The following is a 144,179-nucleotide window of genomic DNA, read 5'->3' on the forward strand; positions in this document are numbered from 1 at the left end:
TGCACTCACTGGACTCACTGCACTGCATCCCCAGTGGTTCCATTGCACTCTCTGGACTCACTGCATTGGATCCCCAGTGGTGTCAGTGCACTCTATGGACTCACTGCAGTGCATCCCCAGTGGTGCCAGTGCACTCTCTGGACCCACTGCAGTGCATACCCACTGGTGCCAGTGCACTCTCTGGACTCACTGCACTGCATCCCCAGTGGTGCCACTGCACTCTCTGGACTCACTGCACTGCATCACCATTGGTGCCAGGGCACTCTCCGGACTCACTGCAGTGCATCCGCAGTGGTGCCAGTCCACTCTTTCGAGTCACTGCAGTTCATCCCCAGTGGTGCCAGTGCACTCTCTGGACTCACTGCACTGCATCCCCAGTGGTGCCAGGGCACTCTCTGGACTCACTGCAGTGCATCCCCAGTGGTGCCAGTGCACTCTCTGGACTCACTGCAGTGCACCCCCACTGGTGCCAGTGCACTCTCTGGACTCACTGCACTGCATCCCCAGTGGTGCCAGTGCACTCTCTGGACTCACTGCAGTGCACCCCCCACTGGTGCCAGTGCACTCTCTGGACTCACTGCACTGCATCCCCAGTGGTGCCAGTGCACTCTCTGGACTCACTGCACTGCATCCCCAAGGTGCCAGTTCACTCTCTGGACTCAACTGCACTGCATCCCCACTGCTGCCAGTGCACTCTCTGGACTCACTGCAGTGCATCCCCAGTGGTGCCAGTGCACTCTCTGGACTCACTGCACTGCATCCCCAGTGGTGCCAGTGCACTCTCTGGACTCACTGCACTTCATCCCCAGTGGTGCCAGTGCACTCTCTGGACTCACTGCATTGCATCCCCAGTGGTGCCAGTGCACTCTCTGGACTCACTGCACTGCATCCCCAGTGGTGTCACTGCACTCTCTGGACTCACTGCACTGCATCACCATTGGTGCCAGGGCACTCTCTGCACTCACGGCAGTGCATCCGCAGTGGTGCCAGTGCACTCTTTCGAGTCACTGCAGTGCATCCCCAGTGGTGCCAGTGCACTCTCTGGACTCACTGCACTGCATCCCCAGTGGTGCCAGTGCACTCTCTGGAATCACTGCACTGCATCACCATTGGTGCCAGGGCACTCTCTGCACTCACGGCAGTGCATCCGCAGTGGTGCCAGTGCACTCTTTCGAGTCACTGCAGTGCATCCCCAGTGGTGCCAGTGCACTCTCTGGACTCACTGCACTGCATCCCCAGTGGTGCCAGTTCACTCTCTGGAGTCACAGCACTGCATCAACAGTGGTGCCTCCGCACTCTCTGGAGTCACTGCACTGCATCCCCAGTGGTGCCAGTGCACTCTCTGGACTCACTGCAGTGCATCCCCAGTGGTGCCAGTGCACTCTCTGGACTCACTGCAGTGCATCCCCAATAGTGCCAGTGCACTCTCTGGACTCACTGCACTGCATCCCCAGTGATGCCAGTGCACTCTCTGGAGTCACTGCACTGCATCCCCAGTGGTGCCACTGCACTCTCTGGACTCACTGCATTGCATCCCCAGTGGTGCCAGTGCACTCTCTGGACTCACTGCACTGCATCCCCAGTGGTGCCACTGCACTCTCTGGACTCACTGCACTGCATCACCATTGGTGCCAGGGCACTCTCCGGACTCACTGCAGTGCATCCGCAGTAGTGCCAGTGCACTCTTTCGAGTCACTGCAGTTCATCCCCAGTGGTGCCAGTGCACTCTCTGGACTCACTGCAGTGCATCCCCAGTGGTGCCAGTGCACTCTCTGGACTCACTGCAGTGCATCCCCAGTGCTGCCAGTGCACTCTCTGGACTCACTACAGTGCATCCCCAGTGGTGCCAGTGCACTCTCTGGACTCACAGCACTGCATCCCAAGTGGTGCCAGTGCACTCTCTGGAGTCACAGCACTGCATCAACAGTGGTGCCAGTGCACTCTCTGGAGTCACTGCAGTGCATCCCCAGTGCTGCCAGTGCACTCTCTGGACTCACTGCACTGCAACCCCAGTGGTGCCAGTGCACTCTCTGGACTCACTGCACTGCATCCCCAGTGGTGCCAGTGCACTCTCTGGACTCACTGGAGTGCATCCCAAGTGCTGCCAGTGCACTCTCTGGACTCACTGCACTGCATCACCTGTGGTGCCAGTGCACTCTCTGGACTCACTGCAGTGCATCCCCAGTGGTGCCAGTGCACTCTCTGCACTCACTGCACTGCATCCCCAGTGGTGCCAGGGCACTCTCTGGACTCACTGCACGGCATCCCCAGTGGTGCCAGTACACTCTCTGGACTCACTGCAGTGCATCCGCAGTGGTGCCAGTGCACTCTCTGGACTCACTGCACTGCATCCCCAGTAGTGCCAGTGCACTCTGTGGACTCACTGCGCTGCATCCCCAGTGGTGCCAGTGCACTCTCTGGACTCACTGCACTGCATCCCCAGTGGTGCCAGTGCACTCTCTGCACTCACTGCAGTGCATCCCCAGTGGTTCCAGTGCACTATCTGGACTCATTGCAGTGCATCCCCAGTGGTGCCAGTGCACTCTCTGAGTCACTGCACTGCATTCCCAGTTGTGCCAGTGCACTCTCTGGACTCACTGCACTGCATCCCAAGTGGTGCCAGTGCACTCTCTGGACTCACTGCACTGCAACCCCAGTGGTGCCAGTGCACTCTCTGGACTCACCGCACTGCGTCCCCAGTGGTGCCAGTGCACTCTCTGGACTCACTGCTCTCCATCCCCACTGGTGCCAGTGCACTCTCTGGACTCACTGCACTCCATCCCCACTGGTGCCAGTCCACTCTCTGGACTCACTGCACAGCATCCCCAGTGGTGCCATTGGACTCTCTGCACTCATGCACTGCATCCCCAGTGGTGCCAGTGCACTCTTTGGACTCACTGTACTGCATCCCCAGTGGTGCCAGTTCACTCTCTGGACTCACTGCACTGCATCCCCAGTGGTGCCAGTGTAGTCTCTGGACTCACTGTAGTGCATCCCCAGTGGTGCCAGTGCAATCTCAGGACTCACTGCAGTGCAGCTCCAGTTGGTGCCAGTGCAGTCTCTGGACTCACTGCACTGCATCCCCACTGGTGCCAGTGCACTCTCTGGACTCACTGCAGTGCATCCCCAGTGGTGCCAGTGCACTCTCTGGAGTCACTGCACTGCATCCCCAGTGCTGCCAGTGCACTCTCTGGACTCACGGAACTGCATCCCCAGTGGTGCCAGAGCACTCTCTGGACTCACTGCAGTGCATCCCCAGTGGTGCCAGTGCACTCTCTGGACTCACTGCACTGCATCCCCAGTGGTGCCAGTGCACTCTCTGGACTCACTGCACTGCATCCCCAGTGGTGCCAGTGCACTCTATGGAGTCACAGCACTGCATCAACTGTGGTGCCTCTGCACTCTCTGGAGTCACTGCACTGCATCCCCAGTGGTGCCAGTGCACTCTCTGGACTCACTGTAGTGCATCCCCAGTGGTACCAGTACACTCTCTGGACTCACTGCACTGCATCCCCAGTAGTGCCAGTGCATTCTCTGGACTCACTGCACTGCATCCCCAGTGGTGCCAGTGCACTCTCTGGAATCACTGCAGTGCATCCCCAGTGGTGGCAGTGCACTCTCTGGAGTCACTGCACTTCATCCCCAGTGGTGCCAGTGCACTCTCCGGACTCACTGCAGTGCATCCGCAGTGGTGCCAGTGCACTCCTTCAAGTCACTGCAGTGCATCCCCAGTGGTGCCAGTGCACTCTCTGGACTCACTGCAGTGCATCCCCAGTGCTGCCAGTGCACTCTCTGGACTCACTGCAGTGCATCCCCAGTGGTGCCAGTGCACTCTCTGGAGTCACTGCACTGCATCCCCAGTGGTGCCAGTGCACTCTCCGGAATCACTGCACTGCATCCCCAGTGGTGCCAGTGCACTCTCTGGACTCACTGCAGTGCATCCCCAGTGGTGCCCGTGCACTCTCTGGACTCACTGCAGTGCATCCCCAGTGGTGCCAGTGCACTCTCTGGACTCACTGCATTGCATCCCCAGTGGTGCCAGTGCACTCTCTGCACTCACTGCAGTGCATCTGCAGTGGTGCCAGTGCACTCTCTGGAGTCACTGCACTGCATTCCCAGTGGTGCCTGTGCAGTCTCTGGACTCACTACAGTTCATCCCCAGTGGAGCCAGTGCACTCTCTGGACTCACTGCACTCCATCCCCACTGGTGCCAGTCCACTCTCTGGACTCACTGCACTGCATCCCCAGTGGTGCCAGTGCACATTCCGCACTCATGCACTGCATACCCAGTGGTGCCAGTGCACTCTTTAGACTCACTGCACTGCATGAACAGTGGAGCCAGTGCACTCTCTGGACTCACTGCACTGCATTCCCAGTGGTGCCAGTGTAGTCTCTGGACTCACTGTAGTGCATCCCCAGTGGTGCCAGTGCAATCTCTGGGCTCACTGCAGTGCAGCTCCAGTTGGTGCCAGTGCAGTCTCTGGACTCACTGCACTGCATCCCCAGTGGTGCCAGTGCACTCTCTGGACTCACTGCAGTGCATCCCCAGTGGTGCCTGTGCACTCTCTGGAGTCACTGCAGTGTATCCCCAGTGGCGCCAGTGCACTCTCTGGAGTCACTGAACTGCATCCCCAGTGGTGCCAGAGCACTCTCTGGACTCACTGCAGTGCATTCCCAGTGCTGCCAGTGCACTCTCTGGACTCACTGCACTGCATCGCCAGTGGTGCCAGTGCACTCTCTGGACTCACTGCACTGCATCACCAGTGGTGCCAGTGCACTCTCTGCACTCACGGCACTGCATCCCCAGTGGTGCCAGTGCACTCTCTGGACTCACTGCACTGCATCCCCAGTGGTGCCAGTGCACTCTCTGGAGTCACAGCACTGCATCAACAGTGGTGCCTCCGCACTCTCTGGAGTCACTGCACTGCATCCCCAGTGGTGCCAGTGCACTCTCTGGACTCACTGCAGTGCATCCCCAGTGGTGCCAGTGCACTCTCTGGACTCACTGCAGTGCATCCCCAGTAGTGCCAGTGCACTCTCTGGACTAACTGCACTGCATCCCCTTTTGCGCCAGTGCACTCTCTGCACTCACTGCACTGCATCCCCTGTGGTGCCAGTGCACTCTCTGGACTCACTGCACTGCATCCCCAGTGGTGCCAGTGCACTCTCTGGACTCACTGCACTGCATCCCCAGTGGTGCCAGTGCACTCTGTGGACTCATCGCATTGCATCCCCAGTGGTGCCAGGGCACTCTCCGGACTCACTGCAGTGCATCCGCAGTGGTGCCAGTGCACTCTTTCGAGTCACTGCAGTTCATCCCCAGTGGTGCCAGTGCACTCTCTGGACTCACTGCAGTGCATCCCCAGTGTTGCCAGTGCACTCTCTGGACTCACTGCAGTGCATCCCCAGTGCTGCCAGTGCACTCTCTGGACTCACTGCAGTGCATCCCCAGTGGTGCCAGTGCACTCTCTGGACTCACAGCACTGCATCCCCAGTGGTGCCAGTGCACTCGCTGGAGTCACAGCACTGCATCAACAGTGGTGCCTCTGCACTCTCTGGAGTCACTGCACTGCATCCCCAGTGGTGCCAGTGCACTCTCTGGACTCACTGCAGTGCATCCCCAGTGGTGCCAGTGCACTCTCTGGACTCACTGCAGTGCATCCCCAGTGGTGCCAGTGCACTCTCTGGACTCACTGCAGTGCATCCCAAGTGCTGCCAGTACACTCTCTGGACTCACTGCAGTGCACCCCCACTGGTGCCAGTGCACTCTCCGGAATCACTGCAGTGCATCCCCAGTGGTGCCAGTGCACTCTCTAGACTCACTGCACTGCATCCCAAGTGGTGCCAGTGCACTCTCTGGACTCACTGCATTGCATCCCCAGTGGTGCCAGTGCACTGTCTGGACTCACTGCACTGCATCCCCAGTGGTGCCAGGGCACTCTCTGGACTCACTGCAGTGCATCCCCAGTGGTGCCAGTGCACTCTCTGCCCTCACTGCAGTGCATCCCCAGTGGTGCCAGTGCAATCTCTGGGCTCACCGGGGTGCATCCCCAGTGGTGCCAGTGCACTCTCTGGACTCACTGCAGTGCATCCCCAGTGGTGCCAGTGCACTCTCTGGACTCACTGCACTGCATCCCCAGTGGTGCCAGGGCACTCTCTGCACTCACTGCACTGCATCCCCAGTGGTGCCAGTGCACTCTCTGGACTCACAGCACTGCATCCCAAGTGGTGCCAGTGCACTCTCTGGAGTCACAGCACTGCATCAACAGTGGTGCCAGTTCACTCTCTGGAGTCACTGCAGTGCATCCCCAGTGCTGCCAGTGCACTCTCTGGACTCACTGCACTGCAACCCCAGTGGTGCCAGTGCACTCTCTGGACTCACTGCACTGCATCACCAGTGGTGCCAGTGCACTCTCTGGACTCACTGGAGTGCATCCCAAGTGCTGCCAGTGCACTCTCTGGACTCACTGCAGTGCACCCCCACTGGTGCCAGTGCACTCTCTGGACTCACAGCAGTGCATCCCCAGTGGTGCCAGTGCACTCTCTGTAGTCACTGTGCTGCATCCCCAGTGGTGACAGTGCACACTCTGGACTAACTGCAGTGTATCCCCTGTGGTGCCAGTGCATTCTCTGAGCTCACTGCAGTGCATCCCCAGTGGTGCCAGTGCACTCTCTGGACTCACTGCACTGCATCCCCAGTGGTGCCAGTGCACTCTCTGGACTCACTGCACTGCATCAACAGTGGTGCCAATGCACTCTCTGCACTTACTGCACTGCATCCCCAGTGGTGCCAGTGTAGTCTCTGGACTCACAGCAGTGCATCCCCAGTGGTGCCAGTGCACTCTCTGGACCCACTGCAGTGCATCCCCACTGGTGCCAGTGCACTCTCTGGACTCACTGCACTGCATCCCCAGTGGTGCCACTGCACTCTCTGGACTCACTGCACTGCATCACCATTGGTGCCAGGGCACTCTCCGGACTCACTGCAGTGCATCCGCAGTGGTGCCAGTGCACTCTCTGGACTCACTGCACTGCATCCCCAGTGGTGCCAGGGCACTCTCTGGACTCACTGCAGTGCATCCCCAGTGGTGCCAGTGCACTCTCTGCCCTCACTGCAGTGCATCCCCAGTGGTGCCAGTGCAATCTCTGGGCTCACCGGGGTGCATCCCCAGTGGTGCCAGTGCACTCTCTGGACTCACTGCACTGCATCCCCAGTGGTGCCAGTGCACTCTCTGGACTCACTGCACTGCATCCCCAGTGGTGCCAGGGCACTCTCTGCACTCACTGCACTGCATCCCCAGTGGTGCCAGTGCACTCTCTGGACTCACTGCACTGCAACCCCAGTGGTGCCAGTGCACTCTCTGGACTCACTGCAGTGCACCCCCACTGGTGCCAGTGCACTCTCTGGACTCACTGCACTGCATCCCCAGTGGTGCCAGTGCACTCTCTGGACTCACTGCACTGCATCCCCAAGGTGCCAGTTCACTCTCTGGACTCAACTGCACTGCATCCCCAGTGCTGCCAGTGCACTCTCTGGACTCACTGCAGTGCATCCCCAGTGGTGCCAGTGCACTCTCTGGACTCACTGCACTGCATCCCCAGTGGTGCCAGTGCACTCTCTGGACTCACTGCACTTCATCCCCAGTGGTGCCAGTGCACTCTCTGGACTCACTGCATTGCATCCCCAGTGGTGCCAGTGCACTCTCTGGACTCACTGCACTGCATCCCCAGTGGTGTCACTGCACTCTCTGGACTCACTGCACTGCATCACCATTGGTGCCAGGGCACTCTCTGCACTCACGGCAGTGCATCCGCAGTGGTGCCAGTGCACTCTTTCGAGTCACTGCAGTGCATCCCCAGTGGTGCCAGTGCACTCTCTGGACTCACTGCACTGCATCCCCAGTGGTGCCAGTGCACTCTCTGGAATCACTGCACTGCATCACCATTGGTGCCAGGGCACTCTCTGCACTCACGGCAGTGCATCCGCAGTGGTGCCAGTGCACTCTTTCGAGTCACTGCAGTGCATCCCCAGTGCTGCCAGTGCACTCTCTGGACTCACTACAGTGCATCCCCAGTGGTGCCAGTGCACTCTCTGGACTCACAGCACTGCATCCCAAGTGGTGCCAGTGCACTCTCTGGAGTCACAGCACTGCATCAATAGTGGTGCCAGTGCACTCTCTGGAGTCACTGCAGTGCATCCCTAGTGCTGCCAGTGCACTCTCTGGACTCACTGCACTGCAACCCCAGTGGTGCCAGTGCACTCTCTGGACTCACTGCACTGCATCCCCAGTGGTGCCAGTGCACTCTCTGGAGTCACTGGAGTGCATCCCAAGTGCTGCCAGTGCAGTCTCTGGACTCACTGCAGTGCACCCCCACTGGTGCCAGTGCACTCTCTGGACTCACAGCAGTGCATCCCCAGTGGTGCCAGTGCACTCTCTGTAGTCACTGTGCTGCATCCCCAGTGGTGACAGTGCACACTCTGGACTCACTGCAGTGTATCCCCTGTGGTGCCAGTGCACTCTCTGAGCTCACTGCAGTGCATCCCCAGTGGTGCCAGTGCACTCTCTGGACTCACTGCACTGCATCCCCAGTGGTGCCAGTGCACTCTCTGGACTCACTGCACTGCATAAACAGTGGTGCCAATGCACTCTCTGCAGTTACTGCACTGCATCCCCAGTGCTGCCAGTGTAGTCTCTGGACTCACAGCAGTGCATCCCCAGTGGTGCCAGTGCAACTACTGGACTCACTGCAGTGTAGCTCAGTGGTGCCAGTGCACTCTCTGCACTCACTGCACTGCATCCCCAGAAGTGCCAGTGCACTCACTGGACTCACTGCACTGCATCCCCAGTGGTTCCATTGCACTCTCTGGACTCACTGCATTGGATCCCCAGTGGTGTCAGTGCACTCTATGGACTCACTGCAGTGCATCCCCAGTGGTGCCAGTGCACTCTCTGGACCCACTGCAGTGCATCCCCACTGGTGCCAGTGCACTCTCTGGACTCACTGCACTGCATCCCCAGTGGTGCCACTGCACTCTCTGGACTCACTGCACTGCATCACCATTGGTGCCAGGGCACTCTCCGGACTCACTGCAGTGCATCCGCAGTGGTGCCAGTGCACTCTTTCGAGTCACTGCAGTTCATCCCCAGTGGTGCCAGTGCACTCTCTGGACTCACTGCACTGCATCCCCAGTGGTGCCAGGGCACTCTCTGGACTCACTGCAGTGCATCCCCAGTGGTGCCAGTGCACTCTCTGCCCTCACTGCAGTGCATCCCCAGTGGTGCCAGTGCAATCTCTGGGCTCAACGGGGTGCATCCCCAGTGGTGCCAGTGCACTCTCTGGACTCACTGCACTGCATCCCCAGTGGTGCCAGGGCACTCTCTGCACTCACTGCACTGCATCCCCAGTGGTGCCAGTGCACTCTCTGGACTCACTGCACTGCAACCCCAGTGGTGCCAGTGCACTCTCTGGACTCACTGCAGTGCACCCCCACTGGTGCCAGTGCACTCTCTGGACTCACTGCACTGCATCCCCAGTGGTGCCAGTGCACTCTCTGGACTCACTGCACTGCATCCCCAAGGTGCCAGTTCACTCTCTGGACTCAACTGCACTGCATCCCCAGTGCTGCCAGTGCACTCTCTGGACTCACTGCAGTGCATCCCCAGTGGTGCCAGTGCACTCTCTGGACTCACTGCACTTCATCCCTAGTGGTGCCAGTGCACTCTCTGGACTCACTGCATTGCATCCCCAGTGGTGCCAGTGCACTCTCTGGACTCAATGCACTGCATCCCCAGTGGTGTCACTGCACTCTCTGGACTCACTGCACTGCATCACCATTGGTGCCAGGGCACTCTCTGCACTCACGGCAGTGCATCCGCAGTGGTGCCAGTGCACTCTTTCGAGTCACTGCAGTGCATCCCCAGTGGTGCCAGTGCACTCTCTGGACTCACTGCACTGCATCCCCAGTGGTGCCAGTGCACTCTCTGGAATCACTGCAGTGCATCCCCAGTGGTGCCAGTGCACTCTCTGGACTCACTGCACTGCATCCCCAGTGGTGCCAGTGCACTCTCTGGACTCACTGCATTGCATCCCCAGTGGTGCCAGTGCACTCTCTGGACTCACTGCACTGCATCCCCAGTGGTGCCACTGCACTCTCTGGACTCACTGCAGTGCATCCCCATTGGTTCCAGTGCACTCTCTGGAGTAACTGCACTGCATCCCCAGTGGTGCCAGTTCACTCTCTGGACTCACTGCAGTGCATCCCCAGAAGTGCCAGTGGCTCTCTGGACTCATTGCACTGGATCACCTGTGGTGCCAGTGCACTCTCTGGACTCACTGTACTGCTCGAGCCGCGGCAACCGCTCCAGCCGCGGTAGCCACTCCAGCCTCGGCAGCCGCTCCAGCCGCTCCAGCCGCGGCAGCCACGGCAGCCGGTCCAGCCGCGGCAGCCGCTCCATCCGCGGCATACGCGGCAGCCGCTCCAGCCGCTCCAGCCGCGGCAGCCGCTCCAACCGCGGCAGGCGCTCCAGCCGCGGCAGCCGCTCCAGCCGCGGCAGCCGCTCCAGCCGTGGCAGCCGCTCCACTCGGTAGCGGCTTTAGCGGCTGCCGCGGCTGGAGCGCCTGTCGCGGCTGCCGAAGCTGGAGCGGCTGCCGCGGCTGGAGCGACTGCGGCGGCTGGAGCGTCTAGAGCGTCTGCTGCGGCTGGAGGGGCTACCGCGGCTGGAGCGGCTGAGGCGGCTGGAGCGAATGCCGCGGCTGGAGCAGTGCAGTGAGTCCAGAGAGTCAACTGGCACCACTGGGGATGCAGTGCAGTGAGTCCAGAGAGTGCACTGGTACCACAGGGGATGCACTGCAGTTACTCCAGAGAGTGCACTGGAACCAATGGGGATGCACTGCAGTGAGTCCAGAGAGAGCACTGGCACTACCGGGGATTCAGATACATTCTCACGGCAGTGAGATCCCCAGTGGTGCCAGTGCACTCTCTGGACTCACAGCAGTGCATCCCCAGTGGTGCCAGTGCACTCTCTGTAGTCACTGTGCTGCATCCCCAGTGGTGACAGTGCACACTCTGGACTCACTGCAGTGTATCCCCTGTGGTGCCAGGGCACTCTCTGAGCTCACTGCAGTGCATCCCCAGTGGTGCCAGTGCACTCTCTGGACTCACTGCACTGCATCCCCAGTGGTGCCAGTGCACTCTCTGGACTCACTGCACTGCATCAACAGTGGTGCCAATGCACTCTCTGCACTCACTGCACTGCATCCCCAGTGGTGCCAGTGTAGTCTCTGGACTCACAGCAGTGCATCTCCAGTGGTGCCAGTGCAACTACTGGACTCACTGCAGTGTAGCTCAGTGGTGCCAGTGCACTCTCTGGACTCACTGCACTGCATCCCCAGTGGTGCCAGTGCACTCTCTGGACTCACTGCACTGCATCCCCAGTGGTGCCAGTGCACTCTCTGGACTCACTGCACTGCATCCCCTGTGGTGCCAGTACACTCTCTGGACTCACTGCAGTGCATCCCCAGTGGTGACAGTGCACTCTCTGGACTCACTGCACTGCATCACCAGCGGTCCCAGTGCACTCTCTGGACTCACTGTAGTGCATCCCCAGTGGTGCCAGTGCACTTTCTGGAGTCACTGCAGTGCATCCCCTGTTGTGCCAGTGCACTCTCTGCACTCACTGCACTGCATCCCCAGAAGTGCCAGTGCACTCACTGGACTCACTGCACTGCATCCCCAGTGGTTCCATTGCACTCTCTGGACTCACTGCATTGGATCCCCAGTGGTGTCAGTGCACTCTATGGACTCACTGCAGTGCATCCCCACTGGTGCCAGTGCACTCTCTGGACTCACTGCACTGCATCCCCAGTGGTGCCACTGCACTCTCTGGACTCACTGCACTGCATCACCATTGGTGCCAGGGCACTCTCCGGACTCACTGCAGTGCATCCCCAGTGGTGCCAGTGCACTCTCTGGACTCACTGCAGTGCATCCCCAGTGGTGCCAGTGCACTCTCTGGACTCACTGCAGTGCATCCCCAGTGCTGCCAGTGCACTCTCTGGACTCACTACAGTGCATCCCCAGTGGTGCCAGTGCACTCTCTGGACTCACAACACTGCATCCCAAGTGGTGCCAGTGCACTCTCTGGAGTCACTGCAGTGCATCCCCAGTGCTGCCAGTGCACTCTGTGGACTCACTGCACTGCATCCCCAGTGGTGCCAGTGCACTCTCTGGACTCACTGCACTGCATCACCAGTGGTGCCAGTGCACTCTCTGGACTCACTGGAGTGCATCCCAAGTGCTGCCAGTGCACTCTCTGGACTCACTGCAGTGCACCCCAACTGGTGCCAGTGCACTCTCCGGAATCACTGCAGTGCATCCCCAGTGGTGCCAGTGCACTCTCTGGACTCACTGCACTGCATCCCCAGTGGTGCCAGTGCACTCTCTGGACTCACTGCATTGCATACCCAGTGGTGCCAGTGCACTCTCTGGACTCACTGCACTGCATCCCCAGTGGTGCCAGGGCACTCTCTGGACTCACTGCAGTGCATCCCCAGTGGTGCCAGTGCACTCTCTGCCCTCACTGCAGTGCATCCCCAGTGGTGCCAGTGCAATCTCTGGGCTCACCGGGGTGCATCCCCAGTGGTGCCAGTGCACTCTCTGGACTCACTGCAGTGCATCCCCAGTGGTGCCAGTGCACTCTCTGGACTCACTGCACTGCATCCCCAGTGGTGCCAGGGCACTCTCTGGACTCAACTGCACTGCATCCCCAGTGCTGCCAGTGCACTCTCTGGACTCACTGCACTGCATCCCCAGTGGTGCCAGTGCACTCTCTAGAGTCACTGCAGTGCATCCCCACTGGTGACAGTGCACTCTCTGGTCTCACTGCACTGCATCCCCAGTGGTGCCAGTGCACTCTCTGGACTCACCGCATTGCATCCCCAGTGGTGCCAGTGCACTCTCTGGACTCACTGCACTGCATCCCCAGTGGTGCCAGTGCACTCTCTGGAGTCACTGCACTGCATCCTCAGTGGTCCCAGTGCACTCTCTGGACTCACTGCACTGCATCCCCAGTGGTGCCAGGGCACTCTCTGGACTCACTGCACTGCATCCCCTGTGGTCCCAGTGCACTCTCTGCCCTCACGGCAGTGCATCCCCAGTGGTGCCAGTGCACTCTCTGCACTCACTGCAGTGCATCCGCAGTGGTGCCAGTGCACTCTCTGGGCTCACAGGGGTGCATCCCCAGTGGTGCCAGTGCACTCTCTGGACTCACTGCACTGCATCCCCAGTGGTGCCAGTGCACTCTCCGGAATCACTGCACTGCATCCCCAGTGGTGCCAGTGCACTCTCTGGACTCACTGCACTGCATCCCCAGTGGTGCCAGTGCACTCTCTGGACTCACTGCACTGCATCCCCAGTGGTGCCAGTGCACTCTCCGGAATCACTGCACTGCATCCCCAGTGGTGCCAGTGCACTCTCTGGACTCACTGCACTGCATCCCCAGTGGTGCCAGTGCACTCTCTGGACTCACTGCACTGCATCCCCAGTGGTGCCAGTGTAGTCTCTGGACTCACAGCAGTGCATCTCCAGTGGTGCCAGTGCACTCTCTGCACTCACTGCAGTGCATCCCCAGTGGTGCCAGGGCACTCTCTGGACTCACTGCACTGCATCCCCAGTGGTGCCAGTGCACTCTCTGGAATCACTGCAGTGCATCCCCAGTGGTGCCAGTGCACTCTCTGGACTCACTGCACTGCATCACCTGTGGTGCCAGTGCACTCTCTGGACTCACTGCAGTGCATCCCCAGTGGTGCCAGTGCACTCTCTGAACTCACCGCACTGCATCCCCAGTGGTGTCAGTGCACTCTCTGGACTCACTGCACTGCATCCCCTGTGGTGCCAGTGCACTCTGTGGACTCATCGAAATTGCATCCCCAGTGGTGCCAGTGCACTCTCTGGACTCACTGCAGTGCATCCCCAGTGGTGCCAGTGCACTCTCTGCACTCACTGCACTGCATCCCCAGTGGTGCCAGTGCACTCTCTGCCCTCACTGCAGTGCATCCCCAGTGGTGCCAGTGCACTCTCTGGAGTCACTGCACTGCATCCCCAGTGGTGCCAGTGCACTCTCTGGACTCACCGCATTGCATCCCCAGTGGTGCCAGTGCACTCTCTGGACTCACTGCACTGCATCCCCAGTGGTGCCAGTGCACTCTCTGGAGTCACTGCACTGCATCCTCAGTGGTGCCAGTGCACTCTCTGGACTCACTGCACTGCATCCCCAGTGGTGTCTCTGCACTCTCTGGAGTCACTGCACTGCATCCCCAGTGGTGCCAGTGCACTCTCTGGAGTCACAGCACTGCATCAACAGTGGTGCCAGTGCACTCTCTGGAGTCACTGCAGTGCATCCCCAGTGCTGCCAGTGCACTCTCTGGAATCACTGCAGTGCATCCCCAGTGGTGCCAGTGCACTCTCTGGACTCACTGCACTGCATCCCCAGTGGTGCCACTGCACTCTCTGGACTCACTGCACTGCATCACCATTGGTGCCAGGGCACTCTCCGGACTCACTGCAGTGCATCCGCAGTGGTGCCAGTGCACTCTTTCGAGTCACTGCAGTGCATCCCCAGTGCTGCCAGTGCACTCTCTGGACTCACTGCAGTGCATCCCCAGTGGTGCCAGTGCACTCTCTGCCCTCACTGCAGTGCATCCCCAGTGGTGCCAGTGCACTCTCTGGACTCACTGCACTGCATCCCCAGTGGTGCCAGTGCACTCTCTGCCCTCACTGCAGTGCATCCCCAGTGGTGCCAGTGCACTCTCTGGAGTCACTGCACTGCATCCCCAGTGGTGCCAGTGCACTCTCTGGACTCACCGCATTGCATCCCCAGTGGTGCCAGTGCACTCTCTGGACTCACTGCACTGCATCCCCAGTGGTGCCAGTGCACTCTCTGGAGTCACTGCACTGCATCCTCAGTGGTGCCAGTGCACTCTCTGGACTCACTGCACTGCATCCCCAGTGGTGCCAGGGCACTCTCTGGACTCACTACACTGCATCCCCAGTGGTGCCAGTGCACTCTCTGGACTCACTGCAGTGCATCCCCAGTGGTGCCAGTGCACTCTCTGGACTCACTGCACTGCATCCCCAGTGGTGCCAGTGCACTCTCTGGAATCACTGCAGTGCATCCCCAGTGGTGCCAGTGCACTCTCTGGACTCACTGCACTGCATCCCCAGTGGTGCCACTGCACTCTCTGGACTCACTGCACTGCATCACCATTGGTGCCAGGGCACTCTCCGGACTCACTGCAGTGCATCCGCAGTGGTGCCAGTGCACTCTTTCGAGTCACTGCAGTGCATCCCCAGTGCTGCCAGTGCACTCTCTGGACTCACTGCAGTGCATCCCCAGTGGTGCCAGTGCACTCTCTGGACTCACAGCACTGCATCCCAAGTGGTGCCAGTGCACTCTCTGGAGTCACAGCACTGCATCAACAGTGGTGCCTCTGCACTCTCTGGAGTCACTGCACTGCATCCCCAGTGGTGCCAGTGCACTCTCTGGAGTCACAGCACTGCATCAACAGTGGTGCCAGTGCACTCTCTGGAGTCACTGCAGTGCATCCCCAGTGCTGCCAGTGCACTCTCTGGAATCACTGCAGTGCATCCCCAGTGGTGCCAGTGCACTCTCTGGACTCACTGCACTGCATCCCCAGTGGTGCCACTGCACTCTCTGGACTCACTGCACTGCATCACCATTGGTGCCAGGGCACTCTCCGGACTCACTGCAGTGCATCCGCAGTGGTGCCAGTGCACTCTTTCGAGTCACTGCAGTGCATCCCCAGTGCTGCCAGTGCACTCTCTGGACTCACTGCAGTGCATCCCCAGTGGTGCCAGTGCACTCTCTGGACTCACAGCACTGCATCCCAAGTGGTGCCAGTGCACTCTCTGGAGTCACAGCACTGCATCAACAGTGGTGCCTCTGCACTCTCTGGAGTCACTGCACTGCATCCCCAGTGGTGCCAGTGCACTCTCTGGACTCACTGCAGTGCATCCCCAGTGGTGCCAGTGCACTCTCTGGACTCACTGCAGTGCATCCCCAGTGGTGCCAGTGCACTCTCTGGACTCACTGCAGTGCATCCCAAGTGCTGCCAGTGCACTCTCTGGACTCACTGCAGTGCACCCCCACTGGTGCCAGTCCACTCTCCGGAATCAATGCAGTGCATCCCCAGTGGTGCCAGTGCACTCTCTGGACTCACTGAACTGCATCCCCAGTGGTGCCAGTGCACTCTCTGGACTCACTGCAGTGCATCCCCAGTGCTGCCAGTGCACTCTCTGGACTCACTGCACTGCAACCCCAGTGGTGCCAGGGCACTCTCTGCACTCACTGCACTGCATCCCAAGTGGTGCCAGTGCACTCTCTGGAGTCACAGCACTGCATCAACAGTGGTGCCTCTGCACTCTCTGGAGTCACTGCACTGCATCCCCAGTGGTGCCAGTGCACTCTCTGGACTCACTGCACTGCATCCCCAAGGTGCCAGTGCACTCTCTGGACTCACTGCACTGCATCCCCAGTGGTGCCAGGGCACTCTCTGCACTCACTGCACTGCATCCCCAGTGGTGCCAGAGCACTCTCTGGACTCACTGCAGTGCACCCCCACTGGTGCCAGTGCACTCTCTGGACTCACTGCACTGCATCCCCAGTGGTGCCAGTGCACTCTCTGGACTCACTGCACTGCATCCCCAAGGTGTCAGTGCACTCTCTGGACTCAACTGCACTGCATCCCCAGTGCTGCCAGTGCACTCTCTGGACTCACTGCAGTGCATCCCCAGTGGTGCCAGTGCACTCTCTGGACTCACTGCAGTGCATCCCCAGTGGTGCCAGTGCACTCTCTGGACTCACTGCACTTCATCCCCAGTGGTGCCAGTGCACTCTCTGGACTCACTGCAGTGCATCCCCAGTGGTGCCAGTGCACTCTCTGGAGTCACTGCAGTGTATCCCCAGTGGTGCCAGTGCACTCTCTGGACTCACTGAACTGCATCCGCAGTGGTGCCAGAGCACTCTCTGGACTCACTGCAGTGCATCCCCAGTGCTGCCAGTGCACTCTCTGGACTCACTGCACTGCAACCCCAGTGGTGCCAGTGCACTCTCTGGACTCACTGCACTGCATCCTCAGTGGTGCCAGTGCACTCTCTGGACTCAGTGCACTGCATCCCCAGTGGTGCCAGTGCACTCTCTGGACTCACTGCATTGCATCCCCAGTGGTGCCAGTGCACTCTCTGGACTCACTGCACTGCATCCCCAGTGGTGCCACTGCACTCTCTGGACTCACTGCACTGCATCACCATTGGTGCCAGGGCACTCTCCGGACTCACTGCAGTGCATCCGCAGTGGTGCCAGTGCACTCTTTCGAGTCACTGCAGTGCATCCCCAGTGGTGCCAGTGCACTCTCTGGACTCACTGCACTGCATCCCCAGTGGTGCCAGTGCACTCTCTGGACTCACTGCAGTGCATCCCCAGTGGTGCCAGTGCACTCTCTGGACTCACTGCACTGCATCCCCAGTGGTGCCAGTGCACTCTCTGGAATCACTGCAGTGCATCCCCAGTGGTGCCAGTGCACTCTCTGTACTCTCTGCACTGCATCACCTGTGATGCCAGTGCACTCTCTGGACTCACTGCAGTGCATCCGCAGTGGTGCCAGTGCACTCTCTGAACTCACCGCACTGCATCCCCAGTGGTGTCAGTGCATTCTCTGGACTCACTGCACTGCATCCCCTGTGGTGCCAGTGCACTCTGTGGACTCATCGCATTGCATCCCCAGTGGTGCCAGTGCACTCTCTGGACTCACTGCACTGCATCCCCAGTGGTGCCAGTGCACTCTCTGCCCTCACTGCAGTGCATCCCCAGTGGTGCCAGTGCACTCTCTGCACTCACTGCACTGCATCCCCAGTGGTGCCAGTGCACTCTCTGCCCTCACTGCAGTGCATCCCCAGTGGTGCCAGTGCACTCTCTGGACTCACTGCACTGCATCCCCAGTGGTGCCAGTGCACTCTCTGGACTCACCGCATTGCATCCCCAGTGGTGCCAGTGCACTCTCTGGACTCACTGCACTGCAACCCCAGTGGTGCCAGTGCACTCTCTGGAGTCACTGCAGTGCATCCCCAGTGGTGCCAGTGCACTCTCTGGACTCACTGCACTGCATCCCCAGTGGTGCCAGGGCACTCTTTGGACTCACTGTACTGCATCCCCAGTGGTGCCAGTTCACTCTCTGGACTCACTGCACTACATCCCCAGTGGTACCAGTGCACTCTCTGCACTCACTGCAGTGCATCCCCACTGGTGCCAGTGCAATCTCTGGGCTCACCGGGGTGCATCCCCAGTGGTGCCAGTGCACTCTCTGGACTCACTGCACTGCATCACCTGTGGTGCCAGTGCACTCTCTGGACTCACTGCAGTGCATCCCCAGTGGTGCCAGTGCACTCTCTGCACTCACTGCACTGCATCCCCAGTGGTGCCAGGGCACTCTCTGGACTCACTGCACGGCATCCCCAGTGGTGCCAGTGCACTCTCTGGACTCACTGCACTGCATCACCAGTGGTGCCAGTGCACTCTCTGGACTCACTGCACTGCATTCCCAGTTGTGCCAGTGCACTCTCTGGACTCACTGCAGTGCATCCCAAGTGGTGCCAGTGCACTCTCTGGACTCACTGCACTGCAACCCCAGTGGTGCCAGTGCACTCTCTGGACTCACCGCACTGCATCCCCAGTGGTGCCAGTGCACTCTCTGGACTCACTGCACTCCATCCCCACTGGTGCCAGTGCACTCTCTGGACTCACTGCACTCCATCCCCACTGGTGCCAGTCCACTCTCTGGACTCACTGCACAGCATCGCCAGTGGTGCCATTGGACTCTCTGCACTCATGCACTGCATACCCAGTGGTGCCAGTGCACTCTTTGGACTCACTGTACTGCATCCCCAGTGGTGCCAGTTCACTCTCTGGACTCACTGCACTGCATCCCCAGTGGTGCCAGTGTAGTCTCTGGACTCACTGTAGTGCATCTCCAGTGGTGCCAGTGCACTCTCTGCACTCATGCACTGCATACCCAGTGGTGCCAGTGCACTCTTTGGACTCACTGTACTGCATCCCCAGTGGTGCCAGTGCAATCTCAGGACTCACTGCAGTGCAGCTCCAGTTGATGCCAGTGCAGTCTCTGGACTCACTGCACTGCATCTCCACTGGTGCCAGTGCACTCTCTGGACTCACTGCAGTGCATCCCCAGTAGTTCCAGTGCACTCTCTGGAGTCACTGCAGTGTATCCCCAGTGGTGCCAGTGCACTCTCTGGACTCACGGAACTGCATCCCCAGTGGTGCCAGAGCACTCTCTGGACTCACTGCAGTGCATCCCCAGTGCTGCCAGTGCACTCTCTGGACTCACTGCACTGCATCCCCAGTGGTGCCAGTGCACTCTCTGGACTCACTGCACTGCATCTCCAGTGGTGCCAGTGCACTCTCTGCACTCAGTGCACTGCATCCCCAGTGGTGCCAGTGCACTCTCTGGACTCACTGCACTGCATCCCCAGTGGTGCCAGTGCACTCTATGGAGTCACAGCACTGCATCAACTGTGGTGCCTCTGCACTCTCTGGAGTCACTGCACTGCATCCCCAGTGGTGCCAGTGCACTCTCTGGACTCACTGTAGTGCATCCCCAGTGGTACCAGTACACTCTCTGGACTCACTGCACTGCATCCCCAGTGGTGCCAGTGCACTCTCTGGAATCACTGCAGTGCATCCCCAGTGGTGGCAGTGCACTCTCTGGAGTCACTGCACTTCATCCCCAGTGGTGCCAGTGCACTCTCCGGACTCACTGCAGTGCATCCGCAGTGGTGCCAGTGCACTCCTTCAAGTCACTGCAGTGCATCCCCAGTGGTGCCAGTGCACTCTCTGGACTCACTGCAGTGCATCACCAGTGCTGCCAGTGCACTCTCTGGACTCACTGCAGTGCATCCCCATTGGTGCCAGTGCACTCTCTGGACTCACTGCACTGCATCCCCAGTGGTGCCAGTGCACTCTCCGGAATCACTGCACTGCATCCCCAGTGGTGTCAGTACACTCTCTGGACTCACTGCAGTGCATCCCCAGTGGTGCCCGTGCACTCTCTGGACTCACTGCAGTGCATCCCCAGTGGTGCCAGTGCACTCTCTGGACTCACTGCACTGCATCCCCAGTGGTGCCAGGGCACTCTCTGCACTCACTGCAGTGCATCTGCAGTGGTGCCAGTGCACTCTCTGGAGTCACTGCACTGCATTCCCAGTGGTGCCTGTGCAGTCTCTGGACTCACTACAGTTCATCCCCAGTGGAGCCAGTGCACTCTCTGGACTCACTGCACTCCATCCCCACTGGTGCCAGTCCACTCTCTGGACTCACTGCACTGCATCCCCAGTGGTGCCAGTGCACATTCCGCACTCATGCACTGCATACCCAGTGGTGCCAGTGCACTCTTTAGACTCACTGCACTGCATGAACAGTGGAGCCAGTGCACTCTCTGGACTCACTGCACTGCATCCCCAGTGGTGCCAGTGTAGTCTCTGGACTCACTGTAGTGCATCCCCAGTGGTGCCAGTGCAATCTCTGGGCTCACTGCAGTGCAGCTCCAGTTGGTGCCAGTGCAGTCTCTGGACTCACTGCACTGCATCCCCAGTGGTGCCAGTGCACTCTCTGGACTCACTGCAGTGCATCCCCAGTGGTGCCTGTGCACTCTCTGGAGTCACTGCAGTGTATCCCCAGTGGTGCCAGTGCACTCTCTGGAGTCACTGAACTGCATCCCCAGTGGTGCCAGAGCACTCTCTGGACTCACTGCAGTGCATTCCCAGTGCTGCCAGTGCACTCTCTGGACTCACTGCACTGCATCGCCAGTGGTGCCAGTGCACTCTCTGGACTCACTGCACTGCATCACCAGTGGTGCCAGTGCACTCTCTGGACTCACTGCACTGCATCCCCAGTGGTGCCAGTTCACTCTCTGGAGTCACAGCACTGCATCAACAGTGGTGCCTCCGCACTCTCTGGAGTCACTGCACTGCATCCCCAGTGGTGCCAGTGCACTCTCTGGACTCACTGCAGTGCATCCCCAGTGGTGCCAGTGCACTCTCTGGACTCACTGCAGTGCATCCCCAATAGTGCCAGTGCACTCTCTGGACTCACTGCACTGCATCCCCAGTGATGCCAGTGCACTCTCTGGAGTCACTGCACTGCATCCCCAGTGGTGCCACTGCACTCTCTGGACTCACTGCATTGCATCCCCAGTGGTGCCAGTGCACTCTCTGGACTCACTGCACTGCATCCCCAGTGGTGCCACTGCACTCTCTGGACTCACTGCACTGCATCACCATTGGTGCCAGGGCACTCTCTGGACTCACTGCAGTGCATCCGCAGTGGTGCCAGTGCACTCTTTCGAGTCACTGCAGTTCATCCCCAGTGGTGCCAGTGCACTCTCTGGACTCACTGCAGTGCATCCCCAGTGGTGCCAGTGCACTCTCTGGACTCACTGCAGTGCATCCCCAGTGCTGCCAGTGCACTCTCTGGACTCACTACAGTGCATCCCCAGTGGTGCCAGTGCACTCTCTGGACTCACAGCACTGCATCCCAAGTGGTGCCAGTGCACTCTCTGGAGTCACAGCACTGCATCAATAGTGGTGCCAGTGCACTCTCTGGAGTCACTGCAGTGCATCCCTAGTGCTGCCAGTGCACTCTCTGGACTCACTGCACTGCAACCCCAGTGGTGCCAGTGCACTCTCTGGACTCACTGCACTGCATCCCCAGTGGTGCCAGTGCACTCTCTGGAGTCACTGGAGTGCATGCCAAGTGCTGCCAGTGCAGTCTCTGGACTCACTGCAGTGCACCCCCACTGGTGCCAGTGCACTCTCTGGACTCACAGCAGTGCATCCCCAGTGGTGCCAGTGCACTCTCTGTAGTCACTGTGCTGCATCCCCAGTGGTGACAGTGCACACTCTGGACTCACTGCAGTGTATCCCCTGTGGTGCCAGTGCACTCTCTGAGCTCACTGCAGTGCATCCCCAGTGGTGCCAGTGCACTCTCTGGACTCACTGCACTGCATCCCCAGTGGTGCCAGTGCACTCTCTGGACTCACTGCACTGCATCAACAGTGGTGCCAATGCACTCTCTGCAGTTACTGCACTGCATCCCCAGTGCTGCCAGTGTAGTCTCTGGACTCACAGCAGTGCATCCCCAGTGGTGCCAGTGCAACTACTGGACTCACTGCAGTGTAGCTCAGTGGTGCCAGTGCACTCTCTGCACTCACTGCACTGCATCCCCAGAAGTGCCAGTGCACTCACTGGACTCACTGCACTGCATCCCCAGTGGTTCCATTGCACTCTCTGGACTCACTGCATTGGATCCCCAGTGGTGTCAGTGCACTCTATGGACTCACTGCAGTGCATCCCCAGTGGTGCCAGTGCACTCTCTGGACCCACTGCAGTGCATCCCCACTGGTGCCAGTGCACTCTCTGGACTCACTGCACTGCATCCCCAGTGGTGCCACTGCACTCTCTGGACTCACTGCACTGCATCACCATTGGTGCCAGGGCACTCTCCGGACTCACTGCAGTGCATCCGCAGTGGTGCCAGTGCACTCTTTCGAGTCACTGCAGTTCATCCCCAGTGGTGCCAGTGCACTCTCTGGACTCACTGCACTGCATCCCCAGTGGTGCCAGGGCACTCTCTGGACTCACTGCAGTGCATCCCCAGTGGTGCCAGTGCACTCTCTGCCCTCACTGCAGTGCATCCCCAGTGGTGCCAGTGCAATCTCTGGGCTCAACGGGGTGCATCCCCAGTGGTGCCAGTGCACTCTCTGGACTCACTGCACTGCATCCCCAGTGGTGCCAGGGCACTCTCTGCACTCACTGCACTGCATCCCCAGTGGTGCCAGTGCACTCTCTGGACTCACTGCACTGCAACCCCAGTGGTGCCAGTGCACTCTCTGGACTCACTGCAGTGCACCCCCACTGGTGCCAGTGCACTCTCTGGACTCACTGCACTGCATCCCCAGTGGTGCCAGTGCACTCTCTGGACTCACTGCACTGCATCCCCAAGGTGCCAGTTCACTCTCTGGACTCAACTGCACTGCATCCCCAGTGCTGCCAGTGCACTCTCTGGACTCACTGCAGTGCATCCCCAGTGGTGCCAGTGCACTCTCTGGACTCACTGCACTTCATCCCAAGTGGTGCCAGTGCACTCTCTGGACTCACTGCATTGCATCCCCAGTGGTGCCAGTGCACTCTCTGGACTCAATGCACTGCATCCCCAGTGGTGTCACTGCACTCTCTGGACTCACTGCACTGCATCACCATTGGTGCCAGGGCACTCTCTGCACTCACGGCAGTGCATCCGCAGTGGTGCCAGTGCACTCTTTCGAGTCACTGCAGTGCATCCCCAGTGGTGCCAGTGCACTCTCTGGACTCACTGCACTGCATCCCCAGTGGTGCCAGTGCACTCTCTGGAATCACTGCAGTGCATCCCCAGTGGTGCCAGTGCACTCTCTGGACTCACTGCACTGCATCCCCAGTGGTGCCAGTGCACTCTCTGGACTCACTGCATTGCATCCCCAGTGGTGCCAGTGCACTCTCTGGACTCACTGCACTGCATCCCCAGTGGTGCCACTGCACTCTCTGGACTCACTGCAGTGCATCCCCATTGGTTCCAGTGCACTCTCTGGAGTAACTGCACTGCATCCCCAGTGGTGCCAGTTCACTCTCTGGACTCACTGCAGTGCATCCCCAGAAGTGCCAGTGGCTCTCTGGACTCATTGCACTGGATCACCTGTGGTGCCAGTGCACTCTCTGGACTCACTGTACTGCTCGAGCCGCGGCAACCGCTCCAGCCGCGGTAGCCACTCCAGCCTCGGCAGCCGCTCCAGCCGCGGCAGCCGCTCCAGCCGCGGCAGCCGCTCCAGCCGTGGCAGCCGCTCCACTCGGTAGCGGCTTTAGCGGCTGCCGCGGCTGGAGCGCCTGTCGCGGCTGCCGAAGCTGGAGCGGCTGCCGCGGCTGGAGCGACTGCGGCGGCTGGAGCGTCTAGAGCGTCTGCTGCGGCTGGAGGGGCTACCGCGGCTGGAGCGGCTGAGGCGGCTGGAGCGAATGCCGCGGCTGGAGCAGTGCAGTGAGTCCAGAGAGTCAACTGGCACCACTGGGGATGCAGTGCAGTGAGTCCAGAGAGTGCACTGGTACCACAGGGGATGCACTGCAGTTACTCCAGAGAGTGCACTGGAACCAATGGGGATGCACTGCAGTGAGTCCAGAGAGAGCACTGGCACTACCGGGGATTCAGATACATTCTCACGGCAGTGAGATCCCCAGTGGTGCCAGTGCACTCTCTGGACTCACAGCAGTGCATCCCCAGTGGTGCCAGTGCACTCTCTGTAGTCACTGTGCTGCATCCCCAGTGGTGACAGTGCACACTCTGGACTCACTGCAGTGTATCCCCTGTGGTGCCAGGGCACTCTCTGAGCTCACTGCAGTGCATCCCCAGTGGTGCCAGTGCACTCTCTGGACTCACTGCACTGCATCCCCAGTGGTGCCAGTGCACTCTCTGGACTCAGTGCACTGCATCAACAGTGGTGCCAATGCACTCTCTGCACTCACTGCACTGCATCCCCAGTGGTGCCAGTGTAGTCTCTGGACTCACAGCAGTGCATCTCCAGTGGTGCCAGTGCAACTACTGGACTCACTGCAGTGTAGCTCAGTGGTGCCAGTGCACTCTCTGGACTCACTGCACTGCATCCCCAGTGGTGCCAGTGCACTCTCTGGACTCACTGCACTGCATCCCCAGTGGTGCCAGTGCACTCTCTGGACTCACTGCACTGCATCCCCTGTGGTGCCAGTACACTCTCTGGACTCACTGCAGTGCATCCCCAGTGGTGACAGTGCACTCTCTGGACTCACTGCACTGCATCACCAGCGGTCCCAGTGCACTCTCTGGACTCACTGTAGTGCATCCCCAGTGGTGCCAGTGCACTTTCTGGAGTCACTGCAGTGCATCCCCTGTTGTGCCAGTGCACTCTCTGCACTCACTGCACTGCATCCCCAGAAGTGCCAGTGCACTCACTGGACTCACTGCACTGCATCCCCAGTGGTTCCATTGCACTCTCTGGACTCACTGCATTGGATCCCCAGTGGTGTCAGTGCACTCTATGGACTCACTGCAGTGCATCCCCACTGGTGCCAGTGCACTCTCTGGACTCACTGCACTGCATCCCCAGTGGTGCCACTGCACTCTCTGGACTCACTGCACTGCATCACCATTGGTGCCAGGGCACTCTCCGGACTCACTGCAGTGCATCCCCAGTGGTGCCAGTGCACTCTCTGGACTCACTGCAGTGCATCCCCAGTGGTGCCAGTGCACTCTCTGGACTCACTGCAGTGCATCCCCAGTGCTGCCAGTGCACTCTCTGGACTCACTACAGTGCATCCCCAGTGGTGCCAGTGCACTCTCTGGACTCACAACACTGCATCCCAAGTGGTGCCAGTGCACTCTCTGGAGTCACTGCAGTGCATCCCCAGTGCTGCCAGTGCACTCTGTGGACTCACTGCACTGCATCCCCAGTGGTGCCAGTGCACTCTCTGGACTCACTGCACTGCATCACCAGTGGTGCCAGTGCACTCTCTGGACTCACTGGAGTGCATCCCAAGTGCTGCCAGTGCACTCTCTGGACTCACTGCAGTGCACCCCAACTGGTGCCAGTGCACTCTCCGGAATCACTGCAGTGCATCCCCAGTGGTGCCAGTGCACTCTCTGGACTCACTGCACTGCATCCCCAGTGGTGCCAGTGCACTCTCTGGACTCACTGCATTGCATACCCAGTGGTGCCAGTGCACTCTCTGGACTCACTGCACTGCATCCCCAGTGGTGCCAGGGCACTCTCTGGACTCACTGCAGTGCATCCCCAGTGGTGCCAGTGCACTCTCTGCCCTCACTGCAGTGCATCCCCAGTGGTGCCAGTGCAATCTCTGGGCTCACCGGGGTGCATCCCCAGTGGTGCCAGTGCACTCTCTGGACTCACTGCAGTGCATCCCCAGTGGTGCCAGTGCACTCTCTGGACTCACTGCACTGCATCCCCAGTGGTGCCAGGGCACTCTCTGGACTCAACTGCACTGCATCCCCAGTGCTGCCAGTGCACTCTCTGGACTCACTGCAGTGCATCCCCAGTGGTGCCAGTGCACTCTCTAGAGTCACTGCAGTGCATCCCCACTGGTGACAGTGCACTCTCTGGTCTCACTGCACTGCATCCCCAGTGGTGCCAGTGCACTCTCTGGACTCACCGCATTGCATCCCCAGTGGTGCCAGTGCACTCTCTGGACTCACTGCACTGCATCCCCAGTGGTGCCAGTGCACTCTCTGGAGTCACTGCACTGCATCCTCAGTGGTCCCAGTGCACTCTCTGGACTCACTGCACTGCATCCCCAGTGGTGCCAGGGCACTCTCTGGACTCACTGCACTGCATCCCCTGTGGTCCCAGTGCACTCTCTGCCCTCACTGCAGTGCATCCCCAGTGGTGCCAGTGCACTCTCTGCACTCACTGCAGTGCATCCCCAGTGGTGCCAGTGCAATCTCTGGGCTCACAGGGGTGCATCCCCAGTGGTGCCAGTGCACTCTCTGGACTCACTGCACTGCATCCCCAGTGGTGACAGTGCACTCTCTGGACTCACTGCACTGCATCCCCAGTGGTGCCAGTGCACTCTCTGGACTCACTGCACTGCATCACCAGTGGTGCCAGGGCACTCTCTGCACTCACTGCACTGCATCCCCAGTGGTGCCAGTGCACTCTCTGGACTCACTGCACTGCAACCCCAGTGGTGCCAGTGCACTCTCTGGACTCACTGCAGTGCACCCCCACTGGTGCCAGTGCACTCTCTGGACTCACTGCAGTGCATCCCCAGTGGTGCCAGTGCACTCTCTGGACTCACTGCACTGCATCCCCAAGGTGCCAGTTCACTCTCTGGACTCAACTGCACTGCATCCCCAGTGCTGCCAGTGCACTCTCTGGACTCACTGCAGTGCATCCCCAGTGGTGCCAGTGCACTCTCTAGAGTCACTGCAGTGCATCCCCACTGTTGACAGTGCACTCTCTGGTCTCACTGCACTGCATCCCCAGTGGTGCCAGTGCACTCTCTGGACTCACCGCATTGCATCCCCAGTGGTGCCAGTGCACTCTCTGGACTCACTGCACTGCATCCCCAGTGGTGCCAGTGCACTCTCTGGAGTCACTGCACTGCATCCTCAGTGGTCCCAGTGCACTCTCTGCACTCACTGCACTGCATCCCCAGTGGTGCCAGGGCACTCTCTGGACTCACTGCACTGCATCCCCTGTGGTCCCAGTGCACTCTCTGCCCTCACTGCAGTGCATCCCCAGTGGTGCCAGTGCACTCTCTGCACTCACTGCAGTGCATCCCCAGTGGTGCCAGTGCAATCTCTGGGCTCACAGGGGTGCATCCCCAGTGGTGCCAGTGCACTCTCTGGACTCACTGCACTGCATCCCCAGTGGTGACAGTGCACTCTCTGGACTCACTGCACTGCATCCCCAGTGGTGCCAGTGCACTCTCTGGACTCACTGCAGTGCATCCCCAGTGGTGCCAGTGCACTCTCTGGACTCACTGCAGTGCATCCGCAGTGGTGCCAGTGCACTCTCTGGACTTACCGCAGTGCATCCCCAGTAGTGCCAGTGCACTCTCTGGACTCACTGCGCTGCATCCCCAGTGGTGCCAGTGCACTCTCTGGACTCACTGCACTGCATCCCCAGTGGTGCCAGTGCACTCTCTGCACTCACTGCACTGCATCCCCAGTGGTGCCAGGGCACTCTCCGGACTCACTGCAGTGCATCCGCAGTGGTGCCAGTGCACTCTTTCGAGTCACTGCAGTGCATCCCCAGTGCTGCCAGTGCACTCTCTGGACTCACTGCACTGCATCCCCAGTGGTGCCAGTGCAGTCTCTGGACTCACTGCACTGCATCCCCAGTGGTGCCAGTGCACTCTCCGGAATCACTGCACTGCATCCCCAGTGGTGTCAGTGCACTCTCTGGACTCACTGCACTGCATCACCAGTGGTGCCAGTGCACTCTCTGGACTCAGTGCACTGCATCCCCAGTGGTGCCAGTGCACTCTCTGGACTCACAGCAGTGCATCCCCAGTGGTGCCAGTGCACTCTCTGTAGTCACTGTGCTGCATCCCCAGTGGTGACAGTGCACACTCTGGACTCACTGCAGTGTATCCCCTGTGGTGCCAGGGCACTCTCTGAGCTCACTGCAGTGCATCCCCAGTGGTGCCAGTGCACTCTCTGGACTCACTGCACTGCATCCCCAGTGGTGCCAGTGCACTCTCTGGACTCACTGCACTGCATCCCCAGTGGTGCCAGTGCACTCTCTGGACTCACTGCACTGCATCCCCAGTGGTGCCAGTGTAGTCTCTGGACTCACTACAGTGCATCCCCAGTGGTGCCAGTGCACTCTCTGGACTCACTGCAGTGCATCCCCAGTGGTGCCAGGGCACTCTCTGGACTCACTGCACTGCATCCCCAGTGGTGCCAGTGCACTCTCTGGAATCACTGCAGTGCATCCCCAGTGGTGCCAGTGCACTCTCTGGACTCACTGCACTGCATCACCTGTGGTGCCAGTGCACTCTCTGGACTCACTGCAGTGCATCCCCAGTGGTGCCAGTGCACTCTCTGAACTCACCGCACTGCATCCCCAGTGGTGTCAGTGCACTCTCTGGACTCACTGCACTGCATCCCCTGTGGTGCCAGTGCACTCTGTGGACTCATCGAAATTGCATCTCCAGTGGTGCCAGTGCACTCTCTGGACTCACTGCACTGCATCCCCAGTGGTGCCCGTGCACTCTCTGCCCTCACTGCAGTGCATCCCCAGTGGTGCCAGTGCACTCTCTGCACTCACTGCACTGCATCCCCAGTGGTGCCAGTGCACTCTCTGCCCTCACTGCAGTGCATCCCCAGTGGTGCCAGTGCACTCTCTGGAGTCACTGCACTGCATCCCCAGTGGTGCCAGTGCACTCTCTGGACTCACCGCATTGCATCCCCAGTGGTGCCAGTGCACTCTCTGGACTCACTGCACTGCATCCCCAGTGGTGCCAGTGCACTCTCTGGAGTCACTGCACTGCATCCTCAGTGGTGCCAGTGCACTCTCTGGACTCACTGCACTGCATCCCCAGTGGTGCCAGGGCACTCTCTGGACTCACTACACTGCATCCCCAGTGGTGCCAGTGCACTCTCTGGACTCACTGCAGTGCATCCCCAGTGGTGCCAGTGCACTCTCTGGACTCACTGCACTGCATCCCCAGTGGTGCCAGTGCACTCTCTGGAATCACTGCAGTGCATCCCCAGTGGTGCCAGTGCACTCTCTGGACTCACTGCACTGCATCCCCAGTGGTGCCACTGCACTCTCTGGACTCACTGCACTGCATCACCATTGGTGCCTGTGCACTCTCCGGACTCACTGCAGTGCATCCGCAGTGGTGCCAGTGCACTCTTTCGAGTCACTGCAGTGCATCCCCAGTGCTGCCAGTGCACTCTCTGGACTCACTGCAGTGCATCCCCAGTGGTGCCAGTGCACTCTCTGGACTCACAGCACTGCATCCCAAGTGGTGCCAGTGCACTCTCTGGAGTCACAGCACTGCATCAACAGTGGTGCCTCTGCACTCTCTGGAGTCACTGCACTGCATCCCCAGTGGTGCCAGTGCACTCTCTGGAGTCACAGCACTGCATCAACAGTGGTGCCAGTGCACTCTCTGGAGTCACTGCAGTGCATCCCCAGTGCTGCCAGTGCACTCTCTGGAATCACTGCAGTGCATCCCCAGTGGTGCCAGTGCACTCTCTGGACTCACTGCACTGCATCCCCAGTGGTGCCACTGCACTCTCTGGACTCACTGCACTGCATCACCATTGGTGCCAGGGCACTCTCCGGACTCACTGCAGTGCATCCGCAGTGGTGCCAGTGCACTCTTTCGAGTCACTGCAGTGCATCCCCAGTGCTGCCAGTGCACTCTCTGGACTCACTGCAGTGCATCCCCAGTGGTGCCAGTGCACTCTCTGGACTCACAGCACTGCATCCCAAGTGGTGCCAGTGCACTCTCTGGAGTCACAGCACTGCATCAACAGTGGTGCCTCTGCACTCTCTGGAGTCACTGCACTGCATCCCCAGTGGTGCCAGTGCACTCTCTGGACTCACTGCAGTGCATCCCCAGTGGTGCCAGTGCACTCTCTGGACTCACTGCAGTGCATCCCCAGTGGTGCCAGTGCACTCTCTGGACTCACTGCAGTGCATCCCAAGTGCTGCCAGTGCACTCTCTGGACTCACTGCAGTGCACCCCCACTGGTGCCAGTCCACTCTCCGGAATCACTGCAGTGCATCCCCAGTGGTGCCAGTGCACTCTCTGGACTCACTGAACTGCATCCCCAGTGGTGCCAGTGCACTCTCTGGACTCACTGCAGTGCATCCCCAGTGCTGCCAGTGCACTCTCTGGACTCACTGCACTGCAACCCCAGTGGTGCCAGGGCACTCTCTGCACTCACTGCACTGCATCCCAAGTGGTGCCAGTGCACTCTCTGGAGTCACAGCACTGCATCAACAGTGGTGCCTCTGCACTCTCTGGAGTCACTGCACTGCATCCCCAGTGGTGCCAGTGCACTCTCTGGACTCACTGCACTGCATCCCCAAGGTGCCAGTGCACTCTCTGGACTCACTGCACTGCATCCCCAGTGGTGCCAGGGCACTCTCTGCACTCACTGCACTGCATCCCCAGTGGTGCCAGAGCACTCTCTGGACTCACTGCAGTGCACCCCCACTGGTGCCAGTGCACTCTCTGGACTCACTGCACTGCATCCCCAGTGGTGCCAGTGCACTCTCTGGACTCACTGCACTGCATCCCCAAGGTGTCAGTGCACTCTCTGGACTCAACTGCACTGCATCCCCAGTGCTGCCAGTGCACTCTCTGGACTCACTGCAGTGCATCCCCAGTGGTGCCAGTGCACTCTCTGGACTCACTGCAGTGCATCCCCAGTGGTGCCAGTGCACTCTCTGGACTCACTGCACTGCATCCCCAGTGGTGCCAGTGCACTCTCTGGACTCACTGCACTTCATCCCCAGTGGTGCCAGTGCACTCTCTGGACTCACTGCAGTGCATCCCCAGTGGTGCCAGTGCACTCTCTGGAGTCACTGCAGTGTATCCCCAGTGGTGCCAGTGCACTCTCTGGACTCACTGAACTGCATCCGCAGTGGTGCCAGAGCACTCTCTGGACTCACTGCAGTGCATCCCCAGTGCTGCCAGTGCACTCTCTGGACTCACTGCACTGCAACCCCAGTGGTGCCAGTGCACTCTCTGGACTCACTGCACTGCATCCTCAGTGGTGCCAGTGCACTCTCTGGACTCAGTGCACTGCATCCCCAGTGGTGCCAGTGCACTCTCTGGACTCACTGCATTGCATCCCCAGTGGTGCCAGTGCACTCTCTGGACTCACTGCACTGCATCCCCAGTGGTGCCACTGCACTCTCTGGACTCACTGCACTGCATCACCATTGGTGCCAGGGCACTCTCCGGACTCACTGCAGTGCATCCGCAGTGGTGCCAGTGCACTCTTTCGAGTCACTGCAGTGCATCCCCAGTGGTGCCAGTGCACTCTCTGGACTCACTGCACTGCATCCCCAGTGGTGCCAGTGCACTCTCTGGACTCACTGCAGTGCATCCCCAGTGGTGCCAGTGCACTCTCTGGACTCACTGCACTGCATCCCCAGTGGTGCCAGTGCACTCTCTGGAATCACTGCAGTGCATCCCCAGTGGTGCCAGTGCACTCTCTGTACTCTCTGCACTGCATCACCTGTGATGCCAGTGCACTCTCTGAACTCACTGCAGTGCATCCGCAGTGGTGCCAGTGCACTCTCTGAACTCACCGCACTGCATCCCCAGTGGTGTCAGTGCATTCTCTGGACTCACTGCACTGCATCCCCTGTGGTGCCAGTGCACTCTGTGGACTCATCGCATTGCATCCCCAGTGGTGCCAGTGCACTCTCTGGACTCACTGCACTGCATCCCCAGTGGTGCCAGTGCACTCTCTGCCCTCACTGCAGTGCATCCCCAGTGGTGCCAGTGCACTCTCTGCACTCACTGCACTGCATCCCCAGTGGTGCCAGTGCACTCTCTGCCCTCACTGCAGTGCATCCCCAGTGGTGCCAGTGCACTCTCTGGACTCACTGCACTGCATCCCCAGTGGTGCCAGTGCACTCTCTGGACTCACCGCATTGCATCCCCAGTGGTGCCAGTGCACTCTCTGGACTCACTGCACTGCATCCCCAGTGGTGCCAGTGCACTCTCTGGAGTCACTGCAGTGCATCCCCAGTGGTGCCAGTGCACTCTCTGGACTCACTGCACTGCATCCCCAGTGGTGCCAGGGCACTCTTTGGACTCACTGTACTGCATCCCCAGTGGTGCCAGTTCACTCTCTGGACTCACTGCACTACATCCCCAGTGGTACCAGTGCACTCTCTGCACTCACTGCAGTGCATCCCCACTGGTGCCTGTGCAATCTCTGGGCTCACCGGGGTGCATCCCCAGTGGTGCCAGTGCACTCTCTGGACTCACTGCACTGCATCACCTGTGGTGCCAGTGCACTCTCTGGACTCACTGCAGTGCATCCCCAGTGGTGCCAGTGCACTCTCTGCACTCACTGCACTGCATCCCCAGTGGTGCCAGGGCACTCTCTGGACTCACTGCACGGCATCCCCAGTGGTGCCAGTGCACTCTCTGGACTCACTGCACTGCATCACCAGTGGTGCCAGTGCACTCTCTGGACTCACTGCACTGCATTCCCAGTTGTGCCAGTGCACTCTCTGGACTCACTGCAGTGCATCCCAAGTGGTGCCAGTGCACTCTCTGGACTCACTGCACTGCAACCCCAGTGGTGCCAGTGCACTCTCTGGACTCACCGCACTGCATCCCCAGTGGTGCCAGTGCACTCTCTGGACTCACTGCACTCCATCCCCACTGGTGCCAGTGCACTCTCTGGACTCACTGCACTGCATCCCCAGTGGTGCCAGTCCACTCTCTGGACTCACTGCACAGCATCGCCAGTGGTGCCATTGGACTCTCTGCACTCATGCACTGCATACCCAGTGGTGCCAGTGCACTCTTTGGACTCACTGTACTGCATCCCCAGTGGTGCCAGTTCACTCTCTGGACTCACTGCAGTGCATCCCCAGTGCTGCCAGTGTAGTCTCTGGACTCACTGTAGTGCATCCCCAGTGGTGCCAGTGCAATCTCAGGACTCACTGCAGTGCAGCTCCAGTTGGTGCCAGTGCAGTCTCTGGACTCACTGCACTGCATCTCCACTGGTGCCAGTGCACTCTCTGGACTCACTGCAGTGCATCCCCAGTAGTTCCAGTGCACTCTCTGGAGTCACTGCAGTGTATCCCCAGTGGTGCCAGTGCACTCTCTGGACTCACGGAACTGCATCCCCAGTGGTGCCAGAGCACTCTCTGGACTCACTGCAGTGCATCCCCAGTGGTGCCAGTGCACTCTCTGCACTCAGTGCACTGCATCCCCAGTGGTGCCAGTGCACTCTCTGGACTCACTGCACTGCATCCCCAGTGGTGCCAGTGCACTCTATGGAGTCACAGCACTGCATCAACTGTGGTGCCTCTGCACTCTCTGGAGTCACTGCACTGCATCCCCAGTGGTGCCAGTGCACTCTCTGGACTCACTGTAGTGCATCCCCAGTGGTACCAGTACACTCTCTGGACTCACTGCACTGCATCCCCAGTAGTGCCAGTGCATTCTCTGGACTCACTGCACTGCATCCCCAGTGGTGCCAGTGCACTCTCTGGAATCACTGCAGTGCATCCCCAGTGGTGGCAGTGCACTCTCTGGAGTCACTGCACTTCATCCCCAGTGGTGCCAGTGCACTCTCCGGACTCACTGCAGTGCATCCGCAGTGGTGCCAGTGCACTCCTTCAAGTCACTGCAGTGCATCCCCAGTGGTGCCAGTGCACTCTCTGGACTCACTGCAGTGCATCCCCAGTGCTGCCAGTGCACTCTCTGGACTCACTGCAGTGCATCCCCATTGGTGCCAGTGCACTCTCTGGACTCACTGCACTGCATCCCCAGTGGTGCCAGTGCACTCTCCGGAATCACTGCACTGCATCCCCAGTGGTGTCAGTACACTCTCTGGACTCACTGCAGTGCATCCCCAGTGGTGCCCGTGCACTCTCTGGACTCACTGCAGTGCATCCCCAGTGGTGCCAGTGCACTCTCTGGACTCACTGCACTGCATCCCCAGTGGTGCCAGGGCACTCTCTGCACTCACTGCAGTGCATCTGCAGTGGTGCCAGTGCACTCTCTGGAGTCACTGCACTGCATTCCCAGTGGTGCCTGTGCAGTCTCTGGACTCACTACAGTTCATCCCCAGTGGAGCCAGTGCACTCTCTGGACTCACTGCACTCCATCCCCACTGGTGCCAGTCCACTCTCTGGACTCACTGCACTGCATCCCCAGTGGTGCCAGTGCACATTCCGCACTCATGCACTGCATACCCAGTGGTGCCAGTGCACTCTTTAGACTCACTGCACTGCATGAACAGTGGAGCCAGTGCACTCTCTGGACTCACTGCACTGCATCCCCAGTGGTGCCAGTGTAGTCTCTGGACTCACTGTAGTGCATCCCCAGTGGTGCCAGTGCAATCTCTGGGCTCACTGCAGTGCAGCTCCAGTTGGTGCCAGTGCAGTCTCTGGACTCACTACACTGCATCCCCAGTGGTGCCAGTGCACTCTCTGGACTCACTGCAGTGCATCCCCAGTGGTGCCTGTGCACTCTCTGGAGTCACTGCAGTGTATCCCCAGTGGTGCCAGTGCACTCTCTGGAGTCACTGAACTGCATCCCCAGTGGTGCCAGAGCACTCTCTGGACTCACTGCAGTGCATCTCCACTGCTGCCAGTGCACTCTCTGGACTCACTGCACTGCATCGCCAGTGGTGCCAGTGCACTCTCTGGACTCACTGCACTGCATCACCAGTGGTGCCAGTGCACTCTCTGCACTCACGGCACTGCATCCCCAGTGGTGCCAGTGCACTCTCTGGACTCACTGCACTGCATCCCCAGTGGTGCCAGTGCACTCTCTGGACTCACTGCAGTGCATCCCCAGTGGTGCCAGTGCACTCTCTGGAGTCACTGCAGTGCATCCCAAGTGCTGCCAGTGCACTCTCTGGACTCACTGCAGTGCACCCCCACTGGTGCCAGTGCACTCTCCGGAATCACTGCAGTGCATCCCCAGTGGTGCCAGTGCACTCTCTGGACTCACTGCACTGCATCCCCAGTGGTGCCAGTGCACTCTCTGGACTCACTGCATTGCATCCCCAGTGCTGCCAGTGCACTCTCTGGACTCACTGCACTGCAACCCCAGTGGTGCCAGGGCACTCTCTGGACTCACTGCAGTGCATCCCCAGTGGTGCCAGTGCACTCTCTGCCCTCACTGCAGTGCATCCCCAGTGGTGCCAGTGCAATCTCTGGGCTCACCGGGGTGCATCCCCAGTGGTGCCAGTGCACTCTCTGGACTCACTGCATTGGATCCCCAGTGGTGCCAGTGCACTCTCTGGACTCACTGCACTGCATCCCCAGTGGTGCCAGGGCACTCTCTGCACTCACTGCACTGCATCCCCAGTGGTGCCAGTGCACTCTCTGGACTCACTGCACTGCAACCCCAGTGGTGCCAGTGCACTCTCTGGACTCACTGCACTGCATCCCCAGTGGTGCCAGTGCACTCTCTGGACTCAACTGCACTGCATCCCTAGTGGTGCCAGTGCACTCTCTGGACTCACTGCACTTCATCCCCAGTGGTGCCAGTGCACTCTCTGGACCCACTGCAGTGCATATCCAGTGGTGCCAGTGCACTCTGTGGACTCACTGCATTGCATCCCAGTGGTGCCAGTGCACTCTCTGGACTCACTGCACTGCAACCCCAGTTCTGCCAGTGCACTCTCTGGACTCACTGCACAGCATCCCCAGTGGTGCCAGTGCACTCTCTGGACTCACTGCAGTGCAACCCCAGTGGTGCCACTGCACTCTCTGGACTCACTGCACTGCATCGCCAGTGGTGCAGTGCACTCTCTGGACTCACTGCACTGCATCCCCAGTGGTGCCAGTGCACTCTCTGGACTCACCGCAGTGCATCTCCAGTGGTGCAAGTGCACTCTCTGGACTCACTGCAGTGAATCCCCGGTGGTGCCAATGCACTCTCTGGACTCAGTGCACTGCATCCCCAGTGGTGCCAGTTCACAATCTGGACTCACTGCAGTGCAACTCCAATGGTCCCAGTGTACTCTCTGGACTCACTGCACTGCATCCCCAGTGGTGCCTGTGCAGTCTCTGGACTCAGTGCATTGCATCCCCAGTGGTGCCAGTGCAGTCTCTGCACTCACTGCAGTGCATCACCAGTGGTGCCAGTGCACTCTCTGGAGTCACTGCAGTGCACGCCCAGTGGTGCCAGTGCACTCTCTGGACTCACTGCAATGCATCCCCAGTGGTGCCAGTGCACTCTCTGGACTCACTGCAGTGCATTCCCAGTGGTGCCAGTGCACTATCTGGACTCACTGCAGTGCATCCCCAGTGGTGCCAGTGCACTCTCTGGACTCACTGCAGTGCATCCCCGGTGGTTCCAGTGCACTCTCTGGACTCACTGCACTACATCCCCATTAGTGCCAGTGCATTCTCTGGACTCACTGCAGTGCATCACCAGTGGTGCCAGTGCACTCTCTGGACTCACTGCACTGCATCCCCAGTGGTGCCAGTGCACTTTCTGGAGTCACTGCAGTGCATCCCCTGTTGAGCTAGTGCACTCTCTGCACTCACTGCACTGCATCCCCAGAAGTGCCAGTGCACTCTCTGGACTCACTGCACTGCATCCCCAGTGGTTACAGTGCACTCTCTGGACTCACTGTACTGCATCCCCAGTGGTTCCATTGCACTCTCTTGACTCACTGCACTGCATCCCCAGTGGTGCCAGTGCACTCTCTGGACCCACTGCAGTGCATCCCCACTGGTGCCAGTGCACTCTCTGGACTCACTGCAGTGCATACCCAGTGCTGCCAGTGCACTCTCTTTACTCACTGCGCAGCATTCCCAGTGGTGACAGTTCACTCTCTGGACTCACTGTGCTGCATCCCCAGTGGTGCCAGTGCACTCTCTGGACTCACTAAACTGCATCACCAGTGGTGCCAGAGATCTCTCTGGACTCACTGCACTGCATCCCCAGTGGTGCCAGTGCACTCTCTGGACTCACTGCACTGCATCCCCAGTGGAGCCAGTGCACTCTCTGGACTCACTGCAGTGCGTCCCCAGTGGTGCCAGTGCACTCTCTGGACTCAGTGCACTGCATCCCCAGTGGTACAAGTGCGCTCTCTGGACTCAGTGCACTGCATCCCCAATGGTGCCAGTGCACTCTCTGGACTCACTGCAGTGCATCCCCAATGGTGCCAGTGCACTCTCTGGACTCACCGGGGTGCATCCCCAGTGGTGCCAGTGCACTCTCTGAGCTCACTGCACTGCATCCCCAGTGGTGCCAGTGCACTCTCTGGACTCACTGCACTCCATCCCCAGTGGTGCCACTGCACTCTCTGGACTCACTGCAGTGTATCCCCATTGGAGCCGGTGCACTCTCTGGACTCACTAAACTGCATCCCCAGTGGTGCCAGAGAACTCCCTGCACTCAATGCACTGCTTCCCCAGTGGTGCCAGTGCACTCTCTGGACTCACCGGGGTGCATCCCCAGTGGTGCCAGAGAACTCTCTGCACCCACTGCACTGCATCCCCACGGGTGCCAGTGCCCTCTCTGGACTCGCTGCAGTGAATTCCCGGTGGTGCCAGTGCACTCTCTGGACTCACTGCAGTGCATCCCCAGTGTTGCCAGTGCACTCTCTGGACTCACTGCACTGCATCACCAGTGGTGCCACTGCACTCTTTGGACTCACCTGGGTGCATCCGAAGTGGTGCCAGTGCACTCTCTGGAGTCACTGCACTGCATCCCCAGTGGAGCCAGTGTAGTCTCTGGACTCACTGCAGTGCATACCCACTGGTGCCAGTGCACTCTCTGGACTCACTGCACTGCATCACCAGTGGTGCCACTGCACTCTTTGGACTCACCTGGGTGCATCCGAAGTGGTGCCAGTGCACTCTCTGGAGTCACTGCACTGCATCCCCAGTGGCGCCACTGCACTCTCAGGACTCACCGGGGTGCATCCCCAGTGGTGCCAGTGCACTCTCTGGAGTCACTGCACAGCATCCCCAGTGGTGCCAGTGCACTCTCTGGACTCACTGCAGTGCATCCCCAGTGGTGCCAGTGCACTCTCTGGACTCACTGCAGTGCATCCCCAGTGGTGCCAGTGCACTCTCTGGACTCACTGCACTGCATCCCCAGTGGTGCCAGTGCACTCTCTGGACTCACTGCAGTGCATCCCCAGTGGTGCCAGTGCACTCTCTGGACTCACTGCAGTGCATCCCCAGTGGTGCCAGTGCACTGTCTGGACTCACTGCAGTGAATCCCCGGTGGTGCCAGTGCACTCTCTATAGTCACTGCACTGCATCCCCAGTGGTGCCAGGGCACTCTCTGGAGTCACTGCAGTGCATCCCCAGTGGTGCCAGTGCACTCTCTGGACCCACTGCAGTGCATATCCAGTGGTGCCAGTGCACTCTCTGGACCCACTGCAGTGCATCCCCAGTGGTGCCTGTGCACTCTCTAGACTCACTGCGCTGCATCCCCAGTGGTGCCATTGCACAATCTGGAGTCACTGCAGTGTATCCCCAGTGGTGCCAGTGCACTCTGTGGACTCACTGCATTGCATCCCAGTGGTGCCAGTGCACTCTCTGGACTCACTGCACTGCATCCCCAGTGCTGCCAGTGCACTCTCTGGACTCACTGCACTGCATCCCCAGTGGTGCCAGTGCACTCTCTGGACTCACTGCACTGCATCCCCAGTGGTGCCAGTGCACTCTCTGGACTCACTGCACTGCATCCCCAGTGGTGCCAGTGCACTCTCTGGAATCACTGCAGTGCATCCCAAGTGGTGCCAGTGCACTCTCTGGACTCACTGCACTGCAACCCCAGTGGTGCCAGTGCACTCTCTGGACTCACCGCACTGCATCCCCAGTGGTGCCAGTGCACTCTCTGGACTCACTGCACTCCATCCCCACTGGTGCCAGTGCACTCTCTGGACTCACTGCACTGCATCCCCAGTGGTGCCAGTCCACTCTCTGGACTCACTGCACAGCATCGCCAGTGGTGCCATTGGACTCTCTGCACTCATGCACTGCATACCCAGTGGTGCCAGTGCACTCTTTGGACTCACTGTACTGCATCCCCAGTGGTGCCAGTTCACTCTCTGGACTCACTGCACTGCATCCCCAGTGGTGCCAGTGTAGTCTCTGGACTCACTGTAGTGCATCCCCAGTGGTGCCAGTGCAATCTCAGGACTCACTGCAGTGCAGCTCCAGTTGGTGCCAGTGCAGTCTCTGGACTCACTGCACTGCATCTCCACTGGTGCCAGTGCACTCTCTGGACTCACTGCAGTGCATCCCCAGTAGTTCCAGTGCACTCTCTGGAGTCACTGCAGTGTATCCCCAGTGGTGCCAGTGCACTCTCTGGACTCACGGAACTGCATCCCCAGTGGTGCCAGAGCACTCTCTGGACTCACTGCAGTGCATCCCCAGTGCTGCCAGTGCACTCTCTGGACTCACTGCACTGCATCCCCAGTGGTGCCAGTGCACTCTCTGGACTCACTGCACTGCATCTCCAGTGGTGCCAGTGCACTCTCTGCACTCAGTGCACTGCATCCCCAGTGGTGCCAGTGCACTCTCTGGACTCACTGCACTGCATCCCCAGTGGTGCCAGTGCACTCTATGGAGTCACAGCACTGCATCAACTGTGGTGCCTCTGCACTCTCTGGAGTCACTGCACTGCATCCCCAGTGGTGCCAGTGCACTCTCTGGACTCACTGTAGTGCATCCCCAGTGGTACCAGTACACTCTCTGGACTCACTGCACTGCATCCCCAGTAGTGCCAGTGCATTCTCTGGACTCACTGCACTGCATCCCCAGTGGTGCCAGTGCACTCTCTGGAATCACTGCAGTGCATCCCCAGTGGTGGCAGTGCACTCTCTGGAGTCACTGCACTTCATCCCCAGTGGTGCCAGTGCACTCTCCGGACTCACTGCAGTGCATCCGCAGTGGTGCCAGTGCACTCCTTCAAGTCACTGCAGTGCATCCCCAGTGGTGCCAGTGCACTCTCTGGACTCACTGCAGTGCATCCCCAGTGCTGCCAGTGCACTCTCTGGACTCACTGCAGTGCATCCCCATTGGTGCCAGTGCACTCTCTGGACTCACTGCACTGCATCCCCAGTGGTGCCAGTGCACTCTCCGGAATCACTGCACTGCATCCCCAGTGGTGTCAGTACACTCTCTGGACTCACTGCAGTGCATCCCCAGTGGTGCCCGTGCACTCTCTGGACTCACTGCAGTGCATCCCCAGTGGTGCCAGTGCACTCTCTGGACTCACTGCACTGCATCCCCAGTGGTGCCAGGGCACTCTCTGCACTCACTGCAGTGCATCTGCAGTGGTGCCAGTGCACTCTCTGGAGTCACTGCACTGCATTCCCAGTGGTGCCTGTGCAGTCTCTGGACTCACTACAGTTCATCCCCAGTGGAGCCAGTGCACTCTCTGGACTCACTGCACTCCATCCCCACTGGTGCCAGTCCACTCTCTGGACTCACTGCACTGCATCCCCAGTGGTGCCAGTGCACATTCCGCACTCATGCACTGCATACCCAGTGGTGCCAGTGCACTCTTTAGACTCACTGCACTGCATGAACAGTGGAGCCAGTGCACTCTCTGGACTCACTGCACTGCATCCCCAGTGGTGCCAGTGTAGTCTCTGGACTCACTGTAGTGCATCCCCAGTGGTGCCAGTGCAATCTCTGGGCTCACTGCAGTGCAGCTCCAGTTGGTGCCAGTGCAGTCTCTGGACTCACTACACTGCATCCCCAGTGGTGCCAGTGCACTCTCTGGACTCACTGCAGTGCATCCCCAGTGGTGCCTGTGCACTCTCTGGAGTCACTGCAGTGTATCCCCAGTGGTGCCAGTGCACTCTCTGGAGTCACTGAACTGCATCCCCAGTGGTGCCAGAGCACTCTCTGGACTCACTGCAGTGCATCTCCACTGCTGCCAGTGCACTCTCTGGACTCACTGCACTGCATCGCCAGTGGTGCCAGTGCACTCTCTGGACTCACTGCACTGCATCACCAGTGGTGCCAGGGCACTCTCTGCACTCACGGCACTGCATCCCCAGTGGTGCCAGTGCACTCTCTGGACTCACTGCACTGCATCCCCAGTGGTGCCAGTGCACTCTCTGGACTCACTGCAGTGCATCCCCAGTGGTGCCAGTGCACTCTCTGGAGTCACTGCAGTGCATCCCAAGTGCTGCCAGTGCACTCTCTGGACTCACTGCAGTGCACCCCCACTGGTGCCAGTGCACTCTCCGGAATCACTGCAGTGCATCCCCAGTGGTGCCAGTGCACTCTCTGGACTCACTGCATTGCATCCCCAGTGCTGCCAGTGCACTCTCTGGACTCACTGCACTGCAACCCCAGTGGTGCCAGGGCACTCTCTGGACTCACTGCAGTGCATCCCCAGTGGTGCCAGTGCACTCTCTGCCCTCACTGCAGTGCATCCCCAGTGGTGCCAGTGCAATCTCTGGGCTCACCGGGGTGCATCCCCAGTGGTGCCAGTGCACTCTCTGGACTCACTGCATTGGATCCCCAGTGGTGCCAGTGCACTCTCTGGACTCACTGCACTGCATCCCCAGTGGTGCCAGGGCACTCTCTGCACTCACTGCACTGCATCCCCAGTGGTGCCAGTGCACTCTCTGGACTCACTGCACTGCAACCCCAGTGGTGCCAGTGCACTCTCTGGACTCACTGCACTGCATCCCCAGTGGTGCCAGTGCACTCTCTGGACTCAACTGCACTGCATCCCTAGTGGTGCCAGTGCACTCTCTGGACTCACTGCACTTCATCCCCAGTGGTGCCAGTGCACTCTCTGGACCCACTGCAGTGCATATCCAGTGGTGCCAGTGCACTCTGTGGACTCACTGCATTGCATCCCAGTGGTGCCAGTGCACTCTCTGGACTCACTGCACTGCAACCCCAGTTCTGCCAGTGCACTCTCTGGACTCACTGCACAGCATCCCCAGTGGTGCCAGTGCACTCTCTGGACTCACTGCAGTGCAACCCCAGTGGTGCCACTGCACTCTCTGGACTCACTGCACTGCATCGCCAGTGGTGCAGTGCACTCTCTGGACTCACTGCACTGCATCCCCAGTGGTGCCAGTGCACTCTCTGGACTCACCGCAGTGCATCTCCAGTGGTGCAAGTGCACTCTCTGGACTCACTGCAGTGAATCCCCGGTGGTGCCAATGCACTCTCTGGACTCAGTGCACTGCATCCCCAGTGGTGCCAGTTCACAATCTGGACTCACTGCAGTGCAACTCCAATGGTCCCAGTGTACTCTCTGGACTCACTGCACTGCATCCCCAGTGGTGCCTGTGCAGTCTCTGGACTCAGTGCATTGCATCCCCAGTGGTGCCAGTGCAGTCTCTGCACTCACTGCAGTGCATCACCAGTGGTGCCAGTGCACTCTCTGGAGTCACTGCAGTGCACGCCCAGTGGTGCCAGTGCACTCTCTGGACTCACTGCAATGCATCCCCAGTGGTGCCAGTGCACTCTCTGGACTCACTGCAGTGCATTCCCAGTGGTGCCAGTGCACTATCTGGACTCACTGCAGTGCATCCCCAGTGGTGCCAGTGCACTCTCTGGACTCACTGCAGTGCATCCCCGGTGGTTCCAGTGCACTCTCTGGACTCACTGCACTACATCCCCATTAGTGCCAGTGCATTCTCTGGACTCACTGCAGTGCATCACCAGTGGTGCCAGTGCACTCTCTGGACTCACTGCACTGCATCCCCAGTGGTGCCAGTGCACTTTCTGGAGTCACTGCAGTGCATCCCCTGTTGAGCTAGTGCACTCTCTGCACTCACTGCACTGCATCCCCAGAAGTGCCAGTGCACTCTCTGGACTCACTGCACTGCATCCCCAGTGGTTACAGTGCACTCTCTGGACTCACTGTACTGCATCCCCAGTGGTTCCATTGCACTCTCTTGACTCACTGCACTGCATCCCCAGTGGTGCCAGTGCACTCTCTGGACCCACTGCAGTGCATCCCCACTGGTGCCAGTGCACTCTCTGGACTCACTGCAGTGCATACCCAGTGCTGCCAGTGCACTCTCTTTACTCACTGCGCTGCATTCCCAGTGGTGACAGTTCACTCTCTGGACTCACTGTGCTGCATCCCCAGTGGTGCCAGTGCACTCTCTGGACTCACTAAACTGCATCACCAGTGGTGCCAGAGATCTCTCTGGACTCACTGCACTGCATCCCCAGTGGTGCCAGTGCACTCTCTGGACTCACTGCACTGCATCCCCAGTGGTTCCATTGCACTCTCTGGACTCACTGCACTGCATCCCCAGTGGAGCCAGTGCACTCTCTGGACTCACTGCAGTGCGTCCCCAGTGGTGCCAGTGCACTCTCTGGACTCAGTGCACTGCATCCCCAGTGGTACAAGTGCGCTCTCTGGACTCAGTGCACTGCATCCCCAATGGTGCCAGTGCACTCTCTGGACTCACTGCAGTGCATCCCCAATGGTGCCAGTGCACTCTCTGAACTCACCGGGGTGCATCCCCAGTGGTGCCAGTGCACTCTCTGAGCTCACTGCACTGCATCCCCAGTGGTGCCAGTGCACTCTCTGGACTCACTGCACTCCATCCCCAGTGGTGCCACTGCACTCTCTGGACTCACTGCAGTGTATCCCCATTGGAGCCGGTGCACTCTCTGGACTCACTAAACTGCATCCCCAGTGGTGCCAGAGAACTCCCTGCACTCACTGCACTGCTTCCCCAGTGGTGCCAGTGCACTCTCTGGACTCACCGGGGTGCATCCCCAGTGGTGCCAGAGAACTCTCTGCACCCACTGCACTGCATCCCCACGGGTGCCAGTGCCCTCTCTGGACTCGCTGCAGTGAATTCCCGGTGGTGCCAGTGCACTCTCTGGACTCACTGCAGTGCATCCCCAGTGTTGCCAGTGCACTCTCTGGACTCACTGCACTGCATCACCAGTGGTGCCACTGCACTCTTTGGACTCACCTGGGTGCATCCGAAGTGGTGCCAGTGCACTCTCTGGAGTCACTGCACTGCATCCCCAGTGGAGCCAGTGTAGTCTCTGGACTCACTGCAGTGCATACCCACTGGTGCCAGTGCACTCTCTGGACTCACTGCACTGCATCACCAGTGGTGCCACTGCACTCTTTGGACTCACCTGGGTGCATCCGAAGTGGTGCCAGTGCACTCTCTGGAGTCACTGCACTGCATCCCCAGTGGCGCCACTGCACTCTCTGGACTCACCGGGGTGCATCCCCAGTGGTGCCAGTGCACTCTCTGGAGTCACTGCACAGCATCCCCAGTGGTGCCAGTGCACTCTCTGGACTCACTGCAGTGCATCCCCAGTGGTGCCAGTGCACTCTCTGGACTCGATGCAGTGCATTCCCAGTGGTGCCAGTGCACTCTCTGGACTCACTGCACTGCATCCCCAGTGGTGCCAGTGCACTCTCTGGACTCACTGCAGTGCATCCCCAGTGGTGCCAGTGCACTCTCTGGACTCACTGCAGTGCATCCCCAGTGGTGCCAGTGCACTGTCTGGACTCACTGCAGTGAATCCCCGGTGGTGCCAGTGCACTCTCTATAGTCACTGCACTGCATCCCCAGTGGTGCCAGGGCACTCTCTGGAGTCACTGCAGTGCATCCCCAGTGGTGCCAGTGCACTCTCTGGACCCACTGCAGTGCATATCCAGTGGTGCCAGTGCACTCTCTGGACCCACTGCAGTGCATCCCCAGTGGTGCCTGTGCACTCTCTAGACTCACTGCGCTGCATCCCCAGTGGTGCCATTGCACAATCTGGAGTCACTGCAGTGTATCCCCAGTGGTGCCAGTGCACTCTGTGGACTCACTGCATTGCATCCCAGTGGTGCCAGTGCACTCTCTGGACTCACTGCACTGCATCCCCAGTGCTGCCAGTGCACTCTCTGGACTCACTGCACTGCATCCCCAGTGGTGCCAGTGCACTCTCTGGACTCACTGCACTGCATCCCCAGTGGTGCCAGTGCACTCTCTGGACTCACTGCACTGCATCCCCAGTGGTGCCAGTGCACTCTCTGGAATCACTGCAGTGCATCCACAGTTGTGCCAGTGCACTCTCTGTAGTCACTGCGCTGCATCCCCAGTGTTGCCAGTGCACTCTCCGGACTCACCGCACTGCATCCCCAGTGGTGCCAGTGCACTCTCTGAACTCACTGCAGTGCATCCCCAGTGGTGCCAGTGCACAATCTGGAGTCACTGCGCTGCGTCCCCAGTGGTGACAGTGCACTCTCTGGACTCACTGCACTGCATCCCCAGTGTTGCCAGTGCACAATCTGGAGTCACTGCACTGCATCTCCAGTGGTGCCAGTGCACTGTCTGGAATCACTGCAGTGCATCTCCAGTGGTGCCAGGGCACTCTCTGGACCCACTGCAGTGCATCCCCACTGGTGCCAGTGCACTCTCTGGTCTCACTTTAGTACATCCCCAGTGGTGCCAGTGCACTCTCTATAGTCACTGCACTGCATCCCCAGTGGTGCCAGGGCACTCTCTGGAGTCACTGCAGTGCATCCCCAGTGGTGCCAGTGCACTCTCCGGACTCACTGCACTGCATCCCCAGTGGTGCCAGTGCACTCTCTGGACTCACTGCAGTGAATCCCCGGTGGTGCCAGTGCACTCTCTATAGTCACTGCACTGCATCCCCAGTGGTGCCAGGGCACTCTCTGGAGTCACTGCAGTGCATCCCCAGTGGTGCCAGTGCACTCTCCGGACTCACTGCACTGCATCCCCAGTGGTGCCAGTGCACTCTCTGGACTCACTGCAGTGCATCTCCAGTGGTGCCAGTGCACTCTCTGGACCCTCAGCATTGTATCCCCAGTGGTGCAAGTGCCCTCTCTGGACTCACTGCACTGCATCTCCAGTGTTGCCAGTGCCCTCTCTGTAGTCACTGCGCTGCATCCCCAGTGGTGCCAGTGCACTCTCTGGACCCACTGCAGTGCATATCCAGTGGTGCCAGTGCACTCTCTGGACCCACTGCAGTGCATCCCCAGTGGTGCCTGTGCACTCTGTAGACTCACTGCGCTGCATCCCCAGTGGTGCCATTGCACAATCTGGAGTCACTGCAGTGTATCCCCAGTGGTGCCAGTGCACTCTCTGGACTCACTGCACTGCATCCCCAGTGCTGCCAGTGCACTCTCTGGACTCACTGCACTGCATCCCCAGTGGTGCCAGTGCACTCTCTGGACTCACTGCACTGCATCCCCAGTGGTGCCAGTGCACTCTCTGGACTCACTGCACTGCATCCCCAGTGGTGCCAGTGCACTCTCTGGAATCACTGCAGTGCATCCACAGTTGTGCCAGTGCACTCTCTGGACTCACTGCAGTGCATCCCCAGTGTTGCCAGTGCACTCTCTGGACTCACTGCAGTGCATCCCCAGTGGTGCCAGAGCACTCTCTGGACTCACTGCAGTGCATCCCCAGTGTTGCCAGTGCACTCTCCGGACTCACCGCACTGCATCCCCAGTGGTGCCAGTGCACTCTCTGAACTCACTGCAGTGCATCCCCAGTGGTGCCAGTGCACAATCTGGAGTCACTGCGCTGCGTCCCCAGTGGTGACAGTGCACTCTCTGGACTCACTGCACTGCATCCCCAGTGTTGCCAGAGCACAATCTGGAGTCACTGCACTGCATCTCCAGTGGTGCCAGTGCACTGTCTGGAATCACTGCAGTGCATCTCCAGTGGTGCCAGGGCACTCTCTGGACCCACTGCAGTGCATCCCCACTGGTGCCAGTACACTCTCTGGTCTCACTTTAGTACATCCCCAGTGGTGCCAGTGCACTCTCTATAGTCACTGCACTGCATCCCCAGTGGTGCCAGGGCACTCTCTGGAGTCACTGCAGTGCATCCCCAGTGGTGCCAGTGCACTCTCCGGACTCACTGCACTGCATCCCCAGTGGTGCCAGTGCACTCTCTGGACTCACTGCAGTGCATCTCCAGTGGTGCCAGTGCACTCTCTGGACCCTCAGCATTGTATCCCCAGTGGTGCAAGTGCCCTCTCTGGACTCACTGCACTGCAACTCCAGTGGTGCCAGTGCACTCTCTGGACTCACTGCACTGCATCACCAGTGGTGCCAGTGCACTCTCTGGACTCACTGCAGTGCATCCCCAGTGGTGACAGTGTCTCTCTGGACTCACTGCACTGCATCCCCAGGTGTGCCATTGCACTCTCTGGACTCACTGCAGTGCATCCCTTGTTGTGCCAGTGCACTCTCTGGACTCACTGCACTGCATCCCCAGTGGTGCCAGTGCGCAATCTGGAGTCACTGCAGTGTATCCCCAGTGGTACCAGTGCACTCTCTGGACTCACTGCACTGCATCCCCAGTGGTGCCAGTGCACTCTCTGGACTCACTGGAGTGCATCCCCAGTGGTGCCAGTGCACTCTCTGGACTCACTGCAGTGCATCCCCAGTGGTGCCACTGCACTCTCTGGACTCACTGCAGTGCATCCCCAGTGGTGCAGTGCACTCTCTGGACTCACTGCACTGCATCCCCAGTGGTGCCTGGGCACTCTCTGGAGTCACTGCATTGCATCCCCTGTTGTGCTAGTGCACTCTCTGCACTCACAGCACTGCATCCCCAGTGGTGCCAGTGCACGCTCTGGAATCACTGCAGTGCATCTCCAGTGGTGCCAGTGCACTCTCCGGACTCACTGCACTGCATCCCCAGTGGTGCCAGTGCACTCTCTAGACTCACTGCAGTGAATCCCCAGTGGTGCCAGTGCACCCTCTGAACTCACTGCAGTGCATCCCCAGTGGTGCCAGTGCACTCTCTGTAGTCACTGCGCTGCATCCCCAGTGGTGCCAGTGCACTCTCTGGACTCACTGCGCTGCATCCCCAGTGTTGCCAGTGCACAATCTGGAGTCACTGCACTGCATCCCCAGTGGTGCCAGTGCACTGTCTGGAGTCACTGCAGTGCATCCCCATTGGTGCCAGGGCACTCTCTGGACCCACTGCACTGCATCCCCACGGGTGCCAGTGCCCTCTCTGGACTCGCTGCAGTGAATTCCCGGTGGTGCCAGTGCACTCTCTGGACTCACTGCAGTGCATCCCCAGTGTTGCCAGTGCACTCTCTGGACCCTCTGCATTGCATCCCCAGTGGTGCCAGTGCCCTCTCTGGACTCACTGCACTGCATCCCCAGTGGTGCCAGTGCACTGTCTGGAGTCACTGCAGTGCATCCCCAGTGGTGCCAGGGCACTCTCTGGACCCACTGCACTGCATCCCCACGGGTGCCAGTGCCCTCTCTGGACTCGCTGCAGTGAATTCCCGGTGGTGCCAGTGCACTCTCTGGACTCACTGCAGTGCATCCCCAGTGTTGCCAGTGCACTCTCTGGACCCTCTGCATTGCATCCCCAGTGGTGCCAGTGCCCTCTCTGGACTCACTGCACTGCATCTCCAGTGGTGCCAGTGCCCTCTCTGTAGTCACTGCGCTGCATCCCCAGTGGTGCCAGTGCACTCTCTGGACCCACTGCAGTGCATATCCAGTGGTGCCAGTGCACTCTCTAGACTCACTGCACTGCATCCCCAGTTCTGCCAGTGCACTCTCTGGACTCACTGCACAGCATCCCCAGTGGTGCCAGTGCACTCTCTGGACTCACTGCACTGCATCCCCAGTGGTGCCACTGCACTCTCTGGACTCACTGCACTGCATCCCCAGTGGTGCCAGTGCACTCTCTGGACTCACTGCACTGCATCCCCCGTGGTGCCAGTGCACTCTCTGTAGTCACTGCGCTGCGTCCCCAGTGGTGACAGATCACTCTCTGTACTCACTGTGCTGCATCCCCAGTGATGCCAGTGCACTCTCTGGACTCACTGCAGTGTATCCCCTGTGGTGCCAGTGCACTCTGTGGACTCACTGCACTGCATCCCAGTGGTGCCAGTGCACTCTCTGGACTCACTGCAGTGTATCCCCTGTGGTGCCAGTGCACTCTCTGGACTCACTGCAGTGAATCCCCAGTGGTGCCAGTGCACTCTCTGAACTCACTGCAGTGCATCCCCAGTGTTGCCAGTGCACTCTCCGGACTCACTGCACTGCATCCCCAGTGGTGCCAGTGCACTCTCTGGACTCACTGCAGTGAATCCCCAATGGTGCCAGTGCACTCTCTGAACTCACTGCAGTGCATCCCCAGTGGTGCCAGTGCACTCTCTGTAGTCACTGCGCTGCGTCCCCAGTGGTGACAGTGCACTCTCTGGACTCACTGCACTGCATACCCAGTGTTGCCAGTGCACAATCTGGAGTCACTGCACTGCATCTCCAGTGGTGCCACTGCACTGTCTGGAGTTACTGCAGTGCATCTCCAGTGGTGCCAGTGCACTCTCTGGACCCACTGCAGTGCATCCCCACTGGTGCCAGTGCACTCTCTGGTCTCACTGCAGTACATCCCCAGTGGTGCCAATGCAATCTTTGTAGTCACTCTGCTGCATCCCCAGTGGTGCCAGTGCACTCTCTGGACTCACTGCACTGCATCACCAGTGGTTCCAGTGCACTCTCTGGACTCACTGCGCTGCATCCCCAGTGGTGCCAGTGCACAATCTGGAGTCACTGCAGTGCATCCCTTGTTGTGCCAGTGCACTCTCTGGACTCACTGCGCTGCATCCCCAGTGGTGCCAGTGCGCAATCTGGAGTCACTGCAGTGTATCCCCAGTGGTACCAGTGCACTCTCTGGACTCACTGCAGTGCATCCACAGTTGTGCCAGTGCACTCTCTGGACTCACTGCAGTGCAGCCCCAGTGCTGCCAGTGCACTCTCTGGAGTCACTGCGCTGCGTCCCCAGTGGTGACAGTGCACTCTCTGGACTCACTGCACTGCATCCCCAGTGTTGCCAGTGCACAATCTGGACTCATTGCACTGCATCCCCTGTGGTGCCAGTGCACTCTTTGGACTCACTGCACTGCATCCCCAGTGGAGCCAGTGTAGTCTCTGGACTCACTGCAGTGCATACCCACTGGTGCCAGTGCACTCTCTGGACTCACTGCACTGCATCACCAGTGGTGCCACTGCACTCTTTGGACTCACCTGGGTGCATCCGAAGTGGTGCCAGTGCACTCTCTGGAGTCACTGCACTGCATCCCCAGTGGCGCCACTGCACTCTCTGGACTCACCGGGGTGCATCCCCAGTGGTGCCAGTGCACTCTCTGGAGTCACTGCAGTGCATCCGCAGTTCTGCCAGTGCACTCTCTGGACTCACTGCACAGCATCCCCAGTGGTGCCAGTGCACTCTCTGGACTCACTGCAGTGCATCCCCAGTGCTGCCAGGGCACTCTCTGGACTCACTGCAGTGCATTCCCAGTGGTGCCAGTGCACTCTCTGGACTCACTGCACTGTATCCCCAGTGGTGCCAGTGCACTCTCTGGACTCACTGCAGTGCATCCCCAGTGGTGTCAGTGCACTCTCTGGACTCACTGCAGTGCATCCTCAGTGGTGCCAGTGCACTCTCTAGACTCACTGCAGTGCAGCTCCTGAGGTGCCAGTGCACTCTGTGGACTCACTGCGCTGCATCCCCAGTGGTGCCAGTGCACTGTCTGGACTCACTGCAGTGAATCCCCGGTGGTGCCAGTGCACTCTCTATAGTCACTGCAGTGCATCCCCAGTGGTGCCTGTGCACTCTCTGGACTCACTGCAGTGCATCCCCAGTGGTGCCAGTGCACTCTCCGGACTCACTGCACTGCATCCCCAGTGGTGCCAGTGCACTCTCTGGACTCACTGCAGTGCATCTCCAGTGGTGCCAGTGCACTCTCTGGACCCTCAGCATTGTATCCCCAGTGGTGCAAGTGCCCTCTCTGGACTCACTGCACTGCATCTCCAGTGGTGCCAGTGCCCTCTCTGTAGTCACTGCGCTGCATCCCCAGTGGTGCCAGTGCACTCTCTGGACCCACTGCAGTGCATATCCAGTGGTGCCAGTGCACTCTCTGGACCCACTGCAGTGCATCCCCAGTGGTGCCTGTGCACTCTCTAGACTCACTGCGCTGCATCCCCAGTGGTGCCAGTGCACAATCTGGAGTCACTGCATTGTATCCTCAGTGGTGCCAGTGCACTCTCTGGACTCACTGCACTGCATCCCCAGTGCTGCCAGTGCACTCTCTGGACTCACTGCACTGCATCCCCAGTGGTGACAGTGCACACTCTGGACTCACTGCACTGCATCCCCAGTGGTGCCAGTGCACTCTCTGGACTCACTGCACTGCATCCCCAGTGGTGCCAGTGCACTCTCTGGACTCACTGCAGTGCATACCCAGTTGTGCCAGTGCACTCTCTGGACTCACTGCAGTGCATCCCCAGTGTTGCCAGTGCACTCTCTGGACTCACCGCAGTGCATCCCCAGTGGTGCCAGTGCACTCTCCGGACTCACTGCACTGCATCCCCATTGGTGGCAGTGCACTCTCTGAACTCACTGCAGTGCATCCCCAGTGGTGCCAGTGCACAATCTGGAGTCACTGCGATGCGTCCCCAGTGGTGACAGTGCACTCTCTGGACTCACTGCACTGCATCCCCAGTGTTGCCAGTGCACTCTCTGGACCCTCTGCATTGCATCCCCAGTGGTGCCAGTGCCCTCTCTGGACTCACTGCACTGCATCTCCAGTGGTGCCAGTGCCCTCTCTGTAGTCACTGCGCTGCATCCCCAGTGGTGCCAGTGCACTCTCTGGACCCACTGCAGTGCATATCCAGTGGTGCCAGTGCACTCTGTGGACTCACTGCACTGCAACCCCAGTTCTGCCAGTGCACTCTCTGGACTCACTGCACAGCATCCCCAGTGGTGCCAGTGCACTCTCTGGACTCACTGCAGTGCAACCCCAGTGGTGCCACTGCACTCTCTGGACTCACTGCACTGCATCGCCAGTGGTGCAGTGCACTCTCTGGACTCACTGCACTGCATCCCCAGTGGTGCCAGTGCACTCTCTGGACTCACCGCAGTGCATCCCCAGTGGTGCAAGTGCACTCTCTGGACTCACTGCAGTGAATCCCCGGTGGTGCCAATGCACTCTCTGGACTCAGTGCACTGCATCCCCAGTGGTGCCAGTTCACAATCTGGACTCACTGCAGTGCAACTCCAATGGTCCCAGTGTACTCTCTGGACTCACTGCACTGCATCCCCAGTGGTGCCTGTGCAGTCTCTGGACTCAGTGCATTGCATCCCCAGTGGTGCCAGTGCAGTCTCTGCACTCACTGCAGTGCATCACCAGTGGTGCCAGTGCACTCTCTGGAGTCACTGCAGTGCACGCCCAGTGGTGCCAGTGCACTCTCTGGACTCACTGCAATGCATCCCCAGTGGTGCCAGTGCACTCTCTGGACTCACTGCAGTGCATTCCCAGTGGTGCCAGTGCACTATCTGGACTCACTGCAGTGCATCCCCAGTGGTGCCAGTGCACTCTCTGGACTCACTGCAGTGCATCCCCGGTGGTTCCAGTGCACTCTCTGGACTCACTGCACTACATCCCCATTAGTGCCAGTGCATTCTCTGGACTCACTGCAGTGCATCACCAGTGGTGCCAGTGCACTCTCTGGACTCACTGCACTGCATCCCCAGTGGTGCCAGTGCACTTTCTGGAGTCACTGCAGTGCATCCCCTGTTGAGCTAGTGCACTCTCTGCACTCACTGCACTGCATCCCCAGAAGTGCCAGTGCACTCTCTGGACTCACTGCACTGCATCCCCAGTGGTTACAGTGCACTCTCTGGACTCACTGTACTGCATCCCCAGTGGTTCCATTGCACTCTCTTGACTCACTGCACTGCATCCCCAGTGGTGCCAGTGCACTCTCTGGACCCACTGCAGTGCATCCCCACTGGTGCCAGTGCACTCTCTGGACTCACTGCAGTGCATACCCAGTGCTGCCAGTGCACTCTCTTTACTCACTGCGCTGCATTCCCAGTGGTGACAGTTCACTCTCTGGACTCACTGTGCTGCATCCCCAGTGGTGCCAGTGCACTCTCTGGACTCACTAAACTGCATCACCAGTGGTGCCAGAGATCTCTCTGGACTCACTGCACTGCATCCCCAGTGGTGCCAGTGCACTCTCTGGACTCACTGCACTGCATCCCCAGTGGTGCCAGAGCACTCTCTGGACTCACTGCACTGCATCCCCAGTGGAGCCAGTGCACTCTCTGGACTCACTGCAGTGCGTCCCCAGTGGTGCCAGTGCACTCTCTGGACTCACTGCAGTGCATCCCCAATGGTGCCAGTGCACTCTCTGGACTCACCGGGGTGCATCCCCAGTGGTGCCAGTGCACTCTCTGAGCTCACTGCACTGCATCCCCAGTGGTGCCAGTGCACTCTCTGGACTCACTGCACTCCATCCCCAGTGGTGCCACTGCACTCTCTGGACTCACTGCAGTGTATCCCCATTGTAGCCGGTGCACTCTCTGGACTCACTAAACTGCATCCCCAGTGGTGCCAGAGAACTCCCTGCACTCACTGCACTGCTTCCCCAGTGGTGCCAGTGCACTCTCTGGACTCACCGGGGTGCATCCCCAGTGGTGCCAGAGAACTCTCTGCACCCACTGCACTGCATCCCCACGGGTGCCAGTGCCCTCTCTGGACTCGCTGCAGTGAATTCCCGGTGGTGCCAGTGCACTCTCTGGACTCACTGCAGTGCATCCCCAGTGTTGCCAGTGCACTCTCTGGACCCTCTGCATTGCATCCCCAGTGGTGCCAGTGCCCTCTCTGGACTCACTGCACTGCATCTCCAGTGGCGCCAGTGCCCTCTCTGTAGTCACTGCGTTGCATCCCCAGTGGTGCCAGTGCACTCTCTGGACCCACTGCAGTGCATATCCAGTGGTGCCAGTGCACTCTCTGGACCCACTGCAGTGCATCCCCAGTGGTGCCTGTGCGCTCTCTAGACTCACTGCGCTTCATCACCAGTGGTGCCAGTGCACAATCTGGAGTCACTACAGTGTATCCCCAGTGGTGCCAGTGCTCTCTGTGGACTCACTGCATTGCATCCCAGTGGTGCCAGTGCACTCTCTGGACTCACTGCACTGCATCCCCAGTTCTGCCAGTGCACTCTCTGGACTCACTGCACAGCATCCCCAGTGGTGCCAGTGCACTCTCTGGACTCACTGCACTGCATCCCCAGTGGTGCCACTGCACTCTCTGGACTCACTGCACTGCATCGCCAGTGGTGCAGTGCACTCTCTGGACTCACTGCACTGCATCCCCAGTGGTGCCAGTGCACTCTCTGGACTCACTGCACTGCATCCCCAGTGGTGCCAGTGCACTCTCTGGACTCACCGCAGTGCATCCCCAGTGGTGCCAGTGCACTCTCTGGACTCACTGCAGTGAATCCCCGGTGGTGCCAATGCACTCTCTATAGTCACTGCACTGCATCCCCAGTGGTGCCAGTGCACTCTCTGGACTCAGTGCACTGCATCCCCAGTGGTGCCAGTGCACAATCTGGACTCACTGCAGTGCAACCCCAATGGTGCCAGTGTACTCTCTGGACTCACTGCACTGCATCCCCAGTGGTGCCTGTGCAGTCTCTGGACTCAGTGCATTGCATCCCCAGTGGTGCAAGTGCAGTCTCTGCACTCACTGCAGTGCATCTCCAGTGGTGCCAGAGCACTCTCTGGAGTCACTGCAGTGCACGCCCAGTGGTGCCAGTGCACTCTCTGGACTCACTGCAATGCATCCCCAGTGGTGCCAGTGCACTCTCTGGACTCACTGCACTGCATCCCCAGTGGTGCAAGTGCACTCTCTGGACTCCTTGCAGTGAATCCCCAATGGTGCCAGTGCACTCTCTGGACTCACTGCACTACATCCGCAGTGGTGCCAGTTCACTCTCTGGACTCACTGAACTGAATCCCCAGTGGTGCCAGTGCACTCTCTGGACTCACTGTACTGCATCCCCAGTGGTGCCTGTGAAGTCTCTGGACTCACTGCAGTGCATCCCCAGTGGTGCCAGTGTAGTCTCTGGTCTCACTGCACTGCAACCCCAGTGGTGCCAGTGAAATCTCAGGACTCACAGCAGTGCAGCTCCATATGGTGCCAGTGCACTCTCTGGACTCACTGCAGTGCATACCCAGTGGTGCCAGTGTAGTCTCTGGTCTCACTGCACTGCAACCCCAGTGGTGCCAGTGAAATCTCAGGACTCACAGCAGTGCAGCTCCATATGGTGCCAGTGCACTCTCTGGACTCACTGCACTGCATCCCCAGAGGTGCCAGTGCACTCTCTGGACTCACTGCACTGCATCCCCACTGGTGCCAGTGCACTCTCTGGACTCACTGCAGTGCATCCCCAGTGGTGCCAGTGCACTCTCTGGACTCACTGCACTGCATCCCCAGTGGAGCCAGTGCACTCTCTGGACTCACTGCAGTGCATCTCCACTGGTGCCAGTGCACTCTCTGGACTCACTGCACTGCATCCCCAGTGGGGCCAGTGCACTCTCTGGACTCACTGCTGTGCATCACCAGTGGTGCCAGTGCACTCTCTGGACTCACTGCACTGCATCCCCAGTGGTGCCAGTGCACTCTCTGTAGTCACTGCATTGCATCACCAGTGGCGCCAGTGCACTCTCTGGACTCACTGCACTGCATCCCCAGTGGTGCCAGTGCACGCTGTGGACCCACTGCAGTGCATCCCCACTGGTGCCAGTGCACTCTCTGGACTCACTGCAGTGCATCCCCCGTGGTGCCAGTGCACTCTCTGTAGTCACTGCGCTGCATCCCCAGTGGTGACAGATCACTCTCTGTACTCACTGTGCTGCATCCCCAGTGATGCCAGTGCACTCTCTGGACTCACTGCAGTGTATCCCCTGTGGTGCCAGCGCACTCTGTGAACTCTCTGCACTGCATCCCAGTGGTGCCAGTGCACTCTCTGGACTCACTGCAGTGTATCCCCTGTGGTGCCAGTGCACTCTCTGGACTCACTGCAGTGAATCCCCAGTGGTGCCAGTGCACTCTCTGAACTCACTGCAGTGCATCCCCAGTGTTGCCAGTGCACTCTCCGGACTCACTGCACTGCATCTCCAGTGCTGCCAGTGCACTCTCTGGACTCACTGCAGTGAATCCCCAGTGGTGCCAGTGCACTCTCTGAACTCACTGCAGTGCATCCCCAGTGGTGCCAGTGCACTCTCTGTAGTCACTGCGCTGCGTCCCCAGTGGTGACAGTGCACTCTCTGGACTCACTGCACTGCATACCCAGTGTTGCCAGTGCACAATCTGGAGTCACTGCACTGCATCTCCAGTGGTGCCAGTGCACTGTCTGGAGTCACTGCAGTGCATCTCTAGTGGTGCCAGTGCACTCTCTGGACCCACTGCAGTGCATCCCCACTGGTGCCAGTGCACTCTCTGGTCTCACTGCAGTACATCCCCAGTGGTGCCAATGCAATCTTTGTAGTCACTCTGCTGCATCCCCAGTGGTGCCAGTGCACTCTCTGGACTCACTGCGCTGCATCCCCAGTGGTGCCAGTGCACAATCTGGAGTCACTGCAGTGCATCCCTTGTTGTGCCAGTGCACTCTCTGGACTCACTGCGCTGCATCCCCAGTGGTGCCAGTGCGCAATCTGGAGTCACTGCAGTGTATCCCCAGTGGTACCAGTGCACTCTCTGGACTCACTGCAGTGCATCCACAGTTGTGCCAGTGCACTCTCTGGACTCACTGCAGTGCAGCCCCAGTGCTGCCAGTGCACTCTCTGGACTCACTGCAGTGCATCCCCAGTGGTGCCAGTGCACTCTCTGGACTCACTGCAGTGTATCCCCAGTGGTGCCAGTGCACTCTCTGGACTCATTGCACTGCATCCCCTGTGGTGCCAGTGCACTCTTTGGACTCACTGCACTGCATCCCCAGTGGAGCCAGTGTAGTCTCTGGACTCACTGCAGTGCATACCCACTGGTGCCAGTGCACTCTCTGGACTCACTGCACTGCATCACCAGTGGTGCCACTGCACTCTTTGGACTCACCTGGGTGCATCCGAAGTGGTGCCTCTGCACTCTCTGGAGTCACTGCACTGCATCCCCAGTGGCGCCACTGCACTCTCTGGACTCACCGGGGTGCATCCCCAGTGGTGCCAGTGCACTCTCTGGAGTCACTGCACAGCATCCCCAGTGGTGCCAGTGCACTCTCTGGACTCACTGCAGTGCATCCCCAGTGGTGCCAGTGCACTCTCTGGACTCACTGCAGTGCATTCCCAGTGGTGCCAGTGCACTCTCTGGACTCACTGCACTGCATCCCCAGTGGTGCCAGTGCACTCTCTGGACTCACTGCACTGCATCCCCAGTGGTGCCAGTGCACTCTCTGGACTCACTGCAGTGCATCCCCAGTTTTGCCAGTGCACTCTCTGGACTCACTGCAGTGCATCCCCAGTGGTGCCAGTGCACTGTCTGGACTCACTGCAGTGAATCCCTGGTGGTGCCAGTGCACTCTCTATAGTCACTGCACTGCATCCCCAGTGGTGCCAGGGCACTCTCTGGAGTCACTGCAGTGCATCCCCAGTGGTGCCAGTGCACTCTCCGGACTCACTGCACTGCATCCCCAGTGGTGCCAGTGCACTCTCTGGACTCACTGCAGTGCATCTCCAGTGGTGCCAGTGCACTCTCTGGACCCTCAGCATTGTATCCCCATTGGTGCAAGTGCCCTCTCTGGACTCACTGCACTGCATCTCCAGTGGTGCCAGTGCCCTCTCTGTAGTCACTGCGCTGCATCCCCAGTGGTGCCAGTGCACTCTCTGGACCCACTGCAGTGCATATCCAGTGGTGCCAGTGCACTCTCTGGACCCACTGCAGTGCATCCCCAGTGGTGCCTGTGCACTCTCTAGACTCACTGCGCTGCATCCCCAGTGGTGCCATTGCACAATCTGGAGTCACTGCAGTGTATCCCCAGTGGTGCCAGTGCACTCTCTGGACTCACTGCATTGCATCCCAGTGGTGCCAGTGCACTCTCTGGACTCACTGCACTGCATCCCCAGTGGTGCCAGTGCACTCTCTGGACTCACTGCACTGCATCCCCAGTGGTGCCAGTGCACTCTATGGACTCACTGCACTGCATCCCCAGTGGTGCCAGTGCACTCTCTGGAATCACTGCAGTGCATCCACAGTTGTGCCAGTGCACTCTCTGGACTCACTGCAGTGCATCCCCAGTGTTGCCAGTGCACTCTCTGGACTCACTGCAGTGCATCCCCAGTGGTGCCAGAGCACTCTCTGGACTCACTGCAGTGCATCCCCAGTGTTGCCAGTGCACTCTCCGGACTCACCGCACTGCATCCCCAGTGGTGCCAGTGCACTCTCTGAACTCACTGCAGTGCATCCCCAGTGGTGCCAGTGCACAATCTGGAGTCACTGCGATGCGTCCCCAGTGGTGACAGTGCACTCTCTGGACTCACTGCACTGCATCCCCAGTGTTGCCAGTGCACAATCTGGAGTCACTGCACTGCATCTCCAGTGGTGCCAGTGCACTGTCTGGAATCACTGCAGTGCATCTCCAGTGGTGCCAGGGCACTCTCTGGACCCACTGCAGTGCATCCCCACTGGTGCCAGTGCACTCTCTGGTCTCACTTTTGTACATCCCCAGTGGTGCCAGTGCACTCTCTATAGTCACTGCACTGCATCCCCAGTGGTGCCAGGGCACTCTCTGGAGTCACTGCATTGCATCCCCAGTGGTGCCAGTGCACTCTCCGGACTCACTGCACTGCATCCCCAGTGGTGCCAGTGCACTCTCTGGACTCACTGCAGTGCATCTCCAGTGGTGCCAGTGCACTCTCTGGAATCACTGCAGTGCATCCACAGTTGTGCCAGTGCACTCTCTGGACTCACTGCAGTGCATCCCCAGTGTTGCCAGTGCACTCTCTGGACTCACTGCAGTGCATCCCCAGTGGTGCCAGAGCACTCTCTGGACTCACTGCAGTGCATCCCCAGTGTTGCCAGTGCACTCTCCGGACTCACCGCACTGCATCCCCAGTGGTGCCAGTGCACTCTCTGAACTCACTGCAGTGCATCCCCAGTGGTGCCAGTGCACAATCTGGAGTCACTGCGATGCGTCCCCAGTGGTGACAGTGCACTCTCTGGACTCACTGCACTGCATCCCCAGTGTTGCCAGTGCACAATCTGGAGTCACTGCACTGCATCTCCAGTGGTGCCAGTGCACTGTCTGGAATCACTGCAGTGCATCTCCAGTGGTGCCAGGGCACTCTCTGGACCCACTGCAGTGCATCCCCACTGGTGCCAGTGCACTCTCTGGTCTCACTTTAGTACATCCCCAGTGGTGCCAGTGCACTCTCTATAGTCACTGCACTGCATCCCCAGTGGTGCCAGGGCACTCTCTGGAGTCACTGCAGTGCATCCCCAGTGGTGCCAGTGCACTCTCCGGACTCACTGCACTGCATCCCCAGTGGTGCCAGTGCACTCTCTGGACTCACTGCAGTGCATCTCCAGTGGTGCCAGTGCACTCTCTGGACCCTCAGCATTGTATCCCCAGTGGTGCAAGTGCCCTCTCTGGACTCACTGCACTGCATCTCCAGTGGTGCCAGTGCCCTCTCTGTAGTCACTGCGCTGCATCCCCAGTGGTGCCAGTGCACTCTCTGGACCCACTGCAGTGCATATCCAGTGGTGCCAGTGCACTCTCTGGACCCACTGCAGTGCATCCCCAGTGGTGCCTGTGCACTCTCTAGACTCACTGCGCTGCATCCCCAGTGGTGCCAGTGCACAATCTGGAGTCACTGCAGTGTATCCCCAGTGGTGCCAGTGCACTCTGGACTCACTGCATTGCATCCCAGTGGTGCCAGTGCACTCTCTGGACTCACTGCAGTGCATCCCCAGTGGTGCCAGTGCACTCTCCGGACTCACTGCACTGCATCCCCAGTGGTGCCAGTGCACTCTCTGGACTCACTGCAGTGCATCTCCAGTGGTGCCAGTGCACTCTTTGGACTCACTGCACTGCATCCCCAGTGGTGCCAGTGCACTCTCTGGACTCACTGCACTGCATACCCAGTGGTGCCAGTGCACTCTCTGGAATCACTGCAGTGCATCCACAGTTGTGCCAGTGCACTCTCTGGACTCACTGCACTGCATCCCCAGTGTTGCCAGTGCACTCTCTGGACTCACTGCAGTGCATCCCCAGTGGTGCCAGAGCACTCTCTGGACTCACTGCACTGCATCCCCAGTGTTGCCAGTGCACTCTCCGGACTCATCGCACTGCATCCCCAGTGGTGCCAGTGCACTCTCTGAACTCACTGCAGTGCATCCCCAGTGGTGCCAGTGCACAATCTGGAGTCACTGCGCTGCGTCCCCAGTGGTGACAGTGCACTCTCTGGACTCACTGCACTGCATCCCCAGTGTTGCCAGTGCACAATCTGGAGTCACTGCACTGCATCTCCAGTGGTGCCAGTGCACTGTCTGGAATCACTGCAGTGCATCTCCAGTGGTGCCAGTGCACTCTCCGGACTCACTGCACTGCATCCCCAGTGGTGCCAGTGCACTCTCTAGACTCACTGCAGTGAATCCCCAGTGGTGCCAGTGCACCCTCTGAACTCACTGCAGTGCATCCCCAGTGGTGCCAGTGCACTCTCTGTAGTCACTGCGCGGCATCCCCAGTGGTGACAGTGCACTCTCTGGACTCACTGCGCTGCATCCCCAGTGTTGCCAGTGCACAATCTGGAGTCACTGCACTGCATCCCCAGTGGTGCCAGTGCACTGTCTGGACTCACTGCAGTGCATCCCCAGTGGTGCCAGGGCACTCTCTGGACCCACTGCACTGCATCCCCACGGGTGCCAGTGCCCTCTCTGGACTCGCTGCAGTGAATTCCCGGTGGTGCCAGTGCACTCTCTGGACTCACTGCAGTGCATCCCCAGTGTTGCCAGTGCACTCTCTGGACCCTCTGCATTGCATCCCCAGTGGTGCCAGTGCCCTCTCTGGACTCACTGCACTGCATCTCCAGTGGTGCCAGTGCCCTCTCTGTAGTCACTGCACTGCATCCCCAGTGTTGCCAGTGCACTCTCTGGACCCACTGCAGTGCATATCCAGTGGTGCCAGTGCACTCTCTGGACCCACTGCAGTGCATCCCCAGTGGTGCCTGTGCACTCTCTAGACTCACTGCGCTTCATCCCCAGTGGTGCCAGTGCACAATCTGGAGTCACTACAGTGTATCCCCAGTGGTGCCAGTGCACTCTGTGGGCTCACTGCATTGCATCCCAGTGGTGCCAGTGCACTCTCTGGACTCACTGCACTGCATCCCCAGTTCTGCCAGTGCACTCTCTGGACTCACTGCACAGCATCCCCAGTGGTGCCAGTGCACTCTCTGGACTAACTGCACTGCATCCCCAGTGGTGCCAGTGCACTCTCTGGACTCACTGCAGTGCATCCCCAGTGGTGCCAGTGCACTCTCTGGACTCACTGCACTGCATCCCCAGTGGTGCCAGTGCACTCTCTGGACTCACTGCACTGCATCCCCAGTTGTGCCAGTGCACTCTCTGGACTCACCGCAGTGCATCCCCAGTGGTGCAAGTGCACTCTCTGGACTCACTGCAGTGAATCCCCGGTGGTGCCAATGCACTCTCTATAGTCACTGCACTGCATCCCCACTGGTGCCAGTGCACTCTCTGGACTCAGTGCACTGCATCCCCAGTGGTGCCAGTGCACAATCTGGACTCACTGCAGTGCAACCCCAATGGTACCAGTGTACTCTCTGGACTCACTGCACTGCATCCCCAGTGGTGCCTGTGCAGTCTCTGGACTCAGTGCATTGCATCCCCAGTGGTGCAAGTGCAGTCTCTGCTCTCACTGCAGTGCATCTCCAGTGGAGCCAGTGCACTCTCTGGACTCACTGCAGTGCATCTCCACTGGTGCCAGTGCACTCTCTGGACTCACTGCACTGCATCCCCAGTGGGGCCAGTGCACTCTCTGGACTCACTGCAGTGCATCACCAGTGGTGCCAGTGCACTCTCTGGACTCACTGCACTGCATCACCAGTGGGGCCAGTGCACTCTCTGTAGTCACTGCATTGCATCCCCAGTGGCGCCAGTGCACTCTCTGGACTCACTGCACTGCATCCCCAGTGGTGCCAGTGCACGCTGTGGACCCACTGCAGTGCATCCCCAGTGGTGCCAGTGCACTCTCTGGACTCACTGCAGTGCATCCCCCGTGGTGCCAGTGCACTCTCTGTAGTCTCTGCGCTGCATCCCCAGTGGTGACAGATCACTCTCTGTACTCACTGTGCTGCATCCCCAGTGATGCCAGTGCACTCTCTGGACTCACTGCAGTGTATCCCCTGTGGTGCCAGTGCACTCTGTGGACTCACTGCACTGCATCCCAGTGGTGCCAGTGCACTCTCTGGACTCACTGCAGTGTATCCCCTGTGGTGCCAGTGCACTCTCTGGACTCACTGCAGTGAATCCCCAGTGGTGCCAGTGCACTCTCTGAACTCACTGCAGTGCATCCCCAGTGTTGCCAGTGCACTCTCCGGACTCACTGCACTGCATCCCCAGTGGTGCCAGTGCACTCTCTGGACTCACTGCAGTGAATCCCCAATGGTGCCAGTGCACTCTCTGAACTCACTGCAGTGCATCCCCAGTGGTGCCAGTGCACTCTCTGTAGTCACTGCGCTGCGTCCCCAGTGGTGACAGTGCACTCTCTGGACTCACTGCACTGCATACCCAGTGTTGCCAGTGCACAATCTGGAGTCACTGCACTGCATCTCCAGTGGTGCCAGTGCACTGTCTGGAGTCACTGCAGTGCATCTCCAGTGGTGCCAGTGCACTCTCTGGACCCACTGCAGTGCATCCCCACTGGTGCCAGTGCACTCTCTGGTCTCACTGCAGTACATCCCCAGTGGTGCCAATGCAATCTTTGTAGTCACTCTGCTGCATCCCCAGTGGTGCCAGTGCACTCTCTGGACTCACTGCACTGCATCACCAGTGGTTCCAGTGCACTCTCTGGACTCACTGCGCTGCATCCCCAGTGGTGCCAGTGCACAATCTGGAGTCACTGCAGTGCATCCCTTGTTGTGCCAGTGCACTCTCTGGACTCACTGCGCTGCATCCCCAGTGGTGCCAGTGCGCAATCTGGAGTCACTGCAGTGTATCCCCAGTGGTACCAGTGCACTCTCTGGACTCACTGCAGTGCATCCACAGTTGTGCCAGTGCACTCTCTGGACTCACTGCAGTGCAGACCCAGTGCTGCCAGTGCACTCTCTGGACTCACTGCAGTGCATCCCCAGTGGTGCCAGTGCACTCTCTGGACTCACTGCAGTGCATCCCCAGTGGTGCCAGTGCACTCTCTGGACTCATTGCACTGCATCCCCTGTGGTGCCAGTGCACTCTTTGGACTCACTGCACTGCATCCCCAGTGGAGCCAGTGTAGTCTCTGGACTCACTGCAGTGCATACCCACTGGTGCCAGTGCACTCTCTGGACTCACTGCACTGCATCACCAGTGGTGCCACTGCACTCTTTGGACTCACCTGGGTGCATCCGAAGTGGTGCCAGTGCACTCTCTGGAGTCACTGCACTGCATCCCCAGTGGCGCCACTGCACTCTCTGGACTCACCGGGGTGCATCCCCAGTGGTGCCAGTGCACTCTCTGGAGTCACTGCAGTGCATCCGCAGTGCTGCCAGTGCACTCTCTGGACTCACTGCACAGCATCCCCAGTGGTGCCAGTGCACTCTCTGGACTCACTGCAGTGCATCCCCAGTGGTGCCAGTGCACTCTCTGGACTCACTGCAGTGCATTCCCAGTGGTGCCAGTGCACTCTCTGGACTCACTGCACTGCATCCCCAGTGGTGCCAGTGCACTCTCTGGACTCACTGCAGTCCATCCCCAGTGGTGCCAGTGCACTCTCTGGACTCACTGCAGTTCATCCCCAGGGGGCCAGTGCACTCTCTAGACTCACTGCAGTGCAGCTCCTGAGGTGCCAGTGCACTCTGTGGACTCACTGCGCTGCATCCCCAGTGGTGCCAGTGCACTGTCTGGACTCACTGCAGTGAATCCCCGGTGGTGCCAGTGCACTCTCTATAGTCACTGCAGTGCATCCCCAGTGGTGCCAGGGCACTCTCTGGAGTCACTGCAGTGCATCCCCAGTGGTGCCAGTGCACTCTCCGGACTCACTGCACTGCATCCCCAGTGCTGCCAGTGCACTCTCTGGACTCACTGCACTGCATCTCCAGTGGTGCCAGTGCACTCTCTGGACCCTCAGCATTGTATCCCCAGTGGTGCAAGTGCCCTCTCTGGACTCACTGCACTGCATCTCCAGTGGTGCCAGTGCCCTCTCTGTAGTCACTGCGCTGCATCCCCAGTGGTGCCAGTGCACTCTCTGGACCCACTGCAGTGCATATCCAGTGGTGCCAGTGCACTCTCTGGACCCACTGCAGTGTATCCCCAGTGGTGCCTGTGCACTCTCTAGACTCACTGCGCTGCATCCCCAGTGGTACCAGTGCACAATCTGGAGTCACTGCAGTGTATCTCCAGTGGTGCCAGTGCACTCTGTGGACTCACTGCATTGCATCCCAGTGGTGCCAGTGCACTCTCTGGACTCACTGCACTGCATCCCCAGTGCTGCCAGTGCACTCTCTGGACTCACTGCACTGCATCCCCAGTGGTGACAGTGCACTCTCTGGACTCACTGCACTGCATCCCCAGTGGTGCCAGTGCACTCTCTGGACTCACTGCACTGCATACCCAGTGGTGCCAGTGCACTCTCTGGACTCACTGCAGTGCATCCCCAGTGGTGCCCGTGCACAATCTCGAGTCACTGCGCTGCGTCCCCAGTGGTGACAGTGCACTCTCTGGACTCACCGCAGTGCATCCGCAGTGGTGCAAGTGCACTCTCGGGACTCACTGCAGTGAATCCCCGGTGGTGCCAATGCACTCTCTAGAGTCACTGCACTGCATCCCCAGTGGTGCCAGTGCACTCTCTGGACTCACCGCACTGCATCCCCAGTGGTGCCAGTGCACAATCTGGACTCACTGCAGTGCAACCCCAATGGTGCCACTGTACTCTCTGGACTCACTGCACTGCATCCCCAGTGGTGCCTGTGCAGTCTCTGGACTCAGTGCATTGCATCCCCAGTGGTGCAAGTGCAGTCTCTGGACTCCTTGCAGTGAATCCCCGGTGGTGCCAGTGCACTCTCTGGACTAACTGCACTACATCCCCAGTGGTGCCAGTTCACTCTCTGGACTCACTGAACTGAATCCCCAGTGGTGCCAGTGCACTCTCTGGACTCACTGTACTGCATCCCCAGTGGTGCCTGTGAAGTCTCTGGACTCACTGCAGTGCATCCCCAGTGGTGCCAGTGTAGTCTCTGGTCTCACTGCACTGCAACCCCAGTGGTGCCAGTGAAATCTCAGGACTCACAGCAGTGCAGCTCCATATGGTGCCAGTGCACTCTCTGGACTCACTGCACTGCATCCCCAGAGGTGCCAGTGCACTCTCTGGACTCACTGCACTGCATCCCCACTGGTGCCAGTGCTCTCTCTGGACTCACTGCAGTGCATCTCCAGTGGTGCCAGTGCACTCTCTGGACTCACTGCACTGCATCCCCAGTGGAGCCAGTGCACTCTCTGGACTCACTGCAGTGCATCTCCACTGGTGCCAGTGCACTCTCTGGACTCACTGCACTGCATCCCCAGTGGGGCCAGTGCACTCTCTGGACTCACTGCAGTGCATCACCAGTGGTGCCAGTGCACTCTCTGGACTCACTGCACTGCATCCCCAGTGGGGCCAGTGCACTCTCTGTAGTCACTGCATTGCATCCCCAGTGGCGCCAGTGCACTCTCTGGACTCACTGCACTGCATCCCCAGTGGTGCCAGTGCACGCTGTGGACCCACTGCAGTGCATCCCCACTGGTGCCAGTGCACTCTCTGGACTCACTGCAGTGCATCCCCCGTGGTGCCAGTGCACTCTCTGTAGTCTCTGCGCTGCGTCCCCAGTGGTGACAGATCACTCTCTGTACTCACTGTGCTGCATCCCCAGTGATGCCAGTGCACTCTCTGGACTCACTGCAGTGTATCCCCTGTGGTGCCAGTGCACTCTGTGGACTCACTGCACTGCATCCCAGTGGTGCCAGTGCACTCTCTGGACTCACTGCAGTGTATCCCCTGTGGTGCCAGTGCACTCTCTGGACTCACTGCAGTGAATCCCCAGTGCTGACAGTGCACTCTCTGAACTCACTGCAGTGCATCCCCAGTGTTGCCAGTGCACTCTCCGGACTCACTGCACTGCATCCCCAGTGGTGCCAGTGCACTCTCTGGACTCACTGCAGTGAATCCCCAATGGTGCCAGTGCACTCTCTGAACTCACTGCAGTGCATCCCCAGTGGTGCCAGTGCACTCTCTGTAGTCACTGCGCTGCGTCCCCAGTGGTGACAGTGCACTCTCTGGACTCACTGCACTGCATACCCAGTGTTGCCAGTGCACAATCTGGAGTCACTGCACTGCATCTCCAGTGGTGCCAGTGCACTGTCTGGAGTCACTGCAGTGCATCTCCAGTGGTGCCAGTGCACTCTCTGGACCCACTGCAGTGCATCCCCACTGGTGCCAGTGCACTCTCTGGTCTCACTGCAGTACATCCCCAGTGGTGCCAATGCAATCTTTGTAGTCACTCTGCTGCATCCCCAGTGGTGCCAGTGCACTCTCTGGACTCACTGCACTGCGTCACCAGTGGTTCCAGTGCACTCTCTGGACTCACTGCGCTGCATCCCCAGTGGTGCCAGTGCACAATCTGGAGTCACTGCAGTGCATCCCTTGTTGTGCCAGTGCACTCTCTGGACTCACTGCGCTGCATCCCCAGTGGTGCCAGTGCACAATCTGGAGTCACTGCAGTGTATCCCCAGTGGTACCAGTGCACTCTCTGGACTCACTGCAGTGCATCCACAGTTGTGCCAGTGCACTCTCTGGACTCACTGCAGTGCAGCCCCAGTGCTGCCAGTGCACTCTCTGGACTCACTGCAGTGCATCCCCAGTGGTGCCAGTGCACTCTCAGGACTCACTGCAGTGCATCCCCAGTGGTGCCAGTGCACTCTCTGGACTCATTGCACTGCATCCCCTGTGGTGCCAGTGCACTCTTTGGACTCACTGCACTGCATCCCCAGTGGAGCCAGTGTAGTCTCTGGACTCACTGCAGTGCATACCCACTGGTGCCAGTGCACTCTCTGGACTCACTGCACTGCATCACCAGTGGTGCCACTGCACTCTTTGGACTCACCTGGGTGCATCCGAAGTGGTGCCAGTGCACTCTCTGGAGTCACTGCACTGCATCCCCAGTGGCGCCACTGCACTCTCTGGACTCACCGGGGTGCATCCCCAGTGGTGCCAGTGCACTCTCTGGAGTCACTGCAGTGCATCCGCAGTGCTGCCAGTGCACTCTCTGGACTCACTGCACTGCATCCCCAGTGGTGCCAGTGCACTCTCTGGACTCACTGCAGTGCATCCCCAGTGGTGCCAGTGCACTCTCTGGACTCACTGCAGTGCATTCCCAGTGGTGCCAGTGCACTGTCTGGACTCACTGCAGTGAATCCCCGGTGGTGCCAGTGCACTCTCTATAGTCACTGCAGTGCATCCCCAGTGGTGCCAGGGCACTCTCTGGAGTCACTGCAGTGCATCCCCAGTGGTGCCAGTGCACTCTCCGGACTCACTGCACTGCATCCCCAGTGGTGCCAGTGCACTCTCTGGACTCACTGCAGTGCATCTCCAGTGGTGCCAGTGCACTCTCTGGACCCTCAGCATTGTATCCCCAGTGGTGCAAGTGCCCTCTCTGGACTCACTGCACTGCATCTCCAGTGGTGCCAGTGCCCTCTCTGTAGTCACTGCGCTGCATCCCCAGTGGTGCCAGTGCACTCTCTGGACCCACTGCAGTGCATATCCAGTGGTGCCAGTGCACTCTCTGGTCCCACTGCAGTGCATCCCCAGTGGTGCCTGTGCACTCTCTAGACTCACTGCGCTGCATCCCCAGTGGTACCAGTGCACAATCTGGAGTCACTGCAGTGTATCCCCAGTGGTGCCAGTGCACTCTGTGGACTCACTGCATTGCATCCCAGTGGTGCCAGTGCACTCTCTGGACTCACTGCACTGCATCCCCAGTGCTGGCAGTGCACTCTCTGGACTCACTGCACTGCATCCCCAGTGGTGACAGTGCACTCTCTGGACTCACTGCACTGCATCCCCAGTGGTGCCAGTGCACTCTCTGGACTCACTGCACTGCATACCCAGTGGTGCCAGTGCACTCTCTGGACTCACTGCAGTGCATACCCAGTTGTGCTAGTGCACTCTCTGGACTAACTGCAGTGCATTCCCAGTGTTGCCAGTGCACTCTCTGGACTCACCGCACTGCATCCCCAGTGGTGCCAGTGCACTCTCCGGACTCACCGCACTGCATTCCCATTGGTGGCAGTGCACTCTCTGAACTCACTGCAGTGCATCCCCAGTGGTGCCCGTGCACAATCTGGAGTCACTGCGCTGCGTCCCCAGTGGTGACAGTGCACTCTCTGGACTCACTGCACTGCATCCCCACTGTTGCCAGTGCACAATCTGGATTCACTGCACTGCATCCCAGTGGTGCCAGTGCACTGTCTGGAATCACTGCAGTGCATCTCCAGTGGTGCCAGGGCACTCTCTGGACCCACTGCAGTGCATCCCCACTGGTGCCAGTGCACTCTCTGGTCTCACTTTAGTACATCCCCAGTGGTGCCAGTGCACTCTCTGGACTCACTGCACTGCATCACCAGTGGTGCCAGTGCACTCTCTGGACTCACTGGAGTGCATCCCCAGTGGTGCCAGTGCACTCTCTGGACTCACTGCAGTGCATCCCCAGTGGTGCCACTGCACTCTCTGGACTCACTGCAGTGCATCCCCAGTGGTGCAGTGCACTCTCTGGACTCACTGCACTGCATTTCCAGTGGTGCCAGTGCACTCTCTGGACTCACTGCACTGCATCCCCAGTGGTGCCAGTGCACTCTGTGGACTCACTGCAGTGCATCCCCAGTGGTGCCAGTGCACTCTCTGGACTCACTGCAGTGCATCCCCAGTGGGGCCAGTGCACTCTCTAGACTCACTGCAGTGCAGCTCCTGAGGTGCCAGTGCACTCTCTGGACTCACTGCGCTGCATCCCCAGTGTTGCCAGTGCACTCTCTGGACTCACTGCACTGCATCCCCAGTGGTGCCAGGGCACTCTCTGGAGTCACTGCATTGCATCCCCTGTTGTGCTAGTGCACTCTCTGCACTCACAGCACTGCATCCCCAGTGGTGCCAGTGCACGCTCTGGAATCACTGCAGTGCATCTCCAGTGGTGCCAGTGCACTCTCTGTAGTCACTGCGCTGCATCCCCAGTGGTGACAGTGCACTCTCTGGACTCACTGCGCTGCATCCCCAGTGTTGCCAGTGCACAATCTGGAGTCACTGCACTGCATCCCCAGTGGTGCCAGTGCACTGTCTGGAGTCACTGCAGTGCATCTCCAATGGTGCCAGGGCACTCTCTGGACCCACTGCACTGCATCCCCAGGGGTGCCAGTGCCCTCTCTGGACTCGCTGCAGTGAATCCCCAGTGGTGCCAGTGCACTCTCTGGACTCACTGCAGTGCATCCCCAGTGTTGCCAGTGCACTCTCTGGACCCTCTGCATTGCATCCCCAGTGGTGCCAGTGCCCTCTCTGGACTCACTGCACTGCATCTCCAGTGGTGCCAGTGCCCTCTCTGTAGTCACTGCGCTGCATCCCCAGTGGTGCCAGTGCACTCTCTGGACCCACTGCAGTGCATATCCAGTGGTGCCAGTGCACTCTGTGGACTCACTGCATTGCATCCCAATGGTGCCAGTGCACTCTCTGGACTCACTGCACTGCATCCCCAGTTCTGCCAGTGCACTCTCTGGACTCACTGCACAGCATCCCCAGTGTTGCCAGTGCACTCTCTGGACTCACTGCAGTGCAACCCCAGTGGTGCCACTGCACTCTCTGGACTCACTGCACTGCATCCCCAGTGGTGCAGTGCACTCTCTGGACTCACTGCACTGCATCCCCAGTGGTGCCAGTGCACTCTCTGGACTCACCGCAGTGCATCCCCAGTGGTGCAAGTGCACTCTCTGGACTCACTGCAGTGAATCCCCGGTGGTGCCAATGCACTCTCTATAGTCACTGCACTGCATCCCCAGTGGTGCCAGTGCACTCTCTGGACTCAGTGCACTGCATCCCCAGTGGTGCCAGTGCACAATCTGGACTCACTGCAGTGCAACCCCAATGGTGCCAGTGTACTCTCTGGACTCACTGCACTGCATCCCCAGTGGTGCCTGTGCAGTCTCTGGACTCAGTGCATTGCATCCCCAGTGGTGCAAGTGCAGTCTCTGCACTCACTGCAGTGCATCACCAGTGGTGCCAGTGCACTCTCTGGAGTCACTGCAGTGCACGCCCAGTGGTGCCAGTGCACTCTCTGGACTCACTGCAATGCATCCCCAGTGGTGCCAGTGCACTCTCTGGACTCACTGCACTGCATCCCCAGTGGTGCCAGTGCGCTCTCTGGAGACACTGCAGTGCATCTCCTCTGGTGCCAGTGCACTCTCTGGACTCACTGCACTGCATTCCCAGTGGTGCAAGTGCACTCTCTGGACTCCTTCCAGTGAATCCCCGGTGGTGCCAGTGCAGTCTCTGGACTCACTGCACTACATCCGCAGTGGTGCCAGTGCACTCTCTGGACTCACTGTACTGCATCCCCAGTGGTGCCTGTGAAGTCTCTGGTCTCACTGCACTGCAACCCCAGTGGTGCCAGTGCACTCTCTGGACTCACTGCAGTGCATCTCCACTGGTGCCAGTGCACTCTCTGGACTCACTGCACTGCATCCCCAGTGGGGCCAGTGCACTCTCTGGACTCACTGCAGTGCATCACCAGTGGTGCCAGTGCACTCTCTGGACTCACTGCACTGCATCCCCAGTGGGGCCAGTGCACTCTCTGTAGTCACTGCATTGCATCCCCAGTGGTGCCAGTGCACTCTCTGGACTCACTGCACTGCATCCCCAGTGGTGCCAGTGCACGCTGTGGACCCACTGCAGTGCATCCCCACTGGTGCCAGTGCACTCTCTGGACTCACTGCAGTGCATCCCCCGTGGTGCCAGTGCACTCTCTGTAGTCACTGCGCTGCGTCCCCAGTGGTGACAGATCACTCTCTGTACTCACTGTGCTGCATCCCTAGTGATGCCAGTGCACTCTCTGGACTCACTGCAGTGTATCCCCTGTGGTGCCAGTGCACTCTGTGGACTCACTGCACTGCATCCCAGTGGTGCCAGTGCACTCTCTGGACTCACTGCACTGTATCCCCTGTGGTGCCAGTGCACTCTGTGGACTCACTGCACTGCATCCCAGTGGTGCCAGTGCACTCTCTGGACTCACTGCACTGCATCCCCAGTGGTGCCAGTGCACTCTCTGGACTCACTGCAGTGCAGCCCCTGAGGTGCCAGTGCACTCTCTGTACTCACATCAGTGCATTCCCAGTGGTGTCAGTGCACTATCTGGACTCACTGCAGTACATCCCCTGTGGTGCCAGTACACTCTCTGGACTCACTGCAGTGCATCCCCAGTGGTGCCAGTGCACTCTCTGGACTCACTGCACTGCATCCCCAGTGGTGCCAGTGCACTCTCTGGACTCACTGCACTGCATCCGCAGTGGTGCCAGTGCACTCTCTGGACTCACTGCACTGCATCCCCAGTGGTGCCAGTGCACTCTCTGGACTCACTGCACTGCATCACCATTGGTGCCAGGGCACTCTCCGGACTCACTGCAGTGCATCCGCAGTGGTGCCCGTGCACTCTCTGGACTCACTGCACTGCATCCCCATTAGTGCCAGTGCATTCTCTGGACTCACTGCAGTGCATCCCCAGTGGTGCCAGTGTACTCTCTGGACTCACTGCACTGCATCCCCAGTGGTGCCAGTGCACTTTCTGGTGTCATTGCAGTGCATCCCCTGTTGTGCTAGTGCACTCTCTGCACTCACTGCACTGCATCCCCAGAAGTGCCAGTGCACTCTCTGGACTCACTGCACTGCATCCCCAGTAGTGCCAGTGCACTCTCTGGACTCACTGCACTGCATCCCCAGTGGTGCCAGTGCACTCTCTGGACTCACTGCAGTGCATTCCCAGTGGTGCCAGTGCACTATCTGGACTCACTGCAGTGCATCCCCAGTGGTGCCAGTGCACTCTCTGGACTCACTGCAGTGCATCCCCGGTGGTTCCAGTGCACTCTCTGGACTCACTGCACTACATCCCCATTAGTGCCAGTGCATTCTCTGGACTCACTGCAGTGCATCACCAGTGGTGCCAGTGCACTCTCTGGACTCACTGCACTGCATCCCCAGTGGTGCCAGTGCACTTTCTGGAGTCACTGCAGTGCATCCCCTGTTGAGCTAGTGCACTCTCTGCACTCACTGCACTGCATCCCCAGAAGTGCCAGTGCACTCTCTGGACTCACTGCACTGCATCCCCAGTGGTTACAGTGCACTCTCTGGACTCACTGTACTGCATCCCCAGTGGTTCCATTGCACTCTCTGGACTCACTGCACTGCATCCCCAGTGGTGCCAGTGCACTCTCTGGACCCACTGCAGTGCATCCCCACTGGTGCCAGTGCACTCTCTGGACTCACTGCAGTGCATACCCAGTGGTGCCAGTGCACTCTCTTTACTCACTGCGCTGCATTCCCAGTGGTGACAGTTCACTCTCTGGACTCACTGTGCTGCATCCCCAGTGGTGCCAGTGCACTCTCTGGACTCACTAAACTGCATCACCAGTAGTGCCAGAGAACTCTCTGGACTCACTGCACTGCATCCCCAGTGGTGCCAGTGCACTCTCTGGACTCACGGCACTGCATCCCCAGTGGTTCCATTGCACTCTCTGGACTCACTGCACTGCATCCCCAGTGGAGCCAGTGCACTCTCTGGACTCACTGCAGTGCGTCCCCAGTGGTGCCAGTGCACTCTCTGGACTCAGTGCACTGCATCCCCAGTGGTACAAGTGCGCTCTCTGGACTCAGTGCATTGCATCCCCAATGGTGCCAGTGCACTCTCTGGACTCACTGCAGTGCATCCCCAATGGTGCCAGTGCACTCTCTGGACTCACCGGGGTGCATCCCCAGTGGTGCCAGTGCACTCTCTGGACTCACTGTGCTGCATCCCCAGTGGTGCCAGTGCACTCTCTGGACTCACTGCAGTGTATCCCCTGTGGTGCCAGTGCACTCTCTGGACTCACTTCACTGCATCCCAGTGGTGCCTGTGCACTCTCTGGACTCAGTGCACTGCATCCCCAGTGGTGCCAGTGCACTCTCTGGACTCAGTGCACTGCATCCCCAATGGTGCCAGTGCACTCTCTGGACTCACTGCAGTGCATCCCCAGTGGTGCCTGTGCACTCTCTGGACTCACTGCACTGCATCCCCAGTGGTGCCAGTGCACTCTCTGAGCTCACTGCACTGCATCCCCAGTTGTGCCAGTGCACTCTCTGGACTCACTGTGCTGCATCCCTAGTGGTGACAGTGCACTCTCTGGACTCACTGCACTGCATCCCCAGTGGTGCCAGTGCACTCTCTGGACTCACTGCACTGCATCCCCAGTGGTTCCATTGCACTCTCTGGACTCACTGCACTGCATCCCCAGTGGTGCCTGTACACTCTCTGGTCTCAGTGCAGTGCATCCCCAGTGGAGCCAGTGCACTCTCTAGACTCACTGCAGTGCATCTCCAGTGGTGCCAGTGCACTCTCTGGGGTCACTGCGCTGCGTCCCCAGTGGTGACAGTTCACTCTCTGGACTCACTGTGCTGCATCCCTAATGGTGCCAGTGCACTCTCTGGACTCACTGCACTGCATCCCCAGTGGTGCCAGTGCACTCTCTGAGCTCACTGCACTGCATCCCCAGTGGTGCCAGTGCACTATCTGGACTCACTGCACTGCATCCCCAGTGGTGCCAGTGCACTCTCTGGACTCACTGCACTGCATCAACAGTGGAGCCAGTGCACTCTTTGGACTCACTGCACTGCTTCCCCAGTGGTGCCAGTGTAGTTTCTGGACTCACAGCAGTGCAGATCAGTGGTGCCAGAGCACGCTCTGGACTCACTGAACTGCATCCCCAGTGGTGCCAGTGCACTCTCTGGATTCACTGCACTGCATCAAAGTGGTGCCAGTGCACTCTCTGGACTCACTGCAGTGTATCACCTTTGGAGCCGGTGCACTCTCTGGACTCACTAAACTGCATCCCCAGTGGTGCTAGTGCACTCTCTGGACGCACTGCACTGCATCCCCAGTGGTGCCAGTGCATTCTCTGGACTCACTGCAGTGCATCCCCATTGGTGCCAGTGCACTCTCTGGACTCACTGCAGTGTATCCCCTGTGGTTCCAGTGCACTCTGCGGACTCACTGCACTGCATCCCAGTGTTGCCAGTGCACTGTCTGGACTCACTGCACTGCATCCCAATGGTGCCAGTGTACTCTCTGGACTCACTGCAGTGCATCCCCAGTGGTGCCAGTGCACTCTCTGGACTCACTGCACTGCATCCCGACTGGTGCCAGTGCACTCTCTGGACTCACCGCTCTGCATCCCCAGTGGTGCCAGTACACTCTCTGGACTCACTGCAGTGCATCCCTTGTGGTGCCATTGCCCTCTCTGGACTCACTGCACTGCATCCCCAGTGGTGCCAGTGCACTCTCTGGACTCACTGCTCTGCATCCCCAGTGGTGCCAGTACACTCTCTGGACTCACTGCAGTGCATCCCCAGTAGTGCCATTGCACTCTCTGGACTCACTGCACTGCATCCCCATTGCTGACAGTGCCCTCTCTGGACTCAGTGCACTGCATCCCCAGTGGTGCCAGTGCACTCTCTGGACTCACTGCAGTGCATCCCCAGTGCTGACAGTGCACTCTCTGGACTCAGTACACTGCATCCCCAGTGGTGCCAGTGCACTCTCTGGACTCAGTGCAGTGCATCCCCAGTGGTGCCAGTGCACTCTCTGGACTCACTGCACTGCATCCGCAGTGGTGCCAGTGCACTCTCTGAGCTCACTACACTGAAACCCCAGTGGTGCCAGTGCACTCTCTAGACTCACTGAACTGCATCACCAGTGGTGCCTGTGCACTCTCTGGACTCACTGCACTGCATCCCCAGTGGTGCCAGAGCACTCTCTGGACTCACTGCAGTGCATCCCCAGTGGTGCCAGTGCACTCTCTGGACTCACTGCACTGCATCCCCAGTGGTGCCAGTGCACTCTCTGGACTCACTGCACTGCATCACCTTTGGTGCCAGGGCACTCTCCGGACTCACTGCAGTGCATCCCCAGTGGTGCCAGTGCACTCTCTGGACTCACTGCAGTGCATCCCCAGTGGTGCCAGGGCACTCTCTGCAGACATTGCAGTGCAACCCCCAAAGGTGACAGTGCACTCTCTGGACTCACTGTACTGCTAGAGCCGCGGCAGCCGCTCCAACCGCGGCAGGCGCTCCAGACGCGGCATCCTCGGCAGCCGCTCCAGCCGCGGCAGCCGCTCCAACCGCGGCAGCCGCTCAAGCCGTGGCAGCCGCTCCACTCGGTAGCGGCTTTCGCGGCTGCCGCGGCTGGAGCCGCTGCCGCGGTTGGAGCGGCTGCCGCGGCTGGAGCGGCTGGAGCGGCTGCCGCGGCTGGAGCGCCTGCCGCGGATGGAGCGGCTACCGCGGCTGGACCGGCTGCCGCGGCTGCCGCGGCTGGAGCGGCTGGAGCGGCTGCCGAGGCTGGAGGGGCTACCGCGGCTGGAGCGGCTGCCGCGGCTCGAGCAGTACAGTGAGTCCAGAGAGTGCACTGTCACCTTTGCGGTTGCAATGCATTGTCTGCAGAGAGTGCCCTGGCACCACTGGGGATGCACCCCGGTGAGTCCAGAGATTGCACTGGCACCACTGGGGATGCACTGCAGTGAGTCCAGAGAGTGCACTGGCACCACTTGGGATACAATGCAGTCAGTCCAGAGAGTGCACTGGCACCAGTGGGGATGCACTGCAGTGAGTAAAGAGAATGCACTGGCACCATTGGGGTTGCACTGCAGTGAGTCCAGAGAGTGCACTGGCACCTTGGGGATGCAGTGCAGTGAGTCCAGAGAGTGCACTGGCACCACTGGGGATGCAGCGCAGTGAGTCCAGAGAGTGCACTGGCACCACTGGGGATGCACTGCAGTGAGTCCAGAGAGTGCACTTGCACCACTTTGGATGCACTGCAGTGAGTCCAGAGAGTGCACTGGCACCAATGGGGATTCAGTGCACTGAGTCCAGAGAGTACACTGACACCACTGGGGATCCAGTGCAGTGAGTCCAGAGAGTGCACTGTCACCACTGGGGATGCACTGCAGTGAGTCCAGAGAATGCACTGGCGCGACTGGGGATGCAGTGCAGTGACTTGAAAGAGTGCACTGGCACCACTGGGGATGCACTGCAGTGAGTCCGGAGAGTGCCCTGGCACCACTGGGGATGCAGTGCAGTGATCCAGAGAGTGCACTGGAACCACTGTGGATGCAGTGCAGTGAGTCCAGAGAGTGCACTGGCACCACTGGGGATGCAGTGCAGTGAGTCCAGAGAGTGCACTGGCACCACTGGTTATGCAGTGCAGTTAGTCCTTAGAGTGCACAGGAACCACTGGGAATGCAGTGCAGTGAGTCCAGAGAGTGCACTGGCACTACAGGGGATGCACTGCAGCGATTCCAGAGAGTGCACTGTCACCACTGGGGATGCAGTGCAGTGAGTCCAGAGAGTGCACTGGCACCACTAGGGATGCAGTGCAGTGAGTCCAGAGACTGCACTGGCACCAAAAGGAGCTGCACTGCAGTGAGTCCTGAGATTGCACTAGCACCACTGGGGATGCAGTGCAGTGAGTCCAGAGAGTGCACTGGCACCGCTGGAAATGCACTGCAGTGAGTCCAGAGAGAGCACTGGCACCACTGGGGATGCAGTGCGGTGAGTCCAGAGAGTGCACTGGCACCACTGGGGATGCACCTCGGTGAGTCCAGAGAGTGCACTGGCACCACTGGGGATGCACTGCAGTGAGTCCAGAGAGTGCACTGGCACCACTGGGGATGCAGTGCAGTGAGTCCGGAGAGTGCACTGGCACCACTGGGGATGCACTGCAGTGAGTCCAGAGAGTGCACTGGCACCACTGGGGATGCACTGCAGTGAGTCCAGAGAGTGCACTGTCAGCAGTGGGGATGCAGTGCAGTGAGTCCAGAGAGTGCACTGTCAGCACTGGGGATGCAGAGCAGTGAGTCCAGAGAGTGCACTGGCTCCAATGGGGATGCAGTGCAGTGAGTCCAGAGAGTGCACTGGCACCACTGGGGATGCACTGCAATGAGTCCAGAGAATGCACTGGCACTAATGGGGATGCAGTGCAGTGACTCGAAAGAGCGCACTGGCACCACTGGGGATGCAGTGCAGTGAGTCCAGAGAGTGCACTGGCACCACTGGGGATGCAGTGCAGTGAGTCCAGAGAGTGCACTGGCACCACTGGGGATGCAGTGCAGTGAGTCCAGAGAGTGCACTGGCACCACTGGGGATGCAGTGCAGTGAGTCCAGAGAGTGCACTGGCACCACTGGAGATGCAAGAGTGACTCGAAAGAGTGCACTAGCACCACCGCGGATGCATTGCAGTGAGTCCGGAGAGTTCCCTGGCACCAATGGTGATGCAGTGCAGTGAGTCCAGAGAGTGCAGTGGCACCACTGGGGATGCAGTGCAGTGAGTCCAGAGAGTGCACTGGCACCACTGGGGATGCAATGCAGTGAGTCCAGAGAGTGCACTGGCACCACTGGGGATGAAGTGCAGTGAGTCCAGAGAGTGCACTGGCACCACTGGGGATGCACTGCTGTGACTCCAGAGAGTGCACTGGCACCACTGGGAATGCAGTGCAGTGAGTCCAGAGAGTGCACTGGCACCACTGGGGATGCAGTGCAGTGAGTCCAGAGAGTGCACTGGCACCACTGGTGATGCAGTGCAGTGAGTGCAGAGAGTTCACTGGCACCACTGGGGATGCACTGCAGTGAGTCCAGAGAGTGCACTGGCACCACTGGGGATGCACTGCAGTGAGTCCAGAGAGTGCACTGGCACCACTGGGGATGCAGTGCAGTGACTCGAAAGAGTGCACTGGCACCACTGCGGATGCACTGCAGTGAGTCCGAAGAGTGCACTGGCACCAATGGTGATGCAGTGCAGTGAGTCCAGAGAGTGCAGTGGCACCACTGGGGATGCAGTGCAGTGAGTCCAGAGAGTGCACTGGCACCACTGGGGATGCAATGCAGTGAGTCCAGAGAGTGCACTGGCACCACTGGGGATGCAGTGCAGTGAGTCCAGAGAGTGCACTGGCACCACTGGGGATGCAGTGCAGTGATTCACGAGAGTGCACTGGCACCACTTGGGTTGCAGTGCAGTGAGTCCAGAGACTGCACTGGCACCAGTTGGGATGCAGTGCATGAGTGCAGAGAGTGCACTGGCACCACAGGGGATGCAGTGCAGTGAGTCCAGAGAGTGCACTGGCACCACTGGGGATGGAGTGCAGTGAGTCCAAAGAGTGCACTGGCACCACTGGGGATGCAGTGCAGTGAGTCCAGAGAGTGCACTGGCACCACTGGGGATGCACTGCCGTGAGTCCAGAGACTGCACAGGCACCACTGGGGATGCAGTGCAGTGACTCCAGAGAGTGCACTGGCACCACTGGGGATGCAGTGCAGTTGAGTCCAGAGAGTGCACTGGCACCTTGGGGATGCAGTGCAGTGAGTCCAGAGAGTGCCCTGGCACCACTGGGGATGCAGTGCAGTGAGTCCAGAGAGTGCACTGGCACCACTGCGGATGCAGTGCAGTGAGTCCAGAGAGTGCCCTGGCACCACTGGGGATGCAGTGCAGTGAGTCCAGAGAGTGCACTGGCACCACTGGGGATGCACCCCGGTGAGCCCAGAGATTGCCCTGGCACCACTGGGGATGCACTGCCGTGAGGGCAGAGAGTGCACTGGCACCACTGGGGATGCACTGCAGTGAGTCCAGAGAGTGCCCTGGCACCACTGGGGATGCAGTGCAGTGAGTCCAGAGAGTGCACTGGCACCACAGGGGATGCACTGCAGTGAGTCCTGAGATTGCACTAGCACCACTGGGAATGCAGTGCAGTGAGTCCAGAGAGTGCACTGGCACCACTGGAAATGCACTGCAGTGAGTCCAGAGAGAGCACTGGCACCACTGGGGATGCAGTGCGGTGAGTCCAGAGAGTGCACTGGCACCAATGGGGCTGCACCTCGGTGAGTCCAGAGAGTGCTCTGGGAACACCGGGGATGCAGTGCAGTGAGTGCAGAGAGTGCACTGGCACCACTGGGGATGCAGTGCAGTGAGTCCAGAGAGTGCACTGGCACCACTGGGGATGCACTGCAGTGAGTCCAGAGACTGCACTGGCACCACTGGGGATGCAGTGCAGTGAGTCCGGAGAGTGCACTGGCACCACTTGGGATGCACTGCAGTGAGTCCAGACAGTGCACTGGTACCACTGGGGATGCACTGCAGTGAGTCCAGAGAGTGCACTGTCAGCACTGGGGATGCAGTGCAGTGAGTCCAGAGAGTGCACTGGCACCACTGGGGATGCAGTGCAGTGAGTCCAGAGAGTGCACTGGCACCACTGGGGATGCACTGCAATGAGTCCAGAGAATGCACTGGCACTAATGGGGATGCAGTGCAGTGACTCGAAAGAGTGCACTGGCACCACTGCGGATGCACTGCAGTGAGTCCGGAGAGTGCCCTGGCACCAATGGTGATGCAGTGCAGTGAGTCCAGAGAGTGCAGTGGCACCACTGGGGATGCAGTGCAGTGAGTCCAGAGAGTGCACGGGCACCACTGGGGATGCAGTACAGTTGAGTCCAGAGAGTGCACTGGCACCTTGGGGATGCAGTGCAGTGAGTCCAGAGAGTGCACTGGCACCACTGGGGATGCAGTGCCGTGAGTCCAGAGAGTGCACTGGCACCACTGGGGATGCAGTGCAGTGAGTCCAGAGAGTGCACTGGCACCACTGCGGATGCAGTGCAGTGAGTCCAGAGAGTGCCCTGGCACCACTGGAGATGCACTGCAGTGAGTACAGAGATTGCCCTGGCACCACTGGGGTTGCAGTGCAGTGAGTCCAGAGAGTGCACTGGCACCACTGGGGATGCACGGCAGTGAGTCCAGAGAGTGCACTGGCAGCACTGGGGATGCAGTGCAGTCACTCCAATGAGTGCAGAGGCACCACTGTTGATGCAGTGCTGTGACTCCAGAGAGTGCACTGGCACCACTGGGGATGCAGTGCAGTGAGTCCAGAGAGTGCACTGGCACCACTGGGAATGCAGTGCAGTGAGTCCAGAGAGTGCACTGGCACCACTGGTGATGCAGTGCAGTGAGTGCAGAGAGTTCACTGGCACCACTGGGGATGCACTGCAGTGAGTCCAGAGAGTGCACTGGCACCACTGGGGATGCACTGCAGTGAGTCCAGAGAGTGCACTGGCACCACTGGGGATGCAGTGCAGTGACTCGAAAGAGTGCACTGGAACCACTGCGGATGCACTGCAGTGACTCCGGAGAGTGCACTGGCACCAATGGTGATGCAGTGCAGTGAGTCCAGAGAGTGCAGTGGCACCACTGGGGATGCAGTGCAGTGAGTCCAGAGAGTGCACTGGCACCACTGGGGATGCAGTGCAGTGAGTCCAGAGAGTGCACTGGCACCACTGCGGATGCAGTGCAGTGAGTCCAGAGAGAGCACTGGCACCACTGGGGATGCAGTGCGGTGAGTCCAGAGAGTGCACTGGCACCACTGGGGATGCAGTGCAGTGAGACCAGAGAGTGCACTGGCACCACTGGGGATGCACTGCAATGAGTCCAGAGAATGCACTGGCACTAATGGGGATGCAGTGCAGTGACTCGAAAGAGTGCACTGGCACCACTGCGGATGCACTGCAGTGAGTCCGGAGAGTGCCCTGGCACCAATGGTGATGCAGTGCAGTGAGTCCAGAGAGTGCAGTGGCACCACTGGGGATGCAGTGCAGTGAGTCCAGAGAGTGCACTGGCACCACTGGGGATGCAGTGCAGTGAGTCCAGAGAGTGCACTGGCACCACTGGGGATGCACTGCAGTGAGTCCAGAGAGTGCTCTGGGAACACTGGGGATGCAGTGCAGTGAGTCCAGAGAGTGCATTGGCACCACTGGGGATGCAGTGCAGTGAGTCCAGAGAGTGCACTGGCACCACTGGGGATGCAAGAGTGACTCGAAAGAGTGCACTAGCACCACCGCGGATGCATTGCAGTGAGTCTGGAGAGTTCCCTGGCACCAATGGTGATGCAGTGCAGTGAGTCCAGAGAGTGCAGTGGCACCACTGGGGATGCAGTGCAGTGAGTCCAGAGAGTGCACTGGCACCACTGGGGATGCAATGCAGTGAGTCCAGAGAGTGCACTGGCACCACTGGGGATGAAGTGCAGTGAGTCCAGAGAGTGCACTGGCACCACTGGGGATGCACTGCAGTGAGTCCAGAGAGTGCACTGGCAGCACTGGGGATGCAGTGCAGTGACTCCAATGAGTGCAGAGGCACCACTGTTGATGCAGTGCTGTGACTCCAGAGAGTGCACTGGCACCACTGGGAATGCAGTGCAGTGAGTCCAGAGAGTGCACTGGCACCACTGGGGATGCAGTGCAGTGAGTCCAGAGAGTGCACTGGCACCACTGGTGATGCAGTGCAGTGAGTGCAGAGAGTTCACTGGCACCACTGGGGATGCACTGCAGTGAGTCCAGAGAGTGCACTGGCACCACTGGGGATGCACTGCAGTGAGTCCAGAGAGTGCACTGGCACCACTGGGGATGCAGTGCAGTGACTCGAAAGAGTGCACTGGCACCACTGGGGATGCAGTGCAGTGAGTCCGGAGAGTGCACTGGCACCAATGGTGATGCAGTGCAGTGAGTCCAGAGAGTGCAGTGGCACCACTGGGGATGCAGTGCAGTGAGTCCAGAGAGTGCACTGGCACCACTGGGGATGCAATGCAGTGAGTCCAGAGAGTGCACTGGCACCACTGGGGATGCAGTGCAGTGAGTCCAGAGAGTGCACTGGCACCACTGGGGATGCAGTGCAGTGATTCACGAGAGTGCACTGGCACCACTGCGGATGCACTGCAGTGAGTCCGGAGAGTGCACTGGCACCAATGGTGATGCAGTGCAGTGAGTCCAGAGAGTGCAGTGGCACCACTGGGGATGCAGTGCAGTGAGTCCAGAGAGTGCACTGGCACCACTGTGGATGCAGTGCAGTGAGTCCAGAGAGTGCCCTGGCACCACTGGGGATGCAGTGCAGTGAGTCCAGAGAGTGCACTGGCACCACTGGGGATGCACCCCGGTGAGCCCAGAGATTGCCCTGGCACCACTGGGGATGCACTGCCGTGAGGGCAGAGAGTGCACTGGCACCACTGGGGATGCAGTGCAGTGAGTCCAGAGAGTGCCCTGGCACCACTGGGGATGCAGTGCAGTGAGTCCAGAGAGTGCACTGGCACCACAGGGAATGCACTGCAGTGAGTCCTGAGATTGCACTAGCACCACTGGGGATGCAGTGCAGTGAGTCCAGAGAGTGCACTGGCACCACTGGAAATGCACTGCAGTGAGTCCAGAGAGAGCACTGGCACCACTGGGGATGCAGTGCGGTGAGTCCAGAGAGTGCACTGGCACCAATGGGGATGCACCTCGGTGAGTCCAGAGAGTGCTCTGGGAACACCGGGGATGCAGTGCAGTGAGTGCAGAGAGTGCACTGGCACCACTGGGGATGCACTGCAGTGAGTCCAGAGAGTGCACTGGCACCACTGGGGATGCACTGCAGTGAGTCCAGAGAGTGCACTGGCACCACTGGGGATGCAGTGCAGTGAGTCCGGAGAGTGCACTGGCACCACTGGGGATGCACTGCAGTGAGTCCAGACAGTGCACTGGTACCACTGGGGATGCACTGCAGTGAGTCCAGAGAGTGCACTGGCACCACTGGGGATGCACTGCAGTGAGTCCAGAGAGTGCACTGTCAGCACTGGGGATGCAGTGCAGTGAGTCCAGAGAGTGCACTGGCACCACTGGGGATGCAGTGCAGTGAGTCCAGAGAGTGCACTGGCACCACTGGGGATGCACTGCAATGAGTCCAGAGAATGCACTGGCACTAATGGGGATGCAGTGCAGTGACTCGAAAGAGTGCACTGGCACCACTGCGGATGCACTGCAGTGAGTCCGGAGAGTGCCCTGGCACCAATGGTGATGCAGTGCAGTGAGTCCAGAGAGTGCAGTGGCACCACTGGGGATGCAGTGCAGTGAGTCCAGAGAGTGCAGTGGCACCACTGGGGATGCAGTGCAGTGAGTCCAGAGAGTGCACTGGCACCACTGGCGATGCACTGCCGTGAGTCCAGAGACTGCACAGGCACCACTGGGGTTGCAGTGCAGTGACTCCAGAGAGTGCACTGGCACCACTGGGGATGCAGTGCAGTTGAGTCCAGAGAGTGCACTGGCACCTTGGGGATGCAGTGCAGTGAGTCCAGAGAGTGCCCTGGCACCACTGGGGATTCACTGCAGTGAGTCCAGAGAGTGCACTGGCACCACTGGGGATGCAGTGCAGTGAGACCAGAGAGTGCACTGGCACCACTGGGGATGCACTGCAATGAGTCCAGAGAATGCACTGGCACTAATGGGGATGCAGTGCAGTGACTCGAAAGAGTGCACTGGCACCACTGCGGATGCACTGCAGTGAGTCCGGAGAGTGCCCTGGCACCAATGGTGATGCAGTGCAGTGAGTCCAGAGAGTGCAGTGGCACCACTGGGGATGCAGTGCAGTGAGTCCAGAGAGTGCACTGGCACCACTGGTGATGCACTGCAGTGAGTCCAGAGAGTGCACTGGCACCACTGGGGATGCACTGCAGTGAGTCCAGAGAGTGCTCTGGGAACACTGGGGATGCAGTGCAGTGAGTCCAGAGAGTTCATTGGCACCACTGGGGATGCAGTGCAGTGAGTCCAGAGAGTGCACTGGCACCACTGGGGATGCAAGAGTGACTCGAAAGAGTGCACTAGCACCACCGCGGATGCATTGCAGTGAGTCCGGAGAGTTCCCTGGCACCAATGGTGATGCAGTGCAGTGAGTCCAGAGAGTGCAGTGGCACCACTGGGGATGCAGTGCAGTGAGTCCAGAGAGTGCACTGGCACCACTGGGGATGCAATGCAGTGAGTCCAGAGAGTGCACTGGCACCACTGGGGATGAAGTGCAGTGAGTCCAGAGAGTGCACTGGCACCACTGGGGATGCACTGCAGTGAGTCCAGAGAGTGCACTGGCAGCACTGGGGATGCAGTGCAGTGACTCCAATGAGTGCAGAGGCACCACTGTTGATGCAGTGCTGTGACTCCAGAGAGTGCACTGGCACCACTGGGAATGCAGTGCAGTGAGTCCAGAGAGTGCACTGGCACCACTGGGGATGCAGTGCAGTGAGTCCAGAGAGTGCACTGGCACCACTGGTGATGCAGTGCAGTGAGTGCAGAGTGTTCACTGGCACCACTGGGGATGCACTGCAGTGAGTCCAGAGAGTGCACTGGCACCACTGGGGATGCACTGCAGTGAGTCCAGAGAGTGCACTGGCACCACTGGGGATGCAGTGCAGTGACTCGAAAGAGTGCACTGGCACCACTGCGGATGCACTGCAGTGAGTCCGGAGAGTGCACTGGCACCAATGGTGATGCAGTGCAGTGAGTCCAGAGAGTGCAGTGGCACCACTGGGGATGCAGTGCAGTGAGTCCAGAGAGTGCACTGGCACCACTGGGGATGCAGTGCAGTGATTCACGAGAGTGCACTGGCACCACTGCGGATGCAGTGCAGTGAGTCCAGAGAGTGCAGTGGCACCAATGGGGATGCAGTGCAGTGAGTCCAGAGAGTGCAGTGGCACCACTGGGGATGCAGTGCAGTGAGTCCAGAGAGTGCACTGGCACCACTGTGGATGCAGTGCAGTGAGTCCAGAGAGTGCCCTGGCACCACTGGGGATGCAGTGCAGTGAGTCCAGAGAGTGCACTGGCACCACTGGGGATGCACCCCGGTGAGCCCAGAGATTGCCCTGGCACCACTGGGGATGCACTGCCGTGAGGGCAGAGAGTGCACTGGCACCACTGGGGATGCACTGCAGTGAGTCCAGAGAGTGCCCTGGCAGCACTGGGGATGCAGTGCAGTGAGTCCAGAGAGTGCACTGGCACCACAGGGGATGCACTGCAGTGAGTCCTGAGATTGCACTAGCACCACTGGGGATGCAGTGCAGTGAGTCCAGAGAGTGCACTGGCACCACTGGAAATGCACTGCAGTGAGTCCAGAGAGAGCACTGGCACCACTGGGGATGCAGTGCGGTGAGTCCAGAGAGTGCACTGGCACCAATGGGGATGCACCTCGGTGAGTCCAGAGAGTGCTCTGGGAACACCGGGGATGCAGTGCAGTGAGTGCAGAGAGTGCACTGGCACCACTGGGGATGCACTGCAGTGAGTCCAGAGAGTGCACTGGCACCACTGGGGATGCACTGCAGTGAGTCCAGAGACTGCACTGGCACCACTGGGGATGCAGTGCAGTGAGTCCGGAGAGTGCACTGGCACCACTGGGGATGCACTGCAGTGAGTCCAGACAGTGCACTGGTACCACTGGGGATGCACTGCAGTGAGTCCAGAGAGTGCACTGTCAGCACTGGGGATGCAGTGCAGTGAGTCCAGAGAGTGCACTGTCAGCACTGGGGATGCAGTGCAGTGAGTCCAGAGAGTGCACTGGCACCACTGGGGATGCAGTGCAGTGAGTCCAGAGAGTGCACTGACACCACTGGGGATGCACTGCAATGAGTCCAGAGAATGCACTGGCACTAATGGGGATGCAGTGCAGTGACTCGAAAGAGTGCACTGGCACCACTGCGGATGCACTGCAGTGAGTCCGGAGAGTGCCCTGGCACCAATGGTGATGCAGTGCAGTGAGTCCAGAGAGTGCAGTGGCACCACTGGGGATGCAGTGCAGTTGAGTCCAGAGAGTGCACTGGCACCTTGGGGATGCAGTGCAGTGAGTCCAGAGAGTGCCCTGGCACCACTGGGGATTCACTGCAGTGAGTCCAGAGAGTGCACTGGCACCACTGCGGATGCAGTGCAGTGAGTCCAGAGAGTGCCCTGGCACCACTGGTGATGCAGTGCAGTGAGTCCAGAGAGTGCACTGGCACCACTGGGGATGCACCCCGGTGAGCCCAGAGATTGCCCTGGCACCACTGGGGATGCACTGCCGTGAGGGCAGAGAGTGCACTGGCACCACTGGGGATGCACTGCAGTGAGTCCAGAGAGTGCCCTGGCACCACTGGGGATGCAGTGCAGTGAGTCCAGAGAGTGCACTGGCACCACAGGGGATGCACTGCAGTGAGTCCTGAGATTGCACTAGCACCACTGGGGATGCAGTGCAGTGAGTCCAGAGAGTGCACTGGCACCACTGGAAATGCACTGCAGTGAGTCCAGAGAGAGCACTGGCACCACTGGGGATGCAGTGCGGTGAGTCCAGAGAGTGCACTGGCACCAATGGGGATGCACCTCGGTGAGTCCAGAGAGTGCTCTGGGAACACCGGGGATGCAGTGCAGTGAGTGCAGAGAGTGCACTGGCACCACTGGGGATGCACTGCAGTGAGTCTAGAGAGTGCACTGGCACCACTGGGGATGCACTGCAGTGAGTCCAGACAGTGCACTGGTACCACTGGGGATGCACTGCAGTGAGTCCAGAGAGTGCACTGTCAGCACTGGGGATGCAGTGCAGTGAGTCCAGAGAGTGCACTGTCAGCACTGGGGATGCAGTGAGTCCAGAGAGTGCACTGGCACCACTGGGGATGCAATGCAGTGAGCCCTGAGAGTGCACTGGCACCAATAGGATGCAGCGCAGTGAGTCCAGAGAGTGCACTGGCACCACTGGGGATGCAGTGTAGTGAGTCTAGAGAGTGCACTGGCACCACTGGGGATGCACTCGGGTGAGTCCAGAGAGTGCACTGGTACCACTGGGGATGCACTCGGGTGAGTCCAGAGAGTGCACTGGCACCACAGGAGATGCAGTGCAGTGAGTCCAGAGAGTGCACTGGCACCACTGGGGATGCAACCCGGTGAGTCCAGAGAGTGCACTGGCACCACTGGGGATGCACCCCGGCAAGTGCAGAGAGTGCACTCTCTGGACTCACTGACGTGCATCCCCAGTGCACTGGCACCACTGGGGATGCACCCCGGCAAGTCCAGTGAGTGCACTCTCTGGACTCACTGCACTGCATCCCCAGTGGTGCCAGTGCACTCTCTGGACTCACTGCACCGCATCCCCAGTGGTGCCAGTGCACTCTCTGGACTCACTGCACCGCATCCCCAGTGGTGCCAGTGCACTCTCTGGACTCACTGTACTTCATCCCCAGTGGTGCCAGTGCACTCTCTGGACTCACTGCACTGCATCCCCATTGCTGACAGTGCCCTCTCTGGACTCACTGCACTGCATCTCCAATGGTGCCACTGCACTCTCTGGACTCACTGCACTGCATCCCCAGTGGTGCCAGTGCACTCTCTGGACTCACTGTACTGCGTCCCCAGTGGTGCCAGTGCACTCTCTGGACTCACTGCACTGCATCCCCAGTGGTGCCAGTGCACTCTCTGGAGTCACTGCACTGCATCCCCAGAAGTGCCAGTGCACTCTCTGGAGTCACTGCACTGCATCCCCAGTCGTGCCAGTGCACTCTCTGGACTCACTGCACTGCATCCCCTGTGGTGCCAGTGCACTCTCTGCCCTCACTGCAGTGCATCCGATGTGGTGCCAGTGCACTCTCTGTACTCACTGCACTGCATCACCTGTGGTGCCAGTGCACTCTCTGGACTCACTGCACTGCATCCCCAGTGGTGCCAGTGCACTCTCTGAACTCACCGCACTGCATCCCCAGTGGTGTCAGTGCACTCTCTGGACTCACTGCACTGCATCCCCAGTGGTGCCTGTGCACTCTGTGGACTCATCGCATTGCATCCCCAGTGGTGCCAGTGCACTCTCTGGACTCACTGCACTGCATCCCCAGTGGTGCCAGTGCACTCCCTGCCCTCACTGCAGTGCATCCCCAGTGGTGCCAGTGCACTCTCTGCCCTCACTGCACTGCATCCCCAGTGGTGCCAGTGCACTCTCTGCCCTCACTGCAGTGCATCCCCAGTGGTGCCAGTGCACTCTCTGCCCTCACTGCATTGCATCCCCAGTGGTGCCAGTGCACTCTCTGCCCTCACTGCACTGCATCCCCAGTGGTGCCAGTGCACTCTCTGGACTCACCGCATTGCATCCCCAGTGGTGCCAGTGCACTCTCTGGACTCACTGCACTGCATCCCCAGTGGTGCCAGTGCACTCTCTGGAGTCACTGCACTGCATCCTCAGTGGTGCCAGTTCACTCTCTGGACTCACTGAACTGCATCCCCAGTGGTGCCAGTGCACTCTCTGGACTCACTGCACTGCATCCCCAGTGGTGCCAGTGCAATCTCTGGACTCACTGCAGTTCATCCCCAGTGGTGCCAGTGAACTCTCTGGACTCACTGCAGTGCATCACCAGTGGTGCCAGTGCACTTTGTGGACTCACTGCACTGCATCCCCAGTGGTGCCAGTGCACTCTCTGGACTCACTGCAGTGCATCCCTTGTGGTGCCATTGCACTCTCAGGACTCACTGCACTGCATCCCAAGTGGTGCCAGTGCACTCTCTGGACTCACTGCACTGCATCCCCATTGGAGCCAGTGCACTCTCTGGACTCACCGGGGTGCATCCCCAGTGGTGCCAGTGCACTCTCTGCACTCACTGCACTGCATCCCCAGTGGTGCCAGTGCACTCTCTGGACTCACTGCAGTGCATCCCCAGTGCTGACAGTGCACTCTCTGGACTCAGTGCACTGCATCCCCAGTGGTGCCAGTGCACTCTCTGGACTCACTGCACTGCATCCCCAGTGGTGCCAGTGCACTCTCTGGACTCACTGCACTGCATCCCCAGTGGTGCCAGTGCACTCTCTGAGCTCACTGCACTGCATAAACAGTGGTGCCAATGCACTCTCTGCAGTTACTGCACTGCATCCCCAGTGCTGCCAGTGCACTCTCTGGACTCACTGCACTGCATCCCCAGTGGTTCCAGTGCACTCTCTGGACTCACTGCAGTGCATCCCCAGTGGTGCCAGGGCACTCTCCGGACTCACTGCAGTGCATCCCCAGTTGTGCCAGTGCACTCTTTCGAGTCACTGCACTGCATCCCCAGTGGTCCCAGTGCATTCCCTGGACTCACTGAAGTGCATCCCCAGTGGTGCCAGTGCAGTCTCTGGACTCACTGCAGTGCATCCCCAGTGGTGCCAGTGCACTCTCTGGACTCACTGCACTGCATCCCCAGTGCTGACATTGCACTCTCTGTAGTCACTGTGCTGTATCTCCAGTGGTTCCAGGGCACTCTCTGGACTCACTGCACTGCAACTCCAGTGGTGCCAGTGCACTCTCTGGACTCACTGCACTGCATCCCCAGTGGTGCTAGTGCACTCTCTGGAGTCACTGCGCTGCATCCCCAGTGGTGCCAGTGCCCTCTGTGGACTCACTGCACTACATCCCCAGTGGGGCCAGTGCACTCTCTGGACTCACTGCAGTGCATCCCCAGTGGTGCGAGTGCACTCTCTGGACTCACCGGGGTGCATCCCCAGTGGTGACAGTGCACTCTCTGGACTCACCGGGGTGCATCCCCAGTGGTGCCAGTGCACTCTCTGGACTCACTGCAGTGCATCCCCAGTGGTGCCAGTGCACTCTGTGGACTCACTGCAGTGCATCCCCAGTGGTGCCAGTGCACTCTCTGGAGTCACTGCACTGCATCCCCTGTGGTGCCAGTGCACTCTCTGGACTCACTGCACTGCATCCCCAGTGGTGCCAGTGCACTCTCTGCACTCACTGCACTGCATCCCCAGTGGTGCCAGTTCACTCTCTGGACTCACTGCACTGCATCCCATTGGTGCCAGGGCGCTCTCTGGACTCACTGCACTGCACCCCCAGTGGTGCCAGTGCACTCTCTGGACTCACTGCACTGCATACCCAGTTGTGCCACTGCACTCTCTGGACTCACTGCAGTGCATCCCCAGTGGTGCCAGTGCACTCTCTGGACTCACTGCAGTGCTTCCGCACTGGTGCCAGTGCACTCTCTGCACTGACTGCACTGCATCCCCAGTGTTCCAGTGCACTCTCTGGACTACCTGCACTGCATCCCCAGTGGTGCCAGTGTAGTCTCTGGACTCACAGCAGTGCATCCCCAGTGGTGCCAGTGCAATTACTGGACTCACTGCAGTGTAGCTCAGTGGTGCCAGAGCACTCTCTGGACTCACTGCACTGCATCCCCAGTGGTGCCAGTGTACTCTCTGGACTCACTGCACTGCACCCCAGTGGTGCCAGTGCACTGTCTGAACTCACTGCAGTGTATCGCCATTGGAGCCGGTGCACTCTCTGGACTCACTGCACTAAAAAACCAATGGTGCCAGTGCAGTCTCTGGACTCACTGCACTGCATCCCCAGTGGTGCCAGTGCACTCTCTGGACTCACCGGGGTGCATCCCCAGTGGTGCCAGTGCACTCTCTGGACTCACTGCACTGCATCCCCTGTGGTGCCAGTACACTCTCTGGACTCACTGCATTGCATCCGCAGTGGTGCCAGTGCACTCTCTGGACTCACTGCACTGCATCCGCAGTGGTGCCAGTGCACTCTCTGGACTCACTGCAGTGCATCCCCAGTGGTGCCAGTGCACTTTCTGGAGTCACTGCAGTGCATCCCCTGTTGTGCCAGTGCACTCTCTGCACTCACTGCACTGCATCCCCAGAAGTGCCAGTGCACTCTCTGGACTCACTGCACTGCATCCCCAGTGGTTCCATTGCACTCTCTGGACTCACTGCATTGCATCCCCAGTGGTGTCAGTGCACTCTCTAGACTCATTGCAGTGCATCCCCAGTGGTGCCAGTGCACTCTCTGGACTCACTGCAGTGCTTCCCCACTGGTGCCAGTGCACTCTCTGGACTCACTGCACTGCATCCCCAGTGGTGCCAGTGCACTCTCTGGACCCACTGCAGTGCATCCCCACTGGTGCCAGTGCACTCTCTGGACTCAGTGCACTTCATCCCCAATGGTGCCAGTGCACTCTCTGTAGTCACTGCACTTCGTCCCCAGTGGTGCCAGTGCACTCTCTGGACTCACTGCAGTGTATCCCCTGTGGTGCCAGTGCACTCTCTGGACTCACAGCAGTGCATCCCCAGTGGTGCCAGTGCACTTTCTGGAGTCACTGCAGTGCATCCCCTATTGTGCCAGTGCACTCTCTGCACTCATTGCACTGCATCCCCAGAAGTGCCAGTGCACTCTCTGGACTCAGTGCAGTGCATCCCCAGTGGTGCCAGTGCACTCTCTGGACTCACTGCAGTGCAGCCCCTGAGGTGCCAGTGCACTCTCTGTACTCACTGCAGTGCATTCCCAGTGGTGTCAGTGCACTCTCTGGACTCACTGCAGTGAATCTCTGGAGGTGCCAGTGCACTCTCTGGACTCACTGCACTGCATCCCCAGTGGTGCCAGTTCACTCTCTGGACTCACTGCACTGCATCCCCAGTGGTGCCTGTGAAGTCTCTAGACTCACTGCACTGCATCCCAGTGGTGCCAGTGCACTCTCTGGACTCACTGCAGTGCATCCCCAGTGGTGCCAGTGCACTCTCTGGACTCACTGCAGTGCATCCCCTGAGGTGCCAGTGCACTCTCTGTACTCACTGCAGTGCATTCCCAGTGGTGTCAGTGCACTCTCTGGACTCACTGCAGTGAATCTCCGGTGGTGTCAGTGCACTCTCTGGACTCACTGCACTGCATCCCCATTGGTGCCAGTTCACTCTCTGGACTCACTGCACTGCATCCCCAGTGGTGCCTGTGAAGTCTCTGGACTCACTGCAGTGCATCCCCTGTGGTGCCAGTACAATATCTGGACTCACTGCATCCCCAGTGGTGCCAGGGCACTCTCTGGACTCACAGCACTGCATCCCCATTGGTGCCACTGCACTCTCTGGTCTCACTGCAGTTCATCCCCTGTGCTGAGAGTGCACTCTGTGGACTCAGTGCACTGCATCCCCAGTGGTGCCAGTGCACTCTCTGGACTCAGTGCACTGCATCCCCAATGGTGCCAGTGCACTCTCTGGACTCACTGCACTTCATCCCCAGTGGTGCATGTGCACTCTCTGGACTCACTGCACTGCACCCCAGTGGTGCCAGTGCACTGTCTGAACTCACTGCAGTGTATTGCCATTGGAGCCGGTGCACTCTCTGGACTCACTAAACTGCATCCCCAGTGGTGCCAGTGTAGTCTCTGGACTCACTGCAGTGCATCCCCAGTCGTGCCAGTACAATATCTGGACTCACTGCATCCCCAGTGGTGCCAGGGCACTCTCTGGACTCACAGCACTGCATCCCCATTGGTGCCACTGCACTCTCTGGACTCACTGCACTAAAAGCCCAATGGTGCCAGTGCAGTCTCTGGACTCACTGCACTGCATCCCCAGTGGTGCCAGTGCACTCTCTGGACTCACCGGGGTGCATCCCCAGAGGTGCCAGTGCACTCTCTGGACTCACTGCAGTGCATCCCCAGTGGTGCCAATGCACTCTCTGGACTCACTGCAGTGCAGCCCCTGAGGTGCCAGTGCACTCTCTGGACTCACTGCAGAGCATCCCCAGTGGTGTCAGTGCACTCTCTGGACTCACTGCAGTGAATCTCCGGTGGTGCCAGTGCACTCTCTGGACTCACTGCACTGCATACCCAGTGGTGCCAGTTCACTCTCTGGACTCACTGCACTGCATCCCCAGCGGTGCCTGTGAAGTCTCTGGACTCACTGCAGTGTATCCCCTGTGGTGCCAGTGCACTCTGTGGACTCACTGCACTGCATCCCAGTGGTGCCAGTGCACTCTCTGGACTCACTGCAGTGCATCCCCAGTGGTGCCAGTGCACTCTCTGGACTCACTGCAGTGCAGCCCCTGAGGTGCCAGTGCACTCTCTGTACTCACTGCAGTGCATTCCCACTGGTGTCAGTGCACTCTCTGGACTCACTGCAGTGAATCTCCGGTGGTGACAGTGCACTCTCTGGACTCACTGCACTGCATCCCCAGTGGTGCCAGTTCACTCTCTGGACTCACTGCACTGCATCCCCAGTGGTGCCTGTGAAGTCTCTGGACTCACTGCAGTGCATCCCCTGTGGTGCCAGTACAATATCTGGACTCACTGCATCCCCAGTGGTGCCAGGGCACTCTCTGGACTCACAGCACTGCATCCCCATTGGTGCCACTGCACTCTCTGGACTCACTGCAGTTCATCCCCTGTGCTGAGATTGCACTCTGTGGACTCAGTGCACTGCATTCCCAGTGGTGCCAGTGCACTCTCTGGACTCAGTGCACTGCATCCCCAATGGTGCCAGTGCACTCTCTGGACTCACTGCACTTCATCCCCAGTGGTGCATGTGCAGTCTCTGGACTCACTGCACTGCACCCCAGTGGTGCCAGTGCACTATCTGAACTCACTGCAGTGTATCGCCATTGGAGCCGGTGCACTCTCTGGACTCACTAAACTGCATCCCCAGTGGTGCCAGTGTAGTCTCTGGACTCACTGCAGTGCATCCCCAGTGGTGCCAGTGCACTCTCTGGACTCACTGCATCCCCAGTGGTGCCAGGGCACTCTCTGGACTCACAGCCCTGCATCCCCATTGGTGCCACTGCACTCTCTGGACTCACTGCACTGCATCCCCAGTAGTGCCAGTGCACTCTCTGGACTCACTGCACTGCATCCCCAGTGGTTCCAGTGCACTCTCTGGACTCACTGCACTGCATCCCATTGGTGCCAGGGCGCTCTCTGGACTCACTGCACTGCACCCCCAGTGGTGCCAGTGCACTCTCTGGACTCACTGCACTGCATACCCAGTTGTGCCACTGCACTCTCTGGACTCACTGCAGTGCATCCCCAGTGGTGCCAGTGCACTCTCTGGACTCACTGCAGTGCTTCCGCACTGGTGCCAGTGCACTCTCTGCACTGACTGCACTGCATCCCCAGTGTTCCAGTGCACTCTCTGGACTACCTGCACTGCATCCCCAGTGGTGCCAGTGCACTCTCTGGACTCACTGCAGTGCATCCCCAGTGGTGCCAGTGCACTCTCTGGACTCACTGCATTGCATCCCCAGTGGTGCCAGTGCACTCTCTGGACTCACTGCAGTGCATCCCTTGTGGTGCCTTTGCACTCTCAGTATTCACTGCACTGCATCCCCAGTGGTGCCAGTGCACTCTCTGGACTCAGTGGACTGCATCCCCAGTGGTGCCAGTGCACTCTCTGGACTCAGTGCACTGCATCCCCAGTGGTGCCAGTGCACTCTCTGGACTCACTGCAGTGCATCCCCAGTGGTGCCAGTGCACTCTCTGGACTGACTGCACTGCATCCCCAGTGGTGCCAGTGCACTCTCTGGAGTCACTGCACTGCATGAACAGTGGTGCCAGTGCACTCTCTGGACTCACTGCACTGCATCCCCAGTGGTGCCAGTGTAGTCTCTGGACTCACAGGAGTGCATCCCCAGTGGTGCCAGTGCAATTACTGGACTCACTGCAGTGTAGCTCAGTGGTGCCAGAGCACTCTCTGGACTCACTGCACTGCATCCCCAGTGGTGCCAGTGTACTCTCTGGACTCACTGCACTGCACCCCAGTGGTGCCAGTGCACTGTCTGAACTCACTGCAGTGTATCGCCATTGGAGCCGGTGCACTCTCTGGACTCACTAAACTGCATCCCCAGTGGTGCCAGTGTAGTCTCTGGACTCACTGCAGTGCATCCCCAGTGGTGCCAGTACAATCTCTGGACTCTCTGCATCCCCAGTGGTGCCAGGGCACTCTCTGGACTCACAGCACTGCATCCCCATTGGTGCCACTGCACTCTCTGGACTCACTGCACTAAAAGCCCAATGGTGCCAGTGCAGTCTCTGGACTCACTGCACTGCATCCCCAGTGGTGCCAGTGCACTCTCTGGACTCACCGGGGTGCATCCCCAGAGGTGCCAGTGCACTCTCTGGACTCACTGCAGTGCATCCCCAGTGGTGCCAATGCACTCTCTGGACTCACTGCAGTGCAGCCCCTGAGGTGCCAGTGCACTCTCTGGACTCACTGCAGAGCATTCCCTGCGGTGTCAGTGCACTCTCTGGACTCACTGCAGTGAATCTCCGGTGGTGCCAGTGCACTCTCTGGACTCACTGCACTGCATACCCAGTGGTGCCAGTTCACTCTCTGGACTCACTGCACTGCATCCCCAGCGGTGCCTGTGAAGTCTCTGGACTCACTGCAGTGTATCCCCTGTGGTGCCAGTGCACTCTGTGGACTCACTGCACTGCATCCCAGTGGTGCCAGTGCACTCTCTGGACTCACTGCAGTGCATCCCCAGTGGTGCCAGTGCACTCTCTGGACTCACTGCAGTGCAGCCTCTGAGGTGCCAGTGCACTCTCTGTACTCACTGCAGTGCATTCCCACTGGTGTCAGTGCACTCTCTGGACTCACTGCAGTGAATCTCCGGTGGTGACAGTGCACTCTCTGGACTCACTGCACTGCATCCCCAGTGGTGCCAGTTCACTCTCTGGACTCACTGCACTGCATCCCCAGTGGTGCCTGTGAAGTCTCTGGACTCACTGCAGTGCATCCCCTGTGGTGCCAGTACAATATCTGGACTCACTGCATCCCCAGTGGTGCCAGGGCACTCTCTGGACTCACAGCACTGCATCCCCATTGGTGCCACTGCACTCTCTGGACTCACTGCAGTTCATCCCCTGTGCTGAGATTGCACTCTGTGGACTCAGTGCACTGCATTCCCAGTGGTGCCAGTGCACTCTCTGGACTCAGTGCACTGCATCCCCAATTATGCCAGTGCACTCTCTGGACTCACTGCACTTCATCCCCAGTGGTGCATGTGCAGTCTCTGGACTCACTGCACTGCACCCCAGTGGTGCCAGTGCACTATCTGAACTCACTGCAGTGTATCGCCATTGGAGCCGGTGCACTCTCTGGACTCACTAAACTGCATCCCCAGTGGTGCCAGTGTAGTCTCTGGACTCACTGCAGTGCATCCCCAGTGGTGCCAGTACAATATCTGGACTCACTGCATCCCCAGTGGTGCCAGGGCACTCTCTGGACTCACAGCCCTGCATCCCCATTGGTGCCACTGCACTCTCTGGACTCACTGCACTGCATCCCCAGTAGTGCCAGTGCACTCTCTGGACTCACTGCACTGCATCCCCAGTGGTTCCAGTGCACTCTCTGGACTCACTGCACTGCATCCCATTGGTGCCAGGGCGCTCTCTGGACTCACTGCACTGCACCCCCAGTGGTGCCAGTGCACTCTCTGGACTCACTGCACTGCATACCCAGTTGTGCCACTGCACTCTCTGGACTCACTGCAGTGCATCCCCAGTGGTGCCAGTGCACTCTCTGGACTCACTGCAGTGCTTCCGCACTGGTGCCAGTGCACTCTCTGCACTGACTGCACTGCATCCCCAGTGTTCCAGTGCACTCTCTGGACTACCTGCACTGCATCCCCAGTGGTGCCAGTGCACTCTCTGCACTCACTGCACTGCATCCCCAGTGGTGCCAGTGCACTTTCTGGACTCACTGCAGTGCATCCCCAGTGGTGCCAGTGCACTCTCTGCACTCATTGCACTGCATCCCCAGTGGTGCCAGTGCACTCTCTGGACTCACCGGGGTGCATCCCCAGAGGTGCCAGTGCACTCTCTGGACTCACTGCAGTGCATCCCCAGTGGTGCCAATGCACTCTCTGGACTCACTGCAGTGCAGCCCCTGAGGTGCCAGTGCACTCTCTGGACTCACTGCAGAGCATTCCCTGCGGTGTCAGTGCACTCTCTGGACTCACTGCAGTGAATCTCCGGTGGTGCCAGTGCACTCTCTGGACTCACTGCACTGCATACCCAGTGGTGCCAGTTCACTCTCTGGACTCACTGCACTGCATCCCCAGTGGTGCCTTTGAAGTCTCTGGACTCACTGCAGTGTATCCCCTGTGGTGCCAGTGCACTCTGTGGACTCACTGCACTGCATCCCAGTGGTGCCAGTGCACTCTCTGGACTCACTGCAGTGCATCCCCAGTGGTGCCAGTGCACTCTCTGGACTCACTGCAGTGCAGCCCCTGAGGTGCCAGTGCACTCTCTGTACTCACTGCAGTGCATTCCCACTGGTGTCAGTGCACTCTCTGGACTCACTGCAGTGAATCTCCGGTGGTGACAGTGCACTCTCTGGACTCACTGCACTGCATCCCCAGTGGTGCCAGTTCACTCTCTGGACTCACTGCACTGCATCCCCAGTGGTGCCTGTGAAGTCTCTGGACTCACTGCAGTGCATCCCCTGTGGTGCCAGTACAATATCTGGACTCACTGCATCCCCAGTGGTGCCAGGGCACTCTCTGGACTCACAGCACTGCATCCCCATTGGTGCCACTGCACTCTCTGGACTCACTGCAGTTCATCCCCTGTGCTGAGATTGCACTCTGTGGACTCAGTGCACTGCATTCCCAGTGGTGCCAGTGCACTCTCTGGACTCAGTGCACTGCATCCCCAATGGTGCCAGTGCACTCTCTGGACTCACTGCAGTGTATCGCCATTGGAGCCGGTGCACTCTCTGGACTCACTAAACTGCATCCCCAGTGGTGCCAGTGTAGTCTCTGGACTCACTGCAGTGCATCCCCAGTGGTGCCAGTACAATATCTGGACTCACTGCATCCCCAGTGGTGCCAGGGCACTCTCTGGACTCACAGCCCTGCATCCCCATTGGTGCCACTGCACTCTCTGGACTCACTGCACTAAAACCCAATGGTGCCAGTGCAGTCTCTGGACTCACTGCACTGCATCCCCAGTGGTGCCAGTGCACTCTCTGGACTCACCGGGGTGCATCCCCAGTGGTGCCAGTGCACTCTCTGGACTCACTGCATTGCATCCGCAGTGGTGCCACTGCACTCTCTGGACTCACTGCACTGCATCCCCAGTGGTGCCAGTGCACTCTCTGGACTCACTGCACTGCATCCCCAGTGGTTCCAGTGCACTCTCTGGACTCACTGCACTGCATCCCCAGTGGTGCCGGGGCACTCTCCGGACTCACTGCAGTGCATTCCCAGTGGTGCCAGTGCACTCTTTCGAGTCACTGCACTGCATCCCCAGTGGTCCCAGTGCATTCTCTGGACTCACTGCAGTGCATCCCCAGTGGTGCCAGTGCAGTCTCTGGACTCACTGCAGTGCATCCCCAGTGGTGCCAGTGCACTCTCTGGACTCACTGCACTGCATCCCCAGTGCTGACATTGCACTCTCTGTAGTCACTGTGCTGTATCTCCAGTGGTTCCAGGGCACTCTCTGGACTCACTGCACTGCAACTCCAGTGGTGCCAGTGCACTCTCTGGACTCACTGCACTGCATCCCCAGTGGTGCTAGTGCACTCTCTGGAGTCACTGCGCTGCATCCCCAGTGGTGCCAGTGCCCTCTGTGGACTCACTGCACTACATCCCCAGTGGGGCCAGTGCACTCTCTGGACTCACTGCAGTGCATCCCCAGTGGTGCCAGTGCACTCTCTGGAGTCACTGCACTGCATCCCCAGTGGTGCCTGTGCAGTCTCTGGACTCACTACAGTTCATCCCCAGTGGAGCCAGTGCACTCTCTGGACTCACTGCACTGCATCCCCAGTGGTGCCAGTGCACTCTCTGGACTCACTGCACTCCATCCCCACTGGTGCCAGTGCACTCTCTGGACTCACTGCACTGCATCCCCAGTGGTGCCAGTGCACTCTCTGCACTCATGCACTGCTTACCCAGTGGTGCCAGTGCACTCTTTGGACTCACTGCACTGCATGAACAGTGGTGCCAGTGCACTCTCTGGACTCACTGTACTGCATCCCCAGTGGTGCCAGTGCACTCTTTCGAGTCACTGCACTGCATCCCCAGTGGTCCCAGTGCATTCTCTGGACTCACTGCAGTGCATCCCCAGTGGTGCCAGTGCAGTCTCTGGACTCACTGCAGTGCATCCCCAGTGGTGCCAGTGCACTCTCTGGACTCACTGCACTGCATCCCCAGTGCTGACATTGCACTCTCTGTAGTCACTGTGCTGTATCTCCAGTGGTTCCAGGGCACTCTCTGGACTCACTGCACTGCAACTCCAGTGGTGCCAGTGCACTCTCTGGACTCACTGCACTGCATGCCCAGTGGTGCTAGTGCACTCTCTGGAGTCACTGCGCTGCATCCCCAGTGGTGCCAGTGCCCTCTGTGGACTCACTGCCCTACATCCCCTGTGGGGCCAGTGCACTCTCTGGACTCACTGCAGTGCATCCCCAGTGGTGCGAGTGCACTCTCTGGACTCACCGGGGTGCATCCCCAGTGGTGCCAGTGCACTCTCTGGACTCACCGGGGTGCATCCCCAGTGGTGCCAGTGCACTCTCTGGACTCACTGCAGTGCATCCCCAGTGGTGCCAGTGCACTCTGTGGACTCACTGCAGTGCATCCCCAGTGTTGCCAGTGCACTCTCTGGAGTCACTGCACTGCATCCCCAGTGGTGCCAGTGCACTCTCTGGACTCACTGCACTGCATCCCCAGTGGTGCCAGTGCACTCTCTGCACTCACTGCACTGCATCCCCAGTGGTGCCAGTTCACTCTCTGGACTCACTGCACTGCATCCCATTGGTGCCAGGGCGCTCTCTGGACTCACTGCACTGCACCCCCAGTGGTGCCAGTGCACTCTCTGGACTCACTGCACTGCATACCCAGTTGTGCCACTGCACTCTCTGGACTCACTGCAGTGCATCCCCAGTGGTGCCAGTGCACTCTCTGGACTCACTGCAGTGCTTCCGCACTGGTGCCAGTGCACTCTCTGCACTGACTGCACTGCATCCCCAGTGTTCCAGTGCACTCTCTGCACTCACTGAACTGCATCCCCAGTGGTGCCAGTGCACTCTCTGGACTCACTGCAGTGCATCCCCAGTGGTGCCAGAGCACTCTCTGGACTCACTGCACTGCATCCCCAGTGGTGCCAGTGCACTCTCTGGACTCACTGCACTGCATCCCTTGTGGTGCCTTTGCACTCTCAGTATTCACTGCACTGCATCCCCAGTGGTGCCAGTGCACTCTCTGGACTCAGTGCACTGCATCCCCAGTGGTGCCAGTGCACTCTCTGGACTCACTGCAGTGCATCCCCAGTGGTGCCAGTGCACTCTCTGGACTCACTGCACTGCATCCCCAGTGGTGCCAGTGCACTCTCTGGAGTCACTGCACTGCATCAACAGTGGTGCCAGTGCACTCTCTGGACTCACTGCACTGCATCCCCAGTGGTGCCAGTGTAGTCTCTGGACTCACAGCAGTGCATCCCCAGTGGTGCCAGTGCAATTACTGGACTCACTGCAGTGTAGCTCAGTGGTGCCAGAGCACTCTCTGGACTCACTGCACTGCATCCCCAGTGGTGCCAGTGTACTCTCTGGACTCACTGCACTGCACCCCAGTGGTGCCAGTGCACTGTCTGAACTCACTGCAGTGTATCGCCATTGGAGCCGGTGCACTCTCTGGACTCACTAAACTGCATCCCCAGTGGTGCCAGTGTAGTCTCTGGACTCACTGCAGTGCATCCCCAGTGGTGCCAGTACAATCTCTGGACTCTCTGCATCCCCAGTGGTGCCAGGGCACTCTCTGGTCTCACAGCACTGCATCCCCATTGGTGCCACTGCACTCTCTGGACTCACTGCACTAAAAGCCCAATGGTGCCAGTGCAGTCTCTGGACTCACTGCACTGCATCCCCAGTGGTGCCAGTGCACTCTCTGGACTCACCGGGGTGCATCCCCAGTGGTGCCAGTGCACTCTCTGGACTCACTGCACTGCATCCCCTGTGGTGCCACTACACTCTCTGGACTCACTGCATTGCATCCGCAGTGGTGCCAGTGCACTCTCTGGACTCACTGCACTGCATCCGCAGTGGTGCCAGTGCACTCTCTGGACTCACTGCAGTGCATCCCCAGTGGTGCCAGTGCACACTCTGGACTCACTGCACTGCATCCCCTGTTGTGCCAGTGCACTCTCTGCACTCACTGCACTGCATCCCCAGAAGTGCCAGTGCACTCTCTGGACTCACTGCACTGCATCCCCAGTGGTTCCATTGCACTCTCTGGACTCACTGCATTGCATCCCCAGTGGTGTCAGTGCACTCTCTGGACTCATTGCAGTGCATCCCCACTGGTGCCAGTGCACTCTCTGGACTCACTGCACTGCATCCCCAGTGGTGCCAGTGCACTCTCTGGACTCACTGCAGTGCATCACCAGTGGTGCCAGTGCACTCTCTGGAGTCACTGCACTGCATCCCCAGTGGTGCCAGTGCACTCTCTGGACTCACTGCACTGCATCCCCAGTGGTGCCAGTGCACTCTCTGGACCCACTGCAGTGCATCCCCACTGGTGCCAGTGCACTCTCTGGACTCAGTGTACTTCATCCCCAATGGTGCCAGTGCACTCTCTGTAGTCACTGCACTTCGTCCCCAGTGGTGCCAGTGCACTCTCTGGACTCACTGCAGTGTATCCCCTGTGGTGCCAGTGCACTCTCTGGACTCACAGCAGTGCATCCCCAGTGGTGCCTGTGAAGTCTCTGGACTCACTGCACTGCATCCCAGTGGTGCCAGTGCACTCTCTGGACTCACTGCAGTGCATCCCCAGAAGTGCCAGTGCACTCTCTGGACTCACTGCACTGCATCCCCAGTGGTTCCATTGCACTCTCTGGACTCACTGCATTGCATCCCCAGTGGTGTCAGTGCACTCTCTGGACTCAGTGCAGTGCATCCCCAGTGGTGCCAGTGCACTCTCTGGACTCACCGGGGTGCATCCCCAGTGGTGCCAGTGCACTCTCTGGACTCACTGCACTGCATCCCCTGTGGTGCCACTACACTCTCTGGACTCACTGCATTGCATCCGCAGTGGTGCCAGTGCACTCTCTGGACACACTGCACTGCATCCGCAGTGGTGCCAGTGCACTCTCTGGACTCACTGCACTGCATCCCCAGAAGTTCCAGTGAACTCTCTGGACTCACTGCACTGCATCCCCAGTGGTTCCATTGCACTCTCTGGACTCACTGCATTGCATCCCCAGTGGTGTCAGTGCACTCTCTGGACTCAGTGCAGTGCATCCCCAGTGGTGCCAGTGCACTCTCTGGACTCACTGCAGTGCTTCCCCACTGGTGCCAGTGCACTCTCTGGACTCACTGCACTGCATCCCCAGTGGTGCCAGTGCACTCTCTGGACTCACTGCAGTGCATCACCAGTGGTGCCAGTGCACTCTCTGGAGTCACTGCACTGCATCCCCAGTGGTGCCAGTGCACTCTCTGGACTCACTGCACTGCATCCCCAGTGGTGCCAGTGCACTCTCTGGACCCACTGCAGTGCATCCCCACTGGTGCCAGTGCACTCTCTGGACTCAGTGCACTTCATCCCCAATGGTGCCAGTGCACTCTCTGTAGTCACTGCACTGCGTCCCCAGTGGTGCCAGTGCACTCTCTGGACTCACTGCAGTGTATCCCCTGTGGTGCCAGTGCACTCTCTGGACTCACCGGGGTGCATCCCCAGTGGTGCCAGTGCACTCTCTGGACTCACCGGGGTGCATCCCCAGTGGTGCCAGTGCACTCTCTGGACTCACTGCAGTGCATCCCCAGTGGTGCCAGTGCACTCTGTGGACTCACTGCAGTGCATCCCCAGTGTTGCCAGTGCACTCTCTGGAGTCACTGCACTGCATCCCCAGTGGTGCCAGTGCACTCTCTGGACTCACTGCACTGCATCCCCAGTGGTGCCAGTGCACTCTCTGCACTCACTGCACTGCATCCCCAGTGGTGCCAGTGCACTCTCTGGACTCACTGCACTGCATCCCATTGGTGCCAGGGCGCTCTCTGGACTCACTGCACTGCACCCCTAGTGGTGCCAGTGCACTCTCTGGACTCACTGCACTGCATACCCAGTTGTGCCACTGCACTCTCTGGACTCACTGCAGTGCATCCCCAGTGCTGCCAGTGCACTCTCTGGACTCACTGCAGTGCTTCCGCACTGGTGCCAGTGCACTCTCTGCACTGACTGCACTGCATCCCCAGTGTTCCAGTGCACTCTCTGGACTACCTGCACTGCATCCCCAGTGGTGCCAGTGCACTCTCTGGACTCACTGCAGTGCATCCCCAGTGGTGCCAGTGCACTCTCTGGACTCACTGCACTGCATCCCCAGTGGTGCCAGTGCACTCTCTGGACTCACTGCAGTGCATCCCTTGTGGTGCCTTTGCACTCTCAGTATTCACTGCACTGCATCCCCAGTGGTGCCAGTGCACTCTCTGGACTCAGTGCACTGCATCCCCAGTGGTGCCAGTGCACTCTCTGGACTCACTGCAGTGCATCCCCAGTGGTGCCAGTGCACTCTCTGGAGTCACTGCTCTGCATCAACAGTGGTGCCAGTGCACTCTCTGGACTCACTGCACTGCATCCCCAGTGGTGCCAGTGTAGTCTCTGGACTCACAGCAGTGCATCCCCAGTGGTGCCAGTGCAATTACTGGACTCACTGCAGTGTAGCTCAGTGGTGCCAGAGCACTCTTTGGACTCACTGCACTGCATCCCCAGTGGTGCCAGTGCACTCTCTGGGCTCACTGCACTGCACCCCAGTGGTGGCAGTGCACTGTCTGAACTCACTGCAGTGTATCGCCATTGGAGCCGGTGCACTCTCTGGACTCACTAAACTGCATCCCCAGTGGTGCCAGTGTAGTCTCTGGACTCACTGCAGTGCATCCCCAGTGGTGCCAGTACAATCTCTGGACTCTCTGCATCCCCAGTGGTGCCAGGGCACTCTCTGGACTCACAGCACTGCATCCCCTTTGGTGCCACTGCACTCTCTGGACTCACTGCACTAAAAGCCCAATGGTGCCAGTGCAGTCTCTGGACTCACTGCACTGCATCCCCAGTGGTGCCAGTGCACTCTCTGGACTCACCGGGGTGCATCCCCAGTGGTGCCAGTGCACTCTCTGGACTCACTGCACTGCATCCCCTGTGGTGCCACTACACTCTCTGGACTCACTGCATTGCATCCGCAGTGGTGCCAGTGCACTCTCTGGACACACTGCACTGCATCCGCAGTGGTGCCAGTGCACTCTCTGCACTCACTGCACTGCATCCCCAGAAGTGCCAGTGCACTCTCTGGACTCACTGCACTGCATCCCCAGTGGTTCCATTGCACTCTCTGGACTCACTGCATTGCATCCCCAGTGGTGTCAGTGCACTCTCTGGACTCAGTGCAGTGCATCCCCAGTGGTGCCAGTGCACTCTCTGGACTCACTGCAGTGCTTCCCCACTGGTGCCAGTGCACTCTCTGGACTCACTGCACTGCATCCCCAGTGGTGCCAGTGCACTCTCTGGACTCACTGCAGTGCATCACCACTGCTTCCAGTGCACTCTCTGGAGTCACTGCACTGCATCCCCAGTGGTGCCAGTGCACTCTCTGGACTCACTGCACTGCATCCCCAGTGGTGCCAGTGCACTCTCTGGACCCACTGCAGTGCATCCCCACTGGTGCCAGTGCACTCTCTGGACTCAGTGCACTTCATCCCCAATGGTGCCAGTGCACTCTCTGTAGTCACTGCACTGCGTCCCCAGTGGTGCCAGTGCACTCTCTGGACTCACTGCAGTGTATCCCCTGTGGTGCCAGTGCACTCTCTGGACTCACAGCAGTGCATCCCCAGTGGTGCCAGTGCACTTTCTGGAGTCACTGCAGTGCATCCCCTGTTGTGCCAGTGCACTCTCTGCACTCATTGCACTGCATCCCCAGAAGTGCCAGTGCACTCTCTGGACTCACTGCACTGCATCCCCAGTGGTTCCATTGCACTCTCTGGACTCACTGCATTGCATCCCCAGTGGTGTCAGTGCACTCTCTGGAATCAGTGCAGTGCATCCGCAGTGGTGCCAGTGCACTCTCTGGACTCACTGCAGTGCAGCCCCTGAGGTGCCAGTGCACTCTCTGTACTCACTGCAGTGCATTCCCAGTGGTGTCAGTGCACTCTCTGGACTCACTGCAGTGAATCTCTGGAGGTGCCAGTGCACTCTCTGGACTCACTGCACTGCATCCCCAGTGGTGCCAGTTCACTCTCTGGACTCACTGCAGTGCATCCCCAGTGGTGCCTGTGAAGTCTCTGGACTCACTGCACTGCATCCCAGTGGTGCCAGTGCACTCTCTGGACTCACTGCAGTGCATCCCCAGTGGTGCCAGTGCACTCTCTGGACTCACTGCAGTGCAGCCCCTGAGGTGCCAGTGCACTCTCTGTACTCACTGCAGTGCATTCCCAGTGGTGTCAGTGCACTCTCTGGACTCACTGCAGTGAATCTCCGGTGGTGCCAGTGCACTCTCTGGACTCACTGCACTGCATCCCCATTGGTGCCAGTTCACTCTCTGGACTCACTGCACTGCATCCCCAGTGGTGCCTGTGAAGTCTCTGGACTCACTGCAGTGCATCCCCTGTGGTGCCAGTACAATATCTGGACTCACTGCATCCCCAGTGGTGCCAGGGCACTCTCTGGACTCACAGCACTGCATCCCCATTGGTGCCACTGCACTCTCTGGACTCACTGCAGTTCATCCCCTGTGCTGAGAGTGCACTCTGTGGACTCAGTGCACTGCATCCCCAGTGGTGCCAGTGCACTCTGTGGACTCACTGCACTGCATCCCATTGGTGCCAGTGCACTCTCTGGACTCACTGCATTGCATCCCCAGTGGTGCCAGTGCACTCTCTGGACTCACTCCAGTGCATCCCCAGTGGTGCCAGTGCACTCTCTGGACTCACTGCAGTGCAGCCCCTGAGGTGCCAGTGCACTCTCTGTACTCAATGCAGTGCATTCCCAGTGGTGTCAGTGAACTCTCTGGACTCACTGCAGTGAATCCCCGGTGGTGCCAGTGCACTCTCTGGACTCACTGCACTGCATCTCCAGTGGTGCCAGTTCACTCTCTGGACTCACAAAACTGCATCCCCAGTGGTGCCAGTGCACTCTCTGGACTCACTGCACTGCATCCCCAGTGGTGCCAGTGCAATCTCTGGACTCACTGCAGTTCATCCCCAGTGGTGCCAGTGAACTCTCTGGACTCACTGCAGTGCATCACCAGTGGTGCCAGTGCACTTTGTGGACTCACTGCACTGCATCCCCAGTGGTGCCAGTGCAATCTCTGGACTCACCGGGGTGCATCCCCAGTGGTGCCAGTGCACTCTCTGGACTCACTGCACTGCATCCCCAGTGCTGACAGTGCACTCTCTGGACACACTGCAGTGCATCCCCAGTGGTGCCAGTGCACTCTCTGGACTCACTGCACTGCATCCCCAGTGGTGCCAGTGCACTCTCTGGACTCACTGCAGTGCATCCCTTGTGGTGCCATTGCACTCTCAGGACTCACTGCACTGCATCCCCAGTGGTGCCAGTGCACTCTCTGGACTCACTGCACTGCATCCCCATTGGAGCCAGTGCACTCTCTGGACTCACCGGGGTGCATCCCCAGTGGTGCCAGTGCACTCTCTGGACTCACTGCACTGCATCCCCAGTGGTGCCAGTGCACTCTCTGGACTCACTGCAGTGCATCCCCAGTGCTGACAGTGCACTCTCTGCACTCACTGCAGTGCATCCCCAGTGGTGCCAGTGCACTCTCTGGACTCACTGCACTGCATCCCCAGTGGTGCCAGTGCACTCTCTGGACTCACTGCAGTGCATCCCCAGTGGTGCCAGTGCACTCTCTGAGCTCACTGCACTGCATCCCCAGTGGTGCCAGTGCACTCTCTGGACTCACTGCACTGCATCCCCAGTGGTGCCAGTGCACTCTCTGGACTCACTGCACTGCATCCCCAGTGGTTCCAGTGCACTCTCTGGACTCACTGCACTGCATCCCCAGTGGTGCCAGTGCACTCTCCGGACTCACTGCAGTGCATCCCCAGTGGTGCCAGTGCACTCTTTCGAGTCACTGCACTGCATCCCCAGTGGTCCCAGTGCATTCTCTGGACTCACTGCAGTGCATCCCCAGTGGTGCCAGTGCAGTCTCTGGACTCACTGCAGTGCATCCCCAGTGGTGCCAGTGCACTCTCTGGACTCACTGCACTGCATCCCCAGTGCTGACATTGCACTCTCTGTAGTCACTGTCCTGTATCTCCAGTGGTTCCAGGGCACTCTCTGGACTCACTGCACTGCAACTCCAGTGGTGCCAGTGCACTCTCTGGACTCACTGCACTGCATCCCCAGTGGTGCTAGTGCACTCTCTGGAGTCACTGCGCTGCATCCCCAGTGGTGCCAGTGCCCTCTGTGGACTCACTGCACTACATCCCCAGTGGGGCCAGTGCACTCTCTGGACTCACTGCAGTGCATCCCCAGTGGTGCGAGTGCACTCTCTGGACTCACCGGGGTGCATCCCCAGTGGTGCCAGTGCACTCTCTGGACTCACCGGGGTGCATCCCCAGTGGTGCCAGTGCACTCTCTGGACTCACTGCAGTGCATCCCCAGTGGTGCCAGTGCACTCTGTGGACTCACTGCAGTGCATCCCCAGTGTTGCCAGTGCACTCTCTGGAGTCACTGCACTGCATCCCCAGTGGTGCCAGTGCACTCTCTGGACTCACTGCACTGCATCCCCAGTGGTGCCAGTGCACTCTCTGCACTCACTGCACTGCATCCCCAGTGGTGCCAGTGCACTCTCTGGACTCAGTGCACTGCATCCCATTGGTGCCAGGGCGCTCTCTGGTTCACTGCACTGCACCCCCAGTGGTGCCAGTGCACTCTCTGGACTCACTGCACTGCATACCCAGTTGTGCCACTGCACTCTCTGGACTCACTGCAGTGCATCCCCTGTGGTGCCAGTGCACTCTCTGGACTCACTGCAGTGCTTCCGCACTGGTGCCAGTGCACTCTCTGCACTGCTGCACTGCATCCCCAGTGTTCCAGTGCACTCTCTGGACTACCTGCACTGCATCCCCAGTGGTGCCAGTGCACTCTCTGGACTCACTGCAGTGCATCCCCAGTGGTGCCAGTGCACTCTCTGGACTCACTGCACTGCATCCCCAGTGGTGCCAGTGCACTCTCTGGACTCACTGCAGTGCATCCCTTGTGGTGCCTTTGCACTCTCAGTATTCACTGCACTGCATCCCCAGTGGTGCCAGTGCACTCTCTGGACTCAGTGCACTGCATCCCCAGTGGTGCCAGTGCACTCTCTGGACTCAGTGCACTGCATCCCCAGTGGTGCCAGTGCACTCTCTGGACTCACTGCAGTGCATCCCCAGTGGTGCCAGTGCACTCTCTGGACTCACTGCACTGCATCCCCAGTGGTGCCAGTGCACTCTCTGGAGTCACTGCACTGCATCAACAGTGGTGCCAGTGCACTCTCTGGACTCACTGCACTGCATCCCCAGTGGTGCCAGTGTAGTCTCTGGACTCACAGCAGTGCATCCCCAGTGGTGCCAGTGCAATTACTGGACTCACTGCAGTGTAGCTCAGTGGTGCCAGAGCACTCTCTGGACTCACTGCACTGCATCCCCAGTGGTGCCAGTGTACTCTCTGGACTCACTGCACTGCACCCCAGTGGTGCCAGTGCACTGTCTGAACTCACTGCAGTGTATCGCCATTGGAGCCAGTGCACTCACTGGACTCACTAAACTGCAACCCCAGTGGTGCCAGTGTAGTCTCTGGACTCACTGCAGTGCATCCCCAGTGGTGCCAGTACAATCTCTGGACTCTCTGCATCCCCAGTGGTGCCAGGGCACTCTCTGGTCTCACAGCACTGCATCCCCATTGGTGCCACTGCACTCTCTGGACTCACTGCACTAAAAGCCCAATGGTGCCAGTGCAGTCTCTGGACTCACTGCACTGCATCCCCAGTGGTGCCAGTGCACTCTCTGGACTCACCGGGGTGCATCCCCAGTGGTGCCAGTGCACTCTCTGGACTCACTGCACTGCATCCCCTGTGGTGCCACTACACTCTCTGGACTCACTGCATTGCATCCCCAGTGGTGCCAGTGCACTCTCTGGACTCACTGCACTGCATCCGCAGTGGTGCCAGTGCACTCTCTGGACTCACTGCAGTGCATCCCCAGTGGTGCCAGTGCACACTCTGGACTCACTGCACTGCATCCCCTTTTGTGCCAGTGCACTCTCTGCACTCACTGCACTGCATCCCCAGAAGTGCCAGTGCACTCTCTGGACTCACTGCACTGCATCCCCAGTGGTTCCATTGCACTCTCTGGACTCACTGCATTGCATCCCCATTGGTGTCAGTGCACTCTCTGGACTCATTGCAGTGCATCCCCACTGGTGCCAGTGCACTCTCTGGACTCACTGCACTGCATCCCCAGTGGTGCCAGTGCACTCTCTGGACTCACTGCAGTGCATCACCAGTGGTGCCAGTGCACTCTCTGGAGTCACTGCACTGCATCCCCAGTGGTGCCAGTGCACTCTCTGGACTCACTGCACTGCATCCCCAGTGGTGCCAGTGCACTCTCTGGACCCACTGCAGTGCATCCCCAGTGGTGCCAGTGCACTCTCTGGACTCAGTGCACTTCATCCCCAATGGTGCCAGTGCACTCTCTGTAGTCACTGCACTTCGTCCCCAGTGGTGCCAGTGCACTCTCTGGACTCACTGCAGTGTATCCCCTGTGGTGCCAGTGCACTCTCTGGACTCACAGCAGTGCATCCCCAGTGGTGCCAGTGCACTTTCTGGAGTCACTGCAGTGCATCCCCTGTTGTGCCAGTGCACTCTCTGCACTCATTGCACTGCATCCCCAGAAGTGCCAGTGCACTCTCTGGACTCACTGCACTGCATCCCCAGTGGTTCCATTGCACTCTCTGGACTCACTGCATTGCATCCCCAGTGGTGTCAGTGCACTCTCTGGACTCAGTGCAGTGCATCCCCAGTGGTGCCAGTGCACTCTCTGGACTCACTGCAGTGCAGCCCCTGAGGTGCCAGTGCACTCTCTGTACTCACTGCAGTGCATTCCCAGTGGTGTCAGTGCACTCTCTGGACTCACTGCAGTGAATCTCTGGAGGTGCCAGTGCACTCTCTGGACTCACTGCAGTGCATCCCCAGTGGTGCCAGTTCACTCTCTGGACTCACTGCACTGCATCCCCAGTGGTGCCTGTGAAGTCTCTGGACTCACTGCACTGCATCCCAGTGGTGCCAGTGCACTCTCTAGACTCACTGCAGTGCATCTCCAGTGGTGCCAGTGCACTCTCTGGACTCACTGCACTGCATCCCCAGTGGTTCCATTGCACTCTCTGGACTCACTGCATTGCATCCCCAGTGGTGTCAGTGCACTCTCTGGACTCACTGCAGTGCATCCCCAGTGGTGCCACTGCACTCTCTGGACTCACTGCAGTGCAGCCCCTGAGGTGCCAGTGCACTCTCTGTACTCACTGCAGTGCATCCCCATTGGTGCCAGTGCACTCTCTGTACTCACTGCAGTGCATCCCCAGTGGTGCCAGTTCACTCTCTGGACTCACTGCACTGCATCCCCAGTGGTTCCTGTGAAGTCTCTGGACTCACTGCACTGCATTCCCACTGGTGCCAGTGCACTCTCTGGACTCACTGCAGTGCATCTCCAGTGGTGCCAGTGCACTCTCTGGACTCACTGCACTGCATCCCCATTGGTGCCAGTTCACTCTCTGGACTCACTGCACTGCATCCCCAGTGGTGCCTGTGAAGTCTCTGGACTCACTGCAGTGCATCCCCTGTGGTGCCAGTACAATATCTGGACTCACTGCATCCCCAGTGGTGCCAGGGCACTCTCTGGACTCACAGCACTGCATCCCCATTGGTGCCAGTGCACTCTCTGGACTCACTGCAGTTCATCCCCTGTGCTGAGAGTGCACTCTGTGGACTCAGTGCACTGCATCCCCAGTGGTGCCAGTGCACTCTCTGGACTCAGTGCACTGCATCCCCAATGGTGCCAGTGCACTCTCTGGACTCACTGCACTTCATCCCCAGTGGTGCATGTGCACTCTCTGGACTCACTGCACTGCACCCCAGTGGTGCCAGTGCACTGTCTGAACTCACTGCAGTGTATTGCCATTCGAGCCGGTGCACTCTCTGGACTCACTAAACTGCATCCCCAGTGGTGCCAGTGTAGTCTCTGGACTCACTGCAGTGCATCCCCAGTGGTGCCAGTACAATCTCTGGACTCACTGCATCCCCAGTGGTGCCAGGGCACTCTCTGGACTCACTGCACTGCATCCCCAGTGGTGCCACTGCACTCTCTGCACTCACTGCACTAAAAGCCCAATGGTGCCAGTGCAGTCTCTGGACTCACTGCACTGCATCCCCAGTGGTGCCAGTGCACTCTCTGGACTCACCGGGGTGTATCCCCAGTGGTGCCAGTGCACTCTCTGGACACACTGCACTGCATCCCCTGTGGTGCCAGTGCACTCTCTGGACTCACTGCAGTGCATCCCCAGTGGTGCCAATGCACTCTCTGGACTCACTGCAGTGCAGCACCTGAGGTGCCAGTGCACTCTCTGGACTCACCGGGGTGCATCCCCAGTGGTGTCAGTGCACTCTCTGGACTCACTGCAGTGAATCTCCGGTGGTGCCAGTGCACTCTCTGGACTCACTGCACTGCATACCCAGTGGTGCCAGTTCACTCTCTGGACTCACTGCACTGCATCCCCAGTGGTGCCTGTGAAGTCTCTGGACTCACTGCAGTGTATCCCCTGTGGTGCCAGTGCACTCTGTGGACTCACTGCACTGCATCCCAGTGGTGCCAGTGCACTCTCTGGACTCACTGCAGTGCATCCCCAGTGGTGCCAGTGCACTCTCTGGACTCACTGCAGTGCAGCCCCTGAGGTGCCAGTGCACTCTCTGTACTCACTGCAGTGCATTCCCACTGGTGTCAGTGCACTCTCTGGACTCACTGCAGTGAATCTCCGGTGGTGCCAGTGCACTCTCTGGACTCACTGCACTGCATCCCCAGTGGTGCCAGTTCACTCTCTGGACTCACTGCACTGCATCCCCAGTGGTGCCTGTGAAGTCTCTGGACTCACTGCAGTGCATCCCCTGTGGTGCCAGTACAATATCTGGACTCACTGCATCCCCAGTGGTGCCAGGGCACTCTCTGGACTCACAGCACTGCATCCCCATTGGTGCCACTGCACTCTCTGGACTCACTGCAGTTCATCTCCTGTGCTGAGATTGCACTCTGTGGACTCAGTGCACTGCATTCCCAGTGGTGCCAGTGCACTCTCTGGACTCAGTGCACTGCATCCCCAATGGTGCCAGTGCACTCTCTGGACTCACTGCACTTCATCCCCAGTGGTGCATGTGCAGTCTCTGGACTCACTGCACTGCACCCCAGTGGTGCCAGTGCACTATCTGAACTCACTGCAGTGTATCGCCATTGGAGCCGGTGCACTCTCTGGACTCACTAAACTGCATCCCCAGTGGTGCCAGTGTAGTCTCTGGACTCACTGCAGTGCATCCCCAGTGGTGCCAGTACAATATCTGGACTCACTGCATCCCCAGTGGTGCCAGGGCACTCTCTGGACTCACAGCACTGCATCCCCATTGGTGCCACTGCACTCTCTGGACTCACTGCACTAAAAGCCCAATGGTGCCAGTGCAGTCTCTGGACTCACTGCACTGCATCCCCAGTGGTGCCAGTGCACTCTCTGGACTCACCGGGGTGCATCCCCAGTGGTGCCAGTGCACTCTCTGGACTCACTGCACTGCATCCCCAGTGGTGCCAGTGCACTCTCTGGACTCACTGCACTGCATCCCCAGTGGTTCCAGTGCACTCTCTGGACTCACTGCACTGCATCCCCAGTGGTGCCAGGGCACTCTCCGGACTCACTGCAGTGCATCCCCAGTGGTGCCAGTGCACTCTCTGGAGTCACTGCACTGCATCCCCAGTGGTGCCAGTGCACTCTCTGGACTCACTGCACTGCATCCCCAGTGGTGCCAGTGCACTCTCTGGACTCACTGCACTGCATCCCATTGGTGCCAGGGCGCTCTCTGGACTCACTGCACTGCACCCCCAGTGGTTCCAGTGCACTCTCTGGACTCACTGCACTGCATCCCCAGTGGTGCCAGGGCACTCTCCGGACTCACTGCACTGCATCCCCAGTGGTGCCAGTGCACTCTTTCGAGTCACTGCACTGCATCCCCAGTGGTCCCAGGGCATTCTCTGGACTCACTGCAGTGCATCCCCAGTGGTGCCAGTGCAGTCTCTGGACTCACTGCAGTGCATCCCCAGTGGTGCCAGTGCACTCTCTGGACTCACTGCACTGCATCCCCAGTGCTGACATTGCACTCTCTGTAGTCACTGTGCTGTATCTCCAGTGGTTCCAGGGCACTCTCTGGACTCACTGCACTGCAACTCCAGTGGTGCCAGTGCACTCTCTGGACTCACTGCACTGCATCCCCAGTGGTGCTAGTGCACTCTCTGGAGTCACTACGCTGCATCCCCAGTGGTGCCAGTGCCCTCTGTGGACTCACTGCACTACATCCCCAGTGGGGCCAGTGCACTCTCTGGACTCACTGCAGTGCATCCCCAGTGGTGCGAGTGCACTCTCTGGACTCACCGGGGTGCATCCCCAGTGGTGCCAGTGCACTCTCTGGACTCACCGGGGTGCATCCCCAGTGGTGCCAGTGCACTCTCTGGACTCACTGCAGTGCATCCCCAGTGGTGCCAGTGCACTCTGTGGACTCACTGCAGTGCATCCCCAGTGTTGCCAGTGCACTCTCTGGAGTCACTGCACTGCATCCCCAGTGGTGCCAGTGCACTCTCTGGACTCACTGCACTGCATCCCCAGTGGTGCCAGTGCACTCTCTGCACTCACTGCACTGCATCCCCAGTGGTGCCAGTGCACTCTCTGGACTCACTGCACTGCATCCCATTGGTGCCAGGGCGCTCTCTGGACTCACTGCACTGCACCCCCATTGGTGCCAGTGCACTCTCTGGACTCACTGCACTGCATACCCAGTTGTGCCACTGCACTCTCTGGACTCACTGCAGTGCATCCCCAGTGGTGCCAGTGCACTCTCTGGACTCACTGCAGTGCTTCCGCACTGGTGCCAGTGCACTCTCTGCACTGACTGCACTGCATCCCCAGTGTTCCAGTGCACTCTCTAGACTACCTGCACTGCATCCCCAGTGGTGCCAGTGCACTCTCTGGACTCACTGCAGTGCATCCCCAGTGGTGCCAGTGCACTCTCTGGACTCACTGCACTGCATCCCCACTGGTGCCAGTGCACTCTCTGGACTCACTGCAGTGCATCCCTTGTGGTGCCTTTGCACTCTCAGTATACACTGCACTGCATCCCCAGTGGTGCCAGTGCACTCTCTGGACTCACTGCACTGCATCCCCAGTGGTGCCAGTGCACTCTCTGGACTCACTGCAGTGCATCCCCAGTGGTGCCAGTGCACTCTCTGGACTCACTGCAGTACATCCCCAGTGGTGCCAGTGCACTCTCTGGAGTTACTGCACTGCATCAACAGTGGTGCCAGTGCACTCTCTGGACTCACTGCACTGCATCCCCAGTGGTGCCAGTGTAGTCTCTGGACTCACAGCAGTGCATCCCCAGTGGTGCCAGTGCAATTACTGGACTCACTGCAGTGTAGCTCAGTGGTGCCAGAGCACTCTCTGGACTCACTGCACTGCATCCCCAGTGGTGCCAGTGCACTCTCTGGGCTCACTGCACTGCATCCCCAGTGGTGCCAGTGCACTTTCTGGAGTCACTGCAGTGCATCCCCTGTTGTGCCAGTGCACTCTCTGCACTCACTGCACTGCATCCCCAGAAGTGCCAGTGCACTCTCTGGACTCACTGCACTGCATCCCCAGTGGTTCCATTGCACTCTCTGGACTCACTGCATTGCATCCCCAGTGGTGCCAGTGCACTCTCTGGACTCACTGCAGTGCTTCCCCACTGGTGCCAGTGCACTCTCTGGACTCACCGGGGTGCATCCCCAGTGGTGCCAGTGCACTCTCTGGACTCACTGCAGTGCATCACCAGTGGTGCCAGTGCACTCTCTGGAGTCACTGCACTGCATCCCCAGTGGTGCCAGTGCACTCTCTGGACTCACTGCACTGCATCCCCAGTGGTGCCAGTGCACTCTCTGGACCCACTGCAGTGCATCCCCACTGGTGCCAGTGCACTCTCTGGACTCAGTGCACTTCATCCCCAATGGTGCCAGTGCACTCTCTGTAGTCACTGCACTGCGTCCCCAGTGGTGCCAGTGCACTCTCTGGACTCACTGCAGTGTATCCCCTGTGGTGCCAGTGCACTCTCTGGACTCACCGGGGTGCATCCCCAGTGGTGCCAGTGCACTCTCTGGACTCACCGGGGTGCATCCCCAGTGGTGCCAGTGCACTCTCTGGACTCACTGCAGTGCATCCCCAGTGGTGCCAGTGCACTCTGTGGACTCACTGCAGTGCATCCCCAGTGTTGCCAGTGCACTCTCTGGGGTCACTGCACTGCATCCCCAGTGGTGCCAGTGCACTCTCTGGACTCACTGCACTGCATCCCCTGTGGTGCCAGTGCACTCTCTGCACTCACTGCACTGCATCCCCAGTGGTGCCAGTGCACTCTCTGGACTCACTGCACTGCATCCCATTGGTGCCAGGGCGCTCTCTGGACTCACTGCACTGCACCCCCAGTGGTGCCAGTGCACTCTCTGGACTCACTGCACTGCATACCCTGTTGTGCCACTGCACTCTCTGGACTCACTGCAGTGCATCCCCAGTGGTGCCAGTGCACTCTCTGGACTCACTGCAGTGCTTCCGCACTGGTGCCAGTGCACTCTCTGCACTGACTGCACTGCATCCCCAGTGTTCCAGTGCACTCTCTGGACTCACTGCACTGCATCCCCAGTGGTGCCAGTGCACTCTCTGGACTCACTGCAGTGCATCCCCAGTGGTGCCAGTGCACTCTCTGGACTCACTGCACTGCATCCCCAGTGGTGCCAGTGCACTCTCTGCACTCACTGCAGTGCATCCCTTGTGGTGCCAGTGCACTCTCAGTATTCACTGCACTGCATCCCCAGTGGTGCCAGTGCACTCTCTGGACTCAGTGCACTGCATCCGCAGTGGTGCCAGTGCACTCTCTGGACTCACTGCAGTGCATCACTAGTGGTGCCAGTGCACTCTCTGGACTCACTGCAGTGCATCCCCAGTGGTGCCAGTGCACTCTCTGGAGTCACTGCACTGCATCAACAGTGGTGCCAGTGCACTCTCTGGACTCACTGCACTGCATCCCCAGTGGTGCCAGTGTAGTCTCTGGACTCACAGCAGTGCATCCCCAGTGGTGCCAGTGCAATTACTGGACTCACTGCAGTGTAGCTCAGTGGTGCCAGAGCACTCTCTGGACTCACTGCACTGCATCCCCAGTGGTGCCAGTGCACTCTCTGGGCTCACTGCACTGCACCCCAGTGGTGGCAGTGCACTGTCTGAACTCACTGCAGTGTATCGCCATTGGAGCCGGTGCACTCTCTGGACTCACTAAACTGCATCCCCAGTGGTGCCAGTGTAGTCTCTGGACTCACTGCACTGCATCCCCAGTGGTGCCAGTACAATCTCTGGACTCTCTGCATCCCCAGTGGTGCCAGGGCACTCTCTGGACTCACAGCACTGCATCCCCATTGGTGCCACTGCACTCTCTGGACTCACTGCACTAAAAGCCCAATGGTGCCAGTGCAGTCTCTGGACTCACTGCACTGCATCCCCAGTGGTGCCAGTGCACTCTCTGGACTCACCGGGGTGCATCCCCAGTGGTGCCAGTGCACTCTCTGGACTCACTGCACTGCATCCCCTGTGGTGCCACTACACTCTCTGGACTCACTGCATTGCATCCGCAGTGGTGCCAGTGCACTCTCTGGACACACTGCACTGCATCCGCAGTGGTGCCAGTGCACTCTCTGCACTCACTGCACTGCATCCCCAGAAGTGCCAGTGCACTCTCTGGACTCACTGCAGTGCAGCCCCAGTGGTTCCATTGCACTCTCTGGACTCACTGCATTGCATCCCCAGTGGTGTCAGTGCACTCTCTGGACTCAGTGCAGTGCATCCCCAGTGGTGCCAGTGCACTCTCTGGACTCACTGCAGTGCTTCCCCACTGGTGCCAGTGCACTCTCTGGACTCACTGCACTGCATCCCCAGTGGTGCCAGTGCACTCTCTGGACTCACTGCAGTGCATCACCAGTGGTGCCAGTGCACTCTCTGGAGTCACTGCACTGCATCTCCAGTGGTGCCAGTGCACTCTCTGGACTCACTGCACTGCATCCCCAGTGGTGCCAGTGCACTGTCTGGACCCACTGCAGTGCATCCCCACTGTTGCCAGTGCACTCTCTGGACTCAGTGCACTTCATCCCCAATGGTGCCAGTGCACTCTCTGTAGTCACTGCACTGCGTCCCCAGTGGTGCCAGTGCACTCTCTGGACTCACTGCAGTGTATCCCCTGTGGTGCCAGTGCACTCTCTGGACTCACAGCAGTGCATCCCCAGTGGTGCCAGTGCACTTTCTGGAGTCACTGCAGTGCATCCCCTGTTGTGCCAGTGCACTCTCTGCACTCATTGCACTGCATCCCCAGAAGTGCCAGTGCACTCTCTGGACTCACTGCACTGCATCCCCAGTGGTTCCATTGCACTCTCTGGACTCACTGCATTGCATCCCCAGTGGTGTCAGTGCACTCTCTGGACTCAGTGCAGTGCATCCCCAGTGGTGCCTGTGAAGTCTCTGGACTCACTGCACTGCATCCCAGTGGTGCCAGTGCACTCTCTGGACTCACTGCAGTGCATCCCAAGTGGTGCCAGTGCACTCTCTGGACTCACTGTAGTGGAGCCCCTGAGGTGCCAGTGCACTCTCTGTACTCACTGCAGTGCATTCCCAGTGGTGTCAGTGCACTCTCTGGACTCACTGCAGTGAATCTCCGGTGGTGCCAGTGCACTCTCTGGACTCACTGCACTGCATCCCCAGTGGTGCCTGTGAAGTCTCTGGACTCACTGCAGTGCATCCCCTGAGGTGCCAGTGCACTCTCTGTACTCACTGCAGTGCATTCCCAGTGGTGTCAGTGCACTGTCTGAACTCACTGCAGTGTATTGCCATTGGAGCCGGTGCACTCTCTGGACTCACTAAACTGCATCCCCAGTGGTGCCTGTGTAGTCTCTGGACTCACTGCAGTGCATCCCCAGTGGTGCCAGTACAATATCTGGACTCACTGCATCCCCAGTGGTGCCAGGGCACTCTCTGGACTCACAGCACTGCATCCCCATTGGTGCCACTGCACTCTCTGGACTCACTGCACTAAAAGCCCAATGGTACCAGTGCAGTCTCTGGACTCACTGCACTGCATCCCCAGTGGTGCCAGTGCACTCTCTGGACTCACCGGGGTGCATCCCCAGTGGTGCCAGTGCACTCTCTGGACACACTGCACTGCATCCCCTGTGGTGCCAGTGCACTCTCTGGACTCACTGCAGTGCATCCCCAGTGGTGCCAATGCACTCTCTGGACTCACTGCAGTGCAGCCCCTGAGGTGCCAGTGCACTCTCTGTACTCACTGCAGAGCATTCCCTGCGGTGTCAGTGCACTCTCTGGACTCACTGCAGTGAATTTCCGGTGGTGCCAGTGCACTCTCTGGACTCACTGCACTGCATACCCAGTGGTGCCAGTTCACTCTCTGGACTCACTGCACTGCATCCCCAGTGGTGCATGTGAAGTCTCTGGACTCACTGCAGTGTATCCCCTGTGGTGCCAGTGCACTCTGTGGACTCACTGCACTGCATCCCAGTGGTGCCAGTGCACTCTCTGGACTCACTGCAGTGCATCCCCAGTGGTGCCAGTGCACTCTCTGGACTCACTGCAGTGCAGCCCCTGAGGTGCCAGTGCACTCTCTGTACTCACTGCAGTGCATTCCCACTGGTGTCAGTGCACTCTCTGGACTCACTGCAGTGAATCTCCGGTGGTGCCAGTGCACTCTCTGGACTCACTGCACTGCATCCCCAGTGGTGCCAGTTCACTCTCTGGACTCACTTCACTGCATCCCCAGTGGTGCCTGTGAAGTCTCTGGACTCACTGCAGTGCATCCCCTGTGGTGCCAGTACAATATCTGGACTCACTGCATCCCCAGTGGTGCCAGGGCACTCTCTGGACTCACAGCACTGCATCCCCATTGGTGCCACTGCACTCTCTGGACTCACTGCACTAAAAGCCCAATGGTGCCAGTGCAGTCTCTGGACTCACTGCACTGCATCCCCAGTGGTGCCAGTGCACTCTCTGGACTCACCGGGGTGCATCCCCAGTGGTGCCAGTGCACTCTCTGGACTCACTGCATTGCATCCGCAGTGGTGCCAGTGCACTCTCTGGACTCACTGCAGTGCATCCCCAGTGGTGCCAGTGCACTCTCTGGACTCACTGCAGTGCATCCCCAGTGGTGCCAGTGCACTTTCTGGAGTCACTGCAGTGCATCCCCTGTTGTGCCAGTGCACTCTCTGGACTCACTGCACTGCATCCCCAGAAGTCCCAGTGCACTCTCTGGACTCACTGCACTGCATCCCCAGTGGTTCCATTGCACTCTCTGGACTCACTGCATTGCATCCCCTGTGGTGTCAGTGCACTCTCTGGACTCAGTGCAGTGCATCCCCAGTGGTGCCAGTGCACTCTCTGGACTCACTGCACTGCATCCCCAGTGGTGCCAGTGCACTCTCTGGACTCACTGCACTGCATCCCCACTGGTGCCAGTGCACTCTCTGGACTCACTGCAGTGCATCACCAGTGGTGCCAGTGCACTCTCTGGAGTCACTGCACTGCATCCCCAGTGGTGCCAGTGCACTCTCTGGACTCACTGCACTGCATCCCCAGTGGTGACAGTGCACTCTCTGGACCCACTGCAGTGCATCCCCACTGGTGCCAGTGCACTCTCTGGACTCAGTGCACTGCACCCCAATGGTGCCAGTGCACTCTCTGTAGTCACTGCACTGCGTCCCCAGTGGTGCCAGTGCACTCTCTGGACTCACTGCAGTGTATCCCCTGTGGTGCCAGTGCACTCTGTGACCTCACTGCACTGCATCCCAGTGGTGCCAGTGCACTCTCTGGACTCACTGCAGTGCATCCCCAGTGGTGCCAGTGCACTCTCTGGACTCACTGCAGTGCAGCCCCTGAGGTGCCAGTGCACTCTCTGTACTCACTGCAGTGCATTCCCAGTGGTGTCAGTGCACTCTCTGGACTCACTGCAGTGAATTTCCGGTGGTGCCAGTGCACTCTCTGGACTCACTGCACTGCATCCCCAGTGGTGCCAGTTCACTCTCTGGACTCACTGCAGTGCATCCGCAGTGGTGCCAGTGCACTCTCTGGACTCACTGCAGTTCATCCCCTGTGCTGAGAGTGCACTCTGTGGACTCAGTGCACTGCATCCCCAGTGGTGCCAGTGCACTCTCTGGACTCAGTGCACTGCATCCCCAATGGTGCCAGTGCACTCTCTGGACTCACTGCACTTCATCCCCAGTGGTGCATGTGCAGTCTCTGGACTCACAGCACTGCATCCCCAGTGGTCCCAGTGCACTCTCTGCCCTCACTGCAGTGCATCCCCAGTGGTGCCAGTGCACTCTCTGGACTCACTGCACTGCATCCCCAGTGCTGCCAGTGCAATCTCTGGGCTCACCGGGGTGCATCACCAGTGGTGCCAGTGCACTCTCTGGACTCACTGCACTGCATCCCCAGTGGTGCCAGTGCACTCTCTGGACTCACTGCAGTGCATCCCCCGTGGTGCCAGTGCACTCTCTGCACTCACTGCACTGCATCCCCAGTGGTGCCAGTGCACTCTCTGGACTCACTGCACTGCATCCCCAGTGGTGCCAGTGCACTCTCTGGACTCACTGCAGTGCATCCCTTGTGGTGCCTTTGCACTCTCAGTATTCACTGCACTGCATCCCCAGTGGTGCCAGTGCACTCTCTGGACTCAGTGCACTGCATCCCCAGTGGTGCCAGTGCACTCTCTGGACTCACTGCAGTGCATCCCCAGTGGTGCCACTGCACTCTCTGGACTCACTGCACTGCATCCCCAGTGGTGCCAGTGCACTCCCTGGAGTCACTGCACTGCATCAACAGTGGTGCCAGTGCACTCTCTGGACTCACTGCACTGCATCCCCAGTGGTGCCAGTGTAGTCTCTGGACTCACAGCAGTGCATCCCCAGTGGTGCCAGTGCAATTACTGGACTCACTGCAGTGTAGCTCAGTGGTGCCAGAGCACTCTCTGGACTCACTGCACTGCATCCCCAGTGGTGCCAGTGCACTCTCTGGGCTCACTGCACTGCACCCCAGTGGTGGCAGTGCACTGTCTGAACTCACTGCAGTGTATCGCCATTGGAGCCGGTGCACTCTCTGGACTCACTAAACTGCATCCCCAGTGGTGCCAGTGTAGTCTCTGGACTCACTGCAGTGCATCCCCAGTGGTGCCAGTACAATCTCTGGACTCTCTGCATCCCCAGTGGTGCCAGGGCACTCTCTGGATTCACAGCACTGCATCCCCATTGGTGCCACTGCACTCTCTGGACTCACTGCACTAAAAGCCCAATGGTGCCAGTGCAGTCTCTGGACTCACTGCACTGCATCCCCAGTGGTGCCAGTGCACTCTCTGGACTCACCGGGGTGCATCCCCAGTGGTGCCAGTGCACTCTCTGGACTCACTGCACTGCATCCCCTGTGGTGCCAGTACACTCTCTGGACTCACTGCATTGCATCCGCAGTGGTGCCAGTGCACTCTCTGGACTCACTGCAGTGCATCCCCAGTGCTGAGAATGCACTCTCTGCACTCACTGCACTGCATCCCCAGAAGTGCCAGTGCACTCTCTGGACTCACTGCACTGCATCCCCAGTGGTTCCATTGCACTCTCTGGACTCACTGCATTGCATCCCCAGTGGTGTCAGTGCACTCTCTGGACTCACTGCAGTGCATCCCCAGTGGTTCCAGTGCACTCTCTGGACTCACTGCAGTGCTTCCCCACTGGTGCCAGTGCACTCTCTGGACTCACTGCAGTGCATCCCCAGTGGTGCCAGTGCACTCTCTGGACTCACTGCAGTGCTTCCCCACTGGTGCCAGTGCACTCTCTGGACTCACTGCACTGCATCCCCAGTGGTGCCAGTGCACTCTCTGGACTCACTGCAGTGCATCACCAGTGGTGCCAGTGCACTCTCTGGAGTCACTGCACTGCATCCCCAGTGGTGCCAGTGCACTCTCTGGACTCACTGCACTGCATCCCCAGTGGTGCCAGTGCACTGTCTGGACCCACTGCAGTGCATCCCCACTGTTGCCAGTGCACTCTCTGGACTCAGTGCACTTCATCCCCAATGGTGCCAGTGCACTCTCTGTAGTCACTGCACTGCGTCCCCAGTGGTGCCAGTGCACTCTCTGGACTCACTGCAGTGTATCCCCTGTGGTGCCAGTGCACTCTCTGGACTCACAGCAGTGCATCCCCAGTGGTGCCAGTGCACTTTCTGGAGTCACTGCAGTGCATCCCCTGTTGTGCCAGTGCACTCTCTGCACTCATTGCACTGCATCCCCAGAAGTGCCAGTGCACTCTCTGGACTCACTGCACTGCATCCCCAGTGGTTCCATTGCACTCTCTGGACTCACTGCATTGCATCCCCAGTGGTGTCAGTGCACTCTCTGGACTCAGTGCAGTGCATCCCCAGTGGTGCCAGTGCACTCTCTGGACTCACTGCAGTGCAGCCCCACTGGTGCCAGTGCACTCTCTGTACTCACTGCAGTGCATTCCCAGTGGTGTCAGTGCACTCTCTGGACTCACTGCAGTGAATCTCTGGAGGTGCCAGTGCACTCTCTGGACTCACTGCACTGCATCCCCAGTGGTGCCAGTTCACTCTCTGGACTCACTGCAGTGCATCCCCAGTGGTGCCTGTGAAGTCTCTGGACTCACTGCACTGCATCCCAGTGGTGCCAGTGCACTCTCTGGACTCACTGCAGTGCAGCCCCTGAGGTGCCAGTGCACTCTCTGTACTCACTGCAGTGCATTCCCAGTGGTGTCAGTGCACTCTCTGGACTCACTGCAGTGAATCTCCGGTGGTGCCAGTGCACTCTCTGGACTCACTGCACTGCATCCCCATTGGTGCCAGTTCACTCTCTGGACTCACTGCACTGCATCCCCAGTGGTGCCTGTGAAGTCTCTGGACTCACTGCAGTGCATCCCCTGTGGTGCCAGTACAATATCTGGACTCACTGCATCCCCAGTGGTGCCAGGGCACTCTCTGGACTCACAGCACTGCATCCCCATTGGTGCCACTGCACTCTCTGGACTCACTGCAGTTCATCCCCTGTGCTGAGAGTACACTCTGTGGACTCAGTGCACTGCATCCCCAGTGGTGCCAGTGCACTCTCTGGACTCAGTGCACTGCATCCCCAATGGTGCCAGTGCACTCTCTGGACTCACTGCACTTCATCCCCAGTGGTGCATGTGCACTCTCTGGACTCACTGCACTGCACCCCAGTGGTGCCAGTGCACTGTCTGAACTCACTGCAGTGTATTGCCATTGGAGCCGGTGCACTCTCTGGACTCACTAAACTGCATCCCCAGTGGTGCCTGTGTAGTCTCTGGACTCACTGCAGTGCATCCCCAGTGGTGCCAGTACAATCTCTGGACTCACTGCATCCCCAGTGGTGCCAGGGCACTCTCTGGACTCACAGCACTGCATCCCCATTGGTGCCACTGCACTCTCTGGACTCACTGCACTAAAAGCCCAATGGTGCCAGTGCAGTCTCTGGACTCACTGCACTGCATCCCCAGTGGTGCCAGTGCACTCTCTGGACTCACCGGGGTGCATCCCCAGTGGTGCCAGTGCACTCTCTGGACACACTGCACTGCATCCCCTGTGGTGCCAGTGCACTCTCTGGACTCACTGCAGTGCATCCCCAGTGGTGCCAATGCACTCTCTGGACTCACTGCAGTGCAGCCCCTGAGGTGCCAGTGCACTCTCTGTACTCACTGCAGAGCATTCCCTGCGGTGTCAGTGCACTCTCTGGACTCACTGCAGTGAATCTCCGGTGGTGCCAGTGCACTCTCTGGACTCACTGCACTGCATACCCAGTGGTGCCAGTTCACTCTCTGGACTCACTGCACTGCATCCCCAGTGGTGCATGTGAAGTCTCTGGACTCACTGCAGTGTATCCCCATTGGAGCCGGTGCACTCTCTGGATTCACTGCACTGCATCCCAGTGGTGCCAGTGCACTCTCTGGACTCACTGCAGTGCATCCCCAGTGGTGCCAGTGCACTCTCTGGACTCACTGCAGTGCAGCCCCTGAGGTGCCAGTGCACTCTCTGTACTCACTGCAGTGCATTCCCACTGGTGTCAGTGCACTCTCTGGACTCACTGCAGTGAATCTCCGGTGGTGCCAGTGCACTCTCTGGACTCACTGCACTGCATACCCAGTGGTGCCAGTTCACTCTCTGAACTCACTTCACTGCATCCCCAGTGGTGCCTGTGAAGTCTCTGGACTCACTGCAGTGCATCCCCTGTGGTGCCAGTACAATATCTGGACTCACTGCATCCCCAGTGGTGCCAGGGCACTCTCTGGACTCACAGCACTGCATCCCCATTGGTGCCACTGCACTCTCTGGACTCACTGCACTAAAAGCCCAATGGTGCCAGTGCAGTCTCTGGACTCACTGCACTGCATCCCCAGTGGTGCCAGTGCACTCTCTGGACTCACCGGGGTGCATCCCCAGTGGTGCCAGTGCACTCTCTGGACTCACTGCATTGCATCCGCAGTGGTGCCAGTGCACTCTCTGGACTCACTGCAGTGCATCCCCAGTGGTGCCAGTGCACTCTCTGGACTCACTGCAGTGCATCCCCAGTGGTGCCAGTGCACTTTCTGGAGTCACTGCAGTGCATCCCCTGTTGTGCCAGTGCACTCTCTGGACTCACTGCACTGCATCCCCAGAAGTCCCAGTGCACTCTCTGGACTCACTGCACTGCATCCCCAGTGGTTCCATTGCACTCTCTGGACTCACTGCATTGCATCCCCAGTGGTGTCAGTGCACTCTCTGGACTCAGTGCAGTGCATCCCCAGTGGTGCCAGTGCACTCTCTGGACTCACTGCAGTGCATCCCCAGTGGTGCCAGTGCACTCTCTGGACTCACTGCACTGCATCCCCACTGGTGCCAGTGCACTCTCTGGACTCACTGCAGTGCATCACCAGTGGTGCCAGTGCACTCTCTGGAGTCACTGCACTGCATCCCCAGTGGTGCCAGTGCACTCTCTGGACTCACTGCACTGCATCCCCAGTGGTGACAGTGCACTCTCTGGACCCACTGCAGTGCATCCCCACTGGTGCCAGTGCACTCTCTGGACTCAGTGCACTGCACCCCAATGGTGCCAGTGCACTCTCTGTAGTCACTGCACTGCGTCCCCAGTGGTGCCAGTGCACTCTCTGGACTCACTGCAGTGTATCCCCTGTGGTGCCAGTGCACTCTGTGGACTCACTGCACTGCATCCCAGTGGTGCCAGTGCACTCTCTGGACTCACTGCAGTGCATCCCCAGTGGTGCCAGTGCACTCTCTGGACTCACTGCAGTGCAGCCCCTGAGGTGCCAGTGCACTCTCTGTACTCACTGCAGTGCATTCCCAGTGGTGTCAGTGCACTCTCTGGACTCACTGCAGTGAATTTCCGGTGGTGCCAGTGCACTCTCTGGACTCACTGCACTGCATCCCCAGTGGTGCCAGTTCACTCTCTGGACTCACTGCACTGCATCCCCAGTGGTGCCTGTGAAGTCTCTGGACTCACTGCAGTGCAGCCCCTGAGGTGCCAGTGCACTCTCTGGACTCACTGCAGTTCATCCCCTGTGCTGAGAGTGCACTCTGTGGACTCAGTGCACTGCATCCCCAGTGGTGCCAGTGCACTCTCTGGACTCAGTGCACTGCATCCCCAATGGTGCCAGTGCACTCTCTGGACTCACTGCACTTCATCCCCAGTGGTGCATGTGCAGTCTCTGGACTCACAGCACTGCATCCCCAGTGGTCCCAGTGCACTCTCTGCCCTCACTGCAGTGCATCCCCAGTGGTGCCAGTGCACTCTCTGGACTCACTGCACTGCATCCCCAGTGCTGCCAGTGCAATCTCTGGGCTCACCGGGGTGCATCACCAGTGGTGCCAGTGCACTCTCTGGACTCACTGCACTGCATCCCCAGTGGTGCCAGTGCACTCTCTGGACTCACTGCAGTGCATCCCCCGTGGTGCCAGTGCACTCTCTGCACTCACTGCACTGCATCCCCAGTGGTGCCAGTGCACTCTCTGGACTCACTGCACTGCATCCCCAGTGGTGCCAGTGCACTCTCTGGACTCACTGCAGTGCATCCCTTGTGGTGCCTTTGCACTCTCAGTATTCACTGCACTGCATCCCCAGTGGTGCCAGTGCACTCTCTGGACTCAGTGCACTGCATCCCCAGTGGTGCCAGTGCACTCTCTGGACTCACTGCAGTGCATCCCCAGTGGTGCCACTGCACTCTCTGGACTCACTGCACTGCATCCCCAGTGGTGCCAGTGCACTCCCTGGAGTCACTGCACTGCATCAACAGTGGTGCCAGTGCACTCTCTGGACTCACTGCACTGCATCCCCAGTGGTGCCAGTGTAGTCTCTGGACTCACAGCAGTGCATCCCCAGTGGTGCCAGTGCAATTACTGGACTCACTGCAGTGTAGCTCAGTGGTGCCAGAGCACTCTCTGGACTCACTGCACTGCATCCCCAGTGGTGCCAGTGCACTCTCTGGGCTCACTGCACTGCACCCCAGTGGTGGCAGTGCACTGTCTGAACTCACTGCAGTGTATCGCCATTGGAGCCGGTGCACTCTCTGGACTCACTAAACTGCATCCCCAGTGGTGCCAGTGTAGTCTCTGGACTCACTGCAGTGCATCCCCAGTGGTGCCAGTACAATCTCTGGACTCTCTGCATCCCCAGTGGTGCCAGGGCACTCTCTGGATTCACAGCACTGCATCCCCATTGGTGCCACTGCACTCTCTGGACTCACTGCACTAAAAGCCCAATGGTGCCAGTGCAGTCTCTGGACTCACTGCACTGCATCCCCAGTGGTGCCAGTGCACTCTCTGGACTCACCGGGGTGCATCCCCAGTGGTGCCAGTGCACTCTCTGGACTCACTGCACTGCATCCCCTGTGGTGCCAGTACACTCTCTGGACTCACTGCATTGCATCCGCAGTGGTGCCAGTGCACTCTCTGGACTCACTGCAGTGCATCCCCAGTGCTGAGAATGCACTCTCTGCACTCACTGCACTGCATCCCCAGAAGTGCCAGTGCACTCTCTGGACTCACTGCACTGCATCCCCAGTGGTTCCATTGCACTCTCTGGACTCACTGCATTGCATCCCCAGTGGTGTCAGTGCACTCTCTGGACTCACTGCAGTGCATCCCCAGTGGTGCCAGTGCACTCTCTGGACTCACTGCAGTGCTTCCCCACTGGTGCCAGTGCACTCTCTGGACTCACTGCACTGCATCCGCAGTGGTGCCAGTGCACTCTCTGGACTCACTGCAGTGCATCACCAGTGGTGCCAGTGCACTCTCTGGAGTCACTGCACTGCATCCCCAGTGGTGCCAGTGCACTCTCTGGACTCACTGCACTGCATCCCCAGTGGTGCCAGTGCACTGTCTGGACCCACTGCAGTGCATCCCCACTGGTGCCAGTGCACTCTCTGGACTCAGTGCACTTCATCCCCAATGGTGCCAGTGCACTCTCTGTAGTCACTGCACTGCGTCCCCAGTGGTGCCAGTGCACTCTCTGGACTCACTGCAGTGTATCCCCTGTGGTGCCAGTGCACTCTCTGGACTCACAGCAGTGCATCCCCAGTGGTGCCAGTGCACTTTCTGGAGTCACTGCAGTGCATCCCCTGTTGTGCCAGTGCACTCTCTGCACTCATTGCACTGCATCCCCAGAAGTGCCAGTGCACTCTCTGGACTCACTGCAGTGCTTCCCCACTGGTGCCAGTGCACTCTCTGGACTCACTGCACTGCATCCGCAGTGGTGCCAGTGCACTCTCTGGACTCACTGCAGTGCATCACCAGTGGTGCCAGTGCACTCTCTGGAGTCACTGCACTGCATCCCCAGTGGTGCCAGTGCACTCTCTGGACTCACTGCACTGCATCCCCAGTGGTGCCAGTGCACTGTCTGGACCCACTGCAGTGCATCCCCACTGGTGCCAGTGCACTCTCTGGACTCAGTGCACTTCATCCCCAATGGTGCCAGTGCACTCTCTGTAGTCACTGCACTGCGTCCCCAGTGGTGCCAGTGCACTCTCTGGACTCACTGCAGTGTATCCCCTGTGGTGCCAGTGCACTCTCTGGACTCACAGCAGTGCATCCCCAGTGGTGCCAGTGCACTTTCTGGAGTCACTGCAGTGCATCCCCTGTTGTGCCAGTGCACTCTCTGCACTCATTGCACTGCATCCCCAGAAGTGCCAGTGCACTCTCTGGACTCACTGCACAGCATCCCCAGTGGTTCCATTGCACTCTCTGGACTCACTGCATTGCATCCCCAGTGGTGTCAGTGCACTCTCTGGACTCAGTGCAGTGCATCCCCAGTGGTGCCAGTGCACTCTCTGGACTCACTGCAGTGCAGCCCCTGAGGTGCCAGTGCACTCTCTGTACTCACTGCAGTGCATTCCCAGTGGTGTCAGTGCACTCTCTGGACTCACTGCAGTGAATCTCTGGAGGTGCCAGTGCACTCTCTGGACTCACTGCACTGCATCCCCAGTGGTGCCAGTTCACTCTCTGGACTCACTGCAGTGCATCCCCAGTGGTGCCTGTGAAGTCTCTGGACTCACTGCACTGCATCCCAGTGGTGCCAGTGCACTCTCTGGACTCACTGCAGTGCATCCCCAGTGGTGCCAGTGCCCTCTGTGGACTCACTGCACTACATCCCCAGTGGGGCCAGTGCACTCTCTGGACTCACTGCAGTGCATCCCCAGTGGTGCCAGTGCACTCTCTGGACTCACTGCAGTGAATCTCCGGTGGTGCCAGTGCACTCTCTGGACTCACTGCACTGCATCCCCATTGGTGCCAGTTCACTCTCTGGACTCACTGCACTGCATCCCCAGTGGTGCCTGTGAAGTCTCTGGACTCACTGCAGTGCATCCCCTGTGGTGCCAGTACAATATCTGGACTCACTGCATCCCCAGTGGTGCCAGGGCACTCTCTGGACTCACAGCACTGCATCCCCATTGGTGCCACTGCACTCTCTGGACTCACTGCAGTTCATCCCCTGTGCTGAGAGTGCACTCTGTGGACTCAGTGCACTGCATCCCCAGTGGTGCCAGTGCACTCTCTGGACTCAGTGCACTGCATCCCCAATGGTGCCAGTGCACTCTCTGGACTCACTGCACTTCATCCCCAGTGGTGCATGTGCACTCTCTGGACTCACTGCACTGCACCCCAGTGGTGCCAGTGCACTGTCTGAACTCACTGCAGTGTATTGCCATTGGAGCCGGTGCACTCTCTGGACTCACTAAACTGCATCCCCAGTGGTGCCTGTGTAGTCTCTGGACTCACTGCAGTGCATCCCCAGTGGTGCCAGTACAATATCTGGACTCACTGCATCCCCAGTGGTGCCAGGGCACTCTCTGGACTCACAGCACTGCATCCCCATTGGTGCCACTGCACTCTCTGGACTCACTGCACTAAAAGCCCAATGGTGCCAGTGCAGCCTCTGGACTCACTGCACTGCATCCCCAGTGGTGCCAGTGCACTCTCTGGACTCACCGGGGTGCATCCCCAGTGGTGCCAGTGCACTCTCTGGACACACTGCACTGCATCCCCTGTGGTGCCAGTGCACTCTCTGGACTCACTGCAGTGCATCCCCAGTGGTGCCAATGCACTCTCTGGACTCACTGCAGTGCAGCCCCTGAGGTGCCAGTGCACTCTCTGTACTCACTGCAGAGCATTCCCTGCGGTGTCAGTGCACTCTCTGGACTCACTGCAGTGAATCTCCGGTGGTGCCAGTGCACTCTCTGGACTCACTGCACTGCATACCCAGTGGTGCCAGTTCACTCTCTGGACTCACTGCACTGCATCCCCAGTGGTGCCTGTGAAGTCTCTGGACTCACTGCAGTGTATCCCCTGTGGTGCCAGTGCACTCTGTGGACTCACTGCACTGCATCCCAGTGGTGCCAGTGCACTCTCTGGACTCACTGCAGTGCATCCCCAGTGGTGCCAGTGCACTCTCTGGAGTCACTGCAGTGCAGCCCCTGAGGTGCCGGTGCACTCTCTGTACTCACTGCAGTGCATTCCCACTGGTGTCAGTGCACTCTCTGGACTCACTGCAGTGAATCTCCGGTGGTGCCAGTGCACTCTCTTTACTCACTGCACTGCATCCCCAGTGGTGCCAGTTCACTCTCTGGACTCACTTCACTGCATCCCCAGTGGTGCCTGTGAAGTCTCTGGACTCACTGCAGTGCATCCCCTGTGGTGCCAGTACAATATCTGGACTCACTGCATCCCCAGTGGTGCCAGGGCACTCTCTGGACTCACAGCACTGCATCCCCATTGGTGCCACTGCACTCTCTGGACTCACTGCACTAAAAGCCCAATGGTGCCAGTGCAGTCTCTGGACTCACTGCACTGCATCCCCAGTGGTGCCAGTGCACTCTCTGGACTCACCGGGGTGCATCCCCAGTGGTGCCAGTGCACTCTCTGGACTCACTGCATTGCATCCGCAGTGGTGCCAGTGCACTCTCTGGACTCACTGCAGTGCATCCCCAGTGGTGCCAGTGCACTCTCTGGACTCACTGCAGTGCATCCCCAGTGGTGCCAGTGCACTTTCTGGAGTCACTGCAGTGCATCCCCTGTTGTGCCAGTGCACTCTCTGGACTCACTGCACTGCATCCCCAGAAGTCCCTGTGCACTCTCTGGACTCACTGCACTGCATCCCCAGTGGTTCCATTGCACTCTCTGGACTCACTGCATTGCATCCCCAGTGGTGTCAGTGCACTCTCTGGACTCAGTGCAGTGCATCCCCAGTGGTGCCAGTGCACTCTCTGGACTCACTGCAGTGCATCCCCAGTGGTGCCAGTGCACTCTCTGGACTCACTGCACTGCATCCCCAGTGGTGCCAGTGCACTCTCTGGACTCACTGCACTGCATCACCAGTGGTGCCAGTGCACTCTCTGGAGTCACTGCACTGCATCCCCAGTGGTGCCAGTGCACTCTCTGGACTCACTGCACTGCATCCCCAGTGGTGACAGTGCACTCTCTGGACCCACTGCAGTGCATCCCCACTGGTGCCAGTGCACTCTCTGGACTCAGTGCACTGCACCCCAATGGTGCCAGTGCACTCTCTGTAGTCACTGCACTGCGTCCCCAGTGGTGCCAGTGCACTCTCTGGACTCACTGCAGTGTATCCCCTGTGGTGCCAGTGCACTCTGTGGACTCACTGCACTGCATCCCAGTGGTGCCAGTGCACTCTCTGGACTCACTGCAGTGCATCCCCAGTGGTGCCAGTGCACTCTCTGGAGTCACTGCAGTGCAGCCCCTGAGGTGCCAGTGCACTCTCTGTACTCACTGCAGTGCATTCCCACTGGTGTCAGTGCACTCTCTGGACTCACTGCAGTGAATCTCCGGTGGTGCCAGTGCACTCTCTGGACTCACTGCACTGCATCCCCAGTGGTGCCAGTTCACTCTCTGGACTCACTTCACTGCATCCCCAGTGGTGCCTGTGAAGTCTCTGGACTCACTGCAGTGCATCCCCTGTGGTGCCAGTACAATATCTGGACTCACTGCATCCCCAGTGGTGCCAGGGCACTCTCTGGACTCACAGCACTGCATCCCCATTGGTGCCACTGCACTCTCTGGACTCACTGCACTAAAAGCCCAATGGTGCCAGTGCAGTCTCTGGACTCACTGCACTGCATCCCCAGTGGTGCCAGTGCACTCTCTGGACTCACCGGGGTGCATCCGCAGTGGTGCCAGTGCACTCTCTGGACTCACTGCAGTGCATCCCCAGTGGTGCCAGTGCACTCTCTGGACTCACTGCAGTGCATCCCCAGTGGTGCCAGTGCACTTTCTGGAGTCACTGCAGTGCATCCCCTGTTGTGCCAGTGCACTCTCTGGACTCACTGCACTGCATCCCCAGAAGTCCCAGTGCACTCTCTGGACTCACTGCACTGCATCCCCAGTGGTTCCATTGCACTCTCTGGACTCACTGCATTGCATCCCCAGTGGTGTCAGTGCACTCTCTGGACTCAGTGCAGTGCATCCCCAGTGGTGCCAGTGCACTCTCTGGACTCACTGCAGTGCATCCCCAGTGGTGCCAGTGCACTCTCTGGACTCCCTGCACTGCATCCCCAGTGGTGCCAGTGCACTCTCTGGACTCACTGCAGTGCAGCCCCTGAGGTGCCAGTGCACTCTCTGTACTCACTGCAGTGCATTCCCAGTGGTGTCAGTGCACTCTCTGGACTCACTGCAGTGAATCTCTGGAGGTGCCAGTGCACTCTCTGGACTCACTGCACTGCATCCCCAGTGGTGCCAGTTCACTCTCTGGACTCACTGCAGTGCATCCCCAGTGGTGCCTGTGAAGTCTCTGGACTCACTGCACTGCATCCCAGTGGTGCCAGTGCACTCTCTGGACTCACTGCAGTGCATCCCCAGTGGTGCCAGTGCACTCTCTGGACTCACTGCAGTGCAGCCCCTGAGGTGCCAGTGCACTCTCTGTACTCACTGCAGTGCATTCCCACTGGTGTCAGTGCACTCTCTGGATTCACTGCAGTGAATCTCCGGTGGTGCCAGTGCACTCTCTGGACTCACTGCACTGCATCCCCATTGGTGCCAGTTCACTCTCTGGACTCACTGCACTGCATCCCCAGTGGTGCCTGTGAAGTCTCTGGACTCACTGCAGTGCATCCCCTGTGGTGCCAGTACAATATCTGGACTCACTGCATCCCCAGTGGTGCCAGGGCACTCTCTGGACTCACAGCACTGCATCCCCATTGGTGCCACTGCACTCTCTGGACTCACTGCAGTTCATCCCCTGTGCTGAGAGTGCACTCTGTGGACTCAGTGCACTGCATCCCCAGTGGTGCCAGTGCACTCTCTGGACTCAGTGCACTGCATCCCCAATGGTGCCAGTGCACTCTCTGGACTCACTGCACTTCATCCCCAGTGGTGCATGTGCACTCTCTGGACTCACTGCACTGCACCCCAGTGGTGCCAGTGCACTGTCTGAACTCACTGCAGTGTATTGCCATTGGAGCCGGTGCACTCTCTGGACTCACTAAACTGCATCCCCAGTGGTGCCTGTGTAGTCTCTGGACTCACTGCAGTGCATCCCCAGTGGTGCCAGTACAATATCTGGACTCACTGCATCCCCAGTGGTGCCAGGGCACTCTCTGGACTCACAGCACTGCATCCCCATTGGTGCCACTGCACTCTCTGGACTCACTGCACTAAAAGCCCAATGGTGCCAGTGCAGCCTCTGGACTCACTGCACTGCATCCCCAGTGGTGCCAGTGCACTCTCTGGACTCACCGGGGTGCATCCCCAGTGGTGCCAGTGCACTCTCTGGACACACTGCACTGCATCCCCTGTGGTGCCAGTGCACTCTCTGGACTCACTGCAGTGCATCCCCAGTGGTGCCAATGCACTCTCTGGACTCACTGCAGTGCAGCCCCTGAGGTGCCAGTGCACTCTCTGTACTCACTGCAGAGCATTCCCTGCGGTGTCAGTGCACTCTCTGGACTCACTGCAGTGAATCTCCGGTGGTGCCAGTGCACTCTCTGGACTCACTGCACTGCATACCCAGTGGTGCCAGTTCACTCTCTGGACTCACTGCACTGCATCCCCAGTGGTGCCTGTGAAGTCTCTGGACTCACTGCAGTGTATCCCCTGTGGTGCCAGTGCACTCTGTGGACTCACTGCACTGCATCCCAGTGGTGCCAGTGCACTCTCTGGACTCACTGCAGTGCATCCCCAGTGGTGCCAGTGCACTCTCTGGAGTCACTGCAGTGCAGCCCCTGAGGTGCCGGTGCACTCTCTGTACTCACTGCAGTGCATTCCCACTGGTGTCAGTGCACTCTCTGGACTCACTGCAGTGAATCTCCGGTGGTGCCAGTGCACTCTCTTTACTCACTGCACTGCATCCCCAGTGGTGCCAGTTCACTCTCTGGACTCACTTCACTGCATCCCCAGTGGTGCCTGTGAAGTCTCTGGACTCACTGCAGTGCATCCCCTGTGGTGCCAGTACAATATCTGGACTCACTGCATCCCCAGTGGTGCCAGGGCACTCTCTGGACTCACAGCACTGCATCCCCATTGGTGCCACTGCACTCTCTGGACTCACTGCACTAAAAGCCCAATGGTGCCAGTGCAGTCTCTGGACTCACTGCACTGCATCCCCAGTGGTGCCAGTGCACTCTCTGGACTCACCGGGGTGCATCCCCAGTGGTGCCAGTGCACTCTCTGGACTCACTGCATTGCATCCGCAGTGGTGCCAGTGCACTCTCTGGACTCACTGCAGTGCATCCCCAGTGGTGCCAGTGCACTCTCTGGACTCACTGCAGTGCATCCCCAGTGGTGCCAGTGCACTTTCTGGAGTCACTGCAGTGCATCCCCTGTTGTGCCAGTGCACTCTCTGGACTCACTGCACTGCATCCCCAGAAGTCCCAGTGCACTCTCTGGACTCACTGCACTGCATCCCCAGTGGTTCCATTGCACTCTCTGGACTCACTGCATTGCATCCCCAGTGGTGTCAGTGCACTCTCTGGACTCAGTGCAGTGCATCCCCAGTGGTGCCAGTGCACTCTCTGGACTCACTGCAGTGCATCCCCAGTGGTGCCAGTGCACTCTCTGGACTCACTGCACTGCATCCCCAGTGGTGCCAGTGCACTCTCTGGACTCACTGCACTGCATCACCAGTGGTGCCAGTGCACTCTCTGGAGTCACTGCACTGCATCCCCAGTGGTGCCAGTGCACTCTCTGGACTCACTGCACTGCATCCCCAGTGGTGACAGTGCACTCTCTGGACCCACTGCAGTGCATCCCCACTGGTGCCAGTGCACTCTCTGGACTCAGTGCACTGCACCCCAATGGTGCCAGTGCACTCTCTGTAGTCACTGCACTGCGTCCCCAGTGGTGCCAGTGCACTCTCTGGACTCACTGCAGTGTATCCCCTGTGGTGCCAGTGCACTCTGTGGACTCACTGCACTGCATCCCAGTGGTGCCAGTGCACTCTCTGGACTCACTGCAGTGCATCCCCAGTGGTGCCAGTGCACTCTCTGGACTCACTGCAGTGCAGCCCCTGAGGTGCCAGTGCACTCTCTGTACTCACTAAACTGCATCCCCAGTGGTGCCTGTGTAGTCTCTGGACTCACTGCAGTGCATCCCCAGTGGTGCCAGTACAATATCTGGACTCACTGCATCCCCAGTGGTGCCAGGGCACTCTCTGGACTCACAGCACTGCATCCCCATTGGTGCCACTGCACTCTCTGGACTCACTGCACTAAAAGCCCAATGGTGCCAGTGCAGTCTCTGGACTCACTGCACTGCATCCCCAGTGGTGCCAGTGCACTCTCTGGACTCACCGGGGTGCATCCCCAGTGGTGCCAGTGCACTCTCTGGACACACTGCACTGCATCCCCTGTGGTGCCAGTGCACTCTCTGGACTCACTGCAGTGCATCCCCAGTGGTGCCAATGCACTCTCTGGACTCACTGCAGTGCAGCCCCTGAGGTGCCAGTGCACTCTCTGTACTCACTGCAGAGCATTCCCTGCGGTGTCAGTGCACTCTCTGGACTCACTGCAGTGAATCTCCGGTGGTGCCAGTGCACTCTCTGGACTCACTGCACTGCATACCCAGTGGTGCCAGTTCACTCTCTGGACTCACTGCACTGCATCCCCAGTGGTGCCTGTGAAGTCTCTGGACTCAATGCAGTGTATCCCCTGTGGTGCCAGTGCACTCTGTGGACTCACTGCACTGCATCCCAGTGGTGCCAGTGCACTCTCTGGACTCACTGCAGTGCATCCCCAGTGGTGCCAGTGCACTCTCTGGACTCACTGCAGTGCAGCCCCTGAGGTGCCAGTGCAGTCTCTGGACTCACTGCACTGCATCCCCAGTGGTGCCAGTGCACTCTCTGGACTCACCGGGGTGCATCCCCAGTGGTGCCAGTGCACTCTCTGGACTCACTGCACTGCATCCCCAGTGGTGCCAGTTCACTCTCTGGACTCACTTCACTGCATCCCCAGTGGTGCCTGTGAAGTCTCTGGACTCACTGCAGTGCATCCCCTGTGGTGCCAGTACAATATCTGGACTCACTGCATCCCCAGTGGTGCCAGGGCACTCTCTGGACTCACAGCACTGCATCCCCATTGGTGCCACTGCACTCTCTGGACTCACTGCACTAAAAGCCCAATGGTGCCAGTGCAGTCTCTGGACTCACTGCACTGCATCCCCAGTGGTGCCAGTGCACTCTCTGGACTCACCGGGGTGCATCCCCAGTGGTGCCAGTGCACTCTCTGGACTCACTGCATTGCATCCGCAGTGGTGCCAGTGCACTCTCTGGACTCACTGCAGTGCATCCCCAGTGGTGCCAGTGCACTCTCTGGACTCACTGCAGTGCATCCCCAGTGGTGCCAGTGCACTTTCTGGAGTCACTGCAGTGCATCCCCTGTTGTGCCAGTGCACTCTCTGGACTCACTGCACTGCATCCCCAGAAGTCCCAGTGCACTCTCTGGACTCACTGCACTGCATCCCCAGTGGTTCCATTGCACTCTCTGGACTCACTGCATTGCATCCCCAGTGGTGTCAGTGCACTCTCTGGACTCAGTGCAGTGCATCCCCAGTGGTGCCAGTGCACTCTCTGGACTCACTGCAGTGCATCCCCAGTGGTGCCAGTGCACTCTCTGGACTCACTGCACTGCATCCCCAGTGGTGCCAGTGCACTCTCTGGACTCACTGCACTGCATCACCAGTGGTGCCAGTGCACTCTCTGGAGTCACTGCACTGCATCCCCAGTGGTGCCAGTGCACTCTCTGGACTCACTGCACTGCATCCCCAGTGGTGACAGTGCACTCTCTGGACCCACTGCAGTGCATCCCCACTGGTGCCAGTGCACTCTCTGGACTCAGTGCACTGCACCCCAATGGTGCCAGTGCACTCTCTGTAGTCACTGCACTGCGTCCCCAGTGGTGCCAGTGCACTCTCTGGACTCACTGCACTGTATCCCCTGTGGTGCCCGTGCACTCTGTGGACTCACTGCACTGCATCCCAGTGGTGCCAGTGCACTCTCTGGACTCACTGCAGTGCATCCCCAGTGGTGCCAGTGCACTCTCTGGACTCACTGCAGTGCAGCCCCTGAGGTGCCAGTGCACTCTCTGTACTCACTGCAGTGCATTCCCAGTGGTGTCAGTGCACTCTCTGGACTCACTGCAGTGAATTTCCGGTGGTGCCAGTGCACTCTCTGGACGCACTGCACTGCATCCCCAGTGGTGCCAGTGAAGTCTCTGGACTCACTGCAGTGCATCCGCAGTGGTGCCAGTGCACTCTCTGGACTCACTGCAGTTCATCCCCTGTGCTGAGAGTGCACTCTGTGGACTCAGTGCACTGCATCCCCAGTGGTGCCAGTGCACTCTCTGGACTCAGTGCACTGCATCCCCAATGGTGCCAGTGCACTCTCTGGACTCACTGCACTTCATCCCCAGTGGTGCATGTGCAGTCTCTGGACTCACAGCACTGCATCACCAGTGGTCCCAGTGCACTCTCTGCCCTCACTGCAGTGCATCCCCAGTGGTGCCAGTGCACTCTCTGGACTCACTGCACTGCATCTCCAGTGCTGCCAGTGCAATCTCTGGGCTCACCGGGGTGCATCCCCAGTGGTGCCAGTGCACTCTCTGGACTCACTGCACTGCATCCCCAGTGGTGCCAGTGCACTCTCTGGACTCACTGCAGTGCATCCCCCGTGGTGCCAGTGCACTCTCTGCACTCACTGCACTGCATCCCCAGTGGTGCCAGTGCACTCTCTGGACTCACTGCACTGCATCCCCAGTGGTGCCAGTGCACTCTCTGGACTCACTGTAGTGCATCCGCAGTGGTGCCAGTGCACTCTCTGGACTCACTGCGCTGCATCCCCAGTGGTGCCAGTGCACTCTCTGGACTCACTGCACTGCATCCCCAGTGGTGCCAGTGCACTCTCTGCACTCACTGCACTGCATCCCCAGTGGTGCCAGTGCACTATCTGGACTCATTGCAGTGCATCCCCAGTGGTGCCAGTGCACTCTCTGAGTCACTGCACTGCATTACCAGTGGTGCCAGTGCACTCTCTGGACTCACTGCAGTGCATCCCAAGTGGTGCCAGTGCACTCTCTGGACTCACTGCAGTGCATCCCCAGTGGTGCCAGTGCACTCTCTGCACTCGTGCACTGCATACCCAGTGGTGCCAGTGCACTCTTTGGTCTCACTGCACTGCATGAACAGTGGTGCCAGTGCACTCTCTGGACTCACTGCACTGCATCCCCAGTGGTGCCAGTGCACTCTCTGGACTCACTGCACTGCATCCCCAGTGGTGCCACTGCACTCTCTGGACTCACTGCACTGCATCCCCAGTGGTGCCAGTGCACTCTCTGGACTCACTGCACTGCATCCCCAGTGGTGCCAGTGGCTCTCTGGACTCACTGCACTGCATCACCAGTGGTGACAGTGCACTCTCTGGACTCACTGCACTGCATCCCCAGTGGTGCCAGTGCAATCTCTGGACTCACTGCAGTGCAGCTCAGTGGTGCCAGAGCACTCTCTGGACTCACTGCAGTGCATCCCCAGTGGTGCCAGTGCACTCTCTGGACTCACTGCACTGCATCCCCATTGGAGCCAGTGCACTCTCTGGACTCACTGCAGTGTATCTCCATTGGAGCCGGTGCACTCTCTGGACTCACTAAACTGCATCCCCTGTGGTGCCAGAGAACTCTATGGTCTCACTGCAGTGCATCCCCAGTGGTGCCAGTGCACTGTCTGTACTCACTGCAGTTTATCACCTGTGGTGCAAGGGCACTCTCAGGACTCACTGCACTGCATCCCCATTGGTGCCAGTGCACTCTCTGGACTAACTGCACTAAAACCCCAGTGGTGCCAGTGCACTCTCTGGACTCACTGCACTGCATCCCCAGTTTTTCCATTGCACTCTCTGGACTCACTGCATTGCATCCCCAGTGGTGCCAGTGCACTCTCTGGACTCAGTGCAGTGCATCCCCAGTGGTGCCAGTGCACTCTCTGGACTCACTGCACTGCATCCCCTTTTGTGCCAGTGCACTCTCTGGACTCACTGCACTGCATCCCCAGTGGTGCCAGTGCAATCCCTGGACTCACTGCACTGCATCCCCAGTGGTGCCAGTGAACTCTCTGGACTCACTGCGCTGCATAAGCAGTGGTGACAGTGCACTCTCTAGACTCACTGTGGTGCATCCCCAGTGGTGCCAGTGCACTCTCTGGACTCACTGCAGTGTATCCCCTGAGGTGCCAGTGCACTCTGTGGACTCACTGCACTGCATCCCAGTGGTGCCAGTGCACTCTCTGGACTCACTGCAGTGCATCCCCAGTGGTGCCAGTGCACTCTCTGGACTCACTGCAGTGCAGCCCCAGTGGTGCCAGTGCACTCTCTGGACTCACTGCAGTGCATCCCCAGTGGTGCCAGTGCACTCTCTGGACTCACTGCAGTGCAGCCCCAGTGGTGCCAGTGCACTCTCTGGACTCACTGCAGTGCATTCCCAGTGGTGCCAGTGCACTCTCTGGACTCCTTGCACTGAATCCCCAGTGGTGCCAGTTCACTCTCTGGACTCACTGAACTGCATCCCGAGTGGTGCCAGTGCACTGTCTGGACTCACTGCAGTTTGTCCCCAGTGGTGCAAGGGCGCTCTCTGGACTCACTGAACTGCATCCCCAGTGGTGCCAGTGCACTCTCTGGACTCACTGCAGTGTATCCCCATTGGAGCCGGTGCACTCTCTGTACTCACTAAACTGCATCCCCAGTGGTGCCAGAGAACTCTCTGGACTCACTGCAGTGCATCCCCAGTGGTGCCAGTGTACTCTCTGTACTCACTGCACTGCATCGCCAGTGGTGCCAGTGCACTCTCTGCACTCACTGCACTGCATCCCCAGTGGAGCCAGTGCACTCTCTGGACTCAGTGCAGTGCATCTCCAGTGGTGCCAGTGCACTCTCTGGACTCACTGCAGTGCATCCCCAGTGCTGACAGTGCACTCTCAGGACTCACTGCAGTGCATCACCAGTGGTGCCAGTGCACTCTCTGGACTCCTTGCACTGAATCCCCAGTGGTGCCAGTTCACTCTCTGGACTCACTGTCCTGCATCCCTAGTGGTGCCAGTGCACTCTCTGGACTCACTGCAGTGTATCCCCTGTGGTGCCAGTGCACTCTGTGGACACACTGCACTGCATCCCAGTGGTGCCAGTGCACTCTCTGGACTCACTGCATTGCATCCCCAGTGGTGCCACTGCACTCTCTGGACACATTCCAGTGCATCCCCAGTGGTGCCAGTGCACTCTCTGGACTCACTGCAGTGCAGCCCCTGAGGTGCCAGTGCACTCTCTGTACTCAATGCAGTGCATTCCCAGTGGTGTCAGTGCACTCTCTGGACTCACTGCAGTGAATCCCCGATGGTGCCAGTGCACTCTCTGGACTCACTGCACTGCATCCCCAGTGGTGCCAGTGCACTCTCTGGACTCAGTGAACTGCATCCCCAGTGGTGCCAGTGCACTCTCCGGACTCACTGCACTGCATCCCCAGTGGTGCCAGTGCACTCTCTGGACTCACTGCACTGCATCCCCAGTGGTGCCAGTGCACTCTCTGGACTCACTGCACTGCATCCCCAGTGGTGCCAGTGCACTCTCTGGACTCACTGCACTCCATCACCATTGGTGCCAGGGCACTCTCCGGACTCACTGCAGTGCATCCGCAGTGGTGCCAGTGCACTCTTTCGAGTCACTGCACTGCATCCCCATTAGTGCCAGTGCATTCTCTGGACTCACTGCAGTGCAACCGCAGTGGTGCCAGTGCACTCTTTCGAGTCACTGCATTGCATCCCCATTAGTGCCAGTGCATTCTCTGGAGTCACTGCACTGCATCCCCAGTGGTGCCAGTGCACTTTCTGGAGTCACTGCAGTGCATCCCCTGTTGTGCTAGTGCACTCTCTGCACTCACTGCACTGCATCTCCAGTGGTGCCAGTGCACTCTCTGGACTCACTGCAGTGCATCCCCAGTGGTGCCAGTGCACTCTCTGGACTCAGTGCAGTGCATCTCCAGTGGTGCCAGTCCACTCTCTGGACTCACTGCACTGCATCCCCAGTGGTGCCAGTGCACTCTCTGGACTCACTGCAGTGCATCCCCAGTGGTGCCAGTGCACTCTCTGGACTCACTGCACTGCATCACCAGTGGTGCCAGTGCACGCTCTGGACCCACTGCAGTGCATCCCCACTGGTGCCAGTGCACTCTCTGGACTCACTGCAATGTATCCCCTGTGGTCCCAGTGCACTCTGTGGACTCACTGCACTGCATTCCATTGGTGCCAGTGCGCTCTCTGGACTCACTGCATTGCATCCCCAGTGGTGCCAGTGCACTCTCTGGACTCACTCCAGTGCATCCCCAGTGGTGCCAGTGCACTCTCTGGACTCACTGCAGTGCAGCCCCTGAGGTGCCAGTGCACTCTCTGTACTCAATGCAGTGCATTCCCAGTGGTGCCAGTCCGCTCTCTGGAGTCACTGCACTGCATCAACAGTGGTGCCAGTGCACTCTCTGGACTCACTGCACTGCATACCCAGTGGTGCCAGTGTAGTCTCTGGACTTACAGCAGTGCATCCCCAGTGGTGCCAGTGCACTCTCTGGACTCACTGCAGTGTAGCTCAGTGGTGCCAGAGCACTCTCTGGACTCACTGCACTGCATCCCAGTGGTGCCAGTGCACTCTCTGGACTCACTGCACTGCACCCCAGTGGTGCCAGTGCACTGTCTGAACTCACTGCAGTGTATCGCCATTGGAGCCGGTGCACTCTCTGGACTCACTAAACTGCATCCCCAGTGGTGCCAGTGTAGTCTCTGGACTCACTGCAGTGCATCCCCAGTGGTGCCAGTACAATCTCTGGACTCTCTGCATCCCCAGTGGTGCCAGGGCACTCTCTGGACTCACAGCACTGCATCCCCATTGGTGCCACTGCACTCTCTGGACTCACTGCACTAAAAGCCCAATGGTGCCAGTGCAGTCTCTGGACTCACTGCACTGCATCCCCAGTGGTGCCAGTGCACTCTCTGGACTCACCGGGGTGCATCCCCACTGGTGCCAGTGCACTCTCTGGACTCACTGCACTGCATCCCCTGTGGTGCCAGTACACTCTCTGGACTCACTGCATTGCATCCGCAGTGGTGCCAGTGCACTCTCTGGACTCACTGCAGTGCATCCCCAGTGGTGCCAGTGCACTCTCTGGACTCACTGCAGTGCATCCCCAGTGGTGCCAGTGCACTTTCTGGAGTCACTGCAGTGCATCCCCTGTTGTGCCAGTGCACTCTCTGCACTCACTGCACTGCATCCCCAGAAGTGCCAGTGCACTCTCTGGACTCACTGCACTGCATCCCCAGTGGTTCCATTGCACTCTCTGGACTCACTGCATTGCATCCCCAGCGGTGTCAGTGCACTCTCTGGACTCAGTGCAGTGCATCCCCAGTGGTGCCAGTGCACTCTCTGGACTCACTGCAGTGCAGCCCCTGAGGTGCCAGTGCACTCTCTGTACTCACTGCAGTGCATTCCCAGTGGTGTCAGTGCACTCTCTGGACTCACTGCAGTGAATCTCCGGAGGTGCCAGTGCACTCTCTGGAGTCACTGCACTGCATCTCCAGTGGTGCCAGTGCACTCTCTGGACTCACTGCACTGCATCTCCATTGGTGCCAGTGCACTCTCTGGACCCACTGAAGTGCATCCCCACTGGTGCCAGTGCACTCTCTGGACTCAGTGCACTTAATCACCAATGGTGCCAGTGCACTCTCTGTAGTCACTGCACTGCGTCCCCAGTGGTGCCAGTGCACTCTCTGGACTCACTGCAGTGTATCCCCTGTGGTGCCAGTGCACTCTGTGGACTCACTGCACTGCATCCCAGTGGTGCCAGTGCACTCTCTGGACTCACTGCAGTGCATCCCCAGTGGTGCCAGTGCACTCTCTGGACTCACTGCAGTGCAGCCCCTGAGGTGCCAGTGCACTCTCTGTACTCACTGCAGTGCATTCCCAGTGGTGTCAGTGCACTCTCTGGACTCACTGCAGTGAATCTCCGGTGGTGCCAGTGCACTCTCTGGACTCACTGCACTGCATCCCCAGTGGTGCCAGTTCACTCTCTGGACTCACTGCACTGCATCCGCAGTGGTGCCTGTGAAGTGTCTGGACTCACTGCAGTGCATCCCTTGTGGTGCCAGTACAATATCTGGACTCACTGCATCCCCAGTGGTGCCAGGGCACTCTCTGGACTCACAGCACTGCATCCCCATTGGTGCCACTGCACTCTCTGGACTCACTGCAGTTCATCCCCTGTGCTGAGAGTGCACTCTCTGGACTCAGTGCACTGCATCTCCAGTGGTGCCAGTGCACTCTCTGGACTCAGTGCACTGCATCCCCAATGGTGCCAGTGCACTCTCTGGACTCACTGCACTTCATCGCCAGTGGTGCATGTGCAGTCTCTGGACTCACTGCACTGCACCCCAGTGGTGCCAGTGCACTGTCTGAACTCACTGCAGTGTATCGCCATTGGAGCCGGTGCACTCTCTGGACTCACTAAACTGCATCCCCAGTGGTGCCAGTGTAGTCTCTGGACTCACTGCAGTGCATCCCCAGTGGTGCCAGTACAATATCTGGACTCACTGCATCCCCAGTGGTG

This window comes from Anser brachyrhynchus (genome assembly GCF_964034855.1).
Source record: "Anser brachyrhynchus genome assembly, chromosome: 6".
In the NCBI taxonomy this organism is placed as follows: domain Eukaryota; kingdom Metazoa; phylum Chordata; class Aves; order Anseriformes; family Anatidae; genus Anser; species Anser brachyrhynchus.